Source organism: Phyllobates terribilis, unplaced genomic scaffold (assembly GCF_046119375.1).
Source record: "Phyllobates terribilis strain yellow unplaced genomic scaffold, ASM4611937v1 Scaffold_4__5_contigs__length_816908805, whole genome shotgun sequence".
NCBI lineage: Eukaryota > Metazoa > Chordata > Amphibia > Anura > Dendrobatidae > Phyllobates > Phyllobates terribilis.
Genome location: NW_027362764.1, coordinates 581,343,960 through 581,477,971, shown reverse-complemented (window position 1 = coordinate 581,477,971; position 134,012 = coordinate 581,343,960). Strand labels below are relative to the sequence as shown.

The window sequence follows — 134,012 nt, the reverse complement described above, 5'->3', positions numbered from 1 at the left end:
AATGGAGATGAAAAGATGAAAGATTTGTGATCAGGAAAATGGTTTTCTAGAAACGCCGCCATTTCTTTCCATGGGCTGTGTCTGGCATTGTACCATTTACTTGAAGTCTGAGATGCAATAGCACATATAGGGCCTGATTCATTAGAGCTTTATCCCCATCATTTTAGTGTAATAAGCTTTTAAAAGTCACAAAATTTTAGCTCAACATGAGGCTGCATCAAAATTTTGCGACTTTTGGCGTTCTCACTCCATTTTCGCTCATCTTCAGCAAAGTGGGCCGGGCTGGGCCGGGGTGTGGCTACCCCGACTTGTCAAATACATGATCAGCAGCGGCCTTCCTTACACCACAAATCTGACTCCGGTCCCCTACTGGAGTAAGGAAGGCCACCATTTGGTGAATTTGGGCTATAGTGTATGTACAAGGTTTGTGCTGTTTTCTAATGAAAAAAAAACAACACCCCTCTTCTAAATCCCATGCAACCCCTTTAGAAACCCCAAATCATTACAAACATTGACAGCAACAAGCATAGATGGAATGAAGGACTTATTATGGAACGAAAGATATTGACAACTGCCAGGTATGACTGGAACTCATTTGAGATGCATGGTGACGAACTGGAAGTTGTGAAGAACTTCAGCCTACTCTGATTGATGATCACTCAAGATGCAGCAATGACACCAGAAGTCAATAGGAGAATAGCTATGGGCAAATCAACAATGAAGTCACTGGACAAGTTGAGGAACATTTCACTGGCGACAAAGTCACGGCTTGTACATTGTCTAGTCTTTTCTGCAGTAACATATGGGTGCAAAACCTGTACGATAAAAAAACAAGACAGAAGAAGAATTGATGCCTTTGAAATATGATGCTGGAGAAGGATGTTATTGGGACTATAGATGGCAAGAAGAACAAGCAAATAAGGCTTGGAACAAATCAAGCTAGGCATGTCGCTTGAAGCAAGGATCACCAAGCCACTTTGCCTACTTTGGACACATCATACGAAGAAAGCAATCACTGGAGAAGGACATCATGGTCGGAAAAATAGAAGGAACAAAGCAAAGAGGAAGACCAGCAACCCAATGGCTTGATACAATCAGGATAATGGAGGAAAAGACCCTGGTGGACTTATCTAGGCTTGAAGATCAATCTTCCTACAGGGCGTTCATCCATCAAATCGCCATGGCTCGAGATCAAGACGAAGACTGTTAATAATAATAAATCATTACACAGTGTTCCCAAACTTCCTCACAATTGAAGAGTTGTTCAAAAGCCGAGATGTTCTATAAAAAAATATGTTTCACCTGATGCGATGTATAAAAACCACAAGTTGCATTATTAGAAGGATATGTTCATGGTAGAGAGCTATAATAGCAAATGACAGTTTGGAAGGAGTACTAGGGAATATGCAAGTAAGCTACATACTTAAAAAATGATTTACATTTATGTGGGATATATTAACATCAGACATACTTTTAATTTTTGTATTAAGAGGTTATATAACAATCTCTGAATATAAGAATGTTTTATTCAGTGCAGTGTTTAGTAACAGTACACAACTATTACCGTGCCCAAATCCTGGGGTTCATATGTCATTATTTTGTTATATTGCATGAAAATGCAACAACATATGGCTTATAGCGCAAGTGCACAACCCTGCAGAGATCAAATTGGTATACAAGCTCTTAACAAAATGTGATATACCTAGCACCCATCTCCGTGTCAAGCACATACTGCAAGTATTCTGCATTCCATTAAAGAATGGACACTATTAATTAACTTATTGAAGCCTGTGTTTGAAGAGTTGTCATTTTTCAGTGATGAGAAGGGAACACCTGCACCCTTTTCTCCAAAACTTGCCCATTCTTCATAGCCCATGCTTCACAGACAACCAATAAACCTGAATAAATCTCACTAATAAATAAAAAATGCTTTACACAGACATGCCTTTCAGAGCAAGGACCCTCCTCTACCAAATGAATGTATAGTGGCTATCTAGCGAAATTTTGCCAAGTCTAGAATAAATGTTTGCATTCTCCAGTCTCTGCTTACTTCTCTCCAGAACACTGCAGGACTACTAGGCCTGCATGAGCCATATCTGCCATTCACTAACTAGTTACACACCGCTTTTGTTTGCCCTGATGTCATGACTAAGTTCCCTCGTATTTGGGAACTCATGCAGTATTTGGTGCGTTTCTGACGTTGCATATTTTTGCTGCAGAAAAAATGGAGCATCTTACAATTCCAGCAGAATGAATGGGATTTAAATAAATCTCATGCCCACAGTGCTTTTTTTCTTTTTTCTTCTGCGTAAATTGACCTGCAATGCGTTTTTGAAATCCTCAACATGTAAATTTCTCTTGCGGTAAATATGCATTTTATTTGTGAATTTTCCCCAAAGACTTGAATGAGAAAGAAAATCCACAGATAAAATAACAAATGTAATCTGCCCATGACTTTACAAATAAAATGTTATCAAAGCTAAGTAACAGGTATATCCAAAACAAAGCAGTTTTATTTAAAACATAAAAGGAGACAAAAACTACAGCTGAAAAAATGCATATACAAAAAACACTCCAAAACGCAATGTAACCTAATTTACCTAATAGATGCATAAATCCAACAGAAAATCTGCAACATCAAATGTTCACCATAAGCTGATTAAGGGAACCTAGCTTACAGGTGCCCATACACCCAATATAGCTGTTGGCCAAACGCACATGATGAGAGATTGTTGGGTTACCACTATACATATTTGGTGGATGGCTTGTCCTGCTGAATTTCATGTGCATGGTAACTTTAAAAAGGCATTCCCACAATTGAAAGTTATCCTCTATCCATCGGACAGCGGAAAACTTACTGGAGTTCGGGCTACTAGGACTCCCAGTAACCCGAAATATGGAGCTGTAGAACCCCATTCAAATGGAGCAAAGGCTTGAATGCGCGATCTCCATTCCATTCATTGTGTATGGGACTGGAAATAGCCTTTGTCTGGCAGTTCAATAGACAACAGATTGAGCGGACATCAAGTATACTTGACCATGTGTGCATACAAGTATACACACATGTATTCCATTCAGACATGGCTCTGGAGATCTCAGTTCTTAGCAATCCTGATCCCCGTTCTCAAGAAAAGCGGGGTTTCCAGTAGTTGGATCCCCAGAAATTATTCTATATGGATAGAGGTTAACTTTTAATTGTGGGAAAGAGAAAGAACAATTCTATGGCCTCAACAAGGTTCGTTTACCTCAAACACTCAGATGACCAAAACTCAATTAGGAATTCACTTTTCCTCTCACGGTCAAAAAAATAAGATAGCACATGTGAGCATCATATATAATACGCTTTCCATATACACATTAGGAAAAAACAAGGCCACTGTGTTATCAACATGAACGTACAATATGCATGTGCAATGAATCTTTATACCATTATACCTTACACTGTACATTCTAGAAATGTAAATATAGGGCAATATATAACCAATGCATAAAACAGGGAAAGTGCAAGTAATAATTACTACTTGTTTATAGTATGCAGATGTAATAAGTAGACATTAGGCTTTGTTCACTCCTGCATTTTTGGATTCCATTTCTCTTTTCCATTCCAGGAATAGAGGAGCAGAAATCATGCGGAGATCCATTACATACAGTTGTGCTCAAGTTTACATACTCCGGCAGAATTTTTCCTTTCTTGGCCTTGTTTCAGAGAAAATGAATGATAACAAAAAAACTTTTTCTCCACTCATGGTTATTGGTTGGGTGAAGCCATTTATTGTCAAACTACTGTGTTTTCTGTTTTTAAATCTTAATGACAATCTGATTGCCCCCTCTAACATTAACATTGACAGCTTGAAGTCTTTTGTGGTAGTTGTGGATGAGGTTCTTTATTTTTTCAGATGGTAAAGCTGCCCATTCATCTTGGCAAAAAGCCTCCGGTTCCTGTAAATTCCTGGGCTGTCTAGCATGAACGGTGCGCTTGAGATCTCCCCAGAGTGGCTCAATGATATTGAGGTCAGGAGATTGAGATAGCCACTCCAGAACCTTCATTTTGTTCTGCTGTAGCCAATGACAGGTCGACTTGGCCTTGTGTTTTGAATCGTTATCATGTTGGAACGTCCAAATACGTCCCATGCGCAGCTTCCGGGCTGATGAGTGCAAATTTGCCTCCAGTATTTGCTGATAACATGCTGCATTCATCTTTCCTTCAACTTGTACCAAGTTTCCTGTGCCTTAGTAGCTCACACATCCCCAAAACATCAGCGATCTACCTCTGTGCTTTACTGTAGGAATGGTGTTCCTTTTATCATAGGCCTTCTTTGTTAGAACTCTCCTGTTTGTTTTTTCCATCTTGTGTTTTGCGGTCACGTGACCATCTGCCTTTATATTCCTTATAGGACCTCTAGTACTTTTTTGTCTGTTTGTCTTTTTGGGTTCTACAGCAACTTCTCTGCTTAGGAGGTGTCACATTTTTCTTCCAGTCCTTAGTTCTATTAGGGACCCCTCCCCTTATGCTATAGGTCTTTGTTCAGACTAGCCGAGGACTAAGGCGGGTCTGTTCGCTAGGACAGGCAGCCCGTTACATCATAGGGATTCAGCTTAGTTTTACTGTAGGGACAGCTTTCCTCTATCTTTCCTTAGTACTTGTTGCAGATCAGAACAGTAAGTCCAGTCCAAAAAAACTAAAAGGAAAGAAATTCGGGGATCAGTATGGTTTCCGTCCAGGATTTGGCTCAACGCCTGCAGGGATTGTCTCTGGAGGTAGCCAGGTTCCAGCAACACGTGAGTAGCTGTTCTGAAGCGCATTGTGTGGAACGCAAGGTAGGACTGCCTGATGTTTTTTATGGTAAACAGCAAGATTTTTTTTTATTAAAAATGCTTGTTTGTTATATTTTCGTTTGAGACCAAGGTCCTCTGGGAATGAATCACAGCGCATTGGTTTTATTATGTCACTTTTGCGCAAAGAAGCACAGGGGTGGGCCCTTTCTCTCCAACCTAATGATCCATGTTTAAGGTCTGTAGAAGAATTTTTTTCTGCTGTGGGGCTATTATATGACGATCCTGATCGAATCTCATCTGCTGAGGCAGAACTCAGGCGTTTGAATCAGGGGTCAGGTGATGTTGAAAATGATTGCACACACTTCAGAAGATGGGCCTCAGAAGTTAAATGGAATGATCCTGCCCTTAAATGTCTATTTCTTGCTGGTCTGAGTGAAAGGTTTAAGGATTTGCTAATTGCATTCCCCGCACCTGAGACTCTGCAGGATGCCATGCAATTAGCTGTTCCTGTGGATAGGAGACTGAAATTTAGACAGAATGAGGTAAAGACTCCTGTAATGGCAGGTCCTAGTCCCTAGAAAATCTGCTCTGACAGTGGAGAACCGATGGAGGTTGGGGCGAAGTCGTTCCCCTCTCAGGAAAGAGACCGGAGGTTCGCCAAGGGATTGTGTCTTTATTGTGGTAAAGCTGACCATTTGATTAAGTATTGTGAGCTTCGTTTAAGTAAAGAAAAAAAAAAAGGTCAGTTACGCCCGTATAGCTTGTTTTCGCTCTGCAGGAGTATTTCTTTCTGGGAGTACTACTTTGCAGGAAAATTTGATTGAATTTCAGATATTTGTGGATTGTGGTTCAACACTTAATGTGATTGATAAAGGGTTTTTGGAAAACCTTAAATTGAAATCTAAACCTTTGTCATCACCTATTTCTGTGATTGCAATTGATAACACTCCCTTTAAATGTATTACTCACAAGGTTGCTGCATTTCCCCTCACTATCAATGGAGTTCACCAAGAAATTTTGGACTTCGTTGTATTAGATAATTTACCCTCTCCGGTCGTTCTAGGTTTGCCTTGGTTAAAACTGCACAATCCTTTGCTGAACTGGTCTACTAATGTGATTAAGTCTTGGAGTACGAAGTGCTATGATAAATGTTGTAATGTTCGCATTGGGGCTGTGGAAAAAGGAGAATTACCTGTACCTATTCAAGATTTTTGGAGGTTTTTTTCAGAGGAGGAGTCGCAAGTTTTACTTCCTCATATGGATTATGATTGCGCCATTGAGTTTGTTTCTTCCCAAGAGTCGCTTGTTTAATCTGACTATTCCTGAAAGAAAGGCCTTGAAGGAGTACATACAGATTAGCCTGGCTGCTTGTCACATTAGACCTTCTAAGTCGCCTGTGGCAGTTGGATTTTTCTTTGTTAAAAAAAAGGACGGGGGTTTACGTCCATGTCTGGATTTTCGTGAAATTAATAAGATTACCGTACGCAATTCCTACCCATTGCCGTTAATTCCTGACTTGTTTAACCAGTTAGTGGGGGCCAAGTGGTTCTCTAAAATTGATCTCCGGGGGGCATACAATTTGTTACAAGTGAAGGAGGGTGATGAATGGAAAACTGCTTTTAACACCCCGGTAGGTCATTTTGAGAATCTGGTGATGCCTTTTGGTCTTACCAATGCACCTGCATTTTTTCAGAACCTTATTAATGACATACTGAGACCTTTTGATTGGTAAGAATGTGGTTGTGTATTTGGATGACATTTTGATTTATTCACCAGATCTAAAGTCCCATTGGCAGAGTGTACGTGAAGTTTTGCAGTTATTGAGTGATAATTCACTCTTTGCTAAGCTGGAGAAATGTGAGTTCGCTGTTCAGAAAATTAGTTTTTTGGGCTACATTGTCTCCAGCGAGGGCTTTAAGATGGACCCAGTGAAGGTTCAGGCTGTGCAAGAATGGCCTAGGCCTATTGGTTTGAAATCTATACAGAGATTTTTGGGTTTTGCCAATTATTACAGGAAATTCACTAAGAATTTTTCTGTAATTGTTAAGCCTCTGACCGATCTCACCAGGAAAGGTGCGAATACGGTCCAGTGGACTACCGAGGCCATTGAAGCGTTTGAGTATCTCAAAGAATAGTTCAATTCTGCCCCTATTCTTATGCAGCCTGATGAGACCAAGTCTTTTTTGGTCGAGGTCGATGCTTCATCGGTGGGGGTCGGAGCAGTTTTGTCTCAGGAGAACAAGGATGGAGTACATCCTTGTGCCTTCTTTTTGAAAAAAAATTCGGAAGCCAAACTGAATTATGATGTTGGAAATCAGGAGTTGCTGGCTATTAAACTCGCGTTTGAACATTGGCGTCATGTTTTGGAAGGCGCTAAATTTCCTATTCAGGTTTTCACAGATCATAAGAATTTGATCTATCTGGATGCTGCCAAGTGTTTGAATGCCCGTCAAGTTAGGTAGGCACTTTTTTTTTCTTGGTTTCATTTTTCTGTTACCTATATCCCTGGTACTAAGAATGTTAAAGCCGATGCTTTATCTCGCAGCATCTCTCCTATGGTCGGTGCCGAGGAGGAGGAGAGCATTTTACAGAAAGGAGTTGTGGTGGCAGCATTAGACTCCGTTTTGGAGAATGGGATTCTGAAAGCTCAAGATGATGCTCCATCTATCACTCCCCATGGGAGGTTGTTCGTGCCTAGAGCCTTTAGGAGAGATTTGTTTGTGGAGTGTCATGAGTCTCGGTTGGCAGGTCATCCAGGAATTTTGGAGACTAAGAGACTTATCAGTCGCAGTTTTTGGTGGCCTGGATGGCAGAAGGAAGTCATCAAGTGGGTGCGTCAATGTACTGTATGTGCTAGGTCAAAGGTTTCACATACTCCTGCTGCGGGGTTGCTTTGCCCTCTGGAGGTTCCTAGTGCGCCTTGGACGCATCTCACAATGGATTTTATTACTGATCTTCGTGTGTACGAGGGTTTTACTGTCATCTGGGTGGTCGTGAACCGTTTTAGTAAGATGTGTCATTTGGTTCCATTCATTAAGTTACCCTGCGCCAAGACACTCGCTAAGGCGTTTGTTAAGGAGATTGTCAAGCTCCATGGCGTTCCCACGGATATTGTTTCTGACAGAGGACCTCAGTTTGTGGCTCGCTGTTGGCGTGCTTTTTGTGACAGGTTGGGAGTCCATTTGTCATTTTCGTCTGGGTATCATCCTGAGTCTAATGGACAGACTGAAAGAAAGAACCAGGATGTTGAACAGTTTTTGCGTTGTTTTGTGGCGGACAATCAAGAGGTGTGGTCTGAGTTTCTGCCTCTTGCAGAATTTGCTCTTAACAATCATACATCCTCCTCTGCTGAGTGTTCTCCTTTTTTTGTTGTACTGGGAGACACCCGTCTTTTGGTTCGTTCTCCAAATTGGGGTCAGTGGTGCCAGAGGAGGAGAATTTTTCCGATGACTTGGAGAGAGTTTGGACTAATGTACGTTGCAACCTTCAAGAGGCTAACAAGAAGTCCAAGAAGTAGTTTGACAGGAAACGTAAGGAGGTTTTGTTTACTGTGGGTGACATGGTTTGGTTGTCCTCAAAGAACCTGCGGTTGAGGATTCCCTCTAAAAAACTGGGTCCTAAGTTTGTGGGTCCATTTAAAGTGACTCAGATTGTTAACCCATCTGCTGTTAGGTTGGATGTCCCTACTTCCTGGAAGATTAATCCTGTGTTTTATGTTTCCTTGTTGAAAAAGGCTGATGTATCAGATAGGGATGCCACTGTCTCAGTTCCTCCTGTGGTGGAAGACGGCGAATATGAAATTTCTCGTATCTTGAATTCTAGATGGCATAGAGGGAGATTACAGTATCTTGTCTCCTGGAAGGGTTTCGGTCCCGAAGACAACTCCTGGGTAAGGACAGATGATGTCTCTGCTCCTAGGCTTGTTAAAGCTTTCCACAAGAGGTTTCCGGATAGGCCTGGAAGATCCGGAGGATCCTCATAAAAGAGGGGTACTGTTAGAACTCTCCTGTTTGTTTTTTCCATCTTGTGTTTTACGGTCACGTGACCATCTGCCTTTATATTCCAGCTCCGCCCTTTTGGCTGTGCTGGACTTCAGTGTTTGACTGTTTCTCTAGCCAGGTGCTTCTGTGCCTTTCTCTGTCAGTTCGTTTGGTCCTTCTGAGACCTCTAGTACTTTTTTGTCTTCTGCAACAACTTCTCTGTTTAGGAGGTGTCCCATTTTTGTTCCAGTCCTTAGTTCTTTTAGGGACCCTCCCCTTATGCTATAGGTCTTCGTTCAGACTAGCCGAGGACTAAGGCGGGTCTGTTCGCTAGGAACAGGCAGCCCGCTACATCGGAGGGATTCAGCTTAGTTTTACTGTAGGGACAGCTTTCCCCTATTTTTCCTTAGTACTTGTTGCAGATCATAACATTCTTGACCTCTGTCCAAATGTAACATTTATGGTTGTGGCCAAAAAGTTCAATTTTGGTCTCATCACTCCAAATTATCTTGTTCCAGAAGTTTTGAGGCTTGTCTCTGTGCTTTTTGGCGTATTGTAGGGAAGATACTTTGTGGCATTTGCGCAGTAATGGCTTTCTTATGGCGAATCGACCATGCAGCCCATTTTTTTCAAGTGCCTCGTTATTGTGCATCTTGAAACAGCCACACCGCTAGTTTTCAGAGAGTCCTGATTTTCAGCTGATGTTATTTGTGGGTTTTTCTTTACATCACAAACAATTTTCCTGGCAGTTGTGGCCGAAATTTCTGTTGGTCTACCTGACCGTGGTTTGGTTTTTACAGTGGCCCTGATTTTCCATTTGCTAATCACAGTTTGAACGCTGCTGATTGGCATTATCAATTCCTTGGATATTTTTTTGCATCCCTTTCCTGTGTTATAGAGTTCAACTGCCTTTTCCCGTAGATCCGTTGACAATTATTTTTCTTTTCCCATCACTCACAATCCAGAAACGTCAGTGGCTGGATTAAAGATGCAAGAGTCTGTCTGGATCTCAGAAACTCACTCAGCTTTTATGTACACACCTTGATTACAAGCAAACAGGTCACAGGTGAGGATGTTACCTTCAGTAGCCATTCAAACCCATTTGTGTCAAATTCTGTGCATGTTATCAGGCCAAAATCACTAGGGTATGTGAACTTTTGATCAGGGTCATTTGGATGTTTTTGGTTGTCATTAAGATTTAAAAAGAGAAAACACAGTAGTTTAACAATAAATGGCTTCACCCAACCAATAACCATGAGTGGAGAAAACGTTTTTTTGTTATCTTTCATATTCTCTGAAACAAGGCCAAGAAAGGAAAAATTCTGCAGGGGTATGTAAACTTTTGAGAACAACTGTTTTCGATATGCCATTATCCATTATCTTTAAATATAAAAAAAATGGGCAGCTATTTTCCCTTCGCTTTCTGTTTTTCTAGACGGAGAAAAAAAAGTTCTGCAGAATGTGCTCTTTTCTTTAAACAAAATAATCATCAGACAGAATGAAGGCACACTGAAGTTTTTAAAGGATCTACTGAAATGAATGGGTACTTTAACCGAAAAGTTCTTTTCTGTTTTTCTTTTCCGGACAAATGACACACATGGACAAAATTATTAGTACCCTTCTGATAAAATAAGAAAAACCCACAATGGTCACAGAAATAAATTGAAACCAACAAAAGTAATTTTCAATTAAAATTTACTGAATATCAACTAATGAAAATCAAACATTGCTTTTGAATTTTTGTTTCAATCTAAAAAAAAAAATAATGAAAATGGCCTCGACAAAAATGTTGGTATCCTTAGAAAAGATTGAAAATAATTTGACCATAGGGACATGTGAAACTAAGGTTTGTTCTGTAATTAGCATCGCAGGTCTACAAACTTGTAATCAGTTTGTCTGCCTATTTAAAGGGGGAAAAGTAGTCATTGTGCTGTTTGGTATCATGGTGTGTACAACACTGAACATGGACCAAAGAAAGCTAAGGAGATTAGAAAGAAATTATAGACAAACATGTTAAAGGTAAAGGCTATAAGGCCACCTCCAAACATGATGTTCCTCTTACTATAGTTGCACATATTCATGTGACATGCAGAATTAGTGCTGTTGCTTCAGAAGCATCCAGCAATTAGAGGGGTTAACACAGTCACAGGAGACAGGGAGTGTTTTAGCAGAGCCCCAGGGGGATTGTGGGGAACTTGCTATTGTAGTCTGGCTGAAGCCGAAGAGAAAGGTAGTGTGTTATCTGTATCTGACAGAAGGCAACTGAACAGGATTCAGATCAGGAGAGAAACTAAACACAGGTCAGGTAAACTCCCTGAACTAACAGCGCAGAGTATTATTGGGCAGGAAGATAAGGACTGGAAAGAATTGTCACAGGGATCATCTCCCTTATCAAACCCTCCCCCCTTTCATCTCCATGCAGGATAAAGAATGCTGTGTATTATTGTGTCCTTGTGAAGGAAAAGCCTGTGGCTGTGTATGAATAGAATGCATAGAAGTGTGATGCTAAGAGATCTAATCTAAGCTGAATTATGAAACTATAATACTGTGCCTTGTGAAAAAACTACTGTATTGTTACTGGAGCAGGTTTCCCAAGAAACTCAGACTGTACTGTAATGAAGATTGTTGCTGTAATATCCCTGAATTGCACTGGCCGTGCTTCAGATTAAATTCCACTGTTAAACTGTTGAAAAAGACTCTTGTCAGATGTGTCTGGTCAGCAACTGCATCTATCGTGTGCCTGAGAGAAGCAGCAGTCTATGGTCGCCCTGAGTAACGGTTCCCCCATGATTCCAAAGAATTCATGTAATCCGCCTCGCCCTATCTGAACCTAGCAGCTGTAGCATCGGCGTCTCTGCCTCTGGCCCGGGCAGAGACGCCGTTCCCCTCACCGCCGCGGTCCAGGTCCGGTGTCTTCCCGCTCCCCTGCTGCTGTGGCGCGCACCGCGCACAGCTTCCTGGGCACTGTGCTTAGGGCGCACGCGCGCTCCCTCCCTCTTAAAGGGGCCGCACGCACCGTCCTATAGAGTCCCTGGCCAATGGCTGGAGGACTTCCCCTATATAAGGCATCTCCTTCAAAATGGAGGTGCCTGTGTAAGGTTGCTCCGTGTGCTAAACACAAGCTGCAGCCCTCAGGTCCCGCTGCATGTCAGTCCTGCCTGCCAGCCTGTCTGTCAGTCCAACCCGCCAGCCTGTCTAACAGTTCCGTCCTCCAATCTGTCTACAGTTGTGCCCGCCAGCCTGCTTACCTGGAGCACCTATCAGTTACCTGTGGTGCCCGCCAGCCTGCCTACCTGGAGCACCTGCCTGTTACCTGTCGTGCCCCCCCAGCCAGCCTACCTGGAGCACCTGCCTGTTACCTGTCGTGCCAGCAAGCCTACCCGGAGCACCTGCCTGTTACCTGTCGTGCCCGCCAGCCAGCCTACCCGGAGCACCGGCCAGTTACCTGCCGAACCAGCCTGCTTTTCTACCCGGACCACCCGTCAGCCTTCCTGCCAGGCTTATCCGCTGTACCGGTCAGTTCCTGCCATCTGACCCATGGGAGTCACCTGCTCTCACACAAGGTCGGTACCAGAGTGACACCTGGTTCACCTGCCCTGTCCCTCCCTGGTTCACGGAGTCGACTAAGCCGCCGTGTGACCTTGGTCGGGCCGAGTAGGCACTTATTCACGCCCCTCTGGTCCCGCCTTGCACCGAAGCACAGAGGTTCCACCAACCGGACTCGTAACAGCGGCGTGCGTGTACCATTCAGAAGCCTGGACATGGCCGCAAGAGAAAAATTGTATTATCCATTTCTTCAATTTGACATCAAATAGTAATCAAAGAGCACAGAACAACTTCAACTTCCAAAGAGATTAGAACTGCAAGGTCAGGGTACATCAGTGTGAGATTGTACCATCCATTGCTGTCTTGGCCAAAGTGTAATTCATGAAAGGCGACCAAGGAAAAACCACTGTCGAAAGCAAATCATAAAAAGCGAAACTGTAATTTGGCAAAATGCATATTGACAAGCCACAAAGCTTCTGGGAGAATGTCCTTTGGGCAGATAAGACAAAACTGGAGGTTTTTGGAAAGTCACATCAGCTCAATGTTCACAGACGTAAAAATGAATAATACAAAGAAAAGAACATTGTGCCTACTGTGAAACATGGAAGAGACTCTAATGTTTTGGGGCTGCTTTGCTGCATCAGCGTGACTTTAATCTATGCAGGATTCAATGAAATCTCAAGACTTTCAAGGCATTCTGGAGCGAAATATGATGCACAGAGTCAGAAAGCTTGATCTGAGTCTCAGGTTAAGGGTCCTCCAACAGGATAATGACCCAAAACACACAGCTAAAAACACCCAAGACTGGCAAAGAGAAAAGCAGTAGACTATTCTGAAGTGGATTCTATGAGCCCTGATCTAAATCCTATTGAACATCAGTCTGGAGCAGGCATCCTTCACATCTTAGACACCTAAAGGGCAATTCTCTGGAAAGTGAAACCATGGTGTCAAATTTGAAATTTGTGTTAGAGATTGAATTTTCATTCTTTTTAGAAAGAACCCACTCTAAATTAATGGAAAAAACTATAGCCACATAAATATTGAGCAGATTGTCTTAGAATTCGCTTTGTAAACTTGAATGTTTCTTAGGCTATGTGCCCACGTTGCATTTATGAAGCAGAAAATTTCTGCTGCATAAATGCAAGTCCTCTCCCGGAAAAACGTATGCGGAATTCCGCACGCGTTTATCGCGCATCTTTTGCGCGTTTATCACGCGTTTTCCACATGCGGAATTGCCTTGCGTTTTTTATGCATTGGACAAAGGCAATTCCGCTTGCGGAAACGCAAAATTAAATGACATGCTGCGGATTTTTGAACGCGGCATAAACGCTGTGGAAAAATCCGCAGCATGTGCATAGAACTTGCGGAATCCCATTGGGGACCATGGGGTGCGGATATACATGCGTTTTTCAAGCGTTTACGCTGCGGAAATTCCGCAGCATATACGCTTGAAAAATGCTACGTGGGCACACAGCCTTAATAGGAAAAAAACAAACAAAAGTATCTTATTTTGAAACAAGTTCCACCCAATAACTATCAGTTGCATTTAACTCTATTTATTTATGATGAAAGACACATCAGTTCACTACAAATTGCACACATGAAAGAATGGGTAGTTGCATTCTTGAACACTTGAGACTATACTTTAAATTCCACATTTCATTGTCCCGTGCATCACGCAAAATCTTCATTTTTTCTTCTTGTGCAAATAAAAAGTACATATATATTATTAAATATTGAAATACACTTTCAAAACAGAGTAATAACTAAGATAATATAATTGAAATAATTCCCATACGGTCCACTGAGAAATAAAAAACAATATATCATGTATCCCGTGCATCACGGCTCAAAGCACATTATCTTCAAACTTGTACTGTCCTCTTGAGTTCACCAGGACTGGAGTTGTTGTTTTCTTTAGAATTCGTCCTACTGAGTATAGTAACTTATCAGCCTTCACTGGCCATTTCCAGTAGGTAGTTTTACCTGCTTGTACCATGATGGATATCTCATATTCATTCTTTACTCTTCCCGTTATTTCACCAGGATAGAGTTTCCCATCATACTTGACTATGACCCAGTCACCTGTTGTATAGCAGGCTGAACTAGCTGCATTCATTTCTACTCCAGGGCTAAGAGCATTCTTAAAAGCAAGCAAACATTTATTTGGAGAAGCTTTAAGTATATGCATGGACTTAATCCCTGGAATTGGGACACTTTTCCAATTTCTGTCTCTGGAAATGTCTTGGTCATTTATTAAGAGAACTCTTGTCTTTGGCATTAGTTATTTTACTAATTTTGAAAAGTCTGAAGCATTTTGCACAATTGGTGCTGATGCAGATTTACTCATAACATGACTGCGAACGAGAGATTTGGCTCGGCCACCAACGCCATCTACTATCCCCTTCCCGTGAGCTGTAGCAAAATACTTCCACGCGAATGGCTTTCTGTACTTAAAGCCTAATTCTTCTAAAAACTCAGTCATGAATCTGTTTTTGAATTCTGAAGATGGGCCATCAGACCATATGACCTCATGAATGTCTGGAATAGCATCTGGTTTCGGTTCAACAATATCATACAGGGCACTGATATTTATATTTTGTATCTGAACATATAAGATATGTTTGGCAGTTGCCATTGAAAGTTGTAGCTGCAGTAAACAATGTTGCACTCCCTCTACTCCATAGAGCACTCTGAACTTCACTTTGATATTCACAGCTATAGTTCATTGCAAAATCAATTTGCATTGTACGGACTTGTGGGTTGACTTTGTCTTTAGCAAATTCATTTGCCTGAATACGTTTAGTATTCAAGTGATGAGCCATATACTTGAAACTTTCCTGCGCTAATTCTTGCAGTTCAGCAGCGCAGCCCTCTTTAAGAGAGCAATGAATCCTGTTCTCACTTGACTTCTCCCATTCTCTCCACCATACATTTTGAGTGAGATCAAGTTCTGTGTTGAGCTTTACTCCAGAGCTGCATACATCACATAAACCAGTCCAACAATTAGAATTCTCATTAGAGTTGCATAGCGTTTTTTCCCAAAGAGATTTTGAATCATAGGGTATTTTTAAACCTTGCAATTTCAAAAAGTTTTCACAAGTCAGACATTTGCATTGATCAGCTGGTGTATCATGTAGGAGGAGAACATTAGCTGGCCGAAGTTTACAAAATGTAGAAAACCCCACTTCAATTTCAGTAAAGGTATCACAAAATACTGTATAAGCTTCCCTCAGACTAACAGTCAAGTAGTATTTCCTTTCTTTGGTTTTCTTTCCATTTTTCCAAATAGTCATCTCATCTTTCATTCCTGGTGCAGTGTAAACAATATCTGGTTAGTTATAAAATTGAATAACCGTCTCCTGTACTTCAAGCCTAGAACTAAGTGTTTGTTTCTTTGGTGTTTCCAAATTTAAACCTGTCTGCAACAAGTTTTGCAAGCACTGCTTTCTTTTTTGAAGGAGATTTAGGTAGTGTATTACAGTTTTTTTTAAAAGCCTTTCCAAATGCCTGGGGCGAGCGATAAGTTCCACTTGAAGTTGATGGGACTGCAGTGCTGGTAGTATGTTCCCTTACATTATCTGATTTTTTTCTCTTCCTGTATTTAGCCTTCCTTAACCTCTCTTTCCTTCTCAAAATTTGTAGATCAACTGTATTTTGATTTTCCTTTTCTAGTTTACGTTTTTCTCGCATTCGAAGTTTATTTCTCTCTCGCACTTTATCTGCATTTCTTATCCTGTACTGCTTAGCCCTTTCTTTGTCACTGACATTATTTATTTTCCCCATGCTCTGAAAAATACAAACCAATTAAAACTACTTTTATATTATCTTAAAAAAATTTGAATATTACAAAATACCTTTGGGTTCCCTTACACGCATCAACCATCAGCAGAAATTGGTGCTGCTGGCGATTGATGCGTTATCTGCCTGTTAGTGTGCGCTCACACAACTGGCACTGAGCGATAAGTCGCTCAATCGACTTGTGCTGCTGCTAATCAGTTGTTCTTCGGGAGTGTTGCTATGTTAGCTAAGAGCCAACAAGCCATAGGACCTTTGGTGATGTCATGGGTCATGTGAGCGATTTGATTGGCTCAAAAGGGTCATGTGCTGCTTTCAGCCAATGAAATCGCTCATGTGACCCGTGACATTGCCTGGTCCTCCAGCCTCTTAAGAGCTAAAAGCACGGAGAGTTCTGCTGTCGATTATATCTTCTAAAAAAAAATATCGCCCAACAACCCATCCCATTCATAATGAGATAAGACACACTTGTGATTGACTGCGTCAATAGAGAGAAAAAAAAATCATCGGCATGTCCTATCTTTCGGCTAGAATCGCTGCCCCTGTAGCTAACACAATTTGAACAATTTACTGAAAAATCACCAGAAAATTGTCAAAACCCAGAGATCGCATGCGATAAAGCGGTGTGAAAATCGCAATCACCTGTGTGCATTAACCCTTAGAGCGTGAGTACCTGATATCTTAATTCCACAATTCTGTAACATCGAGACAGCTGCTTGTTGCACCCTGTAAGGGCTAAAACACACATGTATTTTCGGTTCGTCCGAAAATCGGGAGCATGTCCAAATTTAATTAATTGGTCCGAAAATACATTTTGAACTCTGTTTAACCCCATTCAAACACATGGGTTTGAATGGGGAGCTATTCTTCACAGAAATTCGCATGCATTGTTAATTAATGATGCAAAATTCTGACACACACAGGGCAGTGTACAGAATTTGTTTTAGCCCTAACCCCCTTGAAACCCATAGGTTTCAATGGTGTCCGATAGTACGCCGAAATTCGGTCCGAATTTCTGATCGAAAATCGGAACACAGTGTGTTTTAGCCCTAAGGGTGCCCTTAGTTACTTATCCACCTGAAACTTTCCTCTTTGTTCAGATTTCCTCCAAAAAAAAATAGTTAATCAGTTGCAATATGGAAAATAAAATAACAATATAACCATATAGGCAGACGACAACTGATGAAGATAAAATTTCTCATCCATCATACATGAAATGTCTCATGTAGGTAGTGTGACAACTGAACGGAAAAAAATGTCCCGTGCATCACACACAAAATGTCCCGTGCATCACATTCACAATTAGTCATTTTTTAAGTGTATATTTAGGAATTTTTTAAAAAAGGTTCAAGCAATATCAAGAAAAACTATCATTGCAGTCCAAGGCTGAATATGGCTGTGAAAAGCTTCTTCAAATCACAGAAGTAATGAATTAAAGCAAGTAATAAGCTTCTAGCTCATTTCTCTGAGTCCCGTGCATCACGCATATTTTATGTATTTTTTAACATTCCTTTTTTGATATAAGAATTTTTCTTTTCCTTAAAATGGAATAACAGGAAGGTGTAAAAACTAGTAAAAGTGATTAATCAGTAGACATAAAATAATCTAGGATGTTATATTCATTTAATTACATGTGAATGTCCCGTGCATCACGCAGAGAATCACCCTAAAGCAGTTTGCTCACGGGAAGTGGGCCAAAATACCTGTGGACACGTGCAAAAGTCTCATTGAGAGTTACAGAAATCGATTGCCAACAAACTATTAGGTTAAGGGTACTATCATTTTTGTCTAGGTCATCTTCATTACTTTTTTTATTTCTTTTTTTTGTGTTGAATTACAATTTAAAAGCATTCTCCGATTTTCATTAGTCGATATTCAGTAAATTTAAATTGAAAATTACTTTTATCAGTTACTTATTAGTTATTTCAGTGAATATTGTGGGATTTACCGTATTTTTCGGGCTATAAGACGCACCGGACAATTAGACGCACCTAGGTTTTAGAGGAGGAAAACAGAAATTTTTTTTTATCAAAAAATGTGGTCATGATGCAGTTAAGGGGGAGGGGGTCTGCTGCTGACACTGTTAAAGGGTAATGTCCCCCAATTCTGTTAATATCCCCCATTATGGTATATATGGCTCCCTCCTTCCTATTATACGTGGCCCTCATCACCATCCTGATATGCATGGTCCCCTCATCCCCATCCTGATATGCATGGCACCCCTCATCCCCATCCTGGTATGCATGGCACCCCAATCCTCCTTTCTGGTATGCATGGCACCCCAATCCCCCATCCTGATATGCATGGCACCCCAATCCCCCATCCTGATATGCATGGCACCTCAATCCCCCATCCTGATATGCAAGACACCCCTCATCTGGGTATGCAAGGCACCACTCAACCTGGTATGCATGGCACCCCCTCATCCCGGTATGCATGGCAACCCTCATGCCTCTTTCTAGTATGCATGGCACCCCTCATCCCTCTTCCTGGTATGCATGGCACCCTTCATCCCTCTTCCTGGTATGCATGGCACTCTTCATCCCTCTTCCTGGTATGTATGGCCCCCCTCATTCCTCTTTCTGGTATGCATGGCACCCTTCATCCCTCTTCCTGGTATGTATGGCACCCTTCATCATGGTATGCATGGCATCCTTATCCCTCATCCTGGTAGGCATGGTCTCCTTCATCCCTCTTCCTGGTATGTATGGCCCCCCTCATCCTTCTTCCTGGTATGTATGGCACCCCTCATCTTTCTTCCTGGTATGCTTGGCACCCCGTAATCCCCATCACGCTGCACACAAAAAATAAACAATTATACCCACCTCCTTTCTGCACCAGCGCTGTGTCCTGCTCTGCTGCAGACACTGTTCTCACTGTGTGAGCCGTGCATTATGTCACTGTCATGCGCGGCTCACACTGTGAGATGCTGTGCCAGAATAGTCACTGCTCCCCACGCCAGGACTATGGACGTGGGGAGCAGTGACCGTTCACTCACCTTAATAGCGCGAACACTGTACCCACAAAGTGGCTTCTGCTGCGGCTCTGCGGTCTCGTGTGCCCGCTATTAATATTCACTACTCCCCATGCCCTTGGGAGTGGGTTGTAGTGAATATTCATTAATATTCATTTTCTTTAGCAGCGGGCACAGTGTAGGATGCAGCAGCCGGCTACTGCCTCCTGTGCCCCGCTCCTCCGCCGCTGCCACTCCCCCCACAGCCTCAGTATATATGGTATATATATTTGGACTATAAGACGCACCCCCCACTTTCCTCCAAAATTTGAGGGAAAAAAGTGTGTCTTATAGTCCAAATATATATACCGTATATACTTCCCATGGGAAAATACTTACCGTATTTTTCGGACTATAAAACGCCTCCCAAGTTTAGAGGAGGAAAGTAGGAAAAAAATTAATTTTAACCTATCATCAGGATCAGGCATAACAAGGATCACAGGTGCATATTACAGCGTCTTAATGTAGCTTACCGGGGGGCAGCGACGATGGAGCAGTGTCACAGGAGGCAGGAGCAGGGTCACAGTTACATCATTGGACAGCAGGAATGGGGCTCCTGCCTCATGTGACGCCGCTCGACAGCCTTCGGCCCTCCTCGGTAAGCTACATTCGGACTATAAGACGCACCTCCACTTTCCTTCCAAATTTGGGGGGAATAAAGTGTGTCTTATAGTCTGAAAAATACTTTATCATAATGCATACAAACTTGTTGGTACCCCTTTAAGAGGTTCTTCCATGGGAGCAGCAATCTGAACACTTTCTGTCTGGATTAATTTCAATAAGGGCCAATTACACATAGACAGCTTTAAAAAATATGGTAAAATATTATTTGGAAAAAAAGCAATTAAACATCGTATTAGGGGCACACCTCGACAAACTGTTTAATAAGGGGGAAAAAAAGCTTTTAACAAGAGACCAAATTTCATCACCGTATTCCTACTTTCGTTAGGGTAGGGCTTGCTTTATTATAGGCTTCCGATATAACCTTAGAAGACTAGAAAGCTTTATTTATTTCACATGTTATCACCTACTGCAGTAGTTCTCACAATTGCACTTGACTCCATGTGATCATAAGAGATGATAAAGGATGCAGTGAAGAAGTGAGAATTTCTAAATATAGAAGGATACATCGCCTCCATTTCACAGCTTGTGAGAGGCAGTACAGGAAAATGAAAATGCAATGTACATCAGCTGCTATTAATATATTTAATTTATTTATTTCAAGTCTGGTGTTCCATATCAGTCTTGAACCAAAAGCTTTCTAAAGTAAGATGCACAAGATTTATTAAAAAGCACATACCTTTAATAAAATTTGCATACCTTTGATCTATGTCCCAGAAAATTAAATCAAAGAACTGGCATAAATTACAGCCACAATTTACACCAGTAAAATTTTCACATAATGTTTGGCAATGCCCTCTTTTGCTAAGCACTGCCAAGTGTTTTGAAAATTGCAAAAAGTCACGGATACCATTTCTGCCAAATTTCTTGACACCAAGACTTAAGATACCAGAACCTGCTGACTTCTACGTGATCCCAGAATACAGAACGCAGAGACAGTAGGGTCGTCATGGTAGCAGGAATACTCGCAACAGTACTGTTAACATGTATTACTACTGCCAGCGGTAAGCCAGCCTGGCTTGCCGTGTTCCATGAACTGTAATGGCAAAAATGCATCATAACTGGATCAATTTTAAAAAATTGCTGTAAAAATGAGTTGGCGTTACGGTTATCTCAGAAAATTGCGGTAAAAAAATGTAACGTGGTCTCATTGTGTGCAAAAAAATTTCTACTGTGTCGCCCTTAAATTTTGCTGCCCTTGGTGCTTCCTTTTATTTATCTAGTGATGAATATGGTTCTGATTGTAGCAGTAGATGTGTTTTTTTCAAAACTCCATAAGTGTCCCTGCATTAGTATCTGGGACTGTGTGCCAACTTTATGCTACCACCATAAATTTGTTTGTGGATTAAATTTACTGATACATTGTCCAGGCAGTCACAATTTTGGCCTTGATTCATCAAGACCGTTATTTTTTATGCCCTTTTTCAACCCGTGTTGGAGTGAGACGTGCCTGATTCATTAGTAGGCCTCTTAATCAGGTGTATCTGAAAAGTGGCTTGCGCCTCCGCATGCACTTTGCCACAAATCCCAATCCAGACAGAGATGTCACAGGTCATCATGAATTAGATGAGCAAATGACACCAGGCCATGTCCCAGCTCCATTAATTTTGGCAGAGCTGGCTGAAAATGGTGTGAAAATGCAAAAAAAAAGAGACTTTTCAAAGCGTTTTATGCCAGATTCATGGCATAATTTTGTCAGGTGTTATATATTCCCACTTTGCAAAACTCCTGCCAGTATATTGTAAAGAACTTTGCACTGAGAACTCTGTATAGAGGAGACAGTGTGGCTTTTCATGGTTCATGTCTACCATATATTTGCCCCCTATATCATTTTTTAAAGCACCACGCCATCATGTTGTTTTTATTACAATGCTGGAGTGCTTCTATTCTAAATTCCTTGTCCCTAGTCTTATGCTTATCAGCCGCCGTCTTCATCTTTTATCAGCGCTGCTCTGGTTGGACTTCAGCAGTTTGTGACCTACCAGATTGCGCTTCTGTTGGCAAGCAGGAAGTCACAACTCAATGTAAGTCTGTGAGAGCCAGAACGCGCCTCTTATAGATTTGCATTGTGAGCTTGTGACCATTACCTATGACTTCCTGTCAATCAGAAGTTGCGGTCACAAGATGGTGGCACGGAGCTGGAGCCACGTCGGGAACAGATGAAGATGGCGACTGGTAAGTATAAGACTAGGAGCAGGGAACTTAAAAAGGTATTACCACTCCAGCACTGCAATAAAAAAATGCTGAAGTGGTGCTTTAATTAACTTTACTAGTTTTTGTCTGTTTCTGTTTTTTTGTTTTTTTTTTATAGTAAGGGCATGGTTTTGGTTATCCACATGTTTTAGCCTATTTCAGCCAAGGGTGGACATCACATTAGTGCAACCTGTGCAGCTGCACAGGGGCCCAGCAAGTAAGGGGGCCCAGTTTTCACCTTTAGAGCAGCAAAGAGCTTCTGTTACGGACACATTAACAGGTGTATTATGGTGAAGTATTGGACTGAAAAGAGCCTATATACACTACTAGAACAGGGGCCCTCTCTTATCTGGGTCCACCACTTAATTATTCAATGGTGATGTTTTGAAAAGTTACAACATTTTTGTGCAATTGCAGTCCAATTTATTTTGTGCAGCTGAATACTAAAATGTAACATTTTCAGGCTTACTGAAAGGAGAATATGGCTTATTACTTTGAAAAGGTGCAAAAAATATAAACATCTTTGAATTTTGGCAGGTGTGCAGGATTCTTTACCAGAGGTAACCACTATATGTGCCGGAAAAAATAAGCAACATGTGCATGAGATTTCAGAAACTATTTTTCGCAACAAATCTAAACGGGGAAAAAACTCCAACAAAAACGCAAAGTGTACACATAGTCTTGAAAGGAGTCCAGGTCCCATAGCTACCAACTACCTTGATTATACGTAAATCTTAGGGTGCTTTCACATTGCATCTTGTCACACGTTCCTTGGTCCCTTTGGGGCTTAACGTCAGAACCCCCTTCCCCCCGCAAAACGGGAATCGGGCGTATTTGCTGATGGGGCCATAGACTATAAAGGAGTCAATAGAGAGAACTTATGCTTCGTCGTGAATCATTTTCAGGTGTGTACCCCTACAGGAGACCGACACGTAGATATAGTAGACTGCGTCTGGGTGTCCGCTTCCAGTAGACATACACGCCCAAAAATGATGCATGACAGAGCACACGATCACGCTATTGGCTCCATTATAGCCTATGGCCATGTCGGAACATACACCCGAATTCTGTTCTGCAGGGGGTGTTCAGATGTAAGTCCCGACGGTGACAACGAACAGATGTCTGAACGCAATGTGAAAGCCCCCTTATGATTTTCCCCTAGGATGGTGTGACAAACTAAGCAGTCAGATTTTGTTTATGCAAAGACAAACTTTTGCATAACATATATGATCGTGTGTATCTATTATGTTTAGCCGGTATGTGAGAAGATACTCAGCATCAGATATTGCAAAACGGCAGAGATTACTGATTTATAAATGCAACAGGCAAAGGTCCTATTAGTAATTATTACTATTTATTAACTAAATCCTCATTGACAATGCAATAAATCTTCTTTGAATTAATAGGTGTCATTGAATCAAAAGATCTTTTCCCATTTACTCAAACATGACGTGAGTGACTTAATAAAAATAATTATAATATGATCAATGCAAATGTTTTGTTCCTAATTCTTAATGCAAGTTCAAAGCAGTGACATTACTACAGAAAGTCATCAGACGCTGAATATTCCACACTTTCTATATTACAAATGTGTGGTTTGGATTCTAGTGTGTTGAAAGGAAGACATCAATTTAAATGTAAAACTATATTTAACATGGTTTAAAAATTCCAAAATGTACAGTACCTAATAAATCAAGATCTGCCAAATGTTTTCTTAAAAAATAAAGAAATAAGTAAAATAAATAAAACAAGGAACACATTATTATGCTTTATTCATTTACATTATACAGACAGAGGGTATTATGCTGTAATGCAGGAGCAATGTGCCATCTGGTATTGAGTTTTTATGCTGTCTTAGGCCACGTTCACATGTTCAGCATTTTGTCAGTATTTTATATCAGTATTTCTAAGCCAAAATCAGGAGTGGGTGATAAATGCAGAAGTGGCGACGTGTTTCTATTATACTTTTGCTCTGATTGTTACACTCCTGGTTTTGGCTTCCAATACTGATGTAAAATACTGACCAAATACTGAGTGTGTGAACGTGGCCTAACTGAGCACAAATTCAGTGAATGGCTGACTCTACCTGATTATGTTCTCCAGCTCACAGTGTCCTTTTTCCCAATCAGTCATCTATTTCCCTTGAACCTAACTGCAGGAAGTAGCTGCCTGAGATTGAGTTTAGCGGTTACCAGGGCCGGCTCCAGGCTTTTGTGGGCCCTGGGCGAAAGAGTCTTAGTCGGCCCATGATGCACAGATACCACAGAGAAATATATATATTGTACAATGCCAAAGATTTCACTTCTTACATTTCATGAGTGATATCTATTGTAAATTCCACAATAGCTCAGAAACCGGCCAATCCTCGCAGCGCATAGTGCAGACCGAACAGTACAGTCCTCCATACAGTATTATGGGTCCCATATATTGCTCAATACAGAATAATGGACCCCATATAATGCTCCATACAGGATAGTGGACCCCATAAAACGCTCCATAAAGGATACTGGCCCCCTTATAACGCTCCATACAGGATACTAGCCCCCATATAATGCTCCATGCAGGCTGTGCCCCCACATAATGCCACATGCAGGCTGTGCCCCCACATAATGCCCCATGCAGGTTGTGCCCCCCACATAGTGCCCCATGCAGGCTGTCCCCTGCCCCCACATAATGCCCCATGCAGACTGCCCCCCCCCCCCCACATAATTCCCCATGCAGGATGTCCCGTCCCCCCACATAATGCCTCATGCAGGATGTTCCCCCCCACATAATGCCCCATAAAGGATGCCACACCACATAATACCCCAAGCAAGATGTCCCCCCCCATATAATGCCCCATGCAGGATGCCCCCCCACATAATGCTCCATGCAGGATGTCACCCTCCCCCACATAATGCCCCATGTAGGATGTCACCCTCCCCCATATAATGCCCCATGCAGGATGTCACCCCCCCAATATAATGCCCCATGCAGGATGTCTCCCCCCCCATATAATGCCCATGCAGGATACCACCCTTTCCCACCATATAATGCCCCATGCAGGATGTCAACCCCCACATAATGCCCCATGCAGGATGTCAACCCCGCCATATAATGCCCCATGCAGGATGTCACTTCTCCCATATAATGCCCCATGCAGGATGTCACCCCCCCATATAATGCCCCATGCAGGATGTCACCCCCCCATATAATGCCCCATGCAGGATGTCACCCCCCCATATAATGCCCCATGCAGGATGTCACCCCCCCATATAATGCCCCATGCAGGATGTCACCCCCCCATAAAATGCCCCATGCAGGATGTCACCCCACCCCATATAATGCCCCATGCAGGATGTCACCCCCACCCCATATAATGCCCCATGCAGGATGTCACCCCCACCCCATATAATGCCCCATGCAGGATGTCACCCCCCCATATAATGCCCCATGCAGGATGTCACCCCCCCATATAATGCCCCATGCAGGATGTCACCCCCCCCATATAATGCCCCATGCAGGATGTCACCCCCCCATATAATGCCCCATGCAGGATGTCACCCCCCCATATAATGCCCCATGCAGGATGTCAACCCCCCCATATAATGCCCCATGCAGGATGTCACCCCCCCCTCACATAATTCCCCAAGCAGGAAGTCACCCCCCACTCATATAATGCCCTATGCCTCCATACATAAAAAAAAAAAAAAAATCAAATGCTCACCTCACTTCTCACCTGCTGCCACTGCTCCAGACTCCTCAGCATCGCCGGCGTCTTCCCGCTCTGCGCTGTAAGTGCTCAGGAGAGAGCGCGGTGGAAAGACGTCATTGCGCCCTCTAACCTGAGACACAGTACAGCAGCCGCAGAAGAGACCGGACCTGCTGCGGAGGCACGAGGAGATGTAAGTATTATGCGGGGGCCCTGAGCAAGCGGGGGGGGGGCGGGCACTGGCACCACTCTCCTTCACTCACGGGTCCCATGACGAGTGGGCCCCCTGCCCGCTCAGGACCCTGGCACTTGCCCAGGTGCGCCGGGTGCTAACGCCGGGCCTGGCGGTTACCATTTAGACAGGTTTTCCCTGCAATAGGACCAGTCACTACATCTAAAGTGTCCTGTTTTTGCTCCCCTGAGTAATCCTGGGTTGTTGTTTTTTTTCTTTTGCTTTATTAAAAATTTGCAATGAGGCTCCAGAGATACTGTGCTTTTTTAATTTCTTTGTTTTATGGTCTTTACAAGGGGGCGCGACTTACAGCATTCTCTGGGGGCATGTCTTTAGACTGCTCTGCATAATTACCCTGTGAGCCACGCCCTCTTCGTAAAGACTATTAAAACAAGCACTTAAATAAAGACTAAATCTCTGGAGCCTTATGGCAGATTCAACAAAAACTAAACAGGATACTCTGGGGAGAAGGAGGAATAAAATAGGAAACTGGTCACTTTAGATCTAGTGACAGATTCGCTTTAGCATACCCTATAGTTCCAGTATGTCACAGTAAAGTGCACTTTTATGGAGTAGGGTCAGTAGCTAATCTCACTTCATATTGGGCAGATGCTGCCTGTGTTGTACAGCTAGACTTACACTTAGGGGGCTGACAGATTGCTGTATTTCTCACGCGAGGATCACATCACAGTGAACGGACTGGTCCGGCACCTCTCCTGACCTGAGCGTGATGTATTTCTATGCAGCTGTCACGCTCAGGTCAAGAGTGCTAACGGTCAGTCTGAGGATTCCAATGCAATCGCAAGAGAAATATGGCCGTCTGTCTGCCCCATTAAAGCAATAAAAAAACAAATGCTGGAGTGGTGCTTTAACTCCATGGTGCTGTACATGTGAAGAGGGTTACATACAAAATTCGTATACAGTTATATGTCAAATTTTGTTTGAATGCAGATTGTACATTTTCTGTTAGTACAATAAACCTCATTTCAAGGCAGAAACATTACTGTGTCCAACAGTTATTACATATATCAAACTGAAATAGCGGCTGCAAAAACACCAATTTTTATAAAACATTAAGCTTAAGATTAATAGGGGTGCCCAAACTTTTTCATATAACTGTATCAACTACAGTGCACAAGCTAACCGTGAAAGACTGGTACAGAGGGAGACAGGACCCTGCCCCATGGGCTTACAATCTACTGGCTATAATACCATTACTGTACTATCAAATAATTCATAAAGCACAAATTATATAACCAGGTTGGGAGCATAACCAAAATTTTAAGGTGTTCCCCCTTAAGTATAATGACAAGAAAAGTAAAGGGGTGGAATACTCCTATACATAACAGAAACCTGTGAAACCACCAATAGATGGATTTTATTAAATAATAAATATGGATTTTTTTAATTTGTGTTTGGTGGTTTATGGTTACTCCATCTCTTGGTGGTTTCACAGGTTTCTGTGTACTACCATACTGTAGTATTGCAGTATATAGTACAAGTGATCGTATGTTCATGTCTTCCATGGGGAATAATAAATCATGTAAACATTTAAATAATAAAAAAAATACATCAAAATTTAAATCTAAATGTTTAAATCACCTCCCTTTTCCAAATTAAAAAAATGCAGCCGTTTTGACGAGGAGGCATGTGGGAGTCAGTCACTCCTGATTCATTAAGAGTCATACAAGTCTAAAAAGTAGTGTGCACTTCCGTGTGCCACAAATCTTACTCCAGTCAGGAAATTAAGATTTGTGGCGTAAGGAAAGCGGCCGCTTGTCATGAATTTCTCCAGTGCAACCCCCCTACTCTGGAACTCTCTACCCCAACACATCAGACTCTCGCTCCGTGGAAACCTTCAAAAGGAACCTGAAGACCTACCTCTTCCGACAAGCCTACAACCTGCAGTAACCCTCGCTCTACCATACCGCTGGACAACCAGCTCTATCCTCACCTACTGTATCCTCGCCCATCCCTTGTAGATTTTGAGCACTGGCGGGCAGGGTCCTCTCTCCTCCTGTACCAGTCGGTGACTTGTATTAATTAAGAATATTGTACTTGTTTATTATGTATACCAGTTTTACATGCAAAGAACCATGGAATAAATGGCGCTATAATAATAAATAGTAATTTGACAAGAGTGGGTTGCCACACCCCCATGCCACCCCCGCTCCGCCCACTTTGTCGGAGTTAGGTGAAAATGGCATGAGAACCCACACCATAATACAAAATGACAATCTCTGATTATTGCATTTTTTATGTTTTCCCCTTTAATTACTGCATTTTCATGTGTTTTCCCCTTTAATTACTGCATTTTTTGTGTAGATTTGAAGCACATAAAAGCTTTCATTCTGCACTTAAAAATGCAACTGTGTCTTTTTTAATGAAATTTTTTCTGGCTCCCTACATTTGGGAAAAATGCAGGAAAAAAAACCCGCACAATTCAACAGCTTTTTAAGATACAGAGTGTGTATGGGTTTTCATGAAATCACATTCACTTTGCTGGAACAGTTAGGGTATGTGCCCACGTAACGTTTTACAAGCGTATATGCTGCGGAATTTCCGCAGCGTAAACGCTTGTGAAACACTTGTTAATCCGTCCCCCATGGTCCCCAATGAGAATCCGCAATTTCAATGCCCATGCTGCGAATTTTTCCGCAGCGTTTTTGATGCGCTCAAAAATCCGCAGCATGTCCATTAATTTTGCGTTTACGCTTGCGGAATTGCCTTGTCAATGCAATAAAAAACGCAAGGCAATTCCGCATGTCACAAACGCTTCAAAAACAAACAGAAAACGCTTGCCAAATTCCGCAGGCGTTTTTCCGGGAGAGGACTTGCGCAAATGAAGCAGAAATTTTCTGCTTCATTTCTGCAACGTGGGCACATAGCCTTAAAAGCAGATTTTCTGGCAAAAAAAAAATCACAGTATTTACGATACATGGGAACATGGCCTAAAATAATGAAAAGAATAAACATTTTGTCATGCCATTTCTAGTGTACACCGAATGCCATAAAAAAACACCGAAAAACCAATGGCGGAAAAGTGTTTTTCTTGACTATTTCACCACACTGAGGAGGTTTTTTTTTACCATTTTTCAGTATATTAAATAGTAATTGGATAGTCATTCAAAACTACAACTCATCCTGCAAGAAAAAAAACCTAATACAGCTTTGTAGAAAAAAACAAAGTTATGGCTCTTCGAAGGAGACGAAAAAAACAAAAACGCAAAAACTAAAAATGATCCGGTCCAAAATAGGTTAATGTGGAATAATGCAACATTACAGTAATCTGTAAGGAATATGAACATATTCATATAATAGAGGGCCATAAGATGTCAAAATTGCTGACTACATTAGAACACATTGTGCCATTTCCAGGAAGTTGCCATGTAATTTAACTATATTCAGCTTCAGGTTGACTCTTAGAGAACATAATGTGCGCAGCTTTAGCAAAATCTATACATAGAAACAAGACCATTTGATTTTGCTGATATCATTACTTGCTGCTTAAAGTGAACTTGTCTGGTCCGATTAGAGCATTAATCCAGCAGATATAGGGTTAATCTGCAGGTTAATAGTGTTAAGAAGGTGCCCAGACACTGTCCTGAAAGTGCAACACCCAGGAGAAAATTAACTTTATTCCTCCCAGGAGCCGTCGGCTTTCAGTCATGCAGGCGTGCCCGAAGCAATTACAGTCACTGTTCACAGAATTAAGAACAGCGGCTGTAAACATGCCCAGGCACTTACTGACAGGCAACTCTACAGTGCATAAGTGCAGAGCCAGCTGTCAGTCAGTGCAGGGGCATGCTTACAACCGCCACTCACACTGCTGTTATCGGTGACTTTAATTACTCCGGCCAAACCTGGATGACTGAAAGCAGGCGGCTCACGGAAGAAATAAAGTTTACTTTCATGCGGGTGTTGCACTTTCAGTAAGGCCGGGCACCTTCATAACACTATTAACCTGTAGATTAACCCAATTCTGTGGGTTAATTGTGTAATCGGATGTGACAGGTTCCCTTTAAAGCTATGCATTAACAATGTAGAATATATTGAATGTTTCAGACTTTGGCACACACCTTATTATAAGACACACCCCAGGTTTAGAAAGCAGAAAAAACAAAACAACATATTTCCTAAAAATTAATACTTCCCTGGTCGTGTAAAAAAGTGGAGTGCAATAAGATAGAATAAGGAGGTAATAGATCTACACTGTGTGCAGAATTATTAGGCAAGTTGTATTTTAGAGGATTATTTTTATTATTGATCAACAACTATGTTCTCAATCAACCGAAAAGACTCATAAATATCCAAGCTTAATATTTTTGGAAGTTGGAGTGGTTTTTTTTTACATTTGCCTATCTTGGGAGGATATCTGTTTGTGCAGGTAATTATTACTGTGCATAATTATTAGGCAACTTAATAAAAACCAAATATAATCCCATCTCACTTGTTTATTTTCACCAGGTAAACCAATATCAGTGCACAAAATTTAGAAATAAACATTTCTGACATGCAAAAAGAAAAACAAAAAAAATTTGTGATGAATATAGCCACGTTTCTTTATGATGACACTCAACAGCCTTTCATCCATAGATTTTGTCAGTTGCTTGATCTGTTTTCGATCAACATTGCGTGCAGCAGCCACCACAGCCTCCCAGACACTGTTCCGAGAGGTGTACTGTTTTCCCTCCCTGTAGAACTCACATTTTATGATGGACCACAAGTTCTCTATGGGGTTCAGATTAGGTGAACAAGGGGGCCATGTCATTATTTTTTCTTCTTTTAGACCTTTACTGGCCAGTCACGCTGTGGAGTAGTTGGATGCATGTGATGGAGCATTGTCCTGCATGAAAATCATGTTTTTCTTGAATGATACCGACTTCTTCCTGTACCACTACTTGAAGAAGTTGTCTTCCAGAAACTGGCAGTAGGTCTGGGAGTTGAGCTTCACTCCATCCTCAACCCGAAAAGGTCCCACAAGTACATCTTTGATGATACCAGCCCATACCAGTACCCCACCTCCACCTTGCTGGCATCTGAGTCGGAGTGGAGCTCTCTGCCCTTTACTGATCCAGCCTCTGGCCCAACCATCTGGCCCATCAAGAGTCACTCTCATTTCATCAGTCCATAAAACCTTTGAAAAATCAGTCTTAAGATATTTCTTGGCCCATTCTTGACGTTTTATCTTATGTTTCTTGTTCAAAGGTGGTAGTTTTTCAGCCTTCCTTACCTTGGCCATGTCCCTGAGTATCGCACACCTTGTGCTTTTTGATACTCCAGTAACGTTGCAGCTCTGAAATATGGCAAAACTGGTGGCGAATGGCATCTTGGCAGCTTCACGCTTGATTTTCCTCAATTCATGGGCAGTTATTCTTGCGACCCTGTTCGCTATTTGCCATGAAACGCTTGATTGTTCGGTGATCATGCTTCAAAAGTTTGGAAATTTCAAGACTGCTGCATCCCTCTGCAAGACATCTCACAATTTTGGACTTTTCAGACCCCGTCAAATCTCTCTTCTGACCCATTTTGCCAAAGGAAAGGAAGTTGCCTAATAATTAAGCACACCTTATATAGGGTGTTGATGTCATTAGTCAACACCCCTCCTCATTACAGAGATGTGTGGCGCCCTGCTGCGAATTAGTGCCACAGATCCTAGAGGGGTGCATGGATGGATTTCTCCACAAGAGGCCCTCATAGCATACACACACCTCCACCTTCCACCTCAGACCAGCAGAGGAAGCCCGGATAGGAATATAAATAGGGAGGGTGGAGCTAGGCAGTCAGTCGAGTCTGGAGTCCTCAGAGAGTGAAGTCTGTGAGGAGTTCAGTCCAGCTCAGACTCAGGTGTCTGAAGAACAGTTTCCTCAGGGGACAGAGCTAGTTCCAGTCTGTGAGAATCCAGTCTGTAGAAGGAAACCTGTTGAGAGGAGCTCCTGCAGAAGCTATCCTGCAGTGGAGCACAGTCCAGACTCAGAGAGCTCAGGTTAGTGAGCCCAAGGCGTGCCGACGCAATAAGAGCGGTGAAGAGTAGCGAGGCCTACTGCCAGAGTGAAGCCTAGTGAGGGCCCGAGCGTGGCCGAAGGCAAGTGGAGTAACGAGCTACATAGGGAGCAGAGGAGCTTAACCAGCTCACCCCATAACCATATACCGGACACCGGGTCCGTGTCTGCAAGGATCTCTAGGACCAGCAGAAACCACCGGAACCCCTGGCGAACTATATGTCCCAGGTTAACCCAAACGCTGACAACGTACCAGGGTCAGGAGTTACCAAAACCCCAGAAACCAGGGAGTGTGAACTCCAACAGAAGGCCCTATCACCAGGATCAGCAGATGCAAGACAGAGTCAAGGTTAGGCCTAGCTCCAGGCAGGTCAGAAACTTAATAAGGAAAAGGCAAGAAACAGGAGGCCCCACACCCGCTTACTGGGGAGAGTCCTGAAATGCACCCTTCACCCTACAGTGCCCTGGATCGTGCCTGAAACACCACCAGTAAAGGTACTGAAGTGAACTATCGTGTGTGTGCCTATTCTTCCTCCGACCAGGCTGGGTCACCTCTGTCCTGCATCCCCTCTGCTACGCTGCCTTGAGGCCCTGCTCCACCTGTGAGGAGCTACACCATCTTAGCTGCCAGAACACCGGCCTCAGAGGACTGCTGCAGCGCTGGTGATCCTCACCAGAATCTACAGGTGGCGTCACGAACATTTCCCTATCCCAAATAACCTTTCCCCCCTTTTTAAGAGTGACCCCAGGGTACAGGCCCGGGAGCCGACCACTGCGACATCCCCCAGAGTCAGGCAACAAGGCCCGGGTGCCGAGTCGTCCCCATCCCCTGGGCGCGTCAGATGCACATCACCAGATTTACTTAATTGGTAGTTGGCTCTCAAGCCTATGCAGCTTGGAGTAGGACAACATGTTTAAAAGTATCATGTGATCAAAATACTCATTTGCCTAATAATTCTGCACACAGTGTATTGTTCGTGTTTCTCTGCAGCATGTGTATTATACACATATAGCCTTATATCACACACATAATGTACACTTTGTGCAGACAAACACACACTCACACAGCTTATCACAACACTCAGGTCAGCCACATCATAAAAACACACACACAGCTCAGCTACAACACTCAACTCAGCTACATCAAAACACACACAGCTCACCTACAATACACTGTGCTCAGCTACACTAACAAAACACACATAGCTTAGCTACAACACACAGTTTGGTCCAGTAATATTTGACACACGTTTTGACATTTTAGCTGTTTACCAAAACATATTCAAAATATAAATGCAGACTCTCAGCTTTAATTTGAGGGTATTCAGATCCTAACTGGAGTAAGGATTTAGGAATTACAGCTGTTTAATATATAGCTGTCCAAAAGTAATTGGCAGTTATCTCAAAAAACTCTTTAATGGGCTGCATGGGCTAATCCCTCATTAATACATCAACAATTAATCAGGTAAACAGTCTGGGTAAGCTGCGGCATACTTTTTGTGAGGGGCTAAGATCCGGTCTATGGCCCTCTGGAAGGTAGCTGGGTCTCTTTGCAGGCCAAATGGGCTTCTGGTATGCTGGAAGCAACCGTCAGGTGTAGAAGAGGTCATCTTCTTCTTGGCACTTTAAGAGAGGAGGATTTGCCAGTAACCTTTCGTTAGATCCAGGGAGGTGATACATCTGGCTGACCCTAGCTTCGACATGAGTTCATCGTCGCGGGGTATCAGATACGCATCAATTTTAGCCCCTTCCTTTGAAAACACCTGGTTGTGGACTTCTGGTATTCTGTACCGCTTTTGGTTCACCTGTACATGTGGTTCCGTCAGAATTCCATGTTCACCAACCTACGTACGTCTTGGTAAGTCCGAAAACAGGTCTGGGTTCCCCTGAAGTTCTCGGCACTGTTGTTTCTTGGTCGGTGACAGTGTCTATGCCACGTGGACACCCTTTGTGTCACCCTTCTGGTATGTCCAAGCCCACATGGAGTTTCAACCTGGTTTCTCTGTTGCCCTGCCTTGACAGATAGCGGCATGAGAGGATTTTGGAATGGAGAGGTGGTAGCGGTTAACTGGCTGGTGGGACAGGATTTGAAATATTTTAGGATTTCACTGTGACATCTGGGCCAATAGTACCTCCACATGACACGTTGTTGAGTTTTGTCCACCCCCAGATGGTCATCCAAGACATGTGAATGGGCCCTGTCCAACATCCTTTGTCTATAGGGTCCTGGTACCAATAATTGCTCCACTATCTCCTCCCTCACCTTAGTGACCCGGTAAAATAAATCCCCACTCAACATGAAATGGGGATATCTGGTGCCAGCCCCGACTTCTGTGCTATGCAGTTTATGACTGTTACCTTTTTGAGTGCCTCTTTCAGAGTTAGGTCCCTATGTTGGGTGAACTCAAAATTTTCTCTGGTCACCCCTATATCAGGAATGTGTGCCTCAGGAGATACTACCTTCTCCTCTTCACCCACTACACAAAAGGAAAACTCGTCAGACTCTGAGGTTGGTGTGACTTTTTTAGGGCCAACCAGTTTCTTAACCAAGTAATTAAGTTCTGCGCCTCTCCCCCACAAGTCCCAAAACAACGCAAAGTCCCGACCTATGATAATTAGGTCCAACAAATCCTGGACCACGCCGACCTCATGGGACTCAGTACCTCGGGCTGTCTCAATGACCACTCTGGCCACCGGATAGTCTTCAGCATCCCCATGAATGCAGAGAACACCCACCTTCTTCCCAGGGATCAATTGGAGAGGGAGTGTGTCCCTCATAAGGGTCACCAAACTCCCTGATTCTAGTAATCAGGTCATTTGCAGGCTATTCACCTTTACAGGACAAGCTTGGGGCCCCTTGCAGGGTGGACAGTCCACACTGCAAGCTGGATATACATAGAAGGAACACCAGCGTCCCATGCTACAGTCCATTTGCTCGGTGGTCAGGGGACAATGGGCTGCTAAATGACCTGGGCCGTGACATCTCCAACAAATTACATCTCCCCGTGAGGGCCTTGGCATGATCTCTGCCAACCCCCTTAGACTTTGGATGCCCCATCCCCTTTTTAACCTCTGCCCCCTAGTATGGAATGGGATGCCTCCCCTCCGACCCCCTGATATCTTTGAACCAGTCCGACAGAGTCATCGGCATTCCGGGGATCTCCCTGGGCAGCCCAAGTCTACATCGGACTCAGCAGGGAGTGCATGAACCGGTCCACTACAACTCGCTCCACCATCTGTGCTGGGGTAGAGGACTCCAGCTGTAACCACTTTTGGATGAGGTGCAGCAGATCAAACATTTGGTAGCGAGGGGGTTTGTCCGGTGATATGCCCAGCGGTGGACCCGGTGTGCCCTTACAGACATTGTCATCCCCAAGCGTACCAAAATTTCTATTTTCAATTTTTCATATTTTTGGGCGTTTTGTAAAGCCAAATCATAGTAGGCCTTTGTGGCTCCCCCATTTAGTATGGCGCCAGGACTTCCGCCGGGACCATTTCAAAACCGGTTAAAAAGGCCTCTATGTCGTCACCTGGGGTCATCTTCTGCAAGGCTCTCCTCACCGCCTTCCGGACAGAGAAATCATCAGCTGACATTGGGGTCAGATCAGCTGCCGTGCCACAAATTGCCTTAGTGAGAAAATCAATCTGCTGCTGCTGCTGCTATTGTCTAAGCTGCTCACGTGCTGTTGCTGCTGGTGCTTGCTTTGGACCAAGAGCTTGATCAGCTCCTCCATTATGTCTGACCACTGTTCCATTTTTACAGCTGCCTTCACCCAGGACATGCAGTCGGTCCACAGCCATCACACTTGATTCCTGGGGATCTTGCCTGCACTTCTAACACCAACTGTGGTAGATCGACTCACTCGGCTTCTTAAATAGGCAGACACAGGAACCGTTTCTATTTAAAGTGCGGCTGGTTTATTGCAATCCTAGTAAACCACATCACCAGAAAACGTAAATACAGCCTTTGTCCAGCAGAAGGTAAAACATAAAATAACAAGTCCATACAATAGTGCTGGTTAGCCCACCTGGCTTATTAGAGTCCAGCTTCCATGTCCTTCAGCAAAGGCATTCAATCCTGGAGACCTGCAATCTCCATACATCCAGCATGTATGAAACAAACAGATTCAAATTCACCTCCAGACCCACCCCACACCAAATGCTCTAAAGGCTGTGAATTTTATCCTCTGACCTCCTTTCTCTCTACAGGTGTTCAATCAACTTAGCACTAAAGATGGCTGATTAACCCCTTATTCCTTCGTGTGCTGGAACCTTTTCCCTATGTTTAATTGCTGGAGCTAGCAATCTCAGTGCTACATATCTCCCCTCTAGTACTTTGCGTTGTCACAAAGGCTATACTTTCTGCTCAGATTCAACAAAAATGCAGCAAGATTGACTGGACATCGCTTCACAGTATAGATGGACAACAACCCAAAACACACTGAGAAAGCAACTCAGGAGTTTTTTTAAGGCAAAGAAGTAGAAAATTCTGCAATGGCCGAGTCAATCACCAGATCTCAACCTCTTCGAGCATGCATTTCACATGATTAAGACAAAACTTAGGGCAGAAAGACGCACAAACAAACAGCAACTGAAGTCAGCTGCAGTAAAGGCCTGGCAAAGCATCACAAAGGAGGAAACCTAGCGTTCGGTGACGTCCATGGCTTCCAGACTTCAGGTAGTCATTGCCTGCAAATGATTCTCTAGAAAATATGAACATTTTATTTATGGTAAAGTTAATTTGCCCAATTACTTTTGAAGCCCTGAAATAAGGAGGCTTTGTAGAAAAATGGTTGCAATTCCTAACCGTTTCACCTACACCTGAAAGTCTACACTTCAATTGCATCTCAGTTGTTTCATTTTAAATAAAAAATAGTGGCCTGCAGAGCCCAAATCACAAAGTTTCTATCACTATCCAAATATTTCTGGACCTAAGTGTAGCTACAATATCAAAACACACACAACTCAGCTACAACATACTTAGCTCAACTACATCAACAAAGCACATATTATACATTACAGCATTTTTAAGTTCCTTCCAGGCATGTGACTGTTCACATGACCTGAAAGATCCTTCAGGTAGCAGCCAGGATCTATACCATCCGGCAGGTCTTGTTGTTTCCAATCCTTCCCTGCATCAATCAGCTAGATCAGTGTCAGGCAAAAGAAGAGAGAAGTTCTCTCAGTCTTCAATCACAGGAAACTGCTTCTGGACTATAACATCACACACACTTTTTAGCAAGATTTTTTCTTGCTAAAAAGTGTGTCTTATAGCACAGAAAATACAGCAATTTGTGGAGTAAGAGAATATAAATATTGCTAACAAAAAAATTACTTACTACATGGTTTGTGGAATTAATGCAATTACTTCAAAAGTTTATCCAACTTTAGTCAAATCTACACTGGCTTAGTATTAACCTCTTGCTGGTGCTGCCAGATGTGGCCTTTATTATGTTAACTATATATTTCATCGTACAGTTGTTTTTTTGTGGGATGACTTCCATTTTAGTGCGTGGTCAGGGGTGTACGGTAGCAGCAGCTCACGTTGCTGCTATAAGGCCCATGAGTTGAGGATGCGTATACCGTTGAAAAGAATGGTGGATCAGGGAGCTAAAAGTTCCGTGATCCATCATTCATCCTGTTCATGTCTGAGACTTCGTACACTGCAGGCATTGAACCTGCAATGTAAAGCCTCAATACTTACACTACACACACTCAAGCAGCATGTCGGGAGAATGGGGTAAGGGGAGTAGTGCGTTTTTCTTTTTTTAAATGTCAGTAACAGTGAGGGCATCATACTAAGTGAGTGGTTGTGGGGCCATCATATTTGGTGGGGAGCTGTGGGGGGCCCTTATATTGAGTGGGGAGCGGGTGGGGGCCATTATGCTAAGTTGGGGACTGGTGGGGGGCATTATTCACAGTGGGGGCCTGTGGTTTCCATTATACTAAGTGGAGGACTGTGAGGGCCCCTATACTAAGTTGGGAAATGTGGGGGGCTCCCATACAGAGTGGAGGCCCTCATAAGGAGTGGTGTTTTGTGGCCGTCCTCATTTTGTGTGAAGGGCTGTGGTGGCCCTTATTCTGAGTGGTTTGCTACTGGGGCCATTGTACTGAGTAGGGAGCTGTGGGGGGGTTCCCGTACTGAGTGGAGACCCTTCTACTATATGGAAGTTCTCATACTGAGAAGGGGACTGCAGGGGCCATCATACTGAGTGGGGGTATCTTACTGACAGGCCATGATACTGTATGGGGGCCATGATACTGCATGTATGTGTATGTGACTACTGTGGGGATATCATACTATGTGGGCATTTTTTTAACCCCTTCACGACCTTGGCATTTTTCGTTCTTGCGTTTTCGTTTTTAACTCCCCTTCTTCCCAGAGCCATAACTTTTTAATTTTTTCATCAAGCAGAGTCAGGGCTTGTTTTTTTGTGGAACAAGTTGTACTTTTGAACGACACCATTGATTTTACCATATAGTGTACTGGAAAATAGGAAAAAAAATTCCAAGTGCGGTGGAAAAAAAGTGCAATTCCACAATTGTTTTTTGTTTTTTTATTTTACCATGTTTACTAAATGCTAGAACTGACCTTCCATTATAAATCTCCAGGCAATTATGAGTTTGCAGATACCAAACATTTAAAGGTACTTTTTTATTTAAAGGGAATGTGTCACCCCCCTGGGCAATATCAGACCTCTACTATGGGCATACAGGTGATAGAAAAGTAAATCTATACTTACCTGTATGGCCTGTCTATTTTCAGAGGCTTGGCGTCTGGAGGACGCCAAGCAAACACCTCCTATCTGCTTACTATTCCCTTAAATGACGCCTCAGTGCTAAATGACCAAATTCCCCTACTCCCCTGCACGTCACAGGGCCCTGTGATAGCCCTGTGATGTGCCCTGCTCTGCCTCCCCTCCCACGCATGCGTAAAGCGCTGCTCCCATGGAGCGCTGTTTGCTTCCCTCTGGCAGAATCCAAGGTTTGTAAGAAAAAAAAAAAATGGTGCCATTTTCCGTGACCCGTAGCGTCTCCATTTTTCAGTATCTGGGGCAGGGTGAGGGCTTATTTTTTGCGCGCCGAGCTGACGTTTTTATTGATATCATTTTGGAGTAGATACAATGTTTTGATCACCTGTTATTGCATTTTATTGCAATGTTGCAGTGACCAAAAAAAAGGAATTCTAGTGTTTTGATCATTTTCTCATTACGTTTACCGAGCAAATTAACTGTTTTATTGTTTTATTTTAAATGAGGCAAAAGGAAAGTGATTTAAACTTTTATATATTTTTAAAAATATTTTGTTTCTACTTTTTACTTACTTCAATAGTCTCCATGGGAGACTAGAAGCTGTGATTGTCTGATCGCTTGTGCTACACGTAGCAGAGGTTCAGCCCTGCTATGTGTAGCAGAAAACATCATTAGCCGTCTTTCATTGTTGATTAGCAATGACAAGCATGGGGGTCTTCCGCAGACCCCTGGTTGTCATGCCAACTCATCGGCTCCCTGCGATCATGTGACAGGGGCGTCAATGGGCGGGGTTTGTGAAGCGCTTCCGGCGTCATTATGTTAAACGCCGCTGTAAGAGATTGCCAGCGGCATTTAACATGTTAATAGCTGAGGGTAGATTGCGATTCCACCAGCGGCTGTTAGGGGCACATGACAACTGATCAAATCAGTCGTCGTGACGGAAAAGATGCGGGCTCAGCGCCCCCCCCTCATCCCTTCATTCCAACATGTTATGCACTACAAGTCTCAATATAAAAGAAGCAAGGCAACTAAATGACTAAGATGACAGTATACATTTTAGTGCAAGTAACTCTATTTAGAATGTTTTAATGTAGTCTTTTGAGGCCCTTGAATAGTTAAGTATCACCCCCAGCAGGACCGACATTACCATTCGTATGCGAGTCTGAGGGTCCATGGATTCCTTCATGGGACTCCACAAACATATCACAGCATAATTAACTTTTTCACAGGCTCATTTAACATTGCTATATCTTAATGTAGAAATATCCTGTTTCTTAGCAGCTCAGAAGTCCTGGAGAATTTAGCCAGGTGGCTCCGATTTTTTCATATTGAAGCAGTCTACTTCTCTTAAGGTATACAATTTTTTCCATCAGGATGGTATAATTAACCTTGTTAATATATCCTCTACTTGTAGGCAGGGCTGTGGAGTTGGAGTCGTGGAGTCTGTGTCCATTTTGGTGGAGTCGGAGTTGTAGTCGGTATAAAATGGACCAATTCTGACTCCTAAAATATATAATAAATTGGGTTCATTAGCACAATGCAGGATGTGCTGTAAATGTTTTCATAAGAATTTGGGAAAGCTATGACATGTTCTATAAATGTCTGTTCTGTTCCTGATCTAAGGATTTAGGCTTTTAGTTGAGATGAATCTGTGCTGCACTTAATGTGCATGCTCAGTAGTGAGGCCGGGCTGTGGAGTTGGAGTCGGAGTTAGAAGTCAGGGAAATTGAGGAGTCGGAGTTGGTGGTTTGGCTTACTGACTCCACAGCCCTGCTAGTAGGTGGAACATCTGACAACCAATGTGAAGCAATCAATTTCTTGCAGCATAGTCTATCAATCATCAGTTTCACATGTTCATCCAACAATATCTCATCTACATACCCTAAAATGTATATTATGGGGTCTCTACGCACTGTCATCCCCATTACCAAATTAATTATATTTAAGACTGTGGACCAAAACATCTTTATGCAAGGGCAAGTCCACATCATGGGTAAAATATCTGCCTCTTCTATAATACTCCTGGGACATCTGAAGTCCATATGCAAATTCGCCTTATACATCCATAAAGGCGTTTTATATACGCTATCTATGACATATAAATGTAACAATTGTTTAGTTTCACTAAGAGATATTTTGGGGACATATTAATTTAATTATAATTAATAATAATAATAATAATAAGTCCCACATCTCCTCTAAGATAGGACACAGGTCATTTGTTCATCTAGTTTTGGATTTAAGAGGATGTTTTACAGAAAATGTTCCTAAAAGGTTCCTATAGATCAGGGATATAAACCCTTTGGTATTTCTCTGCAACCCTATTACATCTAAGGCTATATCCGCATGTATAGAAATGGGGTATACCCTACTTTAGAGTCTCAAATGTGTGCTGCAGTTGTAGAAATTTATAAAACATACTGTGATTAAGGGGGTACTCCTCCTGTAATCGCTCAAATGTTTAAAAACTATTCCCTTCCAATAGATGGAGAAGATTCCAGACCCCCACTTGCCACCAATACCCAAAGCCTTGTAGGGACAGAAACTCTGGAACGTTGACATTATCCCAAATTGGGGTATACTTTGTGAAGGCAGTGATGTTTCATAGTATTTTAATTTTATTCCATATCTTTGGACTGAGTGCTATTGTAGGGTATTTTGAAGAGTAAATACAAAATTTGCCAGTAAAGGTTGACTTTGACAGTGTAACGCTGGTGGGTGTGGACCCACAGCGCCATGGGCCGGGCTTATCTTTTGGGTGGTGTAACTAAGTGACTACTGGGTATTCACTAGAGCCTGTGATGGTGAGGATAGGTTTGGTTACCTGTAGTCACAATGTACCACTCCAAGACAGGCCCGGTTCTGTAGCAGCTGACCGGAAGGTCAGAGGCATGGGTACACAGTACAGAGGGGCGAGAGAGAGACGTAGTCAGACGGTTCGAGGTCGGGGCAGGCACCACAGAATAAGAAAACGTTACCCAGGTCAGTAGCCGAGAGGTCAGGCAGGATGGGTGAAACAGGCAGGGTAGTTAACTGGAAGCGGGATACAGGAGAATGCATACACGTCTGTTACCATAGCAGGAAGCAATGTTCGGACGGGGACTGGTAGGTGGCGCTGCCTAATAAAGGCCCTGCTAGCATGGGATAGGCCAGGGAACCTAATCTCTGCAAGACACAGCAGGGTTAAATTCTTTAAAAATTTGAAACAACTAGATCTAGATGTAGTTACAGCACACCACCACACTAATGATGGCCACTCGTTTTTCTTTACTTAGCTGCTTTCTTTTTTCTTGCCATAATACAAATTCTAATAGTCTGTTCAGTAGGACTATCAGCTGTGTATCCACCAGACTTCTGCACAACACAACTGATGGTCCCAACCCCATTTATAAGGGAAGAAATCCCACTTATTAAACCTGACAGGGCACACCTGTAAAGTGAAAACCATTTCCGGTGACTACCTCTTGAAGCTCATCAAGAGAATGCCAAGAGTGTGCAAAGCAGTCATCAAAGCAAAAGGTGGCTTCTTTGAAGAACCTAGAATATAAGACATATTTTCAGTTGTTTCACACTTTTTTAAGTATATAATTCCACATGTGTTAATTCATAGTTTTGATGTCTTCAGTGTGAATGTACAATTTTCATAGTCATGAAAATACAGAAAAATCTTTAAATGAGAAGGTGTGTCCAAACTTTTGGTCTGTACTGTAGCTCCAGGATAAAGAAGAGATATATGCGCAATATTTAAAAAATATATTATTTTATTAGAGAATAATTAAAATATATTAAAAAACAGGGATAACCTCAAAAGAGGGAAACAGATGTAATGAATGAAGCTAAAAAAAAACAACTAGTATGGTATACCGCAGTCAGTTTTGTCCTTATTTGCTGGTCAAAGCTCCGGTGAACATGTATTCCTCACATCCCAATGCCGTTTTGTCTCATGCTTCTTCTGGGAGCTTATGTATATATGTATGAACATACGCCCCCAGAAGAAGTGTATGGCCTGGACCTTCAGCAGATGACTTCCCCAATTCTGGCTAAATAATATAATATCGTCGAGGTAAGCTGCGGCGTACTTCTTGTTAGGGGCTAGGATCCAGTCCACGGCCATCTGGAAGGTAGCTGGGGCTTCCTGCAGCCCGAACGGCATTCTGGTATACTGGAAACACCCAACAGGTGTAGATAAGGCTGTCTTCTCCTTGGCACTTTGGGAGAGCAGGATTTGACAGTACCCTTTCGTGAGGTCCAGGGTGGTGATGTATCTGGCTGACCCTAGTTTCTCAATGAGCCACCGGGTACCGTATAGCATAGTCCATGACCACCAGGATATATTAATGCCCTCTGGGGACTTATACAGGGGCCCAACAAGGTCCATGGCAATCCAGTCAAATGGGACCTCAATAACGGGTAACGGCACTAGGGGACTGCAGAAGTAGGATACGGGGGCAGTTAGCCGACATGTAGAACAGGACCGGAAATAAATAATAATCTGTCGGTGAAACCCAGGCCAATAAAACCTTTGAAGTACCCGCTTTTTTTTTTTTTTTAATCTACTCTCAGATGCCAACCCAAGACATGAGAATGGGCCAGGTCTAGTTCCCTATGCCTATAGGGTCCCGGTGCTAACAGCTGCTCTAATACTTCCCCTCTCAGTTTATTGACCCGATATAGCAAATACTAATTTACTTTGAAATATGGAAACCTGGTGTCAGCCCCAGGCTCTTGGGCAACCGCATTTATCAAAGTAACATTGTCCCACGCCCCTTTTAACGTAAGGTCATACATTTGAGCAGTCCCAAAATTACCCCCAGAAACCCCTAACTCAGGATCTCGGCCTCATGGGTCACCGTCTCGTTCTGGTCACCAGCAAGGACACTCAGGGGGAACTCATCCACCTCCAGCTGCGATGGGGATTCTTCATGGTTGAACCGGCTCCTATCTGAGTAATTTGGCGCCCCTGCTTTTAACATAAGTCCCAGAAGAAGCTAAAGTCCCGCCCTGTTGTTACTGGGTGTAGCAGGTCTTTAAAGAAGTTGTCCACAACTTTTTACTATCCCCCCAATGTATTCAGCCGGTGCCCATAAGCGTTTTTGTAATTACCTTTAGTTGTCCTTTTTGCCTGTGAGCGGCGCTACCGCGGGCCGCTCATTGTCAACATATGAACCCCCGCTGATGTCATGTCAAGTGATTCGTTACATCTGTGACGCGGTTCCCACGGTGGATGTTGGGCTGTGGGCGGGGTTAACCCGCGCGTCACACCCAACATCCACTGCGTGCTTTCCCAATGAATGAGGAGAGGGAAAGCGCGAAGTGGATGCTGGGTGTGACAATCGGGGTAACCCCATCCACAGCCCAGCATCCATCGTGGAACGCAGAAGTAAGTCACCCCTGGCTGCAGCTGGAACTTGATACATCAGTGGATGTCAGAACCGGCTGCAGCCGGGGGTCACGTGATGCCTGTGAGCGGCCAGTGATAGCGCAGCTCACAGGCAATAAGGACAGCAGAAGGTAATTATAAAAACCCTTATGGGCACCGGCTGAATACATTGGGGGGATAATAAAAAGTAGTGGACAACTCCTTTAACTACTCCGACCTAATGGGACTCAGTGCCACAGTTCATTTTTATAGATACTATAGCAATGTGGATGCCCAGGAGTTTTCCAGGGATTAACTGATTAGGGACTGTGGCCCTTACCAGGGTCACCAAACTCCGCGAGTCCAAGAGTCCAGACACCAGTACCCCATTTATTGTCATGGGACATGCCTGTAGCCCCTCACCGGGCTGACAGTCCACACTGCAGGCTGGATAGGCATAATACGAATCCCTATGCTGAAGTCTATCTGTTCGGAGGAGATAGGACAATGAACTGCTATGTGCCAGTGACATCTCCAACAAATTAAGTCCTTAGCAGTGGCCTTTGGCAACCCCTCAGCGACCCTTTGGGATCTTGGACTCCCTCCAGTTATGTCTCTATTACCCTTCTTTTGAGAGTCAGGCACCTTCTGGGTATCCCAGTACGGGGGTGCAACAATGCTCAGTTTCCTTAAGGACTTTTTGACCACCAGGGATGGGTGGAGGACTTTGGCTGCAACCACTTCTGTACCAGATGTAGTAGGTCGAACATTTGGGGTTTGTCACAGCAATACGCCCAGTGGTGGACCCTTTGAGCTGTAACAGACAGTCACTCCTGAGCGTGCCAATATCTCAGTTTTTAATTTGGCATACTCCTGTGCATCTTGTAAGGCCAGGTCATAATATGCCTTTTGGGGTTCACCAGTTAAATATGGGGCCAGCATCTCCACCCACTTCTCCGGAGGCAGCTTCTCCCACTCCGCTACCCTTTCAAACACAGTCAAAAATGCCTCAACATCATCACCAAGGGTCATCTTTTTACATAGCTCGACTCCTACATCCGGAAGGCGGAAAGACATCACCTGGACTTGGGGAAGGGGCTGCCAGCCTCCCACGAACCGCTTTTGTGAGCAACTCAATCTGCTGCTGAAGTTGTCGGTGCTGGTCTTGTTGCTGCTGCTGTTTCTGAAACTGCTGACTTCACCCAAGACATGCAGGTTATCCACAGCCGTCACACGTGCTCCTTGGGGAAGTTGCCCGCATTCTCCACCAACTGTGGTAGATCGGCTCACTCAGCTGCACATCACATAGAGGTAGGCACAGGAACACTGTCTCTTTAAATCTTCCAGTGGTTTATTAAAGGTACTGCATAAACCAGTGAAACGTTTAGCAAAATAAACACTGCCTTCCTGGCCTAACGAGAAAACAAAACATGACGTGTGGCACAGTCTGTGTTGCTGTGGGGATCTACCCGCTCAGGAACAAACATACAAAGGTTCAGCTTTCCTTATCATGACCAACACTGCTCTGGACTGCTCATGTCCAGGCACACCCACCACTGAATGAGCCAGAAGGTTTGGAATTTATCCTCTGGACTGCACCCTGGGGTGGAGATATGGTGAACAGCCTAACACCCACTCTACAGCTGTTCACTCAACCTAGCCCAAAACATGGCCGATTAACCCCTCTCAGCACTTAGTGTGCTGGAGCCTTTTTATAGGTTCATATCACTGAAGCTAACAACCTCAGTGATACATATGCTGAAAAAAAGAGAATGGACAGCACCTCTAAAAATCATAAATTCATCTAATGCCTCTCGGCAAAACTATATATAACTGAACATGAGGGTCTTAGTTTAACATTCTGATCAGACTGTATGAAGCCCACTCCTACATCACGGCAAACCTCTCAATGGGTCCCAACTTTTATTGCCTTAACAGAATGGCATCAGTCGCTAACCACTGCCACAGCGACAATGCACCAGCAGGGCAGGTGGCCTGGTGCCTCAATGTGCCAGAGTGGACCAAGATATTAACACCCCGTGAGAAGGCAGAATATGTAGAATGAGAATTCGCCTAAAGTCACTTATTTAAGAAATGTAATTTTTCAGAGGTAAAAAGCATTTCCTGTAAATAAATGAATGCAGGCTTTTCAGTTTTAAGATATTGAAAGATTGCCTGTCTTTTAACACCAAACACTCCAGCTATTTTCACTATCCCTGCCATATCCAGTATAGTGGATAGATGTCATTCCTGCCATCTCATAAGTAGTGTTGAGCCACCCCCGTAGTGTTCGGGTTCGGTTCGGTTCGTCGAACACCGGGATGTTCGAGGAACTGTTCGTCGAACTGTTCGTCGAACACCTTAGAACACCGTCGAACACCGTTAAAACCAATGGCAGGCAAACAAAAACACATAGAAACACATAGAAAACACCTGCAAAGGTGTCCAAAAGCTGACAAACTGCTCAGAAGACACTCTCTTTAAAAAAGCCGGCCGGCAAATTCAGCAGCGGCATACACCGGTACCCGACAATTTAGACAAGAAGGAATAGAGCATCACACATAGATTAGATAGATAGAAACATGTCAGTCACACATATAAGAAGCACAGTGACAGTGTTGGTTACTGCACTTGTCATTTAGTGTAAAGGATTTATTAAAAAAAATATTAGTGTTTTCATGCACCGTCTCTTTAAAAAAGCCGGCCGGCAATTCAGCAGCGGTACCCGACAATTTAGAACAGAAAGATAGAGCATCACACATAGATTAGATAGATAGAAACATGTCAGTCACATATATATGAAGTACAGTGATAGTGTTGGTTACTGTACTTGTCATTTAGTATTAAAATAAAGGATTTATTATTAAAAAAATTGGCGTGGGGTTCCCCTTAATTTTAGGCTCTAGCGGAGGTTAAGCAGACGGCTGGGGCAGATGTTTGAAGCCTGGGAAGGGGGTAATACCCACGGAGCTTCCCAGGCTACTAATATCAGCCCCCAGCTGAATACATAGCCTTTACTAGCTATTAAAATGGGGGACCCCCCCAAAAAAATGACGTGGGATCCCCCCTAATTTAATAGCTAGCAAAGGCTAGGCAGACAGCTGGGGGCTGATATTAATAGCCCAGGAAGGGAGCCATGAATATTGGCCCCCTCCCAGGCTAGAAACACCAGCCGTCAGCCGCCCCAGAAATGGCGCATTCATAGGATGCGCCAATTCTGGCACTTAGCCTCGCTCTTCCACGCTGCCCTGGTGCGGTGGCAGGGGGTAATAGGGTTGGGGTTGATGTCAGCTTATAATGCCAGCTGACATCAAGCCCAGGTTAGTAATGGAGAGGCGTCTATAAGACACCCCCATTACTAACCCCATAGTCAAAGTTAAAAAAAACACAAACACCCAGAATAAAGTCCTTTAATTGAAATAAAGACACAATTCTTTATTGTTCTAAATTAAACCATACTTACCATCACGCCCATTCCAGCTGAAGCCAACGATCTCCTGCAATAAAAGAAAAATAATAAAGCAACCTCATCTTTACCTTTCCATGGTTCCCACGACAGCTTCAGCTCTGCTACATCGAGATAACAGGCTGGACCGCAGCAGAACGCTGCCATCCAGCCTGTCATCCCGCAGACACTGAGAAGCGCAGGCTTGCTTGCGCTGCTCAGCGTCTCTCTGTGACGACATCCAGATGAGCCGAGTTCATGTCCAATGAACTCGGCTCACCTCATGCACGTCACTGACAGCGTGGGAAAATTCTCACGCTGAAGCGCTGATTGCAGGAGAATTTTCCCACGCTGTCAGTGACGTGCAGGAGGTGAGCTGAGTTCATTGGACATGAGCTCACCTCATGCACATCACTGACAGCGTGGGAGAATTCTCCTGCACTCAGCACTTCAGCGTGAGAATTTTCCCACGCTGTCAGTGACGTGCATGAGGTGAGCCGAGTTCATTGGACATGACCTCGGCTCATCTGGATGCCGTCACAGCGAGACAGTGAGGAGCGCAAGCATGCCTGCGCTTCTCAGTGTCTGCGGGATGACAGACTGGATGGCAGCGTTCTGCTGCGGTCCAGCCAGTCATCTCGATGTAGCAGAGCTGAAGCTGTCGTGGGAACCATGGAAAGGTAAGGATGAGGTTGGTTTATTATTTTTCTTTTATTGCAGGAGATCGTTGGCTTCAGCTGGAATGGGTGTGATGGTAAGTATGGTTTAATTTAGAACAATAAAGAATTGTGTCTTTATTTCAATTAAAGGACTTTATTCTGGGTGTTGTGTTTTTTTTAAATACTTTACTAGAAATTCATGGCGGTCATGTCTAATACTGGCGTGACCCCATGAATTTTGGGCTTGGGGCCAGCTGATAATACCAAGCTGGCCCTAACCCCTTTATTACCCAGTGAGCCACCGCACCAGGGCCCTGGATGAGTTGGGTACAGCGCCAGAAGATGGCGCTTCTATGAACGCGCCATTTTCCGGGGTGGCTGCGGACTGCAATTTGTAGCGGGGGGGGGCCCAGAAAGCTTGGGCCTCCCTGCGCTGCAGATTCCAGCCCCCAGCTGCCTAGTTGTACCTGGCTGGACACAAAAATAGGGCGAAGCCCCACGTACTTTTTTTTTAATTATTTCATGAAATTCATGAAATAATTAAGAAAAAAAGGCCTTCCCTATATTGTTGTGTCCGGCCAGGTACAAATAGGCAGCTGATGGTTGGGGGCAGCCCGTTCCTGCCTGCTGTACCTGGCTGGACACAAATATAGTGCGAAGCCCCACTTCAATTTTTTTAAATTATTTGAGGAAATTCATGAAATAATTAAAAAAAAATTGACGTGGGGCTTCGCACTATATTTGTGTCCAGCCAGGTACAGCAGGCAGGAACGGGCTGCCCCCAACCACCAGCTGCCTATTTGTACCTGGCCGGACACAACAATATAGGGAAGCCCTTTTTTTCTTAATTATTTCATGAAATAATTTAAAGAAAATTGACGTGGGGCTTCGCCCTGTTTTTGTGTCCAGCCAGGTACAACTAGGCAGCTGGGGGCTGGAATCCGCAGCGCAGGGAGGCCCAAGCTTTCTGGGCCACCCCCGCTGCAAATTGCAGTCCGCAGCCACCCCGGAAAATGGCGCGTTCATAGAAGCGCCATCTTCTGGCGCTGTACCCAACTCATCCAGGGCCCTGATGCGGTGGCTCACTGGGTAATAAAGGGGTTAGGGCCAGCTTGGCATTATCAGCTGGCCCTAAGCCCGAAATTCATGGGGTCACGCCAATATTAGACATGACCACCATGAATTTCTAGTAAAGTATTTAAAAAAAACACAACACCCAGAAAAAAGTCCTTTAATTGAAATAAACACACAATTCTTTATTGTTCTAAATTAAACCATACTTACCATCACGCCCATTCCAGCTGAAGCCAACGATCTCCTGAAATAAAAGAAAAATAATAAAGCAACATCATCCTTACCTTTCCATGGTTCCCATGACAGCTTCAGCTCTGCTACATCGAGATGACAGGCTGGACCGCAGCAGAACGCTGCCATCCAGCCTGTCATCCCGCAGACACTGAGAAGCGCAGGCTTGCTTGCGCTCCACAGTGTCTCTCTGTGAGGGCATCCAGATGAGCCGAGTTAATGTCCAATGAACTCGGCTCACCTCATGCACGTCACTGACAGCGTGGGAGAATTCTCACACTGAAGCGCTGAGTGCAGGAGAATTCTCCCACGCTGTCAGTGACGTGCAGGAGGTGAGCTGAGTTCATTGGACATGAGCTCACCTTATGCACGTCACTGACAGCGTGAGAAAATTCTCCTGCACTCAGCGCTTCAGCGTGGGAGAATTCTCACGCTGAAGCGCTGAGTGCAGGAGAATTCTCCCACGCTGTCAGTGACGTGCAGGAGGTGAGCTGAGTTCATTGGACATGAGCTCACCTTATGCACGTCACTGACAGCGTGGGAGAATTCTCCTGCACTCACCGCTTCAGCGTGAGAATTTTCCCACGCTGTCAGTGACGTGCATGAGGTGAGCCGAGTTCATTGGACATGAACTCGGCTCATCTGGATGTCGTCACAGAGAGACGCTGAGCAGCGCAAGCAAGCCTGCGCTTCTCAGTGTCTGCGGGATGAGAGGCTGGATGGCAGCGTTCTGCTGCGGTCCAGCCTGTCATCTCGATGTAGCAGAGCTGAAGCTGTCGTGGGAACCATGGAAAGGTAAGGATGAGGTTGCTTTATTATTTTTCTTTTATTGCAGGAGATCGTTGGCTTCAGCTGGAATGGGCGTGACTGTAAGTATGGTTTAATTTAGAACAATAAAGGATTGTGTCTTTATTTCAATTAAAGGACTTTATTCTGGGTGTTTGTGTTTTTTTTAACTTTGACTATGGGGTTAGTAATGGGGGTGTCTTATAGACGCCTCTCCATTACTAACCTGGGCTTGATGTCAGCTGGCATTATAAGCTGACATCAACCCCAACCCTATTACCCCCTGCCACCGCACCAGGGCAGCGTGGAAGAGCGAGGCTAAGTGCCAGAATTGGCGCATCCTATGAATGCGCCATTTCTGGGGCGGCTGACGGCTGGTGTTTCTAGCCTGGGAGGGGGCCAATATTCATGGCTCCCTTCCTGGGCTATTAATATCAGCCCCCAGCTGTCTGCCTAGCCTTTGCTAGCTATTAAATTAGGGGGGACCCCACGTCATTTTTTTGGGGGGGTCCCCCATTTTAATAGCTAGTAAAGGCTATGTATTCAGCTGGGGGCTGATATTAGTAGCCTGGGAAGCTCCGTGGGTATTACCCCCTTCCCAGGCTTCAAACATCTGCCCCAGCCGTCTGCTTAACCTCCGCTAGAGCCTAAAATTAAGGGGAACCCCACGCCAATTTTTTTAATAATAAATCCTTTATTTTAATACTAAATGACAAGTACAGTAACCAACACTATCACTGTACTTCATATATATGTGACTGACATGTTTCTATCTATCTAATCTATGTGTGAAGCTCTATTCTGTCTGTTATAAATTGTCGGGTACCGCTGCTGAATTGCCGGCCGGCTTTTTTAAAGAGACGGTGCATGAAAACACTATTATTTTTTTTGATAAATCCTTTACGCTAAATGACAAGTACAGTAAGCAACACTGTCACTGTACTTCGTATATATGTGGCTGACATGTTTCTATCTATCTAATCTATGTGTGAAGCTCTATTCTGTCTGTTATAAATTGTCGGGTACAGATGCTGAATTGCCGGCCGGCTTTCTTAAAGAGACGGTGCATGAAAACACTATTATTTTTTTTGATAAATCCTTTACACTAAATGACAAGTACAGTAAGCAGCACTTTCACTGTACTTCGTATATATGTGGCTGACATGTTTATATCTATCTAATCTATGTGTGAAGCTCTATTCTGTCTGTTATAAATTGTCGGGTACCGCTGCTGAATTGCCGGCCGGCTTTTTTAAAGAGACGGTGCATGAAAACACTATTATTTTTTTTGATAAATCCTTTACGCTAAATGACAAGTACAGTAAGCAACACTGTCACTGTACTTCATATATATGTGGCTGACATGTTTCTATCTATCTAATCTATGTGTGAAGCTCTATTCTGTCTGTTATAAATTGTCGGGTACAGATGCTGAATTGCCGGCCGGCTTTCTTAAAGAGACGGTGCATGAAAACACTATTATTTTTTTTGATAAATCCTTTACGCTAAATGACAAGTACAGTAAGCAGCACTTTCACTGTACTTCGTATATATGTGGCTGACATGTTTATATCTATCTAATCTATGTGTGAAGCTCTATTCTTTCGGTTCTAAATTGTCGGGTACAGGTGTATGCCGCTGCTGAATTGCCGGCTTTTCATGTTTCACTGTTGGCACTGTTCCCATCGATTTGGGCAATCACTGTAATGCCACAACCACCATGGCTGTGGCATTACAGTGAGTGGCAGACAATCCCTGCATGATTGGTGCTCTAAATAGCGCCAGACATGCAGGACACGCTTTTGGTGCACGAACAGTTATCGAACATAACCTCGAACAGCCGAATTTTTTGGAAATCGTTCGGGTTCGTCGAACAACTCGAACACCGCCCAAAACAGCTCGAATTTGAGATTGGCGAACAGTTCTAGTCGAACACCGCTCATCTCTACTCATAAGCAAAGCATTTTCCTTCTAAATAAGTATCTACATAGTACGGGATTGTCGGTAATTAAAAAAAATATATATACACTCCAAAATAAAGAAAAGCCCTCAAAACCATAATAGGCAAGTATACAAAAACCCTCTCCCTGAAGAGAAAGTGGGCGTATTATTTCCATCGATGCCCTTTGTCAGAGACCAACTATTAATCCTGCTTCTTAGCAGAAAAGGATGACACTAAAATCACTTTCAATTATACAGAAGAATCCTGCCTGAAACTTAGATTCATTTGGGGGAGAAACTTGACCCCAAATAAACTTAAGAACAAGATTATAAAGGTAATAGGACCCAACAGTCTGGCTGAGATGCCATACTTCCTCATACTCACAGACAACTACATTATGAGAAGTTAAATTGTAAGAAGGAAGATAGTCGGCACATCCAGCCAACAATAGGTAAAATATAGAAAAGTATTATTAGAAAATCTTTAAAAACATGGATTCCAAGGATGTAAAAACCTGACGCATTTTTGGCGTCCAAGCGCCCTTAGTCATGGGATACAACAGAACATCTAAATGAACTACTTAAACAGTTCCAGCTCAATCACAATCGAGGCAAAACATTATTCACAATGAAGCACAGGCAGGGTCAGACTGGGGCACCGGAGAATTCTCCGGTGGGCCCGGATCCTCGGCGGGTCCCTGAGCAGAACACACGGGGCCCGCTGATTAACATGGCCACCAGTGAACATGCACCGGGGCCCGAAGGTGAAGGGGGGGCCCTTGCAGTGCGGCTGATGAGGGCAATCTGGCCTGCTTTGTGGACCCCCGGGGGGCCCATGGGCAGATTCCCGCGGCAGGCAGGGAGCGATGCGATCCCTCCCGCTCTGCTGCTGACGGGAGGAAAATGGCAGCGGAGCAGAGGGATCCGTCCTGTGCTTCCTGCCCGCCGCTTTCTCCCTGACTCAGACTCGCGCTGCTTGATGATGTCACCATGCAGAGCGGGCCTGTGTCAGGGAGAAAGATGCCGGGCAGGAAGCAGAGGACGATGCTGTGGGGGAACAAGCAGAGAGGGTAAGTGTTTGTTGTTTTAAACTAATGCAGTGGTAATGGAGGTGGGGGGAAGATGAGGGAGAGCAATGGTGATGGAGGAGGTGGAGGGATATATGGGAATGGTGATGGAGGAAGTGGGGGGTGACATATGGCATGTCAATGGTGATGGAGGATGTGGGGGGGATATGGCATGGCAATGGTGATGGAGGAGGTGGGGGAAGCATGGTAATGATGATGGAAGAGGTGGGGGGAGATATGGCAATGATGATGGAGGAGGTGGCAGGAGATATGGCAATGATGATGGATGAGGTGGCAGGAGATATTGCAATGATGATGGAGGAGGTGGGGGGAAATATGGCAATGATGATTGAGGAGGTGGGGGGAAATATGGCAATGATGATTGAGGAGGTGGGGGAAATATGGCAATGATGGCGGAGGTGGGGGTTATGGCAATGATGGAGGAGGTGGGAGAGATATGGCAATGATGGAGGAGGTGGGAGAGATATGGTAATGATGGAGGAGGTGGGAGAGATATGGTAATGATGGAGGAGGTGGGAGAGATATGGCAATGATGATGGAGGAGGTGGGGGAGATATGACAATGATGGAGGAGGTGGGGGAGATATGACAATGATGATGGAGGAGGTGGGGGAGATATGGCAATGGTGATGGAGGAGGTGGGGGAGATATGGCAATGTTGGTGGAGGTGGGGGAGATATGGTGATGGTGGAGGAGGTGGGAGAGATATGGAAATGATGATGGAGGAGGTGGGGGAGACATGGCAATGATGATGGAGAACAATGATGGAGGAGGTGGGGGAGAACAATGATGGAGGAGGTGGGGGAGAAAAATGATGGAGGAGGTGGGGGAGAACAATGATGGAGGAGGTGGGGGAGAACAATGATGGAGAAGGTGGGGGAAAACAATGATGGAGGAGGTGGGAGAGAGCAATGATGGGGAATTATTTGGATGCTATATGCTGTTAATATGTGGTCTGGTCACTGTGTGGTGGTATTTCTCCCTTTTATGTAGTATTATTCGGTCACTATGTGGTGGTAATATGTGGTCTGGTCATGGTGTCGTGGTATTTATCCCTTGTATGTAGTATTATTCGGTCACTATGTGGTGGTAATATGTGGTCTGGTCATGGTGTGGTGATATTTCTCCCTTATATGTAGTATTATTCGGTCACTATGCGGTGGTAATATGTAGTCTGGTCATGGTGTGGCAGTATTTCTCCCTTGTATGTGGTACTATTGGTGTTGGTATAGTGGATTGTGTTGTGTATGGCGGTCATTTGTTCTCGCTGATATTAATTAGAAGATTCTTTACTTCCATTAGTGATTAAATACTTGGAACAAGATGCACTTAAAGGGGTTCTCCGGGGAAAACAAGTAATCACCTCTCCACAGGAAAAGTGATAAATTATTGATTAGTGGGGGACTGACTGCTGGGACCCACACTGATTGGTAGAATGTGGAGTTTTTATCCTATTAGACTGGAGCTTATGTGGGACTTGACCACTGATCCATTCATTCCCTCAGTGGCTGTTCTTGTTTTTTTCTGGAAGCCACAAAGAGAATGAATGGAGCTGCGGTCAGACGTCCCACCTGCTGCTGCATTTTAAAATGGGGATAACAGTGTCCTGTCAGGGACAAAATGTCCCCATTCTTCCGATCAGTGTGTTTTCCAATGTTCGAACCCAAACGATCAATAAGTTATCACCTATTTTGTGGAGCCCATGGATCGGTGATAACTTGTTTTAACCAAAGAACCCCTTTAATACAAACTAACGTAATTGTGCATCCCTGTTATGGTGGTGCACAGTAGACGTGCAGGAGCTGCCTGTGTTTTACAGTCGATGCCCCACTATAACAGCAATAATGGCTAACAGGTATTTGCATATAGCTGTAGGGTGGGCCCCGAGGATCAATTCCTTCTGTGGGCCCCACACACCCCAGTCTGACACTGAGCACAGGTGCTTGTTATTAATCACATCTGAGTGCCAAGAGACACACGATTTGAAAAACATTGTATAGAGGAGTTCTTGAGCAACATATTTTATGTTATGGGTCCGGGTGGTGGAACCTCTGTGCCGAGGTGCAAGGAGGGACCCAGAGGGGCGTGACTAAGTATCCACCCGAACCGACCCTGGTCGAACGGCAGCTAACGACACCGTGACCAGGGAGGATCCGGGCTGTGGGACCAGGTGTTACTCTGGGGACGACCTTGTAAGAGAGCAGGTGGCTCCCATGGGTCAGATGGCTGGGACTGACCGGTATGGCGGATGGACACGGCAAGCAGGCGGAAGTCTCTGGTAGCTGACAGGTGGTCACAGTTCGAGAAAGCAGGGCAAGCAGCAGTCTTTAGGTTTACCAGGAAGGTGGTCAGAGCAAGTGACGGCAGGGTCTCCAGGCAGGCTGGCAGGAAACAGGCAGGTGACTGGTGGACGCTCCCAGGTGAGCGGTCTGACAGACGGGGCAGGTAACAGGTGGACGCTCCCATGTGAGCGGTCTGACAGACAGGGCAGGCAGATGCTCCCAGGTGAGCGGACAGATAGCCAAGGCAGGTAACAGGCAGGAAACAGGTGAGCGCTCCAGATGAGCAGGCTGGCAGGCTCGGCAGGTAACGGACAGATAACAGGCTGGCAGGCAGGATGAGAAGTCAGGCTAGCAGCGGGACCTGAGGGCTGAAGCACAGATCAGACACAGTGCAAACAACTTTGCTCGGGCACCTCCATTTTGGAGGAGGTCCCTTATATATGGGAGGTCCTCCGGCAATTGGCCGGGGACTCCTTAGGATGGCACGCGCGGTCCCTTTAAGAGAGTGGGAGCGCGCGCGCGCCCTAAGCACACTGCCGGGGAAGGAGCGTGTGCCGGAAGCAGCGGGGAGAGAAGCGCTGGAGGACGCCGTGCCAGAAGCAGGGAGGTGAGAGGGACGGCGTCTCTGCCTAGCAAGGGGCAGAGACGCCGATGCTACAGTACCCCCCTCTTTAGGCCCCCTCTTTTTTAGGCCAGAAAGAAATTTTTCAAGGAGAAGCGGGGCGTTGATGTTCTCCCTGGGTTCCCAAGTTCTCTCCTCAGGACCAAACCCCTTCCAATCTACCAGAAAAAAGGTCTTTCCTCTTACCCTCTTGGTGGCCAGAATACTCTCTACCTCAAAGACGTCTTCAGCGGAAACCGGAGCAGGGGGAGTACCTGGATTGTTGGAAAAAGAGTTAAAGACAACAGGTTTGAGGAGAGATACGTGGAAGGAGTTGAGAATCCGTAAGGTGGCCAGGAGTTTTAATTTGTAGGCCACTGGATTAATTTGCCTGAGGATTTCGAAAGGGCCGATGAAGCGAGGACCTAACTTGTAGGAGGGTATCTTGAGCCGTACATGTTTGGAGGAGAGCCAAACCTTGTCTCCCGGAAGAAATTGAGGCGGATCCAGACGTCTCTTATCAGCATATCTCTTCATCCGCTAGGAGGACTGAAGAAGTGCGGACCTAGTACTCTCCCAAATGGTAGAAAGCTCGTTGACAAGAGACTGCGCGGCAGGGTTGTCCACAGAGGCGGAGACGGGAAATGGAATCCGGCGTGCTGACCATAGACAATAAAGAACGGGGACTTGGAAGAGGATTCGCTCTTGTGGTTATTATAAGAGAATTCGGCCCAAGGAAGGAGGTCCACCCAATCAGAATGGTGGGCATTAACAAAGTGCCGGAGATAGCTGGTAAGGATCTGATTGATCCGCTCCACTTGACCATTGGACCTAAGGTGGTAAGCGGAGGAGAAGTCCAGGGTGACGTCCAGCAGTTTACATGTGGCTCTCCAGAAGCGTGAGGTGAACTGAACCCCTCGATCCGACACGATGTGGAGAGGTAGGCCATGGAGACGGAAGATATGGCGGATAAAGTCCTTAGCCAGCTCAGGTGCAGACGGGAGACCAGGCAGGGGAATGAAGTGGGCCATTTTAGAAAAGCGGTCTGCGACCACCCAAATGACAGTACACCCAGCAGAGACAGGAAGATCGTTAATGAATTCCATAGCGATGTGTTGCCACGGGGCAACAGGTATGGGAAGCGGCAGGAGATGACCAGCTGGTAAGTGTCTGGGAACTTTGTTGCGGCCACAAGATGAACAGGCAGAGACGAAGTCTACCACATCCTTACGCAGGGTAGACCACCAGTAATGCCGGGAAATGAGTAGGAAGGTCTTCTTTTGGCCGGCATGGCCAGCTAGTTTAGAAGAATGACCCCAGCGAAGAACCTTCTCACGGTCAGGAGGCGCCACGAACGTCTTGCTGGGTGGAAGACGAGTCAAATCCAAGGGGGCCACATTCATCACCTTGGAGGGGTCGATAATGTGCATCGGCTCCTCCTCTTGGTCGGAGGACAGGAAGGATCGGGACAAGACATCAGCTTTGACATTCTTATCTGCCGGGCGAAAATGAAGGATGAAATCGAAGCGGGCAAAAAACAAAGACCACCGGGCCTGACGTGGATTAAGTCTCTGGGCATTTTGGAGATATGCCAGGTTTTTGTGATCCGTGTAGATGATCACCGGGTATAGAGCCACTTCAAGCAGGTAACGCCACTCCTCCAGCGCCAATTTAACGGCTAACAGTTCTCGGTCTCCTATGGAGTAATTGCGCTCAGAGGAGGAGAAGATTTTGGAGAAAAAGCCGCAGGTTACCATTCTCCCGGATGAAGACTTTTGGGTGAGCACCGCTCCGGTTCCAGAGGAGGAAGCATCAACCTCCAGGTAGAACTGTTTGTTGCAGTCTGGACGGTGCAGCACAGGGGCAGAGGAGAAGGCTTGCTTCAGGGAAAGGAAGGCCTCCTCAGCTTCAGGTGGCCATACCTTGGGATTTGCTCCCTTGGGATTTGCTCCCTTACAGGTGAGCGCAGATATGGGAGCAGTCCGAGACGAGAAGTGAGGAATGAAGAGACGATAGTAATTAGCGAAGCCCAGGAATCGCTGCATCGCCTTCAAGCCCTCCGGACGAGGCCACTTTAGGACAGCAGAGAGCTTCTCGGGATCCATTCGCAAGCCTGTCTGGGAGATAACATAGCCCAGGAATGGAAGAGAGGTCTGCTCAAAAAGGCACTTCTCGTATTTAGCATAGAGGTGGTTCTGCCTGAGCCTAAGCAGGACCTGACAAACATCCCTCCGGTGTGTGGGAAGATCCGGAGAGAAGACCAAGATGTCGTCCAGGTATACCACCACGCAGGAGTAAAGAAGGTCACGGAAGATGTCGTTGACCAGTTCTTGGAAGACGGCGGGAGCATTGCAGAGACCGAAGGGCATCACACGGTACTCATAGTGTCCGTCCCGGGTATTAAATGCCGTTTTCCACTCATCTCCTTGACGGATACGGACCAAGTTATATGCTCCACGTAGATCCAGCTTGGAAAAGATCCTGGCGCCTTTAAGGCGATCAAATAACTCAGAGATGAGCGGAAGGGGGTATTTATTTTTAACCGTGATCTGATTGAGTCCTCTATAGTCAATACAGGGGCGCAGCGAGCCATCCTTTTTTTTGACAAAGAAGAATCCGGCTCCAGCCGGGGAAGTAGACTTCCGGATGAATCCCCTGGCCAGATTCTCCTCTATGTACTCAGACATGGCCCGGGTTTCAGCCGCAGACAACGGATAAATACGCCCACGGGGTGGAGTGGCGCCAGGTACCAGGTCGATCGGGCAATCATATGGCCTATGAGGTGGCAATGTCTCTGCTTTCTTTTTACCGAAGACGTCAGCATAGGGCCAGTAAGGAGCCGGAAGACCGGGTAAATTAGCTGGGGTAGGTGGAGGACGAACCGAAACCAGGCAGGTCTTATGGCAGACCGCCCCCCACCGGAGTACTTCACCGGAATGCCAGTTCAACACGGGTTCATGTGTCTGGAGCCTAGCAATACGGAGTGGGAGAGTCCGGGCAACACATGGAAGGAGATTACCTCAGAGTGCAGCATTCCCACCTGCAGGGTTATGGGTTTCGTGACGAGCAGGATGGTCACCGGAAGGAGTCTTCCATCCACGGAGGCGACTGACAAAGGTTCAGCCAGAGACTTGGTGGGAATACGGTATTTCTCAACCAGGGACTGGGAGATGAGGTTTCCAGCGGATCCAGAATCCAGGTGGACGAGTTCAAAGTGACGGTTCTCTCCCCAGGAGATAGATACAGACAAAGTCAGGGTTGGAGAGGACTTATTTTTGTCTAGGGCGACCTCTCCGAGCGGTCCTAGACACTGGAGTTTCCCGGCCTCTCCGGGCAGGAACGGATCAGGTGCTCCTTACTGCCACAATAGAAACAGCTCCCCTCGGCTCGGCGTGACTCTTGGCGAGATTTGACCATCTTGTCTGGTCGATCTGCATGGGCTCGGGTGAGTGCGCCCGGGGAGTGACAGAAGAGGAGACAGGTCTCTGGAAAGTAGGAGCTAGGCGGGGAAACCTTCTCTCTCACGGGTGGTCTCTTTGGTGCGTTCTTGAAACCGGATGTCAATCCGGGTAGCCAGCGACACCAGGTCATCCAGGGTGGTAGGAATGTCCCGACCAGCGAGCTCATCTTTAATCCGACCGGAAAGACCCTCCCAGAAGACGGACACCAGGGCCTCATTATCCCAGGCAAGCTCAGAAGCGAGGGTGCAGAACCGTATGGCATATTGGCCCACGGTGAGACTCCCTTGGCGGAGACGTAGCAGAGAGGAGGCAGATGAGGTCTTTCGTCCCGGTTCATCGAAGACTCTCCGGAAAGCAGTGAGGAAAGACGACAGGTCGGACACCAGGGGATCCCCTCTCTCCCACAGGGGGTTAAGCCATGCCAGTGCCTCCCCTGTGAGATGGGACATGATGAATGCCACTTTGGCTCGGTCGGAGATGAACTGGTGAGCCAAGAGTTCAAAGTGCAGGGTGCACTGGTTTATGAAGCCTCGAGCTTGAGCGGGATCGCCTCCGAAACGAGGAGGTGCAGAAAGCCGGGGTCCGGGGCAGGATGCCATGGTATTGGTGGGCAGCGGCGCTGCCGGGGTGCAAGTCGTGACACTAGCGGTGGTTGCTGGTGGAGAAGTCAGTGTGTCCAGGTGGGAGTTGACATTCCGCAGGTGGTTCAGGATGGACTCCTGCTGGGATCTCTGACGGGAGACTTCATGGTATAGGTCAGAGAGCGAGGGAGCTTGGGTGCCACCGGGTTCCATGGCCCGAGCAAACTGTTACGGGTCCGGGTGGTGGAAGCTCTGTGCCGAGGTGCAAGGAGGGACCTAGAGGGGCGTGACTAAGTATCCACCCGAACCGACCCTGGTCGAACGGCAGCTAACGACACCGTGACCAGGGAGGATCCGGGCTGAGGGACCAGGTGCTACTCTGGGGACAACCTTGTAAGAGAGCAGGTGGCTCCCACGGGTCAGATGGCTGGGACTGACCGGTATGGCGGATGGACACGGCAAGCAGGCAGAAGTCTCTGGTAGCTGACAGGTGGTCACAGTTCGAGAAAGCAGGGCAAGTAGCAGTCTTTAGGTTTACCAGGAAGGTGGCCACAGCAAGTGATTACAGGGTCTCCAGGCAGGCTGGCAGGAAACAGGCAGGTGACTGGTGGACGCTCCCAGGTGAGCGGTCTGACAGACGAGGCAGGTAACAGGCAGGTAACTGGTGGACGCTCCCAGGTGAGCGGTCTGACAGACAGGGCAGGCAGATGCTCCCAGGTGAGCGGACAGATAGCCAAGGCAGGTAACAGGCAGGAAACAGGTGAGCGCTCCAGATGAGCAGGCTGGCAGGCTCGGCAGGTAACGGACAGATAACAGGCTGGCAGGCAGGACGAGAAGTCAGGCTAGCAGCGGGACCTGAGGGCTGAAGCACAGATCAGACACAGTGCAAACAACTTTGCTCGGGCACCTCCATTTTGGAGGAGGTGCCTTATATATGGGAGGTTCTCCGGCAATTGGCCGGGGACTCCTTAGGATGGCACGCGCGGTCCCTTTAAGAGAGGGGGAGCGCGCGCACGCCCTAAGCACACTGCCGGGGAAGGAGCGCGTGCCGGAAGCAGCGGGGAGAGAAGCGCTGGAGGACGCCGCGCCAGAAGCGGGGAGGTGAGAGGGACGGCGTCTCTGCCTAGCAAGGGGCAGAGATGCCGATGCTACATTTTACATGTGGAAAATATAACAAAGTTCAAAAAATCTAAAAATACTTTCCCCATATCATTGGCATAGACAACTTAATGAAAACATTGTAAAAATATGAGTGATATGATATGAGTGTATACTCAATACACACTTGTGTAAATAATTTATTTACATAAGTGTGTATTGAGTATATAATCACTCATATTTTCACAATTGACGGTACCCCAAAATGACATCACCACTTAACCTTTCAGGACCAGGGAAATTTCCATTTATTTGCTTTTGTTTTTCCTTACTTTCAATCAAGACCCATAACTTTTTTTATTCTATGTCAACATAGATGTGTGAGGGCTTGTATTTGTGCGGGACAAGTTGTAGTTTTAAATTGCACATTCATGTTATCATATAATCTACTGAAACACAGGAAAAAAATTGAAGTGTGATGAAATTGTGAAAAAAATGCAATTCCGCCAATGTTTTTTGGGTTTTGAATTCATGGCATTCATTGTGTGGTAAAAATTACCTGGAAACATAATTGTCCTGGTCAGTCTGATTACGGTGACACCAAATATGCATAGATTTTTTATTTTTTAAGTGATGAAAAAAATTCTGAATATTACAAAAAATGTTTGTTTTGCCATTTTCCAAGACCCGTAACATTTTTAATTTCTGTTGATGAGGGTGAGTGAGGGTTTGTTTTTTGTGCGGTGAACTGATGTTTTTATTGACACCAGTTTCATATACATGAATGCTTTGATTGCTTTTATTAATTTTGATAGACAGGCAAGTTGACCAAAAAACTCAATTCTGACATTTTTATTTTCTCTTTACAGAGTTTAAAGATCAGGTTAATTCCATATTTAAACAGATCTGTCTTTTATTAACATGGCAATACCAAATATATTTCCTTTTTTTCCTTTATTTTGTTGTTCAAAAGTATAACTTGTCCTGCAAAACAAAAGACCTCATATGGCTGCATTGTTGGAAAAAAATTAAAAATTGTGGCTCTTACATGAAAGGGAGAAAAAACTAAAGCACAAAAATGAAAAAAAAAAAAATCACCATGTCAGGAATGGGTTAAAAACATTCATTTATTCTTAAGAAGAGACTTCTAAAGGGAGGAGGGGGACATGATTAATTTGTACAAGTACATAAATGAACCATACAAAAAGTATAGTCAAAAGCAGTTTTATAGAAAACTACCTCAAAAGACAAGGGGCACTCCCTCCGGGGGATACAAGTCTTTTTCATAATGAGAACTGCTAATCCGCTGAACTGCCTACCTTAGGAACTGGTCACAGAGGGAACCATTGATTGTATCAAAAAAGGTTTGGATGCTTCTTTAGAAGAAAATAATATAGTTATGAATATAAATGAGTGGAAGGTGGATACTTGAGATGATGCTTCCGTTTGTAATATGGAGATCACAAAGTCCATATAACCATAATGGATTTATTGATTGTGATTTAAAAAAAAAACAGATATACTGTCAAACCACACTTCAAATCAAAACTTTAAAACACAGCGCTTTTCATCAGGTGTAGGAGGCTAATGTCAAATGGAGAAATGTATACTTTTCTGTTTGATTCTGGGTGGGGTAATCTCCCTTATAAACCCAATCACTAGGGTCTAGACATAACACCAATAACAAAAAGGAAAAACAACATTTGCTGCAAACAGGAGTGGTGACGCTGATCCCATAGATAAATGAAGTTATATTTAAAAGATGAATGTATAACTAAATCATCATTCATAACTGTTTAAAAATTGTTAAATCCCTTTCCGCAATAATTAATATACCAACCCATTTTAATTCCCTACATATCTTATGCTAATCAACAGATTATATATAACATAAGGTCATGTATAACCTTTGATTCCACTAATCGTGAGATGTTCTCCCTCACTTGCCATAGTTATAGATGTTAAATGGAGGATTTATTTATATATATATATATATATATATATATATATATATATATATTTTTTTTTTTTAAATCTACACATAGGCTGAGTTCACACGATGCGTTTTTAATGCGTTTCCGCTGCGTTTTTGCAGTTGCGGAAACGCATTAAAAATGCATGGTAGAAGGGCAGCAATGTTCCCCAATTGAAATCCGCATGTGCTGTGCCCATGATGCGGATTTTTCCGCAGCGTAAACGCTGCGCTCAAAAATCCGCAGCATGTCAATTAATTTTGCGGAAACGCTGCTTTTTTGGCGCCATTGACTTGCATTAGACCGCATGGAATCCGCATCACTGTATATGTTGATGCGCATTCCATGCGGTCTAATGTGCGGATGGTACCCGGGTGTGGATGAGAGGACTCTCATCCAGACCTAGGTACCATTAAAAAAAAAAAAGAATAAAATAAAAAATATATATATACTCACCTTCTGACGGCCCGCGCAGCGCTCCTGCTTGGTTCCCGGCACTTCGCGGTTGAATGAAGAAGGACCTTCGCTGACGTCATAGTCATGTGACGGGTCACGTGACGCTGACGTCGGCAGGTCCTTCAGTCTTCACTGCCGGTAGCCGGGACCGTGCGAAGCAGGACACCGGGGGCCATCAGAGGGTAAAGTATATATTTATTTTTTATTTTTTGACATTCACACACTATATAAATCCATGCTGGTTGCATAGATTTATATAGTGTGAAGTTGACAAGCACTTTCCAAGTGATGCTAAAATCGCTTGGGAAGCGCTTGTCAACCCGCATGCGGAAATGCAAGTGAAGACCGCTTCATTTCCGCATGTCCCTGGCAGGAAACCGCATGTACAATCCGCATGCGTTTTTTCCTGCCAGGGAGATGCAGAAATGCTCAGGAAAAAAACCTGAGCATTTCTGCATCGTGTGCACATACCCATATACGGTATGTTATTTTTTGTATATATATGAATTTTCTAAGAGAGTCTTTCCACTCTCCTATATAGTAGATGTACAATAACGCCCATATTCCTCATCGGACATGGCACTAGGTTTGCATCTTTTTTTCATAAATACTACAGAAGTCTTTCTAAGGGTCCGTGCCCACGATGCGTTTTTCAAGCGTTTTTGCTGCGGAATTTTTGAAGCGTAAACGCTTGGGAAACGCTTGGTAATCCTTCTCCCATGGTCCCCAAATTTTCCGCTTCATTTCTGCATCGTGGGCACATAGCCTAATACTCATTTTGAACATATCGGGCGGAGGGCCACAAAACACCTATACATATAAATTGGGGAAGCATCATCTCTCCCTACTACTCACTTGTCATAATTGTAGATTTTAAACAAAAATTTTTACATGATTAAATCTACAAGTGTCCCTCAGAATTTTTATTTATTTTAATTAAAAAAAATATATCTTTTCTCACTCATACGCATTAGATATATGATAGTGCCCATATTCCCCGCTGGACACGACGCTAGATATACGTCTTCTCTTTTTTCAAAAATTAACTACTGTGGATATCTACTCTTTAGACCCTCCCCAATATTCATGGTGGAGGCAGGACCATAATCCACTTATATATACAAATTAGGGGGATATATAATCTTTCAGGTCGACAGTAGTGGAGAGCCACATGCGGCTGTAATCAGCACGCTACGAGTTCAACCGGAGCGCTCACACTCATATACTCCTATCCTTCTGTCATTAGTCATATCTGTGGTGTTTTTAATGGGTTTAAGTTTATTTTTCAATAGGCTGGGTGCTATATTGCTCTTAATAGTTTCACCCCTACGAAATACTATATTAGATTTTGGGGGAACCAAGTCTTTAAGTATCGGATCTTTCTTTAAAAGATTCCAATACTTATTAAGTATGTTACGGATCACTTTGTTTCCCCTATTAAATGTAGTGATGAAACTATAACCCCATTTTGTTGTATATTCATTTTTTTAAATTAATTTTATTATATGCTTTCGAATGTAGACAGTCATTTTGAGTTAAGAGTAAGTTACACTCGTATGCAGAGTTGAACAAGTTTCTAGGGATATTCCTTAGGGCTCATACTGATCTGCGAGAAAAACGGATGAGTGCAATCCGATAAAAAAATCGGATTGCACTTTGAGCAATGTTAATCTATGAGTCCCTGCTCATCTGTGATTTCTTTCTCAGCTGGAATCTGGATGAGAAAAAAAATCACAGCATGCTGCTTATGGCCGCGTATATATTGGACGAGACTCATCAATGCAAGTCAATGGGTGCTAGAAAAAAATTGACTGCACACGGACCATCCGTATGCCATCTGATTTTTACAGATACATTACCATTTTGTAGCATAGAACACTGTAAATGGTCCTGTAAATGATTGCAGAATAATGGTTGCAGAGAAAAAAAATGCACTGCATACGGATGTCATCCGGATGCTAGCTGAGAAAAATCGCATTGTCCTCGCATGAAAATCGCATGACACTTGTCTGATTTTTTGGTCCAGATATTGGAACGTTTTTTTTTTTCACACATATGGGTATGATTCCTTATCCTTAAATCTGGACAATAGAACTCCTGACTGTTCCACGTAATCCGCTGTAGCCTCCTACACCTGATAAAGACTCATAGGAGTTGAAACGCGCTATGTTTTAAAGTTTTGATTTGAAGTGTGGTTTGACAGTATATCTGTCTTTTTTAAATCACAATCAATAAATCCATTATGGCTACATGGGCTTTAACTCCATATTACAAACGGAAGCGCCATCTCAAGTATCCTCCTTTCATCTATCCACGTGGAGCGGCTTTCAGGTCGGGAAAAGCACATTGCCACGGTGCCGGGTGAGCAGCATGCCGTAGGAATTCCAGTCCTTAGATACGTTGTTTGCCAGTGTGTGCCTGTCCAGCACAACCATCTTGGGGGAGTTTACCACTTATATCTCACCTTTATATATTATAGAAACTATTACGCTTAGGCAGCGCTTTCAGTCTTCTTTTTTCCCTCTCACCATATTTCCTGCCCAAGACAACTGAATATAAATGAGTAAAATTCTTGTTCTGAATATTGATCCAGTCAATGATAACTCAGGATCAGAAGGGAAAAACCTGCTCTATAGGGCATCCTGGATCATGCATTAAGTATGTACTTATCTCCATTATCCTTCCCATCCTTCAGATGAACTTTACATGTCTTTTTTCAACTGTTCTATATAACTGAGTGTGTGACCCAACATACACCAACATTTTTGAGAAAAAAAGAAAAAGAGAAATGGTGTAAAGTTAGACAAACAGTTCTAAAGATGTTCCAAGGTTATCAAACGGCATAAGACGCTGTGAAACTTTTCATATTTTAAGATGGTCTCGTCTAGATTTACGCAATCTGTATATTACAAAGAATTAGTGAATCTGCCTGGTACAGTCAACAGAATCCATTGGCTTTCACCTGTAACCTCACAAGGAACTTTGGACTTTGCTGCAGGATTCCCAGAACGGTCACAGAGTGGTGACAATAAAGTTGTCCACTATGTGACATAGTCTAGAAAAGAGATAGGAGAGAAGACCGGATACTACCAGCAAAAAAATTATATAGGAGTGAAATCACCAAGATCAGAACCAGGAGTAATAGTACAAATACAATGCTATGTATCTGAAGAGCAAAACAGAACCTTAGTTACAACCAAAAGCAAGGTCTGGATTAAAAGACCGGACCAGGAACAGCACTACAACTAGCAGGCATAGTATCCAGAGGGAAAGGCGGGAGCATAGTCAAAAGCAGAGTGGAGGTCAAGATTAAGAGTCAATAGCGAAGGTACGCACAAAAAGAGATCAGGAAAGGATATGCTTCAATCATAATAAATCTCTTATTTTAAATTTCTGGACCACTCTCTTAACAACCTAAGAATATTAGCAAATAGAAAGCCATTGTCCAAGATGAATGGACTAAAATTCACAGGGAATGCTGCCAGAAGCTGGTGTCGGGCTAAGCATCACGTTTGCAGCAGGTCATAACAGCCAAAGAAGCGATACTAAGGATCCTTGCCATAAAGGGGCAGAATAATTCTGAGACGCATTAGTCAGTAAATGGTGCATTTTCTGTTGAATTTGGAGAAACCACTTCTTATATTAGTTGTGTTGAGCTATTGATATTATTCTTGTATGATTGTTCTATTGAAAACAGCAGAAAATGTGTACATCTTGCTAATAAAACCTCAATTTGCAATGGGGGTTGAATCACTTTAACCACAACTGTAACAGGTCCACTATTAGGATTTTGGTCCTCAACCCTATTTACATCCATTGATACAATGTGTAAAACAGTCCATTATTTATTGTTATCAAAACATTCACTTAATTACCTCATACATGCAAAGGCATGTTGGTTATCATCGTGGCCAGTCGCTGTACAGTATGAGGCCCACATAGCCCCCTATATACAGTATAAGCACCCACATAGCCTCCCATGTACAGCATGAACCCCACATATCCTCACTATATACAGTGTGAACCCCCACATAGCCTTCTGTGTATAGTATGAGCCCCCACATAGCCCTCTATATACACTGTGTTCCAAATTATTATGCAAATAATATTTTCTCAGATTTTCCCAAATTACCTATATGAATTGCAGTCATTGTAATTTTCCAGTCAAATAACTATTAGAGTACAATTGAAAGGTTTTTGTACAAACTGCCTATGATAACAGTATATTTTTAAAAAAATAAAAAACTCAAACTGCACTCAAAATGCATGTTCCAAATTATTATGCACAGCAGAGTTTTCAACCTTTTCATTTTAATAAAGAACAAAAAAATGGTCATTTTTGAAATTATAAGCATTAGCAGGTTATTACAAACTGAAATCAAACAGTTTTCAACTCAAAACTTCATTCTAGGTGATGTTACATTTGCACATAGGACCGCTTGTTCGAAAGGAGCTTCTGAACTCTCTCGTCCATTGAATTTGTCAGGTTTTGGATGGTTTCTGCTTCAATTGTTTTGCATGAGGACAGAATACCCTCCCAGAGCTGTTGCTTAGATGTGAACTGCCTCCCGCCATCATAGACATTCCTTTTGATGATGCTCCAGAGGTTCTCAATGGGGTTGAGGTCAGGGGAGCATGGGGGCCACACCATAAGTTTGTCCCCTTTTATGCCCATAGCAGCCAGAGATGCAGATGTGTTATGTGCAGCATGAGACGGTGCATTATCATGCATGAAAATGATCTTGCTGCGGAATGCACGGTTCTTCTTCTTGAACCATGGCAGGGAGTGCTGTTTGAGAAACTCAACATACATTATGGAGTTCATCTTTACCCATTCAGGGATCCTAAAACGGCCGACAATCTCTCTCCCCATGATTCCAGCCCAAAACATTACTCCACCTCCTCCTTGTTGGCGCCGTAGCCGTGTTTGCATGGGGTGTCCATCAACCAGCCATCCTCCACTCCATCCATCTGGACCATCGAGATCATTTCATGCATGATAATGCCCCGTCTCATGCTGCACATAACACATCTGCATCTCTGGCTGCTGTGGGCATAAAAGGGGACAAACTTATGGTGTGGCACCCATGCTCCCCTGACCTCAACCCCATTGAGAACCTCTGGAGCATCATCAAAAGGAGTGTCTATGATGGCGGGAGGCAGTTCACATCTAAGCAACAGCTCTGGGAGGGTATTCTGTCCTCATGCAAAACAATTGAAGCAGAAACCATCCAAAACCTGACAAATTCAATGAATGAGAGAGTTCAGAAGCTCCTTTCGAACAAGGGGTCCTATGTGCAAATGTTACATCACCTAGAATAAAGTTTTGAGTTGAAAACTGTTTGATTTCAGTTTGTAATAACCTGCTAATGCTTATAATTTAAAAAATGACCATTTTTTTGTTCTTTATTAAAATGAAAAGGTTGAAAACTCTGCTGTGCATAATAATTTGGAACATGCATTTTGAGTGTTTTATTTTTTTTAAAATTATACTGTTTTCATAGGCAGTTTGTACAAAAACCTTTCAATTGTACTCTAATAGTTATTTGACTGGAAAATTACAATGACTGCAATTCATATACGTAATTTGGGAAAATCTGAGAAAATATTATTTGCATAATAATTTGAAACACAGCGTACAGTATGAGCCCCACATAGCTTCCTATATACAGTATGAGCCTCACATAGCCCCCTATATACAGTATGAGCCCCACAACTTCCCATGTACAGTAGAAGCCCCACATATACTCACTATATAGTGTGAGCCCCCTCATAGCTTCCTATATACAGTATGAGCCCCACATAGCCCACTATATACAGCGTGAGACCCCCACATAGCCTCCATATATACAGCGTGAGCCCCTATGTACAACATACATTTTGAGCCCCCACATAGCTTCCTATATACAACGTGAGCCCCCACAAAGCGTCCTCTCCGCAGTGCACAGCTGGCGTGATGATATGACATCATTGCGACTGCTTTCCCACATGCTTATTGGTGGAAGGTGGAGCCACCAGCCCCGTCTTCCACAAATGTATTTACTGCAGTCAGCATCCTGAGGATGCGTATAGCGGTGACAACGGGCGGCGGATGCACAGCGGGCGGGGGCACGGTGCGGTCCGTGGGCCACAGTTTCAGTAATTCGGCTGTCTCGGTCTGTAGACCGGAACAGCCATAGGGCTGGATGTGACCCGCAGGCTGCAGTTTGCCCAGGTCTGACCTAGAGGGATGCGGGGAGGATCCGGCCGGACGGTGCCAGACTGCCCGTAGTCTGCATTTGTATAGTCAGGCTTCGATTCATGCGGTCTGTGGAGACAGGTTCCCTTTACGAACCCACTGATCTAAAAATACAGAGAGATATAATAGGGGCGTCCTAGATAATGAATATACATGGAACATCTGCAGATTACAGGGCAAAGAACATGTAGATCATATAAACAGGTGTATATTGTATTCCCTGGGCTTGTCAGTCTGGAAGTGAACATGGAATACCTGCAGTTTACTATGGGAAGAACACCCCACTGTATGTTGGCGCTACACAACAAATGGCTGTTTCCTGGCTCTCCCTATGTCACACTGCCATAGAGCTGGGGTCACTGGTCCATGTAGTCGCCCCTGCGCCTCCCACCCTTAATCATAGCTCACTTTACTTCACACTCCTCACGTAAAACTTCTGACGAAAATACTTCGGAATACTTTACGTCAGTCCTGCCGCAAAATAACAACCTGTCGCGACACCGGTGACAACTTCTAGTCACATCCTGGAGACAGTCATAATATTGGGATGGAAACGAGGCTTGAAGCGCAATGAGGGGCGTGAGATGCAGAAATAGTACACTGCGCATGCTCCAAGCGGCTTATCTGACGCTTTACTGCTCCGCCCTGGAAGTTTCTCCCGTGTGTCCGGAGCCGGTGATGTTTCTGTGTACATAAGTGCTCGCCGCTCCGGTGTCTGCCAGTATAATCTCGGGAGTGTTTAGTTGCCCAGTTAGAAGTCTCGGGGTTACTATAGACAGGAAGAGCGGCCTGATGAGAGAGGAGAACGGACAGCTCGCACACTCCCCCTTCAGGCCGGTAAGTGGCACTGCTGGAAGCTGATTGAGTGGCTTGTGTGCTCTCCTCCAGAGCAGCAGCTGGATGTTATGTGTGTGATGTTCAGTGTATGCAGCTCTGGTGCGGAGGAATACCACAGGTCCCTGGTGCAGTGTGTGTGCTGACATTGTCTCCTGTCATGTGCCCAGGACATAGGGCTTAGTAAGTGAACGGATGGCGTAAAGTGCTCCAAACTTTCTACTGCTGACTTCATGTAGTCTCTGTGCCAGGTGCTGGGGGTGGTGGGCCGCTGCGCCAGATGTTGGGGATGGCAGGGCGCTGCGCTGAGGGTTAGGGACCACTGGCAGGCCGCTGCGCCAGGTGCTGGGAGGGTAGAGACCACTGCTCCTGGGGGGTGGGGGACCGCTGCGCCAGGTGCTGTGGGGTAGGGACTGCTGCTCCCAGGGGGTGGGGGACCGCTGCGCCAGGTGCTGGGGAGGTAGGGACCACTGGTGCTGGAGGACAGCTGCGCCAGGTGCTGGGGGGGCCGCTGCGCCAGGTGCTGGGGGGGTAGGGACAGCTGGTGCTGGGGGGCCGCTGCGCCAGGTGTTGGCGGGGTAGGGACAGCTGGTGCTGGGGGGCCGCTGCGCCAGGTGCTGGAAGGATAGGGACTGCTGGTTCTAGGGGGGTAGTGGACAACTGTGCCAGGTGCTGGGGGGTAGGGACCACTGCTCCATGGGGTGGGGAGGCTGCTGCGCCAGGTGTTGGCGGGTTAGGGACCGCTGGTGCTAGGGGGGGCCGCTGCGCCAGGTGCTGGCGGGGTAGGGACCGCTGGTGCTGGGGTTGCTGCTGCGCCAGGTGTTGGCGGGGTAGGGACAGCTGGTGCTGGGGGGCCGCTGCGCCAGGTGCTGGAAGGATTGGGACTGCTGGTTCTAGGGGGGTAGTGGACAGCTGTGCCAGGTGCTGAGGGGCTGCTGCGCCAGGTGCTGGAAAGTGAAGAGAAACCCCTTCACAACAGCCAACCAAGTGAACAACACTCTCCAGGAGGTAGGCGTATCAATATCCAAATCTACCATACAGAGAAGACTGCATGAAAGTAAATACAGAGGGTTCACTGCACGGTGCAAGCCACTCATAAGCATCCCAAATAAAAAGGCTAGATTGGACTTTGCTAAAAAACATCTAAAAAAAGCCAGCACAGTTCTGGAAGAACATTCTTTGGACAGATGAAACCAAGATCAACCTCTACCAGAATGATTGAAAGAGAAAAGTATGGCAAAGGCGTGGTACAGCTCATGATCCAAAGCATACCACATCACAGTATGGCTCTGAAGACATCAGAATTCATTCGGCTGCTTCTGTCCTGTGTCACATCATCAATAAACACTAGTGACCCAGTGCCACTGTCAGCCATGCATGCCCAAGCCATCACACTGCCTCCGGCGTGTTTTACAGATGTGGTATGCTTTGGATCATGAGCTGTACCACGCCTTCACCATACTTTTCTCTTTCCATCATTCTGGTAGAGGTTGATCTTGGTTTCATCTGTCCAAAGAATGTTCTTCCAGAACTGTGCTGGCTTTTTTAGATGTTTTTTTTAGCAAAGTCCAGTCTAGCCTTTTTATTCTTGATGCTTATGAGTGGCTTGCACCGTGCAGTGAACCCTCTATTTACTTTCATGCAGTCTTCTCTTTATGGTAGATTTGGATATTGATACGCCTACCTCCTGGAGAGTGTTGTTCACTTGGTTGGCTGTTGTGAAGGGGTTTCTCTTCACCATGGAGATTATTCTGCGATCATCCACCACTGTTGTCTTCCGTGGGCGCCCAGGTCTTTTTGCATTGATGAGTTCACCAGTGCTTTCTTTCTTTCTCAGGATGTACCAAACTGTAGATTTTGCCACTCCTAATATTGTAGCAATTTCTCGGATGTTTTTTTTTTGTTTTTGCAGCTTAAGGATGGCTTGTTTCACCTGCGTGGAAAGCTCCTTTGACCGCATGTTTACTTCACAGCAAAACCTTCCAAATGCAAGCACCACACCTCAAATCAACTCCAGGCCTTTTATCTGCTTAATTGAGAATGACATAGCGAAGGGATTGCTCACACCTGTCCATGAAATAACCTTGGAGTCAATTGTCCAATTACTTTTAGTCCCTTTATAAACAGGGTGGCACATGTTAAGGAGCTGAAACTCCTAAACCCTTCATCCAATTTTAATGTGGATACCCTCAAATGAAAGCTGAAAGTCTGAACTTCAACTGCATCTGAATTGTTTTGTTTAAAATTCATTGTGGTAATGTCTAGAACCAAAATTAGAAAAATGTTGTCTCTGTCCAAATATATATGGACCTAACTGTATATGAGCAGCCAGTGCAGGGGGCGCTGCTCTATAGAAATCACCTATTATCAATACTTCCTATGCAGACCATACTTTAGTACTGCTGATTGCCACTTCTGCAGCCTCTATGAAAAGGAGAACAGTGACATACAAGGACAGATTTCTAGTTCAAGCTTCACATAGCAACTAAGATGGTCATCATTGCAAAAAAAAAAAAAAAAAAAAGATATTCTCCTCCTCCAGTTTTTGGACCTGGAAGCCTAAAGCAAACAAAAGATTTCTTGCTGCATATACTTAGCCAGAATCTGGAGTTTTACATCTATCTTCAGCTTCCACTAGGGGGAGCATTGGAGCCTTCTGCATAATGTTATTACTGAGTCCAATGTAGAAGTGTGTACAGCACACAGCTGTGCTCCCTCTAGTGGCAGCGGCAGGAAGGCTGTGTAACTGGGAATGCTTTGGGCAGTCGGTCAGTACACTGAAATTATCTCCTGTAAATTCTGAAGTTTATCAGTCCAGAATCTGGTGTAAGTGCTGCTGTAGGTCAAGCCACAGTCTAGTGTAACTGGACCTGTCAGTATGCCCTACATGTCTTTAAATTTGTAAGACTTCATTCATTGGTTAGATCTAATGATCTATTAAAGAAGCACTCCCACAAAGATTTTTTTTTTACTGAAGTGTGTGTGTGTGTGTGTGTATACTGTGTGTGTTAATATACTCACCTAACACCACCTTCTCCGGATCCAGTGCTGCTCCGATCCTCTTCTCAGTGACGTCACCGATCTTCAGACTATTTTCACAGATAGCATTTGTACCTATGATATTTTATGTGGTTATTTATTTTCCCTCAAACTGATTAGTCTGTGGTAGAAATCGGAGACATGTTTGTTTTTTTGATCCAATGCAAGTTTATGGGTCCGCAAAAAATATTCAAGAAGGTGGAGATGCTTTTTTTTTTCCCCCTACGTTTGAGAAAAACTGATGACACTCTGATCAAAGTCTGTCCAGAGTACTCGGACCATTTTTCTCAGGTGTGGAGAAAACTATTGTGTGACTCTTACATTGTAAAAACCTACTTCCGGGTCACACAGAGCACCGACCCGGAGAGTCTGCAGAACAGTGATGTCATGGAGAAGAGGACCGGAGTGGAGCTGGATCCTGGAGAAAGTGGCAGTAGGTGAGTGTATTAACACACTGACACTACTCTATATACACAGATTTAATTTAAAAAAAATCTTCATTTGAGTGCTTCCTTTAAATTATTCATGGACATTGAAATGAGATGAAAAGTTGTTTGTTTTTTTTGGCAGCATATATATTAATATGATCTCCTGTTGTCTTAGATTACACTTTAACCTATCAAATCCTATGTTTTACTGTGGTTTTCGTGCCAGTGGTGCCTCAAAGCTACTTATTTTCTACCCTCTACAACATTTCTGCTCAACAAAGCCAGAGAGGCTACTAAAAATCCATTCTTCTTGCAGAACTCTTCTATCAAACTTTATTAGCAATGTCCTGAAGATATTAATGGGTGAATACTTGGGTTACGCCAAGTATAAGGATACTGTTCAATGACCCCTTAAGAGGTATCATAGTGATGGTTTCTCTCATATGATTTGTATTTTTTCTTTTGTAGTAATGGCCTCAAAAAAGAGAAGGTCCTCTCTGCTGGAAACTTCTGCAAAGACACAGAAGCTTAACAAAGAAACTAAAGGTCCTCCTGCAAAATCCAAAAAGAGAAATGTTGCAAACAAGTCAAAACAGTGTTCAACACAGAATAAAAAAAAATTGCCTTTGCTTACAAATAAAGCCATAAAGAAATCGCAGTCCTCTCAAGCAGAAGGGGGACATAAAAAGAAAAACGGAAATGTGAAAGTCACCAAAAAATGTAATGGTAAGAATGTGCCTGCCAAGCAGAAAGCTGTAGCCAAAGATGTGGCAACTTCAAGAAGGAGCACCCAAAAATCACTCAATGCGTCAAAAGCCACAAAGAAAAGTCAGCCACCAAGTGTGCGCAAAACAGCAGCCAGAGCGACGTCTGTACAAAGTAAGACACGCAAGACCACGAAAAGCTTGACCAAAACCCAGTCTGCACGAATAAAGAATGAGCCCGGGAAGAAAACCTTGAGAAAACCGGAGATTAAATCTGTACAAGCAAAGAAAGCAGACAAAAATGTAAAAACTAAGGAAAAGAAACCATCCACAACAACGCTTGGTAGAAGCAAAGTAACTGCTACAAATCTCAAAAAGACAGCAACTTTGATACGAACATCTGCAAAAAATACAAAATCGGACTGTAAAAAAGATAGTCATAGAACTGAGACTGCTAAAAAATCTGCAAGTACACAAATGACAAAGCAAAAGCCATCAGCTGCATTAAGGCAGAAAAGTGTAGACAAAAAGAAGCCTAGAAGTGCCCAGACCAATGTCGCCAAGAAGTGTGCATCGAGAAGTGTGGAAAAAGGGAAAATGGAGATGGACTCCAGCAACACGGTCAAAAGCAAAACCCGAGATCCTAATCAATCCAGCTCATGCGGTACTCCCAGTGTAGCCTCACCGTCACCACGGAGAGAGAAAATATCCAATAAAGCTACAGTTTTCACTACAGCAACTGCTTCTACTGTGCCTTTAAAACGCAAAAGGGACAACAATAAACCTGAGGTCAAAATGGGAAATAAGATGAAAAAGCAAAAAGTCCTTAAAGCAGGATCTGATAAAATTACTCAAGAGGTCCCGAATGAAAAGGATCAGAAGTCCAAGCGGATAAGTATCCTGGACTTGTGCAATGAAATTGCTGGGGAAATAGAATCTGATACAGTAGCGGTTGTGAAAGAGGCACCCAGCACGTCAGATATCCCCACTGAGAAAGACAGTCCAATGGAGGCCTCCCCACCACCTCCTCCTGAACAGAGCCCCACAAAGCAGTCAAAACGGTTCTTTCCCAGCAGAAAACCATTGCAAATTAAATGTCGACTTGAACAGAAGACAAGTCCATTAACCAAAAAATCTAAATGGAACAAAATAAAGTTAAAAAAGAATTTTGCCTCAAATAATATTCTCCGAAGTCACGCAGTGCTTCCTAATCTTGAATCCATTAAAGTCAAAGCTGCAGATCAGCAGATAGTGACGGAGGCTTCGAAAGCACCCAAGACCTCAATAAAGAAGCCTGATGTAACTTCGATAACGGATATTAAACAAAAAGAACCAGTCTCCTCAGAAAGGGTTAAAAAAAATCAAGTCCCATTAGTGGAGGGTGAGTCAACGAAGCCTTCTGCTGAAAATGGCCTGCTGGAGAACCATGTCAAGCATGAGCTCGAAATGGCACTTGACGAGGTAATTTTCCCACTTTTGCATGTCATGTCCTCAGCTTAAGGAAAAGCTGTAGGGACAATTTGAGCACAAGAGGGTTTTATCCACATAACTGTATATAGAATAAAGCGGTAGTTACTCACCTGGTGTAGTTGTGTGAGACACAACACTGGTAACGTTTCAAATAAGAGGTTTTCCAGCTGCTGCAACTCCACAGGTTGGCAGATCCAATGTGGGAATCAGGCAGTCGGAGATGTGAGTAACCTGCGCTACTGGTAGTGTGTCCACAAATAATTCCCATATGCCGTATGAGAGACAGTTCTGAAGTTCTCAAACTTCTTCAGGATAGCCACATTAATTGTGAGTCTCCTGAAGACGTTTGAGAACTTTGAAACTCGTTGATAATAAGCTCCACTGTCGCCTCAGTAATTGGAATTACTTGGACACCCTACCAGCAGCACAGGTTACCCACATCTACGATTGCCTTATGTCCTCAGCTTGTTAGACGATATTGTTATCTTTATTTACATTACAAGATCTTGTAATGTTTGTGTCGGATACACTCTGAACACTGAGGATCTGCCCTGCATTTACCCTAAGGCTATGTGCCCACAATGCAGAAATGCTCCGGATTTTTCCTGAGCGTTTCTGCATCTCCCTGGCAGAAAAAAACGCATGCGGATTTTACATGCGGATTGTACATGCGTTTTCCTGCCAGGGACATGCGGAAGTGACGCGTTCTTCACATGCATTTCCGCATGCGGGTTGACAAGCGCTTTCCAAGCTATTTTAGCATCACTTGGAAAGTGCTTGTCAACTTGGTCACACTATATAAATCCATGCAACCGGCATGGATTTATATACTGTGACCGAAAGAATGTTTTAAAAAAAAAAATAATCTATACTTACCTTCTGATGGCCCCTGCAGTCTTGCTTCGCTCCGTCTCAGCTGCCAGCAGATCGCGGTACACTGCACTGAAGGACCTGCCATCACATGACTATGACGTCAGCGCAGGTCCTCCAGTCCATCGCGATCTGCCGGCAGGGAAGGACGAGCGCAGCAGGGGCCATCAGAATGTAAGTATAATGTATATTTTTTATTTTATTCTTTTTTTTACAGTTTTCTATGGTACCCGGGTCTGGATGAGAGTCTCCTCTCCTCTAGACCTGGGTACCATCTGCATATTGAATGCATGTATTCCGCATGTGCTTATTTAGTGAAGCGGAATACATGCGTTATAATGCAAGTCAATGGCGGCGAAAACGCAGCGCTTCCGCAAAATAATTGGTAGTGCTGCGTTTTTTTCCGCAATGATAATCCGCAGCAGAAATTTCCACAGTATGTGCACAGCACATGCGGATTATCATTGGGGAACATGGCAGGCCTTCTACTATGTGTTTTATAAGCGTTTCTGCAGCGTGGGCACATAGCCTAAGAGCTTCTCTTCTGCAATACAAGCTCTCACCTGCATGGAGGACAATGTCCTATTACTTTCCCTTGGTTACTCAGCACATCAATAAAGACCTGTTTGGTTCCACTATATTATGCCAAATAATTCTTGCACGGAGGGCTGCATGTTAAAGCCATGTCCAAATAAGATGGCCACTAAATTAATATATATGGTCAAAAATTAAAAGTATGTGTGTGTGTGTGGGTGGGGGGGTATATTTTCAGTGAAAAGCATAGGTTTGGAAACCACTTTCATGCAACTTTTTGAACAAAGATCAATCTAATTGTCATTTGCAAAGTTTCATAGTTTTCAATGCTGGACAAATATTAAAAAATTAAATGAAAGGTTAGTTACTCTTCAAGCAGTCAGTGGTGCTGCGCCACTTATTTTTATTTTCTAATTTGTAGCTGTGTTAACTGTGTCCACCCAACGGGTCTTATTGAGGACTCCTGTTGAGTGGAATCTGACAGTAGTTTTGGGATGGGGTCGTCCTGACTTCTGATTCATAGTCCTCACTCAGTTCTGTATTAATCAGAGAAATGGTACCAGCTTTCTGGTTACTGGTTATGGAGCGTTCTAACACGACATACAATTTTCTTGAAGTGGTAAAGCCAGTGTCACCCTACACTAATTTCCTTTTCTTTGATATAGGGATTTAGACTACATTTAGATTCAAGCCCCGAAAATTCTCCAGTGAAGAAATCCCAAGTGTCTTCTCTACCAGTGACCAAAGCACCAGAAAAGCAAAGTGAGTAATCGGCAATGTTATTACTATGTATACGGCATAATTCTTTATTAAAGGGAACCTGTCAGGTCCTATAAGGCTTTCAATCCATCCCCAAACAGCTAATTTTTCATTATTGCACTCCCATTTTTTTCCCCGCAGTTCTTTCAAGAGCGATAACTTTTTTTTTTTCCGTTGATATAACTATGTGAAGGCTTGTGTTTTTGTTTGCAAGACGAGATGTAGTTTTGAATGACACCATTCATGTTACTATACAGTACGATGAAAAAAAAAAAAATTAGGAAATAATGTAACGTTAAAAGTACGGTGAAATAGTAAAAAGAAGGGATTAAAACATAAAAACCCCACACAATTCTGTCCTTGTTGTTTGGGTTTGTTTTTAGTGTTCAGTTGAAATAACCTGGTGCCATGATTTTATAGGTTAGTATAATTATTGCAATGGCATAGTGTGTGTGTGTGTGTGTGTGTGTCGGGCTCTGCTGTATTACCTGTGTGTGTGAGTGTGTCGGGCTCTCCTGTATTACCTGTGTGGGTGTGTGTGTGTGTTTGTCGGGCTCTGCTGTATTACCTGTGTGTGTGTGTGTGTGTCGGGCTCTGCTGTATTACCTGTGTGTGTGTGTGTGTGTGTTGGGCTCTGCTGTATTACCTGTGTGTGTGTGTGTGTGTGTTGGGCTCTGCTGTATTACCTGTGTGTGTGTGTGTGTGTCGGGCTCTGCTGTATTACCTGTGTGTGTGTGTGTGTGTGTGTCGGGCTCTGCTGTATTACCTGTGTGTGTGTGTGTGTCGGGCTCTGCTGTATTACCTGTGTGTGTGTGTGTGTCGGGCTCTGCTGTATTACCTGTGTGTGTGTGTGTGTGTGTGTGTGTGTGTGTGTGTGTGTGTGTGTGTGTGTGTGTGTGTGTGTGTCGGGCTCTGCTGTATTACCTGTGTGTGTGTGTGTGTGTGTGTGTGTGTGTGTCGGGCTCTGCTGTATTACCTGTGTGTGTGTCTGGCTCTGCTGTATTACGTGTGTGTGTGTGTGTGTGTGTGTGTGTGTGTGTCGGGCTCTGCTGTATTACCTGTGTGTGTGTGTGTGTGTGTCGGGCTCTGCTGTATTACCTGTGTGTGTGTGTGTCGGGCTCTGCTGTATTACGTGTGTGTGTGTGTGTGTGTCGGGCTCTGCTGTATTACCTGTGTGTGTGTGTGTCGGGCTCTGCTGTATTACCTGTGTGTGTGTGTGTCGGGCTCTGCTGTATTACGTGTGTGTGTGTGTGTGTGTGTGTCGGGCTCTGCTGTATTACCTGTGTGTGTGTGTGTCGGGCTCTGCTGTATTACCTGTGTGTGTGTGTGTCGGGCTCTGCTGTATTACCTGTGTGTGTGTGTGTCGGGCTCTGCTGTATTACCTGTGTGTGTGTGTGTCGGGCTCTGCTGTATTACCTGTGTGTGTGTGTGTCTTGCTCTGCTGTATTACCTGTGTGTGTGTCGGGCTCTGCTGTATTACCTGTGTGTGTGTGTGTGTCGGGCTCTGCTGTATTACCTGTGTGTGTCGGGCTCTGCTGTATTACCTGTGTGTGTCGGGCTCTGCTGTATTACCTGTGTGTGTCGGGCTCTGCTGTATTACCTGTGTGTGTGTGTGTCGGGCTCTGCTGTATTACCTGTGTGTGTGTGTGTGTCGGACTCTGCTGTATTACCTGTGTGTGTGTGTGTGTGTGTGTGTGTGTGTGTGTCGGGCTCTGCTGTATTACCTGTGTGTGGGTGTGTGTGTCGGGCTCTGCTGTATTACCTGTGTGTGTCGGGCTCTGCTGTATTACCTGTGTGTGTCGGGCTCTGCTGTATTACCTGTGTGTGTCGGGCTCTGCTGTATTACCTGTGTGTGTGTGTGTCGGGCTCTGCTGTATTACGTGTGTGTGTGTGTCGGGCTCTGCTGTATTACCTGTGTGTGTGTGTGTCGGGCTCTGCTGTATTACCTGTGTGTGTGTCGGGCTCTGCTGTATTACCTGTGTGTGTGTCGGGCTCTGCTGTATTACCTGTGTGTGTCGGGCTCTGCTGTATTACCTGTGTGTGTGTGTGTGTGTGTGTGTGTGTGTGTGTGTGTCGGGCTCTGCTGTATTACCTGTGTGTGTGTGTGTGTGTGTGTCGGGCTCTGCTGTATTACCTGTGTGTGTGTGTGTGTGTGTGTGTGTGTGTGTCGGGCTCTGCTGTATTACCTGTGTGTGTGTGTGTGTGTCGGGCTCTGCTGTATTACGTGTGTGTGTGTGTCGGGCTCTGCTGTATTACCTGTGTGTGTGTCGGGCTCTGCTGTATTACCTGTGTGTGTGTGTGTCGGGCTCTGCTGTATTACCTGTGTGTGTGTGTGTGTGTGTGTGTGTGTGTGTCGGGCTCTGCTGTATTACCTGTGTGTGTGTGTGTGTGTGTGTGTCGGGCTCTGCTGTATTACCTGTGTGTGTGTGTGTGTGTCGGGCTCTGCTGTATTACGTGTGTGTGTGTGTCGGGCTCTGCTGTATTACCTGTGTGTGTGTCGGGCTCTGCTGTATTACCTGTGTGTGTGTGTGTCGGGCTCTGCTGTATTACCTGTGTGTGTGTGTGTGTGTGTGTGTCGGGCTCTGCTGTATTACCTGTGTGTGTGTGTGTGTGTGTGTGTGTCGGGCTCTGCTGTATTACCTGTGTGTGTGTGTCGGGCTCTGCTGTATTACCTGTGTGTGTGTGTGTGTGTCGGGCTCTGCTGTATTACCTGTGTGTGTGTGTGTGTGTGTGTCGGGCTCTGCTGTATTCTCTGTGTGTGTGTGTGTGTGTCGGGCTCTGCTGTATTACGTGTGTGTGTGTGTGTGTGTGTGTGTGTGTGTGTCGGGCTCTGCTGTATTACCTGTGTGTGTGTGTGTGTGTGTGTGTCGGGCTCTGCTGTATTCTCTGTGTGTGTGTGTGTGTGTCGGGCTCTGCTGTATTACGTGTGTGTGTGTGTGTGTGTGTGTGTGTGTGTGTGTCGGGCTCTGCTGTATTATCTGTGTGTGTGTGTGTGTGTCGGGCTCTGCTGTATTATCTGTGTGTGTGTGTGTGTGTGTGTCGGGCTCTGCTGTATTACCTGTGTGTGTGTGTGTGTGTGTGTGTGTGTCGGGCTCTGCTGTATTACCTGTGTGTGTGTGTGTGTGTGTCGGGCTCTGCTGTATTACCTGTGTGTGTGTGTGTGTGTCGGGCTCTGCTGTATTACCTGTGTGTGTGTGTGTGTGTGTGTCGGGCTCTGCTGTATTACCTGTGTGTGTGTGTGTGTCGGGCTCTGCTGTATTACCTGTGTGTGTGTGTGTGTGTGTGTGTGTGTGTGTGTGTGTGTGTGTGTGTCGGGCTCTGCTGTATTACCTGTGTGTGTGTGTGTGTGTCGGGCTCTGCTGTATTACCTGTGTGTGTGTGTCGGGCTCTGCTGTATTACCTGTGTGTGTGTGTGTGTCGGGCTCTGCTGTATTACCTGTGTGTGTGTGTGTGTGTGTGTGTGTGTGTGTGTGTGTGTGTGTGTCGGGCTCTGCTGTATTATCTGTGTGTGTGTGTGTGTGTCGGGCTCTGCTGTATTATCTGTGTGTGTGTGTGTGTGTGTCTGGCTCTGCTGTATTACGTGTGTGTGTGTGTGTGTGTGTGTGTGTCGGGCTCTGCTGTATTACCTGTGTGTGTGTGTGTGTGTCGGGCTCTGCTGTATTACCTGTGTGTGTGTGTGTGTGCCGGGCTCTGCTGTATTACCTGTGTGTGTGTGTGTGTGTGTGTCGGGCTCTGCTGTATTACCTGTGTGTGTGTGTGTGTGTGTGTGTGTGTGTGTGTGTGTGTGTGTGTGTGTGTCGGGCTCTGCTGTATTACCTGTGTGTGTGTGTGTGTGTGTGTGTGTGTGTGTGTGTGTGTCGGGCTCTGCTGTATTACCTGTGTGTGTGTGTGTGTCGGGCTCTGCTGTATTACGTGTGTGTGTGTCGGGCTCTGCTGTATTACGTGTGTGTGTGTCGGGCTCTGCTGTATTACGTGTGTGTGTGTGTCGGGCTCTGCTGTATTACGTGTGTGTGTGTGTCGGGCTCTGCTGTATTACGTGTGTGTGTGTGTCGGGCTCTGCTGTATTACCTGTGTGTGTGTGTGTGTGTCGGGCTCTGCTGTATTACGTGTGTGTGTGTCGGGCTCTGCTGTATTACCTGTGTGTGTGTCGGGCTCTGCTGTATTACGTGTATGTGTGTGTCGGGCTCTGCTGTATTACGTGTGTGTGTGTGTCGGGCTCTGCTGTATTACCTGTGTGTGTGTGTCGGGCTCTGCTGTATTACCTGTGTGTGTGTGTCGGGCTCTGCTGTATTACCTGTGTGTGTGTGTGTGTGTCGGGCTCTGCTGTATTACGTGTGTGTGTGTGTGTCGGGCTCTGCTGTATTACGTGTGTGTGTGTGTCGGGCTCTGCTGTATTACGTATGTGTGTGTCGGGCTCTGCTGTATTACCTGTGTGTGTGTGTCGGGCTCTGCTGTATTATGTGTGTGTGTGTCGGGCTCTGCTGTATTACCTGTGTGTGTGTGTGTGTCGGGCTCTGCTGTATTACCTGTGTGTGTGTGTGTGTGTGTGTGTGTGTGTGTCGGGCTCTGCTGTATTACCTGTGTGTGTGTGTGTGTGTCGGGCTCTGCTGTATTACCTGTGTGTGTGTGTGTGTCGGGCTCTGCTGTATTACCTGTGTGTGTGTGTGTGTCGGGCTCTGCTGTACTACCTGTGTGTGTGTGTGTGTGTGTGTGTGTGTGTGTGTGTGTCGGGCTCTGCTGTATTACCTGTGTGTGTGTGTGTCGGGCTCTGCTGTATTACCTGTGTGTGTGTGTGTGTGTGTCGGGCTCTGCTGTATTACCTGTGTGTGTGTGTGTCGGGCTCTGCTGTATTACCTGTGTGTGTGTCGGGCTCTGCTGTATTACGTGTGTGTGTGTGTGTGTCGGGCTCTGCTGTATTACCTGTGTGTGTGTCGGGCTCTGCTGTATTACCTGTGTGTGTGTGTGTCGGGCTCTGCTGTATTACCTGTGTGTGTGTGTGTGTGTCGGGCTCTGCTGTATTACCTGTGTGTGTGTGTGTGTGTGTGTGTGTCGGGCTCTGCTGTATTACCTGTGTGTGTGTGTGTGTGTGTGTCGGGCTCTGCTGTATTACCTGTGTGTGTGTGTGTGTCGGGCTCTGCTGTATTACCTGTGTGTGTGTGTGTGTGTGTGTGTGTGTGTTGGGCTCTGCTGTATTACCTGTGTGTGTGTGTCGGGCTCTGCTGTATTACCTGTGTGTGTGTGTGTGTGTCGGGCTCTGCTGTATTACCTGTGTGTGTGTGTGTGTCGGGCTCTGCTGTATTATCTGTGTGTGTGTGTGTGTGTCGGGCTCTGCTGTATTATCTGTGTGTGTGTGTGTGTGTGTGTGTGTCGGGCTCTGCTGTATTATCTGTGTGTGTGTGTGTGTGTGTCGGGCTCTGCTGTATTACCTGTGTGTGTGTGTGTGTCGGGCTCTGCTGTATTACCTGTGTGTGTGTGTCGGGCTCTGCTGTATTACCTGTGTGTGTGTGTGTGTGTGTCGGGCTCTGCTGTATTACCTGTGTGTGTGTGTGTCGGGCTCTGCTGTATTATCTGTGTGTGTGTGTGTGTGTGTCGGGCTCTGCTGTATTATCTGTGTGTGTGTGTGTGTGTGTGTGTCGGGCTCTGCTGTATTACCTGTGTGTGTGTGTGTGTGTGTGTGTCGGGCTCTGCTGTATTACCTGTGTGTGTGTGTGTGTGTGTGTGTCGGGCTCTGCTGTATTACCGGTGTGTGTGTGTGTGTGTGTGTCGGGCTCTGCTGTATTACCTGTGTGTGTGTGTGTGTGTGTGTGTCTGGCTCTGCTGTATTACGTGTGTGTGTGTGTGTGTGTGTGTGTGTCGGGCTCTGCTGTATTACCTGTGTGTGTGTGTGTGTGTGTCGGGCTCTGCTGTATTACCTGTGTGTGTGCCGGGCTCTGCTGTATTACCTGTGTGTGTGTGTGTGTCGGGCTCTGCTGTATTACCTGTGTGTGTGTGTGTGTGTGTGTGTGTCGGGCTCTGCTGTATTACCTGTGTGTGTGTGTGTCGGGCTCTGCTGTATTACCTGTGTGTGTGTGTGTGTGTGTGTGTCGGGCTCTGCTGTATTACGTGTGTGTGTGTCGGGCTCTGCTGTATTACGTGTGTGTGTGTGTCGGGCTCTGCTGTATTACGTGTGTGTGTGTGTCGGGCTCTGCTGTATTACGTGTGTGTGTGTGTCGGGCTCTGCTGTATTACGTGTGTGTGTGTGTCGGGCTCTGCTGTATTACCTGTGTGTGTGTGTCGGGCTCTGCTGTATTACGTGTGTGTGTGTCGGGCTCTGCTGTATTACGTGTGTGTGTGTGTGTGTGTGTCGGGCTCTGCTGTATTACCTGTGTGTGTGTGTGTGTGTGTCGGGCTCTGCTGTATTACGTGTGTGTGTGTGTGTGTGTGTGTGTCGGGCTCTGCTGTATTACCTGTGTGTGTGTCGGGCTCTGCTGTATTACGTGTGTGTGTGTGTGTGTGTGTCGGGCTCTGCTGTATTACCTGTGTGTGTGTGTGTCGGGCTCTGCTGTATTACCTGTGTGTGTGTGTCGGGCTCTGATGTATTACCTGTGTGTGTGTGTCGGGCTCTGCTGTATTACGTGTGTGTGTGTCGGGCTCTGCTGTATTACGTGTGTGTGTGTCGGGCTCTGCTGTATTACGTGTGTGTGTGTCGGGCTCTGCTGTATTACGTGTGTGTGTGTGTGTCGGGCTCTGCTGTATTACGTGTGTGTGTGTGTGTCGGGCTCTGCTGTATTACGTGTGTGTGTGTGTGTGTCGGGCTCTGCTGTATTACCTGTGTGTGTGTCGGGCTCTGCTGTATTACCTGTGTGTGTGTCGGGCTCTGCTGTATTACCTGTGTGTGTGTCGGGCTCTGCTGTATTACGTGTGTGTGTGTGTGTCGGGCTCTGCTGTATTACGTGTGTGTGTGTGTCGGGCTCTGCTGTATTACCTGTGTGTGTGTCGGGCTCTGCTGTATTACCTGTGTGTGTGTCGGGCTCTGCTGTATTACCTGTGTGTGTGTGTGTGTGTCGGGCTCTGCTGTATTACCTGTGTGTGTGTGTGTGTGTCGGGCTCTGCTGTATTACCTGTGTGTGTGTGTGTGTGTGTGTGTCGGGCTCTGCTGTATTACCTGTGTGTGTGTGTGTGTGTCGGGCTCTGCTGTATTACGTGTGTGTGTGTCGGGCTCTGCTGTATTACGTGTGTGTGTGTGTGTGTGTGTGTGTGTCGGGCTCTGCTGTATTACCTGTGTGTGTGTGTGTCTGACTCTGCTGTATTACCTGTGTGTGTGTGTGTGTGTGTGTCGGGCTCTGCTGTATTACCTGTGTGTGTGTGTGTCTGACTCTGCTGTATTACCTGTGTGTGTGTGTGTGTGTGTCGGGCTGTGCTGTATTACGTGTGTGTGTGTGTGTGTGTCGGGCTCTGCTGTATTACCTGTGTGTGTGTGTGTGTCGGGCTCTGCTGTATTACCTGTGTGTGTGTGTGTGTGTGTGTGTGTGTGTGTGTGTGTGTGTCGGGCTCTGCTGTATTACGTGTGTGTGTGTGTGTGTCGGGCTCTGCTGTATTACCTCTGTGTGTGTGTGTGTGTGTCGGGCTCTGCTGTATTACGTGTGTGTGTGTCGGGCTCTGCTGTATTACGTGTGTGTGTGTCGGGCTCTGCTGTATTACGTGTCTGTGTGTGTGTCGGGCTCTGCTGTATTACGTGTGTGTGTGTCGGGCTCTGCTGTATTACGTGTGTGTGTGTGTGTCGGGCTCTGCTGTATTACCTGTGTGTGTGTCGGGCTCTGCTGTATTACCTGTGTGTGTGTCGGGCTCTGCTGTATTACCTGTGTGTGTGTCGGGCTCTGCTGTATTACCTGTGTGTGTGTCGGGCTCTGCTGTATTACCTGTGTGTGTGTCGGGCTCTGCTGTATTACCTGTGTGTGTGTGTGTGTGTCGGGCTCTGCTATATTACCTGTGTGTGTGTGTCGGGCTCTGCTGTATTACCTGTGTGTGTGTCGGGCTCTGCTGTATTACCTGTGTGTGTGTCGGGCTCTGCTGTATTACCTGTGTGTGTGTGTGTGTGTGTGTGTGTGTGTGTGTGTCGGGCTCTGCTGTATTACCTGTGTGTGTGTGTGTGTGTCGGGCTCTGCTGTATTACGTGTGTGTGTGTCGGGCTCTGCTGTATTACGTGTGTGTGTGTCGGGCTCTGCTGTATTACGTGTGTGTGTGTCGGGCTCTGCTGTATTACGTGTGTGTGTGTCGGGCTCTGCTGTATTGCCTGTGTGTGTGTGTGTGTCGGGCTCTGCTGTATTACCTGTGTGTGTGTGTGTCGGGCTCTGCTGTATTACGTGTGTGTGTGTGTGTGTGTGTCGGGCTCTGCTGTATTACCTGTGTGTGTGTGTCGGGCTCTGCTGTATTACCTGTGTGTGTGTGTCGGGCTCTGCTGTATTACCTGTGTGTGTGTGTGTGTCGGGCTCTGCTGTATTGCCTGTGTGTGTGTGTGTGTCGGGCTCTGCTGTATTACCTGTGTGTGTGTGTGTCGGGCTCTGCTGTATTACGTGTGTGTGTGTGTGTGTGTGTGTCGGGCTCTGCTGTATTACCTGTGTGTGTGTGTCGGGCTCTGCTGTATTACCTGTGTGTGTGTGTCGGGCTCTGCTGTATTACCTGTGTGTGTGTGTGTGTCGGGCTCTGCTGTATTACCTGTGTGTGTGTGTGTGTCGGGCTCTGCTGTATTACCTGTGTGTGTGTGTGTGTGTGTGTGTCGGGCTCTGCTGTATTACCTGTGTGTGTGTGTGTGTCGGGCTCTGCTGTATTACCTGTGTGTGTGTGTGTGTGTGTGTGTGTGTGTCGGGCTCTGCTGTATTACCTGTGTGTGTCGGGCTCTGCTGTATTGTGTGTGTGTGTCGGGCTCTGCTGTATTACCTGTGTGTGTGTGTGTGTCGGGCTCTGCTGTATTACGTGTGTGTGTGTGTGTGTGTGTCGGGCTCTGCTGTATTACTTGTGTGTGTGTGTGTGTCGGGCTCTGCTGTATTACCTGTGTGTGTGTGTCGGGCTCTGCTGTATTACGTGTGTGCGTGTGTGTCGGGCTCTGCTGTATTACGTGTGTGTGTGTGTGTGTGTCGGGCTCTGCTGTATTACGTGTGTGTGTGTGTGTGTGTGTATATTTGGCTCTGCTGTATTACGTGTGTGTGTGTATATTTGGCTCTGCTGTATTACGTGTGTGTGTGTGTGTGTGTGTGTGTGTGTGTGTGTGTGTGTCGGGCTCTGCTGTATTACGTGTGTGTGTGTGTGTCGGGCTCTGCTGTATTACGTGTGTGTGTGTGTGTCGGGCTCTGCTGTATTACGTGTGTGTGTGTGTATATTTGGCTCTGCTGTATTACGTGTGTGTGTGTATATTTGGCTCTGCTGTATTACGTGTGTGTGTGTGTGTGTGTGTGTGTCGGGCTCTGCTGTATTACCTGTGTGTGTGTCGGGCTCTGCTGTATTACGTGTGTGTGTGTCGGGCTCTGCTGTATTACCTGTGTGTGTGTGTGTCGGGCTCTGCTGTATTACCTGTGTGTGTGTGTGTGTGTCGGGCTCTGCTGTATTACGTGTGTGTGTGTCGGGCTCTGCTGTATTACCTGTGTGTGTGTGTGTGTCGGGCTCTGCTGTATTACGTGTGTGTGTGTGTGTCGGGCTCTGCTGTATTACGTGTGTGTGTGTGTCGGGCTCTGCTGTATTACCTGTGTGTGTGTGTGTGTCGGGCTCTGCTGTATTACGTGTGTGTGTGTCGGGCTCTGCTGTATTACGTGTGTGTGTGTGTGTGTCGGGCTCTGCTGTATTACCTGTGTGTGTGTGTGTTGGGCTCTGCTGTATTACCTGTGTGTGTGTCGGGCTCTGCTGTATTACCCTGTGTGTGTGTGTGTCGGGCTCTGCTGTATTACCTGTGTGTGTCGGGCTCTGCTGTATTACCTGTGTCTGTCGGGCTCTGCTGTATTACGTGTGTGTGTCGGGCTCTGCTGTATTACGTGTGTGTGTGTGTGTGTCGGGCTCTGCTGTATTACGTGTGTGTGTGTGTGTCGGGCTCTGCTGTATTACCTGTGTGTGTCGGGCTCTGCTGTATTACACGTGTGTGTGTGTGTGTGTGTGTGTGTGTCGGGCTCTGCTGTATTACGTGTGTGTGTGTGTGTCGGGCTCTGCTGTATTACCTGTGTGTGTGTGTGTCGGGCTCTGCTGTATTACCTGTGTGTGTGTGTCGGGCTCTGCTGTATTACGTGTGTGCGTGTGTGTCGGGCTCTGCTGTATTACGTGTGTGTGTGTGTGTGTGTGTGTCGGGCTCTGCTGTATTACGTGTGTGTGTGTGTGTGTATATTTGGCTCTGCTGTATTACGTGTGTGTGTATATTTGGCTCTGCTGTATTACGTGTGTGTGTGTGTGTGTCGTGCTCTGCTGTATTACGTGTGTGTGTCGGGCTCTGCTGTATTACGTGTGTGTGTGTATATTTGGCTCTGCTGTATTACGTGTGTGTGTGTGTGTATATTTGGCTCTGCTGTATTACGTGTGTGTGTGTGTGTGTGTGTGTGTGTGTGTCGGGCTCTGCTGTATTACGTGTGTGTGTGTCGGGCTCTGCTGTATTACGTGTGTGTGTGTCGGGCTCTGCTGTATTACGTGTGTGTGTGTCGGGCTCTGCTGTATTACGTGTGTGTGTGTCGGGCTCTGCTGTATTACGTGTATGTGTGTGTGTGTCGGGCTCTGCTGTATTACCTGTGTGTGTGTGTCGGGCTCTGCTGTATTACGTGTGTGCGTGTGTGTCGGGCTCTGCTGTATTACCTGTGTGTGTGTGTGTGTCGGGCTCTGCTGTATTACGTGTGTGTGTGTGTCGGGCTCTGCTGTATTACCTGTGTGTGTGTGTGTGTGTGTGTGTGTGTCGGGCTCTGCTGTATTACCTGTGTGTGTCTGTCGGGCTCTGCTGTATTACCTGTGTGTGTGTGTCGGGCTCTGCTGTATTACCTGTGTGTGTGTGTCGGGCTCTGCTGTATTACCTGTGTGTGTGTGTCGGGCTCTGCTGTATTACCTGTGTGTGTGTGTGTGTGTGTGTGTGTGTGTGTGTGTGTGTGTGTGTCGGGCTCTGCTGTATTACCTGTGTGTGTCGGGCTCTGCTGTATTACTTGTGTGTGTCGGGCTCTGCTGTATTACGTGTGTGTGTGTGTCGGGCTCTGCTGTATTACCTGTGTGTGTGTGTGTGTGTGTCGGGCTCTGCTGTATTACCTGTGTGTGTGTGTGTGTGTGTGTGTGTGTGTGTCGGGCTCTGCTGTATTACCTGTGTGTGTGTGTCGGGCTCTGCTGTATTACGTGTGTGCGTGTGTGTCGGGCTCTGCTGTATTACGTGTGTGTGTGTGTGTCGGGCTCTGCTGTATTACGTGTGTGTGTGTGTGTGTGTATATTTGGCTCTGCTGTATTACGTGTGTGTGTGTGTGTGTGTGTGTGTGTATATTTGGCTCTGCTGTATTACGTGTGTGTGTGTGTGTATCTTTGGCTCTGCTGTATTACGTGTGTGTGTGTGTCGGGCTCTGCTGTATTACGTGTGTGTGTGTCGGGCTCTGCTGTATTACCTGTGTGTGTGTGTGTGTGTGTCGGGCTCTGCTGTATTACCCTGTGTGTGTGTGTGTGTGTGTGTGTCGGGCTCTGCTGTATTACCTGTGTGTGTCGGGCTCTGCTGTATTACCTGTGTCTGTCGGGCTCTGCTGTATTACGTGTGTGTGTCGGGCTCTGCTGTATTACGTGTGTGTGTGTGTGTGTCGGGCTCTGCTGTATTACGTGTGTGTGTGTGTGTGTCGGGCTCTGCTGTATTACCTGTGTGTGTGTGTGTGTGTGTGTGTGTCGGGCTCTGCTGTATTACGTGTGTGTGTGTGTGTGTGTCGGGCTCTGCTGTATTACCTGTGTGTGTGTGTGTGTGTGTGTGTCGGGCTCTGCTGTATTACCTGTGTGTGTGTGTGTGTGTGTGTGTGTGTGTCGGACTCTGCTGTATTACCTGTGTGTGTCGGGCTCTGCTGTATTACGTGTGTGTGTGTGTGTGTGTGTGTGTCGGGCTCTGCTGTATTACGTGTGTGTGTGTGTGTGTCGGGCTCTGCTGTATTACCTGTGTGTGTGTGTCGGGCTCTGCTGTATTACGTGTGTGCGTGTGTGTCGGGCTCTGCTGTATTACCTGTGTGTGTGTGTGTGTGTGTGTGTGTGTCGGGCTCTGCTGTATTACGTGTGTGTGTGTGTGTGTGTGTGTGTGTGTGTGTGTGTGTCGGGCTCTGCTGTATTACGTGTGTGTGTGTGTGTGTGTATATTTGGCTCTGCTGTATTACGTGTGTGTGTATATTTGGCTCTGCTGTATTACGTGTGTGTGTGTGTGTCGGGCTCTGCTGTATTACGTGTGTGTGTGTATATTTGGCTCTGCTGTATTACGTGTGTGTGTGTGTGTGTGTGTCGGGCTCTGCTGTATTACGTGTGTGTGTGTCGGGCTCTGCTGTATTACGTGTGTGTGTGTCGGGCTCTGCTGTATTACGTGTGTGTGTGTCGGGCTCTGCTGTATTACGTGTGTGTGTGTCGGGCTCTGCTGTATTACGTGTGTGTGTGTGTGTGTGTCGGGCTCTGCTGTATTACCTGTGTGTGTGTGTGTGTGTGTGTGTGTGTGTGTGTGTGTCGGGCTCTGCTGTATTACCTGTGTGTGTGTGTGTGTGTGTGTGTGTGTGTGTCGGGCTCTGCTGTATTACCTGTGTGTGTGTGTGTGTGTGTGTGTGTGTGTTTCGGGCTCTGCTGTATTACCTGTGTGTGTGTGTCGGGCTCTGCTGTATTACCTGTGTGTGTGTGTGTGTGTGTGTGTGTTTCGGGCTCTGCTGTATTACCTGTGTGTGTGTGTGTGTGTCGGGCTCTGCTGTATTACCTCTGTGTGTGTGTGTCGGGCTCTGCTGTATTACGTGTGTGTGTGTGTCGGGCTCTGCTGTATTACCTGTGTGTGTGTGTCGGGCTCTGCTGTATTACCTGTGTGTGTGTGTCGGGCTCTGCTGTATTACCTGTGTGTGTGTGTCGGGCTCTGCTGTATTACCTGTGTGTGTGTGTGTGTGTGTGTGTGTCAGGCTCTGCTGTATTACCTGTGTGTGTGTGTCGGGCTCTGCTGTATTACCTGTGTGTGTGTGTGTCGGGCTCTGCTGTATTACCTGTGTGTGTGTGTCGGGCTCTGCTGTATTACCTGTGTGTGTGTGTGTGTGTGTGTGTGTGTGTGTGTGTCGGGCTCTGCTGTATTACCTGTGTGTGTGTGTCGGGCTCTGCTGTATTACCTGTGTGTGTGTGTCGGGCTCTGCTGTATTACCTGTGTGTGTGTGTCGGGCTCTGCTGTATTACCTGTGTGTGTGTGTGTGTGTGTGTGTGTGTGTGTGTGTGTGTGTCGGGCTCTGCTGTATTACGTGTGTGTGTGTGTCGGGCTCTGCTGTATTACCTGTGTGTGTGTGTGTGTGTCGGGCTCTGCTGTATTACCTGTGTGTGTGTGTGTGTGTGTGTCGGGCTCTGCTGTATTACGTGTGTGCGTGTGTGTCGGGCTCTGCTGTATTACGTGTGTGTGTGTGTGTGTGTCGGGCTCTGCTGTATTACGTGTGTGTGTGTGTGTGTGTGTGTATATTTGGCTCTGCTGTATTACGTGTGTGTGTGTGTATATTTGGCTCTGCTGTATTACGTGTGTGTGTGTGTATATTTGGCTCTGCTGTATTACGTGTGTGTGTGTGTCGGGCTCTGCTGTATTACCTGTGTGTGTGTCGGGCTCTGCTGTATTACCCTGTGTGTGTGTGTGTGTGTGTCGGGCTCTGCTGTATTACCTGTGTGTGTCGGGCTCTGCTGTATTACCTGTGTGTGTCGGGCTCTGCTGTATTACGTGTGTGTGTGTGTGTGTGTGTGTCGGGCTCTGCTGTATTACGTGTGTGTGTGTGTGTCGGGCTCTGCTGTATTACGTGTGTGTGTGTGTGTCGGGCTCTGCTGTATTACCTGTGTGTGTGTGTGTGTGTGTGTGTGTGTGTGTGTGTCGGGCTCTGCTGTATTACCTGTGTGTGTGTGTATATTTGGCTCTGCTGTATTACGTGTGTGTGTGTGTCGGGCTCTGCTGTATTACGTGTGTGTGTGTGTGTCGGGCTCTGCTGTATTACGTGTGTGTGTGTCGGGCTCTGCTGTATTACGTGTGTGTGTGTGTGTGTGTGTGTGTGTGTGTGTGTGTGTGTGTATATTTGGCTCTGCTGTATTACGTGTGTGTGTGTGTCGGGCTCTGCTGTATTACGTGTGTGTGTGTGTGTCGGGCTCTGCTGTATTACCTGTGTGTGTGTGTGTCGGGCTCTGCTGTATTACCTGTGTGTGTGTGTCGGGCTCTGCTGTATTACGTGTGTGTGTGTGTGTGTGTGTGTGTGTGTGTGTGTGTGTGTGTGTCGAGCTCTGCTGTATTACCTGTGTGTGTGTGTGTCGGGCTCTGCTGTATTACCTGTGTGTGTGTCGGGCTCTGCTGTATTACCTGTGTGTGTGTGTCGGGCTCTGCTGTATTACCTGTGTGTGTGTGTGTGTGTGTGTCGGGCTCTGCTGTATTACGTGTGTGTGTCGGGCTCTGCTGTATTACCTGTGTGTGTGTGTGTGTGTGTGTGTGTCGGGCTCTGCTGTATTACCTGTGTGTGTGTGTCGGGCTCTGCTGTATTACGTGTGTGTGTGTGTGTGTGTGTCGGGCTCTGCTGTATTACGTGTGTGTGTGTGTGTGTGTGTGTATATTTGGCTCTGCTGTATTACGTGTGTGTGTGTGTGTGTGTGTATATTTGGCTCTGCTGTATTACGTGTGTGTGTGTATATTTGGCTCTGCTGTTTTACGTGTGTGTGTGTGTGTGTGTGTGTCGGGCTCTGCTGTATTACGTGTGTGTGTGTCGGGCTCTGCTGTATTACCTGTGTGTGTGTGTGTGTCGGGCTCTGCTGTATTACCTGTGTGTGTGTGTGTGTCGGGCTCTGCTGTATTACCTGTGTGTGTGTGTGTCGGGCTCTGCTGTATTACCTGTGTGTGTGTGTGTGTCGGGCTCTGCTGTATTACCTGTGTGTGTGTGTGTGTGTCGGGCTCTGCTGTATTACCTGTGTGTGTGTGTGTCGGGCTCTGCTGTATTACCTGTGTGTGTGTGTGTGTGTGTGTGTGTGTGTGTCGGGCTCTGCTGTATTACGTGTGTGTGTGTGTATATTTGGCTCTGCTGTATTACGTGTGTGTGTGTGTGTGTATATTTGGCTCTGCTGTATTACGTGTGTGTGTGTGTGTGTGTCGGGCTCTGCTGTATTACCTGTGTGTGTGTGTGTGTGTGTGTGTGTGTGTGTGTGTGTGTGTGTGTGTCGGGCTCTGCTGTATTACCTGTGTGTGTGTGTGTGTGTGTCGGGCTCTGCTGTATTACCTGTGTGTGTGTTTGTGTGTGTTTCGTGCTCTGCTGTATTACCTGTGTGTGTGTGTGTGTGTGTGTGTCGGGCTCTGCTGTATTACGTGTGTGTGTGTGTCGGGCTCTGCTGTATTACCTGTGTGTGTGTGTCGGGCTCTGCTGTATTACCTGTGTGTGCGTGTCGGGCTCTGCTGTATTACCTGTGTGTGTGTGTCGGGCTCTGCTGTATTACCTGTGTGTGTGTGTGTGTGTGTGTGTGTGTGTGTGTGTGTCGGGCTCTGCTGTATTACCTGTGTGTGTGTGTCGGGCTCTGCTGTATTACCTGTGTGTGTGTGTCGGGCTCTGCTGTATTACCTGTGTGTGTGTGTGTGTGTGTGTGTGTCGGGCTCTGCTGTATTACCTGTGTGTGTGTGTCGGGCTCTGCTGTATTACCTGTGTGTGTGTGTCGGGCTCTGCTGTATTACCTGTGTGTGTGTGTGTGTGTGTGTGTGTGTGTGTGTGTCGGGCTCTGCTGTATTACGTGTGTGTGTCGGGCTCTGCTGTATTACCTGTGTGTGTGTGTGTCGGGCTCTGCTGTATTACCTGTGTGTGTGTGTGTGTGTGTCGGGCTCTGCTGTATTACGTGTGTGCGTGTGTGTCGGGCTCTGCTGTATTACGTGTGTGTGTGTGTCGGGCTCTGCTGTATTACGTGTGTGTGTGTGTGTGTGTGTGTGTATATTTGGCTCTGCTGTATTACGTGTGTGTGTGTGTATATTTGGCTCTGCTGTATTACGTGTGTGTGTGTGTGTATATTTGGCTCTGCTGTATTACGTGTGTGTGTGTGTCGGGCTCTGCTGTATTACGTGTGTGTGTGTCGGGCTCTGCTGTATTACCTGTGTGTGTGTCGGGCTCTGCTGTATTACCCTGTGTGTGTGTGTGTCGGGCTCTGCTGTATTACCTGTGTGTGTCGGGCTCTGCTGTATTACCTGTGTGTGTCGGGCTCTGCTGTATTACGTGTGTGTGTGTGTGTGTGTGTGTGTGTGTGTCGGGCTCTGCTGTATTACGTGTGTGTGTGTGTGTCGGGCTCTGCTGTATTACGTGTGTGTGTGTGTGTCGGGCTCTGCTGTATTACCTGTGTGTGTGTGTGTGTGTGTGTGTGTGTGTCGGGCTCTGCTGTATTACCTGTGTGTGTGTGTGTGTGTATATTTGGCTCTGCTGTATTACGTGTGTGTGTGTGTGTGTGTGTGTGTCGGGCTCTGCTGTATTACGTGTGTGTGTGTCGGGCTCTGCTGTATTACGTGTGTGTGTGTCGGGCTCTGCTGTATTACGTGTGTGTGTGTCGGGCTCTGCTGTATTACGTGTGTGTGTGTGTGTCGGGCTCTGCTGTATTACCTGTGTGTGTGTGTGTGTGTGTGTGTGTGTGTGTGTGTGTCGGGCTCTGCTGTATTACCTGTGTGTGTGTGTGTGTGTGTGTGTGTGTGTGTGTGTGTGTCGGGCTCTGCTGTATTACCTGTGTGTGTGTGTGTGTGTGTGTGTGTGTGTGTTTCGGGCTCTGCTGTATTACCTGTGTGTGTGTGTGTGTGTGTGTGTGTGTCGGGCTCTGCTGTATTACCTGTGTGTGTGTGTGTGTGTTTCGGGCTCTGCTGTATTACCTGTGTGTGTGTGTGTGTGTGTGTTTCGGGCTCTGCTGTATTACCTGTGTGTGTGTGTGTGTGTGTGTGTCGGGCTCTGCTGTATTACCTCTGTGTGTGTGTGTCGGGCTCTGCTGTATTACGTGTGTGTGTGTGTCGGGCTCTGCTGTATTACCTGTGTGTGTGTGTCGGGCTCTGCTGTATTACCTGTGTGTGTGTGTCGGGCTCTGCTGTATTACCTGTGTGTGTGTGTCGGGCTCTGCTGTATTACCTGTGTGTGTGTGTGTGTGTCAGGCTCTGCTGTATTACCTGTGTGTGTGTGTCGGGCTCTGCTGTATTACCTGTGTGTGTGTGTGTCGGGCTCTGCTGTATTACCTGTGTGTGTGTGTCGGGCTCTGCTGTATTACCTGTGTGTGTGTGTCGGGCTCTGCTGTATTACCTGTGTGTGTGTGTGTGTGTGTGTGTGTGTGTGTGTCGGGCTCTGCTGTATTACGTGTGTGTGTGTGTCGGGCTCTGCTGTATTACCTGTGTGTGTGTGTGTGTGTCGGGCTCTGCTGTATTACCTGTGTGTGTGTGTGTGTGTGTGTCGGGCTCTGCTGTATTACGTGTGTGCGTGTGTGTCGGGCTCTGCTGTATTACGTGTGTGTGTGTGTGTGTGTCGGGCTCTGCTGTATTACGTGTGTGTGTGTGTGTGTGTGTGTGTATATTTGGCTCTGCTGTATTACGTGTGTGTGTGTGTATATTTGGCTCTGCTGTATTACGTGTGTGTGTGTGTATATTTGGCTCTGCTGTATTACGTGTGTGTGTGTGTCGGGCTCTGCTGTATTACCTGTGTGTGTGTCGGGCTCTGCTGTATTACCCTGTGTGTGTGTGTGTGTGTGTCGGGCTCCGCTGTATTACCTGTGTGTGTGTGTGTGTGTGTGTGTGTGTGTGTCGGGCTCTGCTGTATTACCTGTGTGTGTGTTTGTGTGTGTTTCGTGCTCTGCTGTATTACCTGTGTGTGTGTGTGTGTGTGTGTCGGGCTCTGCTGTATTACGTGTGTGTGTGTGTCGGGCTCTGCTGTATTACCTGTGTGTGTGTGTCGGGCTCTGCTGTATTACCTGTGTGTGCGTGTCGGGCTCTGCTGTATTACCTGTGTGTGTGTGTCGGGCTCTGCTGTATTACCTGTGTGTGTGTGTGTGTGTGTGTGTGTGTGTGTGTGTCGGGCTCTGCTGTATTACCTGTGTGTGTGTGTCGGGCTCTGCTGTATTACCTGTGTGTGTGTGTCGGGCTCTGCTGTATTACCTGTGTGTGTGTGTCGGGCTCTGCTGTATTACCTGTGTGTGTGTGTGTGTGTGTGTGTGTGTCGGGCTCTGCTGTATTACCTGTGTGTGTGTGTCGGGCTCTGCTGTATTACCTGTGTGTGTGTGTCGGGCTCTGCTGTATTACCTGTGTGTGTGTGTGTGTGTGTGTGTGTGTGTCGGGCTCTGCTGTATTACGTGTGTGTGTCGGGCTCTGCTGTATTACCTGTGTGTGTGTGTGTCGGGCTCTGCTGTATTACCTGTGTGTGTGTGTGTGTGTGTCGGGCTCTGCTGTATTACGTGTGTGCGTGTGTGTCGGGCTCTGCTGTATTACGTGTGTGTGTGTGTCGGGCTCTGCTGTATTACGTGTGTGTGTGTGTGTGTGTGTGTGTGTGTGTATATTTGGCTCTGCTGTATTACGTGTGTGTGTGTGTATATTTGGCTCTGCTGTATTACGTGTGTGTGTGTGTGTATATTTGGCTCTGCTGTATTACGTGTGTGTGTGTGTCGGGCTCTGCTGTATTACGTGTGTGTGTGTCGGGCTCTGCTGTATTACCTGTGTGTGTGTCGGGCTCTGCTGTATTACCCTGTGTGTGTGTGTGTCGGGCTCTGCTGTATTACCTGTGTGTGTCGGGCTCTGCTGTATTACCTGTGTGTGTCGGGCTCTGCTGTATTACGTGTGTGTGTGTGTGTGTGTGTGTGTGTGTGTGTGTCGGGCTCTGCTGTATTACGTGTGTGTGTGTGTGTCGGGCTCTGCTGTATTACGTGTGTGTGTGTGTGTCGGGCTCTGCTGTATTACCTGTGTGTGTGTGTGTGTGTGTGTGTGTGTGTCGGGCTCTGCTGTATTACCTGTGTGTGTGTGTGTGTGTGTGTATATTTGGCTCTGCTGTATTACGTGTGTGTGTGTGTGTGTGTGTGTCGGGCTCTGCTGTATTACGTGTGTGTGTGTCGGGCTCTGCTGTATTACGTGTGTGTGTGTCGGGCTCTGCTGTATTACGTGTGTGTGTGTCGGGCTCTGCTGTATTACGTGTGTGTGTGTGTGTGTGTCGGGCTCTGCTGTATTACCTGTGTGTGTGTGTGTGTGTGTGTGTGTGTGTGTGTGTGTGTCGGGCTCTGCTGTATTACCTGTGTGTGTGTGTGTGTGTGTGTGTGTGTGTGTGTGTGTCGGGCTCTGCTGTATTACCTGTGTGTGTGTGTGTGTGTGTGTGTGTGTGTTTCGGGCTCTGCTGTATTACCTGTGTGTGTGTGTGTGTGTGTGTGTGTGTCGGGCTCTGCTGTATTACCTGTGTGTGTGTGTGTGTTTCGGGCTCTGCTGTATTACCTGTGTGTGTGTGTGTGTGTCGGGCTCTGCTGTATTACCTCTGTGTGTGTGTGTCGGGCTCTGCTGTATTACGTGTGTGTGTGTGTCGGGCTCTGCTGTATTACCTGTGTGTGTGTGTCGGGCTCTGCTGTATTACCTGTGTGTGTGTGTCGGGCTCTGCTGTATTACCTGTGTGTGTGTGTCGGGCTCTGCTGTATTACCTGTGTGTGTGTGTGTGTGTGTGTGTGTGTGTGTGTGTCAGGCTCTGCTGTATTACCTGTGTGTGTGTGTCGGGCTCTGCTGTATTACCTGTGTGTGTGTGTGTCGGGCTCTGCTGTATTACCTGTGTGTGTGTGTCGGGCTCTGCTGTATTACCTGTGTGTGTGTGTCGGGCTCTGCTGTATTACCTGTGTGTGTGTGTGTGTGTGTGTGTGTGTGTGTGTGTGTGTCGGGCTCTGCTGTATTACGTGTGTGTGTGTGTCGGGCTCTGCTGTATTACCTGTGTGTGTGTGTGTGTGTCGGGCTCTGCTGTATTACCTGTGTGTGTGTGTGCGTGTGTGTCGGGCTCTGCTGTATTACGTGTGTGTGTGTGTGTGTGTCGGGCTCTGCTGTATTACGTGTGTGTGTGTGTGTGTGTGTGTGTATATTTGGCTCTGCTGTATTACGTGTGTGTGTGTGTATATTTGGCTCTGCTGTATTACGTGTGTGTGTGTGTATATTTGGCTCTGCTGTATTACGTGTGTGTGTGTGTCGGGCTCTGCTGTATTACCTGTGTGTGTGTCGGGCTCTGCTGTATTACCCTGTGTGTGTGTGTGTGTGTGTCGGGCTCTGCTGTATTACCTGTGTGTGTCGGGCTCTGCTGTATTACCTGTGTGTGTCGGGCTCTGCTGTATTACGTGTGTGTGTGTGTGTGTGTGTGTGTGTGTGTGTCGGGCTCTGCTGTATTACGTGTGTGTGTGTGTGTCGGGCTCTGCTGTATTACGTGTGTGTGTGTGTGTCGGGCTCTGCTGTATTACCTGTGTGTGTGTGTGTGTGTGTGTGTGTGTGTGTCGGGCTCTGCTGTATTACCTGTGTGTGTGTGTATATTTGGCTCTGCTGTATTACGTGTGTGTGTGTGTCGGGCTCTGCTGTATTACGTGTGTGTGTGTGTCGGGCTCTGCTGTATTACGTGTGTGTGTGTCGGGCTCTGCTGTATTACGTGTGTGTGTGTGTGTGTGTATATTTGGCTCTGCTGTATTACGTGTGTGTGTGTGTGTGTGTGTGTGTGTGTGTGTGTGTGTATATTTGGCTCTGCTGTATTACGTGTGTGTGTGTGTCGGGCTCTGCTGTATTACGTGTGTGTGTGTGTGTCGGGCTCTGCTGTATTACCTGTGTGTGTGTGTGTCGGGCTCTGCTGTATTACCTGTGTGTGTGTGTCGGGCTCTGCTGTATTACGTGTGTGTGTGTGTGTGTGTGTGTGTGTGTGTGTGTGTGTGTGTCGAGCTCTGCTGTATTACCTGTGTGTGTGTGTGTCGGGCTCTGCTGTATTACCTGTGTGTGTGTGTCGGGCTCTGCTGTATTACCTGTGTGTGTGTGTCGGGCTCTGCTGTATTACCTGTGTGTGTGTGTCGGGCTCTGCTGTATTACCTGTGTGTGTGTGTGTGTGTGTGTCGGGCTCTGCTGTATTACGTGTGTGTGTCGGGCTCTGCTGTATTACCTGTGTGTGTGTGTGTGTGTGTGTGTGTCGGGCTCTGCTGTATTACCTGTGTGTGTGTGTCGGGCTCTGCTGTATTACGTGTGTGTGTGTGTGTGTGTGTGTGTCGGGCTCTGCTGTATTACGTGTGTGTGTGTGTGTGTGTGTGTATATTTGGCTCTGCTGTATTACGTGTGTGTGTGTGTGTGTGTATATTTGGCTCTGCTGTATTACGTGTGTGTGTGTATATTTGGCTCTGCTGTTTTACGTGTGTGTGTGTGTGTGTGTGTGTGTGTGTCGGGCTCTGCTGTATTACGTGTGTGTGTGTCGGGCTCTGCTGTATTACCTGTGTGTGTGTGTGTGTCGGGCTCTGCTGTATTACCTGTGTGTGTGTGTGTGTCGGGCTCTGCTGTATTACCTGTGTGTGTGTGTGTCGGGCTCTGCTGTATTACCTGTGTGTGTGTGTGTGTCGGGCTCTGCTGTATTACCTGTGTGTGTGTGTGTGTGTCGGGCTCTGCTGTATTACCTGTGTGTGTGTGTGTCGGGCTCTGCTGTATTACCTGTGTGTGTGTGTGTGTGTGTGTGTGTGTGTCGGGCTCTGCTGTATTACGTGTGTGTGTGTGTATATTTGGCTCTGCTGTATTACGTGTGTGTGTGTGTGTGTGTGTATATTTGGCTCTGCTGTATTACGTGTGTGTGTGTGTGTGTGTGTCGGGCTCTGCTGTATTACCTGTGTGTGTGTGTGTGTGTGTGTGTGTGTGTGTGTGTGTGTGTGTCGGGCTCTGCTGTATTACCTGTGTGTGTGTGTGTGTGTGTGTGTGTGTCGGGCTCTGCTGTATTACCTGTGTGTGTGTTTGTGTGTGTTTCGTGCTCTGCTGTATTACCTGTGTGTGTGTGTGTGTGTCGGGCTCTGCTGTATTACGTGTGTGTGTGTGTCGGGCTCTGCTGTATTACCTGTGTGTGTGTGTGTGTGTGTGTGTGTGTGTGTGTGTGTGTGTGTGTGTGTGTGTCGGGCTCTGCTGTATTACCTGTGTGTGTGTGTGTGTGTGTGTGTGTGTCGGGCTCTGCTGTATTACCTGTGTGTGTGTTTGTGTGTGTTTCGTGCTCTGCTGTATTACCTGTGTGTGTGTGTGTGTGTGTGTCGGGCTCTGCTGTATTACCTGTGTGTGCGTGTCGGGCTCTGCTGTATTACCTGTGTGTGTGTGTCGGGCTCTGCTGTATTACCTGTGTGTGTGTGTGTGTGTGTGTGTGTGTGTGTGTGTGTGTGTGTGTGTGTGTGTGTGTGTCGGGCTCTGCTGTATTACCTGTGTGTGTGTGTCGGGCTCTGCTGTATTACCTGTGTGTGTGTGTCGGGCTCTGCTGTATTACCTGTGTGTGTGTGTCGGGCTCTGCTGTATTACCTGTGTGTGTGTGTGTGTGTGTGTGTGTCGGGCTCTGCTGTATTACCTGTGTGTGTGTGTCGGGCTCTGCTGTATTACCTGTGTGTGTGTGTCGGGCTCTGCTGTATTACCTGTGTGTGTGTGTGTGTGTGTGTGTGTGTGTCGGGCTCTGCTGTATTACGTGTGTGTGTCGGGCTCTGCTGTATTACCTGTGTGTGTGTGTGTCGGGCTCTGCTGTATTACCTGTGTGTGTGTGTGTGTGTGTCGGGCTCTGCTGTATTACCTGTGTGCGTGTGTGTCGGGCTCTGCTGTATTACGTGTGTGCGTGTGTGTCGGGCTCTGCTGTATTACGTGTGTGTGTGTGTGTGTGTGTGTGTATATTTGGCTCTGCTGTATTACGTGTGTGTGTGTGTATATTTGGCTCTGCTGTATTACGTGTGTGTGTGTGTGTATATTTGGCTCTGCTGTATTACGTGTGTGTGTGTGTCGGGCTCTGCTGTATTACGTGTGTGTGTGTCGGGCTCTGCTGTATTACCTGTGTGTGTGTCGGGCTCTGCTGTATTACCCTGTGTGTGTGTGTGTCGGGCTCTGCTGTATTACCTGTGTGTGTCGGGCTCTGCTGTATTACCTGTGTGTGTCGGGCTCTGCTGTATTACGTGTGTGTGTGTGTGTGTGTGTGTGTGTGTGTGTGTCGGGCTCTGCTGTATTACGTGTGTGTGTGTGTGTCGGGCTCTGCTGTATTACGTGTGTGTGTGTGTGTCGGGCTCTGCTGTATTACCTGTGTGTGTGTGTGTGTGTGTGTGTGTGTGTGTCGGGCTCTGCTGTATTACCTGTGTGTGTGTGTGTATATTTGGCTCTGCTGTATTACGTGTGTGTGTGTGTCGGGCTCTGCTGTATTACGTGTGTGTGTGTGTCGGGCTCTGCTGTATTACGTGTGTGTGTGTGTCGGGCTCTGCTGTATTACGTGTGTGTGTGTCGGGCTCTGCTGTATTACGTGTGTGTGTGTGTATATTTGGCTCTGCTGTATTACGTGTGTGTGTGTGTGTGTATATTTGGCTCTGCTGTATTACGTGTGTGTGTGTGTCGGGCTCTGCTGTATTACCTGTGTGTGTGTGTGTCGGGCTCTGCTGTATTACCTGTGTGTGTGTGTGTCGGGCTCTGCTGTATTACCTGTGTGTGTGTGTGTCGGGCTCTGCTGTATTACCTGTGTGTGTGTGTGTCGGGCTCTGCTGTATTACCTGTGTGTGTGTGTGTCGGGCTCTGCTGTATTACCTGTGTGTGTGTGTGTCGGGCTCTGCTGTATTACCTGTGTGTGTCGGGCTCTGCTGTATTACGTGTGTGTGTGTGTGTGTGTGTGTGTGTGTGTCGGGCTCTGCTGTATTACGTGTGTGTGTGTGTGTCGGGCTCTGCTGTATTACGTGTGTGTGTGTGTGTGTGTGTGTGTGTGTGTGTGTGTGTCGGGCTCTGCTGTATTACGTGTGTGTGTGTGTGTATATTTGGCTCTGCTGTATTACGTGTGTGTGTGTGTGTGTGTGTATATTTGGCTCTGCTGTATTACGTGTGTGTGTGTGTGTGTGTGTGTGTGTGTGTGTGTGTCGGGCTCTGCTGTATTACCTGTGTGTGTGTCGGGCTCTGCTGTATTACGTGTGTGTGTGTGTGTGTCGGGCTCTGCTGTATTACGTGTGTGTGTGTGTATATTTGGCTCTGCTGTATTACGTGTGTGTGTGTGTGTGTGTATATTTGGCTCTGCTGTATTACGTGTGTGTGTGTGTGTGTGTGTATATTTGGCTCTGCTGTATTACGTGTGTGTGTGTGTGTGTGTGTGTGTGTGTGTGTTGGGCTCTGCTGTATTACGTGTGTGTGTGTCGGGCTCTGCTGTATTACCTGTGTGTGTGTGTGTGTCGGGCTCTGCTGTATTACCTGTGTGTGTGTGTGTCGGGCTCTGCTGTATTACCTGTGTGTGTGTGTGTGTGTGTGTGTGTGTCGGGCTCTGCTGTATTACCCTGTGTGTGTGTGTGTGTGTGTGTCGGGCTCTGCTGTATTACCTGTGTGTGTGTGTGTCGGGCTCTGCTGTATTACCTGTGTGTGTGTGTGTCGGGCTCTGCTGTATTACCTGTGTGTGTGTGTGTCGGGCTCTGCTGTATTACCTGTGTGTGTGTGTGTCGGGCTCTGCTGTATTACCTGTGTGTGTGTGTGTGTCGGGCTCTGCTGTATTACCTGTGTGTGTGTGTGTCGGGCTCTGCTGTATTACCTGTGTGTGTGTGTGTCGGGCTCTGCTGTATTACCTGTGTGTGTGTGTGTGTGTGTGTGTGTGTGTGTGTGTCGGGCTCTGCTGTATTACCCTGTGTGTGTGTGTGTGTGTGTCGGGCTCTGCTGTATTACCTGTGTGTGTGTGTGTCGGGCTCTGCTGTATTACCTGTGTGTGTGTGTGTCGGGCTCTGCTGTATTACCTGTGTGTGTGTGTGTCGGGCTCTGCTGTATTACCTGTGTATGTGTGTGTGTCGGGCTCTGCTGTATTACCTGTGTGTGTGTGTGTGTGTGTGTCGGGCTCTGCTGTATTACCTGTGTGTGTGTGTGTGTCGGGCTCTGCTGTATTACCTGTGTGTGTGTGTGTGTCGGGCTCTGCTGTATTACCTGTGTGTGTGTGTGTCGGGCTCTGCTGTATTACTTGTGTGTGTGTGTGTGTCTGGCTCTGCTGTATTACTTGTGTGTCGGGCTCTGCTGTATTACCTGTGTGTGTGTGTGTGTGTGTGTGTGTGTCGGGCTCTGCTGTATTACCTGTGTGTGTGTGTGTCGGGCTCTGCTGTATTACCTGTGTGTGTGTGTGTCGGGCTCTGCTGTATTACCTGTGTGTGTGTGTGTCGGGCTCTGCTGTATTACCTGTGTGTGTGTGTGTCGGGCTCTGCTGTATTACCTGTGTGTGTGTGTGTGTCGGGCTCTGCTGTATTACCTGTGTGTGTGTGTGTCGGGCTCTGCTGTATTACCTGTGTGTGTGTGTGTCGGGCTCTGCTGTATTACCTGTGTGTGTGTGTGTGTGTGTGTGTGTCGGGCTCTGCTGTATTACCCTGTGTGTGTGTGTGTGTGTGTGTCGGGCTCTGCTGTATTACCTGTGTGTGTGTGTGTCGGGCTCTGCTGTATTACCTGTGTGTGTGTGTGTCGGGCTCTGCTGTATTACCTGTGTGTGTGTGTGTGTGTGTCGGGCTCTGCTGTATTACCTGTGTGTGTGTGTGTGTCGGGCTCTGCTGTATTACCTGTGTGTGTGTGTGTGTGTGTGTCGGGCTCTGCTGTATTACCTGTGTGTGTGTGTGTGTCGGGCTCTGCTGTATTACCTGTGTGTGTGTGTGTCGGGCTCTGCTGTATTACTTGTGTGTGTGTGTGTGTCTGGCTCTGCTGTATTACTTGTGTGTCGGGCTCTGCTGTATTACCTGTGTGTGTGTGTGTGTGTGTGTGTGTGTCGGGCTCTGCTGTATTACCTGTGTGTGTGTGTGTCGGGCTCTGCTGTATTACCTGTGTGTGTGTGTGTCGGGCTCTGCTGTATTACCTGTGTGTGTGTGTGTCGGGCTCTGCTGTATTACCTGTGTGTGTGTGTGTCGGGCTCTGCTGTATTACCTGTGTGTGTGTGTGTGTCGGGCTCTGCTGTATTACCTGTGTGTGTGTGTGTCGGGCTCTGCTGTATTACTTGTGTGTGTGTGTGTGTCGGGCTCTGCTGTATTACTTGTGTGTCGGGCTCTGCTGTATTACCTGTGTGTGTGTGTGTGTGTCGGGCTCTGCTGTATTACCTGTGTGTGTGTGTGTCGGGCTCTGCTGTATTACCTGTGTGTGTGTGTGTGTGTGTGTCGGGCTCTGCTGTATTACCTGTGTGTGTGTGTGTGTGTGTGTGTCGGGCTCTGCTGTATTACCCTGTGTGTGTGTGTGTGTGTGTGTGTGTGTGTGTGTGTGTGTGTCGGGCTCTGCTGTATTACCTGTGTGTGTGTGTGTGTCGGGCTCTGCTGTATTACCTGTGTGTGTGTGTGTCGGGCTCTGCTGTATTACCCTGTGTGTGTGTGTGTGTGTGTGTGTGTGTGTGTGTGTGTGTGTGTGTGTGTTTTGGTTTTGTTTTTTTTATTTGGTAAAGAACAAATTTTGAAAAAAAAAATAAAAAAAAATTTATAAATTGGTTTGTGCGGCCATTTTCTAACACCAGTATGATTTTTCTTATTTTTTTTTAATAGTCAAAATGTTGTTCTCCTATGTAGCCCAGCCAAAGGCTTCATAAGAGAGCTGAGTTGGCAGCCAAATGGGTCTTTAGAAGGCCACTAGTTTTCATTACAACTAGTGTTGAGCGAGTATGTTCTGTACGAGTATGCTCGGGCTGAGCTCCGAGTATTTATAGCTGCTCGGTGATATGGCTGAATCGCTCCCGTGTGCATGATTTGCAACTGTTTGACAGCTTTATTATATGTGAGGAATGTGTAAGAAATAGACATTCCTCACATGTAATAAAACTGTCAAACAGTTGCAAATCATGCACACGGGAGCGATTCAACCATATCACCGAGCAGCTGTAAATACTCGGAGCTCGGCCCGAGCATACTCGCCGAAAGGGTTAACAGAACATACTCGCTCAACACTAATTACAACCCATCGCACTCCGCGAGCACGTTGCCGATAGCAGCTGATGCATGCAGCAGCATTCGTGTCATTTAAATGCCGCTGTCTGTGATTGACAGTGGCATTCAAGTGGTTAAACAGCAACAATCTGCACAGGCTTTTGGATGCAGCTGTTAGAGCAAGATAGTGGTTATTTGACATCCAGAATCTGCCGGATATGGAGCGGGCTCAGCTCCTGAATCCGTGGCATACATGGGTCCCGATGTGTGACATACTATTGCAGTTCCTCTCCTGGCATCTCTCTATCTCTTTCTATAGCTGCCTGGACACTTGTGAGGATTGGAGGTGGGCTAGACTCCAGCAGTGCGGGGAAGTCTCACCACGGGGAGAGTGACTGCAGCTGCAAAGCCCGGACTAGTCACGATGACTTAACACCTTGCCAGAATAGACGGCCTTTGTTTGCATACTGCAAGCGCCCGTTTGGAACTTCATTTTGCACAAATGTGTGCATTTGTCTGTAGCAATGTCAGAAAAAGGCCCTAAAACATAATGACGTCAGTTTAATAGCATTATGGGACCTGACCTGTTCCCTTCAAAGTAGTCGGGACCTTGAAGAATGATGATATTAACACACTGTGCTGGAAAAAATCATACATTAAATGGGTTCTCCAGATTGGAAACCTTGTCATAGATCATAGGGTATGCACATGATGTCATTTTGCAAGAAAATTTCAGGGATACGCCAGTGGTGTGTTTTGTTTTGTTTTTTGTTTGTTTTTTAAGTGTCTTTATTGTCTTTTCAGATGTTTTTTTTTTTGAGGCAGCAAAGATCCCGGCATTTTTTATTATAACTTTTGTACATATAAAATAGTGAGCAGCTTCCTAGCAGAAGTAGCCTAAAGCATGGACGGGTCACTTCTTTCAACCATTTGGCGTCTTTAGAAACCTAAAGCGGTTAGAAGAAGCTCAAAATACATACATTACTCACAAAAAGTTAGGTATACTTGGCTTTCAGGCCAAATTTCAGGATAGACCTAAAATGACCTCTAATCTTTTCAGATGAGCTTAATGTGACCGCCTCTAAGCTTTTGAATGCACATGTCCAACTGTTCAGTGTTTTCAGAACTTTTTGCCCAACTTGCTGTTCTCTAACAAGGAGCTTAATGCCAAAACTCACAACAGGTGTTTGATCCATGAATCGCCCAATAAATTTCGGGGTTTAATTAGAATTGATATTAAACTCATCATGCTGTTCACATTTTGACCTCAGGAGACCAAGACGACACCTAACAATTGATCAGCAGTACCTCGCCATTGTGAGGAATCAAGCAGGATGTTCTCAGATGGTAGTGGCCACTGAGCTTAGGGTGTCGGTTATCAGCAGGTGTAACAGAGATGCAGAGAAGTGGACGTCATTTGGCCACATTTAACACTGATGACCGCTTCATTGTGAACAATGCCTTTCGGACCCGGATGATGAATGCCACACAACTCCAGGCATTTTTAAGGGAAGTGAGGCACCTAAGTGTTACGTCAGACCATTCGAAACGGTTTACATCAGTGTGGTCTGCGTGCTAGATGACCTGCAAGGGTACCTGAACACCCCACCAGGCCAGGGAGCAACTACCCTGGATGAAGGACCAGTGGGCCTCTGTGCTGTTCACTGAGGAAAGTCGATTCACGCTGAGCAGAAATGATGGCCACTAACTATGTTGGAGACGTCAAGGAGAGCGCTATGCATCAGCCACTGTTGTCACCAGACGAGCCTTTAGTGGTGGTGTTCTAGTATGGGGAGGTGTGTCTAGTCAATACAGAACTGCCCTACACTTTGTGAATGGTACATTGACAATCCCCTACTACTTGAATAACCTCATTGATTTAGTCATTGTACGTCTGCATTAACAACACAGGCCTAATTTCATCTTCATGGAAGACACTGCTCCAGCTCATCGGGGTCGCTTCATTAGGGAATGGCTGTTGGAGGCTAGGGTACCTCAAGTGGAGTGGCCTGCACTTTCTTCAGACCTGAATCCCATAGAAAGCCTATGATATCAGCTGAATAGCCGTGTAGAGACTCGTAGCTCTGTTCCCCTGAACCTCCATGACCTAAAGGCCGCTCTTTAAGAAGAGTGGGATGCCATGCCTCAGCAGACAATAGCTCCACTTGTCAACAGCATGAGGCGTCGTTGTCAAGCTATAATTGATGCTCAAGGCCACATGACAAGTTATTGAGATTTACATTTTTGGGGGGGTATACCCAGCACTGTTGTTTGGCTTTTTCAGTAAATTGTTTGAGATGAGGCTGCCACCACCGCATGCTTCTACTTAAATGCCCTACTTTCATGATCAAACATCACTATAGCCTGAACTTTTTACATTTTCCATAAATTTTGCCCAAAAGCCAAAGATCCCTAACTTTTTGTGAGTAATGTACGTTTAGCAAGTTGTTTTTACATTGCAACACGTGTTCATTCATTTTTCTTTAGAGCTTTTTCAGACTGGTTGCGGAGTGTACCCGCCTGAAAAAGACTTCTAGTGCACATTCCCTTATCAAGAAGGTTAATGGGAGGGTCTTTTTTCTTTTGTTTAGGAACCCCATCTCTTGGCCACAGTAGGGAGCAGCAGCAAAGAGTGTGTCTTTCGCTCTGGTGGACCTTCCTTGTCCTGCATAATACAGACAGACATCCATTGATTTGAATGGACACTGTGTAATACTTAATTTCCCCTGTAGACAAAAAAAAAATGCAAATCCTGAAATTGTTTGATGTATGGATGTTAGCCGGAATAGGCACCGGGACCGATGAGAAGGACTGTATGTTGTGTAGCCATGGGAAATACAGGGGAGTATATCTGATTCATTCTGACCTTCGTGTTATTGACTAGCTTTGTAAAATGTCTTTCTGTCTGAAAAATAAGAAAACTGATAAATTAGTGTGACCATTGAAATCTATTTTAGGCAGAGATTGCAAGCAGCTGCCAGACCAGATGGCTGCATCTGCAGAGAGCGGGTAAGTGCTAAGACTGTATGTAACATCGTGGTGCGCGGGCGGTACCACGCCAGAATATCGGAGCTGCAAAAATGGCGTCTTTTGCAAGAGCTGGCTTTCCTAAAGTGTGTTTCTTGTGACACAAGTTAGTGGGCGATTGGCATCTGGGACCTGTAATTTCTTGGCTGAGTGTTGGCTACAAATAAGCTTTCACTCCCTATTTAAATGCACGTGAGAGATGGAATTCTGGCTGCACGCAGATTGTGATGGCCACTTACTTCAGCAGTGAGTGATCACACATACACAGCCCCTACTGAGGATGTAAAGGCAATGGTTCCATGCTGAGCGCTTATTGTGTAGGACCTATGCATGATACTTGCTGTGAAGAGTCAGCTTTCATAACTCCCTTTTTAAAGGAGTACTGCCATCAAAGAAGGGGAAAATTAGCAGTTGTGAGTACACAGTGCCATATAATATGATGACTGTAATATATTAAAATAAACCTGCCACCAGAAAAAAATGCTTTTAACCTGCAGATATGCGGTTAATAGCGTTATTATGCTGCCCGGCGCCTGCACTTAGCCGAACCCTATAGGAAAGAAAATGAACTTTATTCTCCTCAGCAGCATTCCTGTTCCAGTCACTGATCCTGACTGACAGCTGGCCCTAATGCAGAGCAAGTGTCAGTCAGGGCTGGGGGTGCTGACCCAGCGCTGCCCTCTGTGACTGACATGGAAATGCTGCCAAGTAGAATAAAGTTAATTTTCTCCCTGCATTGCTAGGCTACGTGCAGGCGCCGGGCAGGTTAGTAGCACTATTAACCTGCAGATTAACCCCATATCTGCAGGTTAATAGCTTGTTTTTTGTTTTGTTTTTGGTGACGTGTTCCCTTTAAGAGGATAAAAACTGATAGGATTGCTTCTTTAAGAATCTCTTACCAAAACTTGGGCAGCTTTTTTATTTAGGTCTCTGGAGAGATTCTGTAACTACCTCTTATGTTGCTGCAGGGACTACCAACTTTGGCATAAAAAAACCACAAACTTCACAAAACACCGCATACACGTGTATTAACTGGTATTACTATATTTATTTAAGGTAATAAAAATGTTAGTGTAATTTATTACTAGACCTGGTAAGCGCATTGCTAATAATTATTACAGAGATTCGGTGAAAAGCTATCTTTCGGCTGAAAAATCCAACATTGTGCCATCTGATGTCCATCTGCAGAAAGAAATCCGGAAGCTGAAAGAAGCCGATAAGAACAGCAGTAGTCAGCCTATCATAGTAAGCATTTCACAGATTTTTCTTATTTTTCTTCTTCTCCTTCACCTCCAAGTAAGGTGTACTTACTTCCCTGCAGTTCTGCCTCCTCTTTCTTCTTTTCAGTTTCCATCTTGATTCCCAGATTTCATCCTGCAATGAATTTCTCTATGCTCTGCTATAAATCCTACGATGCATCGCATTAAAGCTGCGCTCCCATGAAGTTTTGTTTTTATTAAATCTGTGTGTCCTGTGCTTGTAGCAATATACTCGCCTACCACCGCCTTCTCCAGTATCCGCACCGTTCTGCTCCTGTTGTCGGTGACGACACCTCTCTTCAGACTCTCCTGGTCACACTGCGCTGCCCTGTGTAACCCCGAAGTGGCTTTTTTTTCCGAGCCTATGGAACATCAGAACGAGATCCCATAGACTTAGATTGTAAAAGAGACTTCCGGCTCATCATTAGAGCATTTAGTGAGCTAATAGTCTAAAGTGCAGTGACGTCACTCAGAAGAGGACCTGAACGGCACTGGATAATGGAAAAAACAGCAGTAGGTGAGTATACTCACACAAATACATTACACTATGTAAACATATACACAGATGTAGTGTATAAAAAAAAAAAAAACTTAATGGGAGAGTTTCCTTTTAAAAAAAACAATCAGCAGATGTTTGCTATGTAATCTGACAATAGCATGATGTAAGGACAGACCTTGATTCCAGCTATGTATCAGTTTAGTGAGTGCAGCAGTTGTGATAGAATCACAGTTTTCTCTGCTGTACATCTAGCAGTGCTTGGAATGCTGAGCTCTATATAACTTGCCCACACCACTGATTAGCAGTTTTCTGTCAATATACAGCTACAGTATGTCAAAAATATTTGTGGACAGTGACACAAGTTATGTCATTTTAACTGTTTACCGAAACATATTCAAGATGGTTATATAATCAAAGTGCAGACTCTCAGCTTTAATTTGAGGGTATTCACATCCTATTTGGAGTAAGGGTTTAGGAATTACAGCTCTTTTAATGTGTAGCTGTCTCTTTTTTTCAAAATTCAATTTTTATTGAGATTATATAATTTTCAATTACAAAAAAAGAGAATAAAAAGAAACAGGACAATATCAGCATCAATATATCATAGAATATATATAGTATAACGTCCATTAAAACCTCACGTTATAGGATGAAAAAGGAGGGAAGGGAACATTTTAAGCCATCAGTATTACAATTATGAAGTTACTAAAAATCCAATGGAAACCATACATAGTGTTGCTAGGCGCAGACTGTAGCTGCCTCTTTTTAAAGGGATCAAAAGTAATTGGACAATTATCTCAAGCTCTTTAATGGGTTCCATGGGCTATTCTCGCGTTATTCTACTATCAATTAAGCAAGTAAAAGGTCTGGCGATAATTCCAGGTGTGGCATTTGCATTTGAAAGCTGTTGCTGTGAACCCACAACATGCGGTCAGAAGAGTTTTCAATGGAAGATAAACAGAACATAATTAAGCTGAAAAAAAAAAAGAAACATTCTGCAAAAGAGGGTGCACTGGTGAGCTTGAGAACTCAAAAAGACATCCTAGCCTGATGAAATGAAGATAAAGCTGGACCAGAATGATGGAAAGAAGAAAGTATTGAGAAGGCTTGGAACAGCTCATGATCCAAAGCACATCACATCCTCTGTAAAATATGGTAGAGGCAGTGTGATGGTATGAGCATGCATGGCTTCCAATGGCACTGGGAAGCTAGAGTTTATTGATGATGCGACTGAAGACAGAAGCAGCCGGATGGATTCTGAAGTGTACAGGGCTATACTTTCTGCTCAGATTCAACCAAATGCAGCAGGGTTGACTGGACAGCGCTTCACAGTAGAGACACTCTGCAATGGCCAAGTCAATCATCCGATCTCAACCCCATCAAGCAGCCGTTCACATGCTTAAGACAAAAACTTAAGGCAGAAAGACCCACAAACAAGAAACAACTGAAGTCACCTGCATTAAAGGCCTGGCAAAGAAACACAAAGGAGGAAACCTAGCTTATGGTGACATCCATGGATTCCAGAATTCAGGCAGTCATTGCATGCAAAGGATTCCCTACAAAGTGTTAACTTTACCATAAATAAAATGTTTGGTTTTAATTTGCCCAATTACTTTTGAGCCCCTGAAATGAGGAGGCTTTGTAGAAAAATGTTTGCAATTTCTAAACATTTCACAGTATATTTTTGTTCAACCCCTTTAATCCTGAAAGTCTCCACATCAGTTGCATCTCAGTTGTTTCATTTTAAATAGACTATTGGCATACATAGCCCAAATCACGAAGATTCGGTCACTGTCCAAATATTTCTGGACCTAACTGTACATTATACACAGAAAGCCGTTAATCGGTGGTGTGGGCGTGGTTGGACCAGGAGGCATGAAACACCTAGTCCTCAAGTTATCTCCTGCTGATAAAACACTTGATTTTTATTGAAACGACAAAACACAGCCTAGTAAGGAACACATTGATGGAATCCGACTCTCAGCGCCTAAATTGTGCTGCTCTCGGATTACATAACAAAATCTGCTGGCAGATTCTCCTTCACAGCTAGAGCAACACTACATCTGCATCTACTAGGAAGATGCTGTGATTATCTTCTCTATTCTCTTTATAAAGCTAATATACAGTTATGGAGGCTGAACTGTGGGCTTATACATTATAACTGTGTGACAAGCTGTGTAATCGTCATCAGTAACTGAGGTTTCTCTGTCGCTTCATTGAGGACACTGGAACCATGTGTTAAAACACTAACTCTAAGAATACATCAAGGCAACCGACACCCAATGAAACAGTTTTTAGCTTAGTGTCATTCGGAGGCAGACATGGGACTGAATAACAGACCTATCTTGGCCTTGATTAGGCAGGTTAAGAACTAACCTTTTTCTTTCTTTTTATTCAATCACCTGTGAAGATGGAGATTTCAAAGTTTTTCTTATCAGACTTTCGGTTGCCTTTGTGGATCATCCAGGTATGCTCTGGCAGCTGTCAGATTGCCTCTGTGGCTACCATTGTTCTCTGGGTTCGATCTGCCAATACGGTAGGTTGGGCTAGGCTAGGGCATCCTCCATGGCGCTCTCCCTCTCCATGTTGGTAGAAGCCTCCTGGTCTTGTGCGTCCAGCCGTCTGCTTTTCTATTCCATGGGGCCACTACTTAGTCTTCTGTGCACATTTTTGTGTAGTTCTTACCTTTGCATCTAGGGATGCAAGTCTTGGCACAAGGTTACTAAAAGCGGCAGTTACTCAAGTAGTAACATGAGAGATTGCTATTCTTTCTTCTGTAACACAGCTATTAGTTTTCCCACACCAGAGCCTGCTTTGGGACATCTTGTGGTTCCTGGGTCCCCAATGAAGCTACGAAGAAATAAACATTTTTGGTGTTAAGCGTAAAATCTCTCATAGCCTTCATTGGGGGACATGGCACCCTCACATGTTTGTGGGGGGAGGGGGGTCTTAATTTTGCTCCCCAGCTGCTGAATAACTGGGTGTTGGCTGCTTAGGTGTAGGCGGCTGGGGAGTAGTCAGCTTTTTTCTAAGATCTATTCTTAGTGTCAGCCTCCATGTGGCAGCATATTAACCCATGGTTCTTGTGTATCCCAATGAAAGCTACTAAAGAAACTTTATCGTGAGCACCAAAATGTAAATCCCCCCCCATCCTTTCCACTCCTTTATTTCCCATGGAGAAATTGTGTGGGATAATCTAGAGTGGTGGCCAACTAAAAGTTTTGAGACCCAACGACAAATTTTGTTTTTACAAACTTTGCTGTTTCAATATGTTTAGATCTTTTAGTCTGATGTTTCTATGGATACAGAAGTGCAATTATTAGCATTTCTGAAGTTTTTTAAACTTTTCACAAATCACGTTTATGCAAAGACTCAATATTTAGTGTTGACGCTTATGTTTTTTTTTTAAAGACTTCTGCAATTCAGCTTTTGTGCCAAATCCTAATTGATGCCCCATTCTTGTCTAACCATTGCTTTGTGTTTATCACAATTCTGTATTTTTGTTTGTCCTCCGTTTTTTGAGGATTGTCCAGATTCTCAACAGGATTGAGATCTGGGGAGTTTCCTGGCCACGCACCCAAAATTTCCATGTTTTGTTCACAGAGCCTTTTAGTTTTCACTTTTGCCTGGTCATGGTTCATGGTGCTCCATCATTCATACTAGAAAAAACATTGTTCATCACCAGATTGCTCCTGGATTGTTGGGGGGAAGTTGCTAATTTCAGGATGTTTCGATATAATTTCTTATTCCTGGCAGTGTTCTTTAAAAAAAAAAAAAAAAAAATTGTGAGGTGAGATTTTATGGATGAAAGCGACCTCATAATTGGATGGTCTTAGGGTGCTTTAATGTTTGGGACATCTGAAAGAGTGTGCCCCCCCCCCAATAAACAATATCAGAATTGCACCATTTCATCCCATGTGAATTATTTTTTTAGCCATTTTTCAGTACATTGTAGTTCATTCATTTTACCATAAAACTTAGCCCCATAAAGACACAATCCCGTATACATGTATGTAGACAGTAACTTGTTAGTTACAAGTAATTCCAACCAAGTAAGATGGTAATTATGAACTTTTCTTTTATTTCTATGAATTGATTCAGAGCCATCTACTATTGTGTGGATACGACTCTAGAAAAAATATTGTCTCTCCTTGTTCTTGTAGGTTCTTTCTGCAGATTTCAGTACAGTTACATTATTTATTGCGCTATTATATTATTAAAGGGGTATTCCCATCTCCAAGATCTTATCCCAATATGTAGTAGGTGTAATAATAATATTAGCTAATACCGCCAATTAGAAATGTAGTATAGTTCTTCTGATTCGCTAGGTCTCTGCATCCATACCTTAGGTATCCATGATGACAGTTCGTTAGCTGGTTACTAGTGGTCATAACCATGGATACCCAAGGTCCTGCAATACCTGCACATGAGGAAAGAGACATAGTGAATCAGAAAAACTATACTACTTTTCTATGTCTCTTTCCTCATGTGCAGGCATTGCAGGACCTTAAGTATCGATTGTTATGACTACAAGCTAACTGTCACTATATCAGTGGTCATAACCAATGATACCTAAGGTCCTGCAGAGACAGCGATTCAGAAGAACTATGCTATAATTCTAATTGAAAGTATTTGCTAATATTACACCTACTACATATTGGGATAGGATCTTGCAGATGGGAATACCCCTTTAGTTTCAGAGACGAACAGCAGAAATGACTGCAGACTTTCATACCGATGGGCATGTAGTCCTAGATGTCGGTGTAATGATGATGCAGGTTTTTCTTTCATTTAGTTTTATATCTGTTTGATGCTTAAAAAAAAACAAGTCGATGGCTTGCGTTCACAGCAGGCATAGAACAGATGATGATAATAAAGTTCACAAATTTCTTCTTTAGTTTTTTCCATCGTTTTTCCCTTTCAGGATGCTGGACAGAAACGTTTTGGTGTGATCACCTGCAGTGTATGTGGTATGCTTTACACCGCGTCCAACCCAGAAGATGAGACTCAGCACCTGCTCTTTCACAACCAGTTTATCAGTGCAGTGAAATATGTGGTAAGAATATGTATTTTCCTCACTTTAAGATCGATATATAAATTTATATGGGCACAAGAATATAGCAATTTGGTTAAATGGAGAGTGACAAATTCATCTCAACATGTGTCTTAAAGGAAACCGGTCACTATGAAAATGCAATATAACCTGCAGGCACCATGTTATATAGCAGAGGGAGTTCAGCAGATTGATGTATATTTATGTGAGAAAAGACTAGCTATAACCTGTATTTTCATCATTTCATCCTCTGCCCTTTCTGGGACTTTCAGTCCAGTGGGCGGGGCCATCAATAACTGACAGCTATCTTTATATAAGTGTGCATACAGAAATAACTGTCAGTCACTGATAGGACCGCCCACTGGACCGGAAATCCCAGAAAGGGCAGAGGTATAAATGAATAAATCACAGGTTATACTGAGTCTTTTCTCACAAAATCACATATTATTCTGCTCATCTCCTTCTCTATAACATGGTGCCCGCAGATTGCATTGCATTTTCTTGGTGACAGATTCACTTTAAGGAGCGCACAGCTTTCCAGCTTCCTGACTTCATTGTTGCTGGGGACAGGTACTCCTCCATGACTGACAGTTCTGGTTCAGCTGCTGAACTGAATGATGTGATTGCCCTGCAGATTTTAGAACAAGCTACTGTTATCTGCACTTTCACATAAACTGATAACAGCGCCTTTGAACAAGCTGAGGAGGAAAGTAAGCAGTCAATAACCTCCAGCTGGGAGAGGGCCAAGGGCTTTTGAGAAGGATGATAAGAGCAGCTCTGGGTCAGGAGTTGAGGAGTGAAGGAGGGGAGCAGCACTGTCTAACTGCTGTATTGAAATTAAAGGGCTGGAGGGCTACTATTTCAATATGTACTATATGTAATAATAATATTAGCTGTATATAAGGAGAGCTTCCAGACAGGACGGCTATGCAGTCAGTGCACATAGAACCTGGCGATTTGATAATGTGCAGTGCAGGAGTGAGGTGGCCGGGCAGGGAGCTACTGTGCAGGCTCTAACTATGCACGCTCCCGAGAACCCAGCATGTGATCATGATAAACTCTTTACTAACTGCGCAAGCGCGGTCATGAACGCCATACAGGCCGTAACCATTAATACCTGAGTGACTGCGATACCCTGCACATGGGGTAAGCAATACAAAAAAAACAAAGAAAACTATAGAGAATATCTAATTGGAGGTTATTATTAGTACACCTAGTACATATTGAAATAGGATCTTTGAGATGGTAATACCCGTTTAAATCATTCAAATCACTAAAAATTTTAATTATTAGACAAAGATAACACAAGTAAGAACAAAATGCAGTTTTTAAATGAAGGTCTTTATTAAGGGAAAAAAAGAAATCCAAACCTACAGGCCCTGTATGAAAAAGTGATGGCCCCCTAAACCTAAAAAGTGGTTGGCCCACCCTTAGCAGCAACAACTGCAATCAAGCATTTGCAATAACTGGCAATGAGTCTTTTACAACGCCCTAGAGGAATATTGGACACTAATCTTTGCAAAATTGTTGTAATTCAGCGACATTGGAGGGTTTCTGAGCATGAAACACCCTTTTTAGGGTCATGCCACAGCATCGGATTAAGGTCAAGACTTTGACTAGGCAACTCCAAAGTCTTTGTTTTTCATAAGCCATTCAGAGGTGGACATGCTGGTGTTTTTTGGATCATTGTCCTGCTACATAACCTAAGTGCACTTCACCTTGAGGTTACAAAAAATGAGCAGACATTCTCCTTCGGGATGTTTTGGTAGACAGCAGAATTCATGGTTTAATTTACCACAGCAAGTCTTTCAGGTCCTGAAGCAGCAAAACAGCCCCAGACCATCACACTACTACCACCATATTTTACTGTTGGTATGATGTTCCTTTTCTGCAATGCTGTGTTACTTCTATGCCAGATGTAATGGGACATGCACCATCCAAAAATTTCAACTTTTGCCTTGTCAGTCTAGAGTATTCTCCCAAAAGTCTTGGCGATCATCAAGATGTGTTCTGGCAAAACTGAGACAAACCTTTTTATGTTCTCTTTGTTCAGCAGTGGTTTTCGTCTTGGAACTCTGCCATGTATGCCATACTTGCCCAGTCTTTCTTATGGTGGCGTCATGAACACTGACCTTAACTGAGGCAAGTGAGGCCTGCAGTTCTTTGGATGTTGTTGTTGGGTCTTTTGTGACCTCTTGGAAAAGTCGTCTCTGTGCTCTTTTGGTAATTTTGATTGGCCGGCCACTCCTAGCAAGGTTCACCAATGTTTCATGTTTTCCCATTTGTGGACAATGGCTCTAACTTTGGTTCACTGTAGTCCCAAAGCTTTAGAAATGGTTTTATAACCTTTTCCAGACTGATAGATCTCAATTACTTTGTTTTTCATTTGTTCCTGAATTTCTTTGGATCACAGCATGATGGATGTCTAACTTTTGAGGATCTTTTGGTCTACTTCACTTTGTCAGGCAGGTCCTATTTAAGTGATTACTGCCACACCTGTTCTCAATCAAGAAATTAGGCCTATGTGTGGCTAGGGAAATTGAACTCTGCTTCCCAAAGATGTGATAAACCACAATTAATTTATGTTTTAAAGGGGGGCACAATCACTTTTCCACACAGGGTCCTATAGGTTTGGATTTCTTTTTCCCTAAATAATAAAGACCTTCATTTAAAAATTGCTTTTGGTGTTTACTTGTGTTATCTTTTGTCTAATATTTAAATTTGTTTTGTGATCTGAAACGTGTGTGACAAACATGCTAAAGAATAAGAAATCAGGAAAGGGGCAAACACTTTTTCACACCACTGTGTGTGTTTCCGCCATTTGGTTAAGTTATAAACAGTACTGTGCAAAAGTGGATAAAATGTTGCAACTTTCAAAAAATAGAAATGTTAATAGTTTAATTATCATTTAGCAAAATGCAAAGTGTATGGTGTTTTGAATTCAAAAGGTGATCACATCAAATATTAATTTTGATTTAGTTCTTCATTGTTCAAAGCATTAACTCTTCTAGATACTTGCACACAGTTTTTGAAGGAACTGAGAACACAGGTTGTTCCAAACAACTTGGAGAATTAAACACAGAACATTTTTGGATGATTTGCACAAATCCTTCTCTTCATATAATTCCAGAGAGACTTGATGTTGAAATCAGGGCTCTGTTGGGGCCATGTTACGCTGAGGAGAGTTCTTAGTTACATTGGTTGCAAGTTTGTGGTTGTTGTCATGTTGCAGAATAAATTTGGAGCCAGTCAGATCCCTCCATGATGGTGTTGCATGGTGGATAAGTATCTGCTTTCATTTGTCAACATTAAGGACATGAAGAAATGGGTAACATTGAGGACCATAAGTGCAATGGCCGGCCAAGGAAACTTTGTGCAGCAGATGGTAGTCTCATAATGCTTGCTTCCTTTTGAAGTCGGAAGATGTCCAGCAGTGCCATCAGTGCAGAACTGTCAGCAACCAGTGGGACTCTTCTTCATCTTTCTTCTGTTCGGTGGTCTTTATGGAAGAATTGGAGCCAAATCTATCATCTATCCATGAAAATGGAGGAACTGGAGTGTAGAAAAATGTCAACAGGTGCTCTGGAACAATTTTAGTAAAAAAGTAAAAATATTTGGCTGTTAGAGAAAGCAGATTGTTTGCCGACTGGCTGCAGAGCAGTACGATAAGTAGTGTCTGCAGGCAACGGTGAAAGAGGAGCATGGCGGAGGGTCCTTGCAAGTTTGGGGCTGCATTTCCGCAAACTGACTTGGGAATTTGGTAACGATTAATGGTGTCCTCTCCTCAAGTATGAGAAATTCTGGTAGATGCTTATCCATCATACAGTAGCATCAGGGAGGCGCCTAATTGGTCCCAAATTTATTCTGCAGTCAATATCATTGAGGATTATCTTTAGCGAGATGATGTTGAGATCAGGGTTGTGTGGTGGCGACATAATTCCAGACATAGTCAATGATGTGAAAAGACAAGGATTTATGTAAGCCTACTTTAACAGAAGATCTGTGCTTGGTTCTCCAAGATGTTGGGTACAGCCTCCTAGTCAAGTTCCTTCAAAAACTCTGCAAAAGTGTATGGAGAAGAATTGATGCTTTTTTGAAGACCATGATTGGTCACATCAAATATTGATTTGATTTAGATTTCTGTTTGTTCATTCACTTTGCATTTTGTTAATTGTTAAAAAAAAATAAACTACTAACACCACTATTTTTGAAAGCATTCTTACTTTGAGCATTTTTTTTCACACTTGCTTAAATCTTTTGCACATTATCTTTATGTCCCACTTGTATCGTTTATTTTACTTCCTTGATCTGGAGGTGCATGGCTGTTAAAAATAATGCACCCTAATATATCAAGTTATCACTAATAGAAAAATTAGGTGATCTGCAAATGTTGATGTCTAAATAAAAAGGTTATTGCTGTTTAAAATATGAAAAGAAACACTGGCTACATACTATTCTTGCAGGTTGCCATTAAATAGCAAATACAACTATTCAGACCCTTTCATCAGATACTAAACAAATCATTTTTTTCCCTCACAAAGGGATGGAAGAAGGAGAGGATTGTGGCTGAATACCCTGATGGCAAAATAATAATGGTATTGCCAGATGATCCAAAGTACGCTCTTAAAAAGGTAAACGGAATCTCTCTTGCTAACAAAAAAAACAATTAAAGGTCTCTTAAGACTGAGAATTATAGTTATTCACAGGTTAAAGTCCCATAGGCGGACTAAAAAAATTGCTTCAAAAAAAAGTTTGTAGAATGTTAAATGAAATCTGTCACCAGGTTTTTGATACCCCTTCTAGGAGGAGCATAATGTAGGGGCAGAGACCCTAATTCCAGTGATGTAGCACCTACTGTGCTGCATGGTCTCGTTTTGATAAAATCACAGTTCTCTGAATCCTGAGGTCTGTATAACCCCGCCATCACATCTGATTGTCTGCTTTCTGTGTACACTGTGCATAGGCAGAAAACTGCCAATCAATGGTGGAGCGCATTATACAGAGCTCATGAATATAGAGACTACATGGCAGCAGCAGCAGGTTTACTATAGGCCAGAATTATGTGTTTTTTTTTGTTCCCTTATCTCCCTAAGGAAAATCCATTAAAAAGCAATCCAAATGTCATGTCTACCTTTTTAAATTGCTATCAATAAAAAGTTGGCTCACCACGCACAAAATAAGCTCACACTCGGCACCATCAACGGAAAAATAAACCCGTTTAAAGGTCAAAGAAAATGGCTACACAAAGCAAAAATATATTTTAATTTTTTTTACCAAATTTTAAAAAAAATAAAAAAAATTCAGCAATAGAAAAACAAAATATGTGCAATTTGGGTATTGCTGTAATCACTTTGTCAATCACGTTTCCATGTCCTTTTTACTGCACAATGTCAGAATTGCATTTTATTTTTATTTTTTTTCAACATTTCATCTTACTTGAAAAATTCCCATTTTTCAGTACACTAAATGATAAAATGAACGGTGTCATTCAAAAATCAACCCCCCCCCCATACGACTTTACGATGGAAAAATAAAAAAAAATTATGGCTCTTGAAAGATAAAAACACAAGCGCAAAAATTCCCTGGTCATTAAAGGGTTAAGTAGTAAAACCTAAACAAGAATTACAAATCTATGAATTTGGGATCACCGTAACCAGACTGACCCTTGACCCACAGTTAGCATTGCAAAAAACAAAACACAAGAACCAACAGTCGAATTGCTTGTTTATTTTTTTCAATTCCACCCCATCCCAAATTTTTTTTTCCCATTCTTTAGTATTTTAAAATACAATACCGTTAAAAGATACAGCTCCTCTTCAAAATAAAAAAGTCTTCATGCAACTATGTCGACAGGAAATGTAAAAGGTTAAAGGGGTTTTGATAATAACTTCCACAATTGGATGTATTTAAATAAAATGTTCCTGTGCTGAGATAATCGTATAAATGTGCCCCTGCTGTGTACTGTGTAATGGCTGTGTCTGACCGTACAGGAACATGGTCTGATCATACCACATCTCCTGGGCTGGGGAGGAAGAGAAAGAGTATACAGACATTACAGCAGGGGATCATACCACAGCTCCTGGGTAGTGGGGGAGGAAAAGAGTATACAGACATTACAGCAGGGGATCACAGCTGATTCTTTCTTTGAAGTAAAACATTGTTTAAAAACAGAAAGGGGAATGTTTTACCTCACAAAAAGAATCAGCTGTGATCCCCTGTGGTAATATCTGTATACTCTTTTGCTTCCTCCCCTACCCAGGAGATGTGGTATGATCAGACCATGTTCCTGTATGGTCAGACACAGCCATTACACAGTACACAGCAGGGGCACATGTATAAGATTATCTCAGCACAGGAACATTTTATTTAAACACATCCAATTGTGGAACTTATTATTATTCCAAAATCTATTGATTAAAATGAACTTTTGTTAGTGGGAAAACCCCTGTAAGGCTTTTGGAAGGTGACATGTTTGCATCTCTAAGGGGTCAGATGAATATGGCAAAGCTGCAGTAGCGGACCGCTCATGGACAGGAGTGGTGTCATGGACAGGAGCCATGCTTACTAATGAGACTTCGTCTGTACATATTTGGCAATGAAATATAGTTTTATAAAAGCAGGTACAGATGTGAATGTGTCAGATTGCAGGATGACATTGCTCCTGGTAGATGCATTCTCCACTAAGTGAAATTGCATGCATATTTAATTTGGCTTCAAAATTACTATAAATCCAGTTATGTTGGATATTTGATTATTGCAGCTCGCATGTATTTTATTTCCTGGTATCCTTTATTAAAAAAAAAAAAGAAAAAAAAAAGTAGTAATCATTCCAGATTTCATGCAATATTTTTGCATTGTATTTTATTTATTTATGCAAGAGCATATAGCAAGAATTTGCATCCTATAAGGCGCCCGAGCCTTACTGACATTTATCAAATGCAATACAATAATTTATTAAACCTGCCAGACGATTTATTTATTTTTTTATTTTTACTCATATAGCGCCATTAATTCCACAGCGCTTTACAGATATTATCATCTCTGTCCCCGCTGGGGCTCACAGTCTACATTCCCTATCAGTATGTCTGTGGGAGGAAACCAGAAAACCCAGGCGAAATCCACGCAAACACGGGGAGAACATACAAGCTCCTTGCAGATGATGTCCTGGGATTTGAACCCAGGACCCCAGTGCTGCAAAGCTACACTGCTAACCACTGAGCCACCGTGCTGCCTTTTAAATATACTAACCAGTTCCTGAATAGGCAACGGTTCTAAAAAGACAAAACCTCTCATTTGGATATTTAAGGAATTTTTTTTCCAGTTCTCTTCACTATACATGGCCCTTCATTCTTATGCTTTATAACTTTTTAATTTTTTTTATTCTTGGGGAAAATTGGAGAAAAAAATATATAGATTTCCTTTTTAATGACCACAAAAACTAAACTAAAAAGTAATTCAAATAGTGTTCCCCTTTCCTTAGAAACATTTGTTAGGACTCTGCAGCTCCTGCATTGTCCCTATACCAAGCAATAATAATAATCTTTTTATTTATATAGCGGCAACATATTCCGCAGCGCTTTACAATTCAGAGAATTTACAGACATTATCAGCACTGTCCCCATTGGGGCTCACAATCTACATTCCCTATCAGTATGTCTTTTGAAACCGGAGAACCCGGAGGAAACCCACACAAACACGGGGAGAACATACAAACTCCTTGCAGATGTTGTCCTTGGTGGGATTTGAACACAGGACCCCTGTGCTGCAAGGCTGCAGTGCTAACACTGAGCCACCGTGCTGCACTTAATCACTGGATTTGGAGGAGGAAGCGCCAACTGTGCTTGCTATGCTGTATACATGGTGCTTGTTCAACAGTTTTACTCGGCATTGACATTTTAAAACATCAGTGCAGAGTAAAGTGCTGACATCCCAGACATATAGTTAGTAAAGCCGAATAAAGACTTGCGTCCATCAAGTTCGACCTGTTAGTTCTGTAATTGCTAAAGTTGATCCAGAGGAGGGCAAAAACCCCAAATGATTTAGCCAATCTTCACCTGAGGAAAAATTCCCTCCCGACTCTGAAACCAGCAGTCAGAATAAATCCCTGTATCAACCTACTATTTTATTTTATTTTTAAGTATATGCTGAAATCTGCCTGGTATCTAGAAAAGCATCCAGTCCCCGCTTGAACTGGTTTAGTGAATCCGACATTACCGTCTCCTCACTCAGTGAATTCCATATTCTCACTGCTCTTACCGTAAAGAACCCCTTCCTATGCTGGTGCTGAAACCTTTTCTCTTCCAGTCTTAGTGAGTGCCCTCTTGTTACCGTAATATCCCTCCTTTTGAACAAATCCCGGGCAAGGTCTCTATACTGTCCCCTAACATATTTGTACACATTTATTATGTCCCCCCTCAACCTTCTCTTTTCCAGGCTGAATAGTCCTAGTTTTGCCAACCTCTCTGGGTATTGCAGTCTCTCCATTCCCTTTATTAATTTTGTTGCCCTCCTTTGTACCTTTTCAAGCTCATTTATATCCTTTCTATATATTGGGGCCCATAACTGAGCACAGTATTCCAAGTGTGGTCTGACCAGTGCTTTGTACAGTGGAAGAACAATGTTCTCATCCTTTGCAGCTATACCTCTTCTGATACATCCCATTACCCTGTTTGCCCTTACAGCAGCGGCCTGACTTTGGGCACTCCAATTTAGTTTGCTATCAATCAAGATGCCCAAGTCCTTCTCCATCTCTGAATTCCCCAATGGTTTCCCATTCAGTGAGTACTGGTGACTTCCATTTTTCCTTCCCATATGTATGACCTTACATTTCTCCTCGTTAAACCTCATTTGCCATTTAATGCTCCACCTACCCAGCTTATCCAAATCCCTCTGTAGGTCTTCACTATCCTCTTTTGTATTAATTGTTTTACATAACTTTGTGTCATCTGCAAATATTGATATTTTACTATTTATCCCGTTGACTATGTCGTTAATAAAGATATTAAATAACATTGGGCCTAGTACAGACCCCTGTGGTACCCCACTAGTGACGCTTACCCAATCTGAGTATATTCCATTTATAACCACCCTCTGCCTTCTATCCTTTAGCCAGTTAGCTACCCACTTGCAGACATTTTCCCCCAGCCCCATCATTCTCATTTTGTATACCAACCTATTATGTGGCACGCTATCGAACGCTTTTGAGAAGTCGAGATACACGACATCCACTGGTTCCCCCTGATCTACTCGAGAGCTAACCTCCTCGTAGAAGTCAATCAGGTTTGTTTGGCAGGAGCGATTCCTCATGAATCCATGTTGGTTCGGGGTTAATAGATTATTAGCATCAAGATGCTCCATGATTGCCTCATTAATAAAGCCTTCAAAAATTTTGCCCACAACGGACGTCAGACTCACCGGCCGATAGTTTCCGGTGTTACTTTTTGCTCCCTTTTTGAATATTGGCACTACATTCGCCTGTCGCCAATCAAGTGGTACAGACCCAGTCTCAACAGAGTCCTTAAATATAAGATATAACGGTCTGTCTATCACATTACTTAGTTCCCTTAGTACCCGTGGGTGTATGCCATCAGGTCCTGGTGATTTGTTTATTTTAATGTTACTGAGGCGTTTCTGTACCCCAGCTTGGGTTAGATTTGTCATACTTAGTGAAGGATTAAGTTTGTCACTTCTCATTTCGCCTGTTAGTTCTTTTTCCTTTGTGAAAGTTGACGAAAAAAATTTATTTAATAGATTAGCTTTATCCTCATCTTTCTCTATGATTTTGCCTTCATCACTTTTTATCGGTCCAATATTATTAGATTTAATCCTTTTACTATTTATATACGTAAAGAACAGTTTGGGATTTGATCTACTTTCCCTAGCAATACGTCTCTCTGTTTCCTCCTTTGCTATTTTCATTTGTTTTTTACAGGTTCTCGTTTTTTCCTTGTAACACATTAGTGCCTCCTTGCTGTTTTCCTGTTTTAATCTCTTGAATGCCTCTTTTTTGCTATTTAACGCCCCTTTTACGTTCTTATTCAACCATATTGGTTTCCTCTTATTTCTGGCCCTTTTATTCCCATACGGTATATACCTCTCGCACTGAGTATTCAGAATTCTTTTGAAGGTTTCCCATTTACTATTCGTATTTCCTTGATTAAGAACTTTGTCCCAGTCAATAAGTTGAAGGTTTTCTTTCAGCTGATCAAACTTCACCCTCCTAAAGTTTAATATTTTAGTTGTTCCCTTATTGATAACCCTACTGAAGGGCATTTTGAAATTAATAATATTATGATCGCTATTACCTAGGTGCCCCCCTATCTGTACCTCAGTTATTCTATCAGGCCTATTAGTCAATATTAAGTCCAACACGGCCTTCCCTCTCGTTGGTTCCTGCACTAGTTGGGAGAGATAATTATCCTTGATATTTGTCAAGAACCTTTTTCCTTTCTGCGATCTACAGGTTTCTGTTTCCCAGTCAATATCCGGGTAGTTGAAGTCCCCCATTACAATCACCTCATTATGTTTTGCTACTTTGTCTATTTGTCCTAATAGCAGTTTCTCATTCTCCTCTGTTATATTAGGTGGCTTATAGCAGACCCCCAGTAATATTTTATTATTATTTTTTGCCCCCTCTATCTCTACCCACATGGACTCGACCCCCTCTTCTCCCTCTCCTATATCTTCCCTTAGTCTGGGCTTTAGACGTGACCTTACATATAAGCAGACTCCTCCGCCCTTCCCCTGTTTCCGGTTCCTTCTAAATAAACTATAATCTGTTAAATTTACCGCCCAGTCGTAGCTATCGTCTAGCCAAGTCTCTGTTATACCTACGATGTCATACCTCTCCTCCGATATAAGCGCCCGCAGCTCATCCGCCTTATTGGTCAGGCTTCTTGCGTTGGTCAGCATGCAAGATAAAACTTTGGGGTTATTTAGCATCCTATTCTTCTCTAACGATCTAACTGTACTATCCCCACCCCCCTCTCCACCCTCATTATATTCACTTCTCCCCTTCCCCCTTGCTTGCCTCACATCCCACCTATTTCCTTGGTTTCCCCCCCCCGTCTCTAGTTTAAAAACTCCTCCAACCTATTAGCCATCTTCTTCCCCAGCACCGCTGCACCCTCCCCATTGAGGTGCAGCCCGTCCCTACGGTAGAGCCTGTAGCCGACAGCGAAGTCGGCCCAGTTCTCCATGAACCCAAACCCTTCTGCCTTGCACCAACTCTTTAGCCACTTATTCACCTCCCTAACCTCCCGTTGGCGCTCCTGTGTGGCTCGCGGGATTGGTAGTATTTCTGAGAAAACTACCTTGGAGGTCCTTGCCCTAAGCTTCCTACCTAGATCCCTGAAATCATTTTTAAGGACCCTCCATCTACCACTCACTTTGTCATTGGTGCCAATGTGGACCATGACCGCTGGGTCTTCGCTAGCCCCACCCAGTAACCTGTCAACCCGATCCGCGATGTGCCGGACTCGAGCGCCAGGGAGGCAGCACACTGTTCGGCGATCCCGGTCTTTGTGACAGATTGCCCTGTCTGTCCCCCTAATAATAGAGTCACCCACTACCAGGACCTGTCTAGCCTGCCCTACACTTCCCCCCTCCCCCTCATTACTGGAGCATACACTCCCCCGGCGGTCAGAGGATCTGTCGTGCTCCAATAATGCCGGTTCTGAACCAGCCTTCCTATACTTCTTCCCTCTATCCCTTCTAACTGTTACCCAGCTCCCTGCCTGTTCAGCCTGCGCTTCCCCACTAAGCTCCACCCCCAGTGTTGACCCATTGAGTGTCTGCTCGGTGAGCAGCAAACTCCGTTCCATGTTGTCGATGCTCCTCAGTACCGCTATCTGAGCACTTAGATCCAGGATTTGGGCTTCCAAGTGCACGATATGCTCACATCTCTCGCAGCAGTATGGATCCCTGAGCGGTAGCTCAGGGAATGCATACATTGCGTAAGATGTACACTGCACGGCTCCGGCCAACATGGACGTCATTCTAAATATGGGGATACAGTCAGTATATATGTACAAGTACAAAACACAATTATTTATATATAGGTGTATGGACGGGGATCAATTAGGGATGTGCAAGTGTATCGATTAGATATCGGCGCGGGATCAGTTAAGTATGGACGGGGGATCAATTAAGTATGGATGGGGGATCAGCTGAGTGGGTCAGGTGGATTAATTAAGTATGGACGGTGTGTCAATTAACTATGGACTGGGATCAATAAGTATGGACTGGGGAAATAATTAATTGTGGACTAGGGAATCAATCAATTAATTATGGACAGGGGGTTTAATTAAATAGGATGGGGGGTAAAGCAAATAAATAGGTATGGACGGTGGGTAATTAACTAAGGACTGGGGATCAATAAGTATCAATAATATCAATAAATATGGACTGGGGAAATAATTAATTGTGGTCTGGGGAATCAATCAATTAATTATGGACAGGGGTTAATTAAATATGGTGGGGGATAAGGCAAATAGATAGGGACTGGGGATGAGTAAAAGTGGACAAGGGGAATCTATTAAATAGGACAAGGGGGATCAATCAATTATGGGCTGGGGGGGTCAATCATTTAAATGTGGTCAGGGGGATCACTTTAATATGGACGGGGGGTGGTCGGGGATCAATTAAATGAGGACGGGGGGGTCAATTTAATGTGGTCAGAGGGATCAGTTAAATATGGACAGGGGTGTTCAGGGGAATCAATTTAAATATGGACGGGGGTGATCAATTAAATATGGACGGGGGGGTAATCAATTAAATATGGACTAGGGAATACAATACAATTACAATACAGATACAAATACAATACAGTACAGTACACACTTGGGTTCAGTAGGGCCGCTTATCGCGGCCTCCTGCCCCTCACTCACCTCCTCTAGGGACGCTGCACGCTATCACAGCGCGCTTGTCCCTCCGGTCGCCTCTTACCGGTCCTCCTGGTCACCACCACCTGGCACCCTCCGCTGGCCGGCACTGCACGCTGCCACAGCGCTCTCTTGCGCTCGTCCCTCCGGTCGCCTCCTACTGGTCCTCCCGGTCCGCTCGGTCACCTCCGCCTGGCTCTCCTCCCTTCCCAGGAGCTCTCTCCACACACAGCACAACTCTTGCAGCACACGGCAGGCTCCGCCTCCACCACTTCCTGTCAGGCCTCCTCCCACTTCCTGGCATTTAACTACTTCCAAAAAGCCCCTATTCTTCATTCCCCCCCTTTTCCTAGCGCAAATGGCAATTTGCAGGGGATTTATACAGTGGTGTTGAACATAGCCTAACTGCCCCTTCTTTCATATCTTTCTGTATTCGGGCATTTTAGGTGAAATTACTCTACAATAATAATAATTCATAGATGCATTGGTTTTATTCCAGGTGGAGGAGATCAGAGAAATGGTGGATAATGATCTAGGGTTCCAGCAGGTCCCTCTACGACTCCATTCCAGGACAAAGACGCTTCTGTTCATTAGCAGTGATAAGAAAGTTGTAGGATGTTTGATAGCGGAACATATTCAGTGGGTAAATATTCCTGATGAACATTGCTGTCCATGTCTCTACACCAACCGATTATATTCTTTAACTACATTAAAAGGATTGCATCCTCAAGGTGTTGTCACCTGTCCTTACAGTCTGTACACTATGGACTAAAGCTCAAGCAGTCAACAGTCTGTACTCTGGACTTGATGTCCTTTTCAATGAACGGAGTTGTACTCCAGGCACATTACAGAATAATGCAGCCATACTTCCCAATTCCTGGCCACAATACTAATGCACTGGGGGATGCAGGCAGGCCCCATTGGTAAAAGGTGGAGACAGAACAGGTGCAAAATACTGATAACCACCCACTCGCACACCGACCAGCCAAAGGGAGGTTGCATAGTATATGCACACAGATGAGGCTTGTATAGGACATCAGGCTATGTCCTTCGGTATATTGCTGTAGCCAGGTGTTGGTAAGTATGGTCGTCTTAGTGTTTTGTTGGATTTATGGCCTATTTTAGTGTAGACAATTCAGACAATGATGATCCTTGATGTGGGTTGCGAGTGTGTATTTTGGACAAAATAACTACTACCTCAAGTATTTTAATTTTTGCAGGTTGCTGTCAGGCCCCATAGTGATGGGGGGGGGTATTTGGAGTTGTGGCGTGCACTTACATAGTTTTGACTGGCCGGCCTGATTTAATAGTATGGATGTCGCTATTGAGCCGGCATAGTGCACTACACGTATCTGTGTGACTTGCCCTTTATACAAGCCTCATCTAGGTGTATGTATAATGGTAAGAAACCACCCCTGCCCCATGGATGCTGGGTGTGTGAGTGGTTGTCCATCAGTATCTTCCACCAGTTCTACCTTCACCTCGTATCGCCGGGGCCTGTCTGCATTCTGCAGTATATCGGCATTGTGCCCAGGTATTGGTAAGTATGGCTGCTTTTTCTGTGATGTGTCCCTCAATCATTAGTCTGTCCTTCTGCAGATCCACAGCGGTGCAAGCTGTAAAGCCAGGGCTGTAATCAGTCAGTCGTGTATTTTCTGATTGCAAAGTCCAAATCCAGTTTTTGTGACCTGAACGTGCCCTAATCCTGTTCTCAGCTGAGAAGGGCAGGCAGATGTATTGGGCAGTGCCTAGTACTATGTGGCAGGTTATGGAATATTTCCAGGCTGCATAGAAACAGACTACAAGAGCAGTAGGAACCTGTCAGTTTTCCTGATGACATTCTTTTTTTTTTTTTTTTGCAGGGTTACAGGGTAATTGAAGATATTACAAGTGAGAATTGTGACAAGGATCGAATCATTTCTGAGCGAGTGAAGGCTTGGTGTTGTTCCACCACCCCTGAGCCCGCTATCTGCGGAGTCAGCCGTATCTGGGTATTCTCCATGGTGCGACGGAAGAAAATTGCCTCCAGGATGCTTGAATGTTTGAGGTAATGCTGCTTTCTCAAAATAGGTGCAGAATTCTAGATGTAAGAATCCTAGTGTTTCCTAAAGTGGAGAAAGAAAGGGAATGGAGAGGACAGAAGTCATTTCCACCATTAAGCTTGCAATGTGAATACTGATTGGGAGAGAGTAAGTTACTTGTGTAAGCCAGTGAATTCTCCAAACCGATCATGTCAGTTATTACAGGAGGGACATGGAAAAACAGACAATCTGTGATCCCATACTGTCCTGTCTGTACCCTCTCTTTTGCTTCCTCCCTTGCCCAGGAGATGTGGTATGATCCCATACTATCCTGTCTGTATACTCTTTTGCTTCCCCTCCTGCCCAGGAGCTGTGGTATGTTCAGACCATGTTCCTGTACGGTCAGACACGGCCATTACACAGTACACAGCAGGGGCACATAGCCTGTGAACATGATGTCTCTTTCACACAGACGAACCTGCCAAGTTTTTTTAAGAGAGACTCTTCACATTAATTGGCCTGATCTGGCTTATCCTGTCTAGTGAAGGTGCAGGACTAAAGAAATGGGTAATGTTTTGGGGTGAAGGTATTTAAACCGTTCCTTGTCTTTATAAATAAAAAATAGACAACCCCAATTATCATCTGCAGTTGGATAGATTTTAAGCTGTAAGTAACGTTTCCTTTCTCTGTTTTTTTACCTGGCAGGAACCATTTTATATATGGCTCTCATCTGAGCAAAGATGAAATTGCATTCTCCGATCCAACCCCAGATGGCAAACTGTTTGCCACCCGCTATTGTGGCACTGGCCAGTTCCTAATCTATAACTTTGTCAATGGACAGCACCCAGTGAGTTGAAGGATGGACGTCGCCATTCCTTTAGCTTACGGACAAAGCTTGCATCATGCGTACAGATATGAGCTCAGGATGTGAACACCCAAAGGGAGTTCTTTTCTTTTTAAATGGAAAAAGATTCAGAAATGTGAAAAAAAGCTTAATTTTGAAAGCAAATATTTTGATATCTTTTTCTTCCAAAAGATCATAGTTCAAGTATTTTCTATACAGTTCTTTAGTCATGTATACATGCAGCAAATGAGTTGTTCATAGTGGACTAAACAAATTGTAAAGAAGGAAGACCTGGAGTGAACTGAAGATCCTTATGTGGGTGGTATATATAGGCTTGTGCATGTGGTTTTTATTCATGGGGTTTAATTTGACATTTTAATTTACCTTGACATTTATAGTGTTTTTTGAGTTTTCTGACCAACGTCAAATGCAAAGAGCCTGATGTACATTGTGATCTTCATGCGGGTCTGCACCCAAATATATATATTTCATCCCAAACTTTCAGCTGTTGTGTCATGAAAAGAACTCCCTGCCCACATTTCCCTATAGGTCACATTAGTGTCAGAGAAGATTCAGACTCTGGTGGAGTTATGGGATGGATGGAATTATTCTTTATTACAGCTTATAGGTTGTCCACTACTAGAATAACCCCTTTTTTAAATACCATATTCTCCCTTGTAAAATGAAAACCCCATATACTCTCCTCCTGTACCGGCACCGTTCCAGCAGTGTCAGTGCCCTCATTTCCTTTGGAAGTTCCTTGGACGACTAGAAGAGGTGTTGTCACTGTAGCCCCTTAGCGGCTGCGAAATGGCTGCAGGGCTCATGTGACATAACAATGTTGCGCGAGGCTTGGGAGACCCGCCGCTGGTACAAGAGCTAAGTATATGAAATTTTATATTACAAGGGCGAATATAGTATTTAAAAAAAGGATATCCCAATAGGACAACCCATTTAAAAGTTCTATGTGCCTCTACAATACCTGAACATGGACAACTGCAGAGACTGTCGGTTATGGCAAATGCAAAAGTATAAAAAGATGAGAGGTTTACTGTAAAATGGGAGGCGTTGGGCGGGGTATCGAAGAACTCAACCTTTTATGTTTAAGGTTTCTTTTTATATGGTTGCGTATGGCTAGTTGTTCCGTATGGCACACTAGAGAATATGGATAATGTGTACTGCGCTTATAACACACTCTACACTTTCTTGAGAAATGCAGCAGCATATGTCACAGATATACCTGATTTGTATTTTAATAGAGCACATTTTATGATTTTATGTGAAGGTGACCAGGAGAAGTTTATTTTCATTTTCACAAACCAGCTCATGGCACGTTGTAAAGCTCCTTGTGACTTGTATGCACCACTGAGGACTTCAGAGCACTACCAGTCTTCTTGGCAGTCACTCTTTTTTTAAGGGTTTTTATACTGTATGTTAATAAACTGCTGTGGCCTTTTCTGTAAATGTGTAGAATAATTAATTTTCATTTTTGTTTTCTCCTTCCCTGATATGTTTTTTTGCTTCTTTTTGAACTATTATTAAACTAACCAGTTTCAACTTATTTTGTGTTGTTTCCCTTGGAAATTTAGAGGAGGATTGCAGGATCCATCTACAGATATTGTAAAACAAGGCTTCATACAGCCACAGCAGTGAAGAAATAGCATTGTAGTGGTTGAAAGTCAGAGGCAAAGTTTAAAAAAAAAACCCTAATTGTCTGGTCATTAAAGGGGTTGTCCACAACTATTAATAATTGACCATTCTATTTTTATGTTGAAAATAAGTATCTTTGTAATTACCTTGCTTTGCAGTTACTGCCTGTGAGAGGCGCTATCGCTGGCCGCTCACAGGCATCACGTGACCCCCGGCTGCAGCCGGCTCTGACATCCGCTGATGTCATGTCATGGTTCCAGATGCAGCCGGGGGCCTCTCTCTTCTGCGTTCCACGGTGGATGCTGGGTTGTGGGCGCGTCACACTCGGCAGGCACCGTGCGCTCTCTCTCTCGTCATTCATTGGGAAAGAGCGCGGTGGATGCTGGGTGTGATGCGCAGGGTATCCCCGCCCACAGCCCAGCATCCACCGTGGGGACGTTGTCACTGATGTCACGCCTCACTTGACGTGACATAACCGTCGGGTCACGTGATGCCTGTGAGCGGCCAGCGATAGCGCCACTCACAGGCAGTAACTGCAACGCAAGGTAATTACAAAGATACTTACTTTCAACATAAAAATAGAATGGCCAAATATTAAAAGTAGTGGACAACCCATTTAAGGATTTAAAAAGTAGTAGGTATATCTAAAAACGCTCATTTAATGGGAATCTCTCAGCAGGTTTTTGTTATGTAATCTAAAGACAGCAGGAGATGGGGGCTGAAACACAGATTTCAAGGATGACACTTTTTTAGCTGTGTGCTGTTTACTTACAATGCTGGTTTTGTCACCTCAGGATTTTGACTGCTGGACTAAAGCAGCACCTGAGCCCTTGTCCGACCACACCCCCTCCTCTTATAAGCAGCTAACTGTCAATAGACAATGTACATGGCCAACCCTGCCCACACCACGCTCTCTTTCTCAGTTCTGCTTAATGCTGCATCTAAGAACTCTGATTGTCACAACTGCTGCAGCCAGTAAGCTAAGTGATACATCGCTGGAATCAGGGTCACTTGCCCTATATTATGCTGCTCTCAGATT

General features: G+C 45.1%; 1 protein-coding gene and 1 long non-coding RNA gene across 4 annotated transcripts; one reads left to right on the top strand and one right to left on the bottom strand.

The window, feature by feature from the left end:
* Positions 1-39,560: 39,560 nt before the first annotated feature.
* LOC141265714 (uncharacterized) lies at positions 39,561-70,457 on the bottom strand. The gene is made up of 3 exons (XR_012320149.1): positions 70,366-70,457; positions 42,035-42,141; positions 39,561-40,107 (listed from the first exon to the last, which is right to left on the bottom strand). It is a non-coding gene; the product is annotated as an uncharacterized lncRNA (long non-coding RNA).
* On the top strand, positions 70,456-132,884 carry ESCO1 (establishment of sister chromatid cohesion N-acetyltransferase 1). 3 transcript variants are annotated; one of them, XM_073679140.1, is made up of 10 exons: positions 70,456-70,713; positions 74,646-76,342; positions 78,421-78,517; positions 108,697-108,748; positions 109,888-110,011; positions 115,449-115,580; positions 120,119-120,208; positions 128,958-129,101; positions 130,321-130,505; positions 131,185-132,884. In XM_073679140.1, the coding sequence occupies exons 2-10, from the start codon at positions 74,648-74,650 to the stop codon at positions 131,333-131,335; spliced, it is 2,670 nt and encodes an 889-aa protein (XP_073535241.1). In that variant the 5' UTR covers positions 70,456-70,713; positions 74,646-74,647; the 3' UTR covers positions 131,336-132,884. The 3 variants fall into 3 exon arrangements, with proteins under 3 accessions (XP_073535241.1, XP_073535243.1, XP_073535242.1); XM_073679141.1 differs by lacking the exon at positions 70,456-70,713 and adding an exon at positions 70,743-70,893; XM_073679142.1 differs by lacking the exon at positions 128,958-129,101.
* Positions 132,885-134,012: the final 1,128 nt, after the last annotated feature.

Bases quoted from the DNA above. Each gene is read 5' to 3' on its own strand.
- ESCO1 (XM_073679140.1), top strand. From the start codon at position 74,648: ATGGCCTCAAAAAAGAGAAGGTCCTCTCTGCTGGAAACTTCTGCAAAG. The intron at 110,012-115,448 runs GTAAGCATTTCA...TTTCCCTTTCAG, and splicing joins GCAGTAGTCAGCCTATCATA to GATGCTGGACAGAAACGTTT. The intron at 130,506-131,184 runs GTAATGCTGCTT...TTTACCTGGCAG, and splicing joins AGGATGCTTGAATGTTTGAG to GAACCATTTTATATATGGCT.